General features: G+C 40.0%; 8 protein-coding genes and 1 long non-coding RNA gene across 13 annotated transcripts; 3 read left to right on the top strand and 6 right to left on the bottom strand.

The window, feature by feature from the left end:
* Positions 1-3,238: 3,238 nt before the first annotated feature.
* LOC104418130 (phosphatidylinositol 4-kinase beta 1) lies at positions 3,239-20,386 on the top strand. 2 transcript variants are annotated; one of them, XM_039302201.1, is made up of 16 exons: positions 3,240-5,090; positions 7,818-8,009; positions 8,125-8,173; positions 10,111-10,243; positions 10,759-11,197; positions 12,700-12,780; positions 12,863-12,979; positions 14,127-14,196; positions 14,424-14,521; positions 14,603-14,707; positions 16,278-16,331; positions 18,210-18,353; positions 18,462-18,515; positions 18,594-18,668; positions 19,290-19,373; positions 19,458-20,386. In XM_039302201.1, exons 1-16 carry the CDS (start codon positions 3,708-3,710, stop codon positions 19,557-19,559), a joined length of 3,180 nt encoding a protein of 1,059 aa, XP_039158135.1. In that variant the 5' UTR covers positions 3,240-3,707; the 3' UTR covers positions 19,560-20,386. The 2 variants fall into 2 exon arrangements, with proteins under 2 accessions (XP_039158134.1, XP_039158135.1); XM_039302200.1 differs by having other exon boundaries at positions 3,239-5,090; positions 19,290-20,386.
* A 7,454-nt stretch (positions 20,387-27,840) lies between these two features.
* On the top strand, positions 27,841-31,442 carry LOC104418129 (NAC domain-containing protein 82). Its single transcript, XM_039301704.1, has 4 exons — positions 27,841-27,981; positions 28,626-29,123; positions 29,236-29,501; positions 30,987-31,442. Exons 2-4 carry the CDS (start codon positions 28,967-28,969, stop codon positions 31,425-31,427), a joined length of 864 nt encoding a protein of 287 aa, XP_039157638.1. The 5' UTR covers positions 27,841-27,981; positions 28,626-28,966; the 3' UTR covers positions 31,428-31,442.
* Positions 31,443-32,487: 1,045 nt separating this feature from the next.
* Positions 32,488-34,760, top strand: LOC120288202. The gene is made up of 2 exons (XR_005546512.1): positions 32,488-33,200; positions 33,353-34,760. It is a non-coding gene; the product is annotated as an uncharacterized LOC120288202 (long non-coding RNA).
* A 1,242-nt stretch (positions 34,761-36,002) lies between these two features.
* On the bottom strand, positions 36,003-37,137 carry LOC104431674. The gene is made up of 3 exons (XM_010044268.3): positions 36,731-37,137; positions 36,573-36,635; positions 36,003-36,264 (listed from the first exon to the last, which is right to left on the bottom strand). The coding sequence occupies exons 1-3, from the start codon at positions 36,842-36,844 to the stop codon at positions 36,127-36,129; spliced, it is 315 nt and encodes a 104-aa protein (XP_010042570.2). The 5' UTR covers positions 36,845-37,137; the 3' UTR covers positions 36,003-36,126.
* A 6,621-nt stretch (positions 37,138-43,758) lies between these two features.
* Positions 43,759-44,826, bottom strand: LOC120285994. Its single transcript, XM_010029364.2, has 3 exons — positions 44,483-44,826; positions 44,345-44,407; positions 43,759-44,002 (listed from the first exon to the last, which is right to left on the bottom strand). Exons 1-3 carry the CDS (start codon positions 44,585-44,587, stop codon positions 43,865-43,867), a joined length of 306 nt encoding a protein of 101 aa, XP_010027666.1. The 5' UTR covers positions 44,588-44,826; the 3' UTR covers positions 43,759-43,864.
* A 5,564-nt stretch (positions 44,827-50,390) lies between these two features.
* Positions 50,391-63,723, bottom strand: LOC104420159 (probable disease resistance protein At4g27220). Of its 3 annotated transcripts, XR_005546615.1 has the most exons (6): positions 63,510-63,723; positions 61,805-62,456; positions 55,503-58,475; positions 54,733-54,945; positions 51,701-51,773; positions 50,391-50,771 (listed from the first exon to the last, which is right to left on the bottom strand). XR_005546615.1 is itself a non-coding variant. In XM_039302087.1 (5 exons), exons 2-4 carry the CDS (start codon positions 62,448-62,450, stop codon positions 51,745-51,747), a joined length of 3,648 nt encoding a protein of 1,215 aa, XP_039158021.1. In that variant the 5' UTR covers positions 62,451-62,456; positions 63,510-63,723; the 3' UTR covers positions 50,391-50,771; positions 51,701-51,744. The 3 variants fall into 3 exon arrangements, 1 of the variants encoding a protein (XP_039158021.1); XR_005546614.1 differs by having other exon boundaries at positions 54,733-58,475; XM_039302087.1 differs by lacking the exon at positions 54,733-54,945.
* Positions 63,724-70,147: 6,424 nt separating this feature from the next.
* Positions 70,148-71,144, bottom strand: LOC120288052. Its single transcript, XM_039301333.1, has 3 exons — positions 70,785-71,144; positions 70,647-70,709; positions 70,148-70,324 (listed from the first exon to the last, which is right to left on the bottom strand). Exons 1-3 carry the CDS (start codon positions 70,887-70,889, stop codon positions 70,187-70,189), a joined length of 306 nt encoding a protein of 101 aa, XP_039157267.1. The 5' UTR covers positions 70,890-71,144; the 3' UTR covers positions 70,148-70,186.
* A 14,596-nt stretch (positions 71,145-85,740) lies between these two features.
* Positions 85,741-87,411, bottom strand: LOC120288352 (disease resistance protein RPS2-like). Its single transcript, XM_039302287.1, has one exon. It carries the CDS (start codon positions 87,409-87,411, stop codon positions 85,741-85,743), a length of 1,671 nt encoding a protein of 556 aa, XP_039158221.1.
* Positions 87,412-87,470: 59 nt separating this feature from the next.
* Positions 87,471-94,163, bottom strand: LOC104418127 (probable disease resistance protein At5g63020). 2 transcript variants are annotated; one of them, XM_039301626.1, is made up of 3 exons: positions 93,986-94,163; positions 92,110-92,761; positions 87,471-88,769 (listed from the first exon to the last, which is right to left on the bottom strand). In XM_039301626.1, the coding sequence occupies exons 2-3, from the start codon at positions 92,753-92,755 to the stop codon at positions 87,484-87,486; spliced, it is 1,932 nt and encodes a 643-aa protein (XP_039157560.1). In that variant the 5' UTR covers positions 92,756-92,761; positions 93,986-94,163; the 3' UTR covers positions 87,471-87,483. The 2 variants fall into 2 exon arrangements, with proteins under 2 accessions (XP_039157560.1, XP_039157561.1); XM_039301627.1 differs by lacking the exon at positions 93,986-94,163 and adding an exon at positions 92,837-92,897.
* Between the last annotated feature and the right edge of the window lie 10,422 nt (positions 94,164-104,585).

Raw genomic sequence — 104,585 nt, 5'->3', positions numbered from 1 at the left:
GGCATTTGTTAGAAATGTCAGAGTAATCAGTGTTGGAACAATAGCTTTATGACCTATTTCTGAATAATCTGCAAATACTTAGGAAAAAGAGTTGTATGAGCAGTTCTATTTTTAGACAGTAGCACCAATGAATCTCTAATGACTAGTTGGTCTTGTGAAGCATCTCCAATGGGAAGATTAAAGATGGCTATTTAAGGGAGCTTCCAGGCCAAAATGTTAGATAGCACAATATTGAATTCGAATATTTGCTTTGAGTTACTTTCCTTGTTGATATCGTTTTTTTTTTTTTTTTCTCTAGAACGATCTTCACTGTGATACTCTTGCCGCATATTAATCGTGTGAAAGATTAAGTGTATGAAAGTAAATGCAGTAGCTAACTTCACTATGATGCTCCTGAGTCCTGTCGTATATTAATCGTGTGAAAGATCAAGGGTACAAGAGTAAATATAATAGCCGGAGGTGTGATCTATCGTTTGAAAATGATAAGTTATCTACAAACTAAGATTTGTCTCCATGAAATTAATTATCACTTATAAGTTAATTATATCAAGTTACAAATTATACACTGGACATTTTGAACACATTTAAAACAAGTAGTTGGTAAATCTATAAAAAAGCTTGAATTTTGTCTCATGGGACACCAATTTTCCAAACTCTTTTTCTTTTTTTTCGTGTTACCCATACTCCCAAATTTGTACTAGCGCCATGTAGGTTCTTGAACTGCCATAATGAAGAGAACCATGACGGAATGTTAATGGTTGTAACAAATTAAAAATTCATAAGAAACGTGTACCGGTTAAAATTTTAGCGGTAATCATATATATTGCTTCCGAAATTGGGGAGTTTCATGCATTTTTCATAAAATATTATTTGGTGAATAAAATAATGAAAAAAACTAAAGGTTTTAATAAGTCCTAGGGTATAGGGTAGTTTTAAAATGCCACGTGGCGAGTTCCGGGCTTCAAGGAAAATTTAAAAAGGGTGTTCACATAATATATGTGTGGCAGATATGCAACATGCTTACCTTTAGTGTCCCATGTGTTTGGACTTATATTAAAATTAAAAGTACTACTTTGATTTCCCATCAAAATTTAATACATCATTCGAATTTCAGACAAATTATAAAAAAATTGTATTATTTATGTGTCAAGTGTAAGCAACGTAAAAGTTATAACAATTTCGAATTTAAAAAGAGTCAAAGTGGAGAGCCTCGACTTTTAGATCAAGCAAACTATGAAAATTAAAAGTCCAATTCAAAGAAATCCTAAATTTCGATCACTGCCACTAACAGAACATATTATGGCTACTATTTCGGAGGAGCCAAAAGGGAATCCATTCTGATCATGTTCAAACATAATTAATTTGCAAATGAATGACAATAATGAGATTTATGATGAAAAGGTGGGCCGAAAGGTTGAAAAAAATCAAAGGAATTTTTTTTAATAAAATCCTCAAATGATGCCCTGTTCTCGAATAAAGTTTTGAGATGGGTAACTAAAGGCTTATACGGTAACATTCTTATTTTTTTTTTTTTTTTTTTTGTTCTACAAAAAAAAAAAAAGAAATCAAAATTCGTTTGGTAACGTCAATTAATTATTTTATTTCCAGAATAGAAAAGTGATTAGGGAATAGATTTGAAATAAAAATAAGACGTAAAAAAAGTAGTTTCTTGTTTTTGAAAATAATTTCTAAAAATAAATCATTTTCCTTTTAACTTTTCTTCTTCTTCCTCTTCTAATTGGTCGGTGGAGACTAATTGCTTGCTTTCGCAGAAGAGAAAAAAAAAAAGAAATCCAAAAAAGGTATTAAAATATTAAAATAAATTATACGGTAAAAAAAAAAATTTGTGGGTCGTATCAAACATATTTCATATTTTTTTATTCTAAAAATATAAATTTTATATAATTACGAAACACATTGTTTTATTGGAAAATTATTCCAGAAAATAAAAAAAATTATTTTGAAAACGAAATTATTTTTCTAATAGAAATGTTACCAAAACGTGTTAGAACTATCTTTCGTCTCATCAACCGGTCAAATCCTCACTGTTTAAACGAGCACGTACATGTCGTGTTGGTACGCCGCCTCCATTCTCCATGATCTCACGGTCAAATGTTCAAATTTACTGACTACACGGAAGGCTTCTTCGACTTCGACGGGAGGACGATGAAGAGGAGCAAGGAGGGGAGCCAGCAGAAACTCGAGGTGACAACGTCTATGAAGTGAGAATCGTTTTTTGTCGTCTCCTAGGCATCTCTTTTTCTCTCCTTGTGAAGCTCTCGACCTATGTCCATGGAAGTCGTGACCTCCGTCGGTTCGTTTCGACGATGGCCGCTGGCTGCACGAGGCCGACCACCTCTGTGGCCGGGGTGTCGGGGCTCGCTCGGTGTTGAAGCTCTCGAGCAGCCTTGGCCATTGCCTGGAGCTTACAACTTGAGCGGCCAAGGCGGAGATCAGGCGGCTATGGTCGCAGACTCGCAAGTTAGAAGAGAGAGAGAGAGGGCCATGGCCAATGCCGGGGAGAAGAAAGAGAGCGGCCATGATTGTGAGCTCAAAGGTAGGGTGGCCATGGTCACCATCTCACTGATCGGCATGACAATTTACCATCGGTGAGAGCTCAGAAATATGGCGATCATTCCATGAGGAAGAAGAGAGAACGATCATTAATGTGGTCGAGCAGTGTTGGGTAGAGGAGCGGTCATTGGCAATGCTTGCATGAAGGCTCACTAGCGACTTCATGACGTTGGGTAAGATTGGATATCGGAAATGACTTGGCATGAGTGAGAAAAGAAGAAATGAGAGAAAAAAAAAGAAAACCAAAAAGAATCTTTTTATATGTGTTCACTATCTGGCACAAATTTGACCACTCAGTCAATCACTCTACATCCTCTCTTGAAAAAAAAAAAAAAAACGGCCTCACTTCAGGGCTCCTATTTAGAATGTTGCCAAAAATTCAATTTGTTCGTGAAAATGAATGAACATAAAACGATCTGAGACTTGAAGCTAGGCTAAATGTCCAAAAAAGAAAAGTCAATTTGCAATTGTTTGGTAATCAATGTAACCTTGTATTTGACCAAAAAAAAAAAAAAAATGTAACCTTGTCTCTCTTTTTTTTTTTTTTTTTCAAATCATTAATCACTGATTTGATTCTTCTCACTTGATTAATTAATTAATTAATTAATTAATAATAAATAAATAAATAATAATAAAGAAAAGGAGCCCAGAACTATGAATTTGAAATCATGGGCTCGCCCTTGTTCTTCTCTCTCAACAGCCCCCAACCACCACCGCCACCGCCATCAGCGCCGCCGATACGCCGCCGTCCGCGCAAGAATTCCGCCGCCAGCTGCCGGGATCGGACGCCGGCCTCTCTCTCCGGCGAGGATTTCGCTCTCTCCGGCTCGCATTCGATCGAATCTGCGCTTTGCTCCCGCATTCGCAGAGGACAATCCGGCGGCCTAGCCTTGCCCTAGCCACCTCGCATCGAGCTTCGAGCCCCCCGCCACCTCGCTCGCCGGAGTCCGGGGATCCGCCGAGCCGTGATTGGATTCGACGGCCGGTGGTGGCGTCGAAGGTCCGGCTTCGATTCGAGGTACGGTTGAATGCTGGTTTGGGGATTTCGAGAGGATAGGTAGGGAGGTCAGTTTAGGTGGCATTGGTAGGGTTTTGGGAAGGCGATGGTAGATTGTTGATTAGTTTGATCGACAATGGTGCGGATTCTGGGGCTTACGATCGGGGAATCCGATGATTCCCCGCGGGAGATCTCGACCTCCCGGACTCTCCTGGCGAGCGACTCCGGAGAGGCCGGGTGGCTCATCAGGTTCTTCAACTCCGCTTTCTTCTGCGAGTGGATTGCGGTTAGCTATCTGTACAAGCACAATCACGCGGGGGTCCGCGACTATCTGTGCAATAGGATGTACACATTGCCTCTGTCGGGTATCGAGAGCTACCTGTTTCAGATATGTTACATGATGGTGCACAAGCCGAGCCCCAGCTTAGATAAGTTTGTGATTGATATTTGCTCTCAGTCGTTGAAGATCGCTTTGAAAGTGCACTGGTTCTTGATGGCTGAGCTCGAGGATAACGATGATAACGATGGCATCGGTAGGATTCAGGAGAAGTGTCAGACTGCAGCTACTCTGACGGGTGAGTGGCCCCCGCTCGTGCAGCCTCAAAATGCTACTGCCAGTCCTGGGAGCAATAAGAATCAGGTCTTTAGTAGGATTTTGTCATCCAAGCAGAGGCTGTTGTCCCTAACGTCTTCGCCTGATGACGGCAAGAAGAGGTCCTTCTCATTTTCCCCTTCATCGGGGAACCGTTTGCAAGAGGAGATCGGTCAGTCAACTCCCGAGGAAAATAATCTTTTCAAGAAACTTATTCCTGGTCCGAAGGTTAGGGATGCATTATTGTTTAGGAAGTCAGTGGAGAAGGATGATGAGGACTCAGGAAAGGAGGGGTTCTTTAAGAAATTTCTGCGTGACAGTAGAGGTGAAGATGAGGAGTTGACAACTAGTTCAGAGGGATTTTTCAAGAGGGTCTTCAGGGACAGTAAAGGCAAGGATGAGGAACTGACATCTAGCTCAGATAATTTCTTCAAGAAATTATTTCGCGATAGCAAGAGTGATTCAGAGGACAGATCAGTTTCAAAGTCATTGGAAGATTATGAGAAGGATGGGTTCTTTCGGAAGTTATTTAAGGAGAAATCTGAGGATAAGAAGGATGGAAATGACGATGAAGATAGGGGGACAACTGAAGAAAGATGTTCGAAATCAGCTGAAGATGATGAGAAAGAGGGGTTTTTCAAAAAATTATTTAGGGAAAAGTTCGATGATAAGAAAGAAGGAAATGACAAAGTTGAAGAGGGTAATGCCCACATAGATGAAGAAGAGCCTTCGGAGTTTTCATTGTTCCGAAGACTATTTAGAGTGCATCCCGAAGATTCCAAAAATAACATGCCAAGTGAAAATGGCCCTGGTGGCAACTCATTTGAAAGCAGTCCTGGGACAGAGAACTTTTTCCGTAAATTGTTTAGAGATCGTGATCGCTCTGTGGAGGACTCTGAGCTTTTTGGCTCAAAGAAGCAGAATGAGGTTAGTGTTTATTTATTTGTTGTATTGCAATCGGCTGTTATAGGAAAAGTACCTCATTTTGCCACTTTTGCCACCATCTTTGGCTTTGGAATTGCCGAGCTATTGCATACCTTATTTTATCAGTAACAAGGTTTGCTTATTTCAAATGATGTGTTGCTTACTTATAAATAAAATAAAATTATGTGTTGCTTTTACAATTTGAGTTTCTTTCCTATTGCCCCCTGGGAGGTTATTAAAATGCTGGTTGAGAGTCAGGTATTGATCTTTCAGAGTCACATGTGGAACAATTTATATTTGGAATGATCAGATGGTCCCTACTCCCTAGTTTTTGACTGGCTTATGATCTTTTAGATAACTTGAATTTCTGTGGTCAGTAAAAATGAAATATTGTTGACATGGCAGTAGGGAAGTCCTTCCTATTGATAGGATACAAGTCAATTACTTTCCACCCAAGCAAGCATTAAGGATGCAAAGATGCAAAGGCTAATGCATCAATGTCTTGGAAACAACTAGTGAAAAGCATTAAGCATGCAAACACTAATGCATCAATTGCAATACACTTGAGTTTTGGTAATGCATTAGCTCTTTTAGATGCTCGGCAAATCTGAAAAATTGCTTGGAAACCCCTGACAACAACGCCATTCATTATTTCTTGGCCCACTATTAGCAAACCACCTGGCACTAGTTCCAACCTCCTTATGTGGAATTGTGGATGGTACTCTTTCTAGATTGTCCTACGGACTTCTTGCACACTTACTCTGTAAAAATTTAGAAATAGAAACTCCTTAGAAATAGAAACTCCCTCCCTGAGAATATGTTTGTGAAGTGGAGTAAAGCAAATCCCTTTTCCTTTATAGGTGGGGACACAAATTGGTAAGCTCAATAAGAAATTCTATTACTGAAAATTTTGTGTGTGGTGTGATTTTTTTCATTGGGGAAAAATTCAGAACAGTACAACTAATTCATGATTGGTTGCACCAAGGGAAGTATTCAGGCTCCACTTAGAAATGCTACTCATTGTCTAATATCATAGGTCGTCAAAGATTTGCTATTATTTTAGAATCATGAGAATGATATTGTAATTTCAATCAAGTGAGTAATTTGGTGGATACATGGACTATTTGACAGTTTAGAAGCCAAGCAATGAATTGATAAGTTAGGAAAGAATAACAGAATCAGTGCCATTGGTTTGTCCTATATGTGCAAAATTAAATCATGCCAATTTAGCGTAAACCCACAGAAATTTCTCATTTATTGACAAAAATGATATAGAATTACAATTTCATCCACTCCAATCTATGGCCCATGCAGGTGTTGATGTTGATTTCTCTATCTTGATTGATATTTGAGAGAAGTTGTGACTGCAGAATAGTCTGCACCGTTTTCTTCCCTTTGCTGTAAAGGAGTCTGAAAAAAGTCATGAGTAATAGATTGCTGAGAGAAATGGACATTGATATCAGATGGAGGGGCAACGATGAAGTAGGAATTTGGGATTGGTTTGTATGGTTCCAACAGACCAACACTGAATGGTCTCATTCATTCCTGGGTGGAGCCATTTATCTAATTTTGATATGGTGCCTCTTCACTGTCTGCTGGCTTGGACGAATGCACTGTGCAATTACTTTTTAATTTTTGTTGTGCAGTTAAACAAGGATCTCTAGACTTGGTTCTGGTCTAATAATCCAATTGCACATGCTTAGAAGATTTGTTTTGGACCATGTATACCATAAGTGAAAAGCTCACCTCTCTATCTCTTTTAGTGGATCCCTCCAATTGCTAATCTTCTCAATTAATACTCTTAACCAGTTACTTCATACTTGTGAATTTTGCCGAGGCAAACTATAACCCATTTTTATATGAATGCCAAGGTGCACTATGATGTGCAAATTATCTCAGATCTTGTTCAGTAATTTTTGGAAGAAATTCTAGAAACAAAGGTCACAACTCCTGCATCATTGAAAATGTTTTACATGTTGGGCATTTTTTAATTTGGTCCCTTAGGATGTCAGTTTCATGAGTCTAATAGTTGGTTTGTACAATATGTAGTCATGGCATCGGGGATTAGGCATATGTTTATCGTTCATTTCTTCTTAAGAATACATGATTTTGTTTGGCATCTTGTTCTATGTTGCGTTTGGCAATAAATCTCTAGGACAGAGCTTATTTTTGTATCTGCATTACTGGCAGTTGTCTCTGTTGTTTTACATATTGACAATTTCTTTTTTTTTTTTTGCCTCTCTCCCTTCTGTTATGTTTCTGTTAGACTAGGTGCGGCATTTTTGTAAGATGAGGGTACTGGGTATGCCACCTACCTGTAACTATCATGGTATTTTGCCATGGGTTTGCCTAAGAGCATCTACTCTGGGATAATCTGAAACATGAGAATCCAATCAACCTTTCTGGGCTTTTCCTCTTCCATTTCTTTTGGTAATTTGAGAGGACAGACATAGGAGTTAGGAGCTTTAGAAGAAAAATAATTGTCTAAGTGGCTACAGAATAGTTATTCAACTAGTTTTGCTACTCATGAGGAAGCTTTTCCCCTTTTGGCAGCCTTTGAATTGCTGGATCCTCCTTCTGCATCTTTTTCGCTTGTATGTGATACTGCAAGTTGGTTTCCTCTTGGTGCATCTAGGTGAACTGTGTAGAAATCTCACAAGATCAAAGAAAAAGTCTATTTTTGTGGTGGTGTCGTGCTTTTCATTCATTTTCTTGCTTTGATTATAACAGAAGCGCCCTGGCTCACCTAAGGAGAGAGATGACAAGACCAATGCCAAGCCTCCTCTTCCATATAAAAATGCTTCTCAATTCCGTAAAGGAACATATCATGAGTCATTGGACTTTGTGCAGAGATTGTGTGAGACATCATATGGATTAGTGGATATATTTCCTGTGGAAGATCGTAAAACTGCACTACGGGAGGTTGTTGTTCTTTTTTTTTCTTTTCCTTAAATTTTTTGAATGCCATGTCAGTCCTTTTCATGTCACTGTTGCTAATATTTTATTGCAACATAATTTTGTGGTCTTTCACTTGTAGTCGCTTGTGGAGATCAACTTGCATATAGCTGAAGTGCAAGAAAGTGGAGGTACATTTATTTCTTTTCGTTTAATTAAGCATTTGGAACATCGTTCATATTTAATGCATTCAAATACTTGTTTTTTGGCTAATCACTAGTATATTTTAGGGTTCAAAAGTGGTACAAGATTTTGCCAACATGCCATTTAGGAGGTTTCTTGTGAGAACTGTGCCTACGTATCTGTATTAGTATGATATGACAGGACTGTGGGTACAGGAAACTTCATCCTTGTTTGATCATGCTTGGTCGGACATGGTTCATTGAAATAATGAATCACCATTAATATTGACTTTAATGAGATCTCCAACTCTCTAGCTTTTCTGCAAAGTTGCATGAACACTCCTGTGCTTTGAAAACTACTCTTGACTAATCTATTGGAATAACAAAATTCAGCGTGTCAGCTAATTTGGATTGATAAAAAAATGCACAATAAAGTCACCTTATCGTATTTTGGTTAATGGTAGATCAAATCGGTTCTCAGTGTTTGAGACTAATTTTTCAGAACAGAGGGTCGTTCTTGCAATTTCAATGAAACAAAAGGGGCGCAAGAGTATTCTAACATAAGTTAAATATTGCTATGAATTTTGGATCCTCTTTAGTTTGGCCATTTCGACTTCCATTTGAAAATGCTAAAGAACAAAAAGAGAAAAGGAACAGATTTCTTTCCTTGCCTTCCATTTGTCCTATTTTTGTTGTTTTATTTCTTACCCTTGTTCTGTTTGTTTGCCAATTATTACTTTATTGAGTCAAAGGCTGTGATTGTTTTCTTGCTTGTAAGTTGTAAGCAGGTGTACCAAAACATCTATAAAACAGGTGTATATATGAATTTTTGCCTTTTAGAATTGATTTGCTCATGCTTACCCAGACCAGCCATTAATTTTTTCCTTTTCTACTATGCTCAACTATTTACTATCTACCATTCTTAACTTTACAAAATGGGCTTTTATATGGTGATGTTATATGGTGTGGGAGAGGTTTTCTTAAAACATCCTTTCTGATGGAAATGAAGTAAAGATACCATGATTGCCACAGTTATCTAATGTCAGGAGGATATCTTGGGTGTCGACTTCTCGGAATATGCGCAACCCACCAGATGTGGAGTTGATGAGTTGGTCTCTCTTTTTGAATTTCTGTATAGCGGACTCAAAGTCATGGGAAGGAGGCTGATGGAGCCTGGTTCTGACCAGAGAGAGGTGGCGCGTTCCGAGTGTGGACTTTGCATGAGTATTAACTCATAGTTTTAGAATGTTTCCGGGGATGTAATAGTGGTGGATAAAATGGAGCCCCAACATTCTACTAGAGTTCCTTGTTTTGTTTGGTGGGATGCTTGCTTGACAATTTGCAGAAGATTATTACTAATGCCGTGTGTACCATAAGGATTACGAAATGGGAATCTCCTGCTGTTATTGGGTTCATCAATTATGATATTAGGCCTTAGCTGTAATAAACTTGAGTTGGGCCCTGGCATCTTGGAAGATATAGAGTTGTGATTTGAGATGAGTAGATGGCCTTCTGGAAGGCATATAATGAGCTTTTGTCTATGGTCCTTAAAGGTTTTTTAGTTATGCCATATGAGAGAAGTTGTGAAGCCAGAACCTCTTAACAAGTTGAGCTACGCAAGAGACAGAGTGTGTTGCACTAAGATGATTTTTTTTTCCAAGGATAACACCCTCTATTGATATGTTAGGTTCCTTGAACATCAATGGAATTTGTTGGCAGTTGTGCTACTGTCGTTTGTGTGAAAGTACTTAGGTTAAAAGAGGACGTTTTTTCCTGTTCGAATGATTTGAGTTTAGACACTGGGAAACTTATTACAATTTTATTGAGCAGTAGGTTCCTAATTTTTTTGGGTCAGTTTCTGCAGTTATACGTTAAACTTGTTGTCAGGTGGGACACTTTCTTTAAGTACGGTATCCTTGTTGATTTTGTCATATCATTTATTATAGGTGTTTGCTTTCCACTGGGAAGGGGGATGTATCGTGTGGTTCATATACCCGAAGATGAAGCTGTTCTGTTGAATTCCAGGGAAAAGGCACCTTATTTAATTTGTGCTGAAGTCTTGAAGAGTGAAATGCCCAGGTAATGCACAGCCTTTAGTCATCTTAATCATTGTTTTATCAATTTTATTTCTTTTTTGTGATGAATATGATCAGAGTCTATGATTTGCTATGTAAATTGAAACAGAAAGAAAGATAAGAACCTCTCTGTTGCTATCTTAAGCCTTCATATTTTTTGTCTAACTAAGATAAAACTTTTCAGTCGTTTCTTTCTTTTTCCTTAATTATCTTGTTTATGTCACTAGTGGAAACCAATTTTAGTCATATTTTTATATTATCTCCCCCGGGCGGGAGCGAGATGACAGCTAACATTACGGTTTAATATCAACTATTACAGAAAGATGCATGCAAGTGGCCGGTTGAGTTACCATTTCCTCCAATTAACAGAAGAAATAGATAGGGAAATAACATGCTTGATGATTGATGAAACATATGGTTGCTTATAAGTAGAATTCTTGTGACCAGATGATTTAAAGTAGATACCTTAATTTACTTGGTTTCTTTTCATTTATTCCCTTTGTCTTTATTGCTTTTTAGCAATAGTAAGGACACATGTGGATCACAAAAGCTTTCAAAAGGAGGAATTCCACTAGCAAATGGAGATGCCCTACTGCCAACACCACCTCCTTGGGCTTGCCCATTAAGGACTACACAAGAGATATATCGCAATAGTGCTGATAGGATGTCCTTTTCTGCTGCCCAAGCAATAGACCAGGCAATGGGTCACAAGTCAGAGGCCAAAATGAAATTTGTTAATGTGAAACTTTCTGTAGAGAAGATGAAACATCAGGCAACTGGTCAGAAAAGTGGTAGCAGTCGACAAAGGGAAGGGGAACAAACAACAGATTTGGAATGGGTTAGAGTTGTTCTGACAGCAGATCCGGGAGCGAGGATGGAAGATATCCAGGATCAAGGATCATCACGGCGGAAGGAACACCGCCGAGTTCCTAGTACAGTTGCTATCGAAGAAGTAAAGGTAAAGCAAAGATGTGTTTTCGCCATAAAATCTCTCAATTCACAATAGAGGCAGAATTTCCGTCAATTTTACAAATATTGATGTTTCTATGGCGTCACAAGTTGTTTCTTTATGTCTTCCGTATATTTTATATTTGTTCCTCTTACTGTAGTTAGCACCTGGTGTTTTTTTCCTGTGTGTTCTTTTGTTTGACGCCAGAAACTTTATTTACTCACTGCATCACAGTTTACACCGGGGGTCTAAGAATTATTAGCTTGCAAGGTTCTTTGTTCCTTGCTGTTGAGTCATCTTAGTTCGCTCTACAATGCATGTAAATTGTCCATCAATCAAGAAGCGTGGTAGAGGAGTTTAGGTATCACTCGGACGATGATGAGTGTTGAAGCTGCTGGTGTAGATAGTTTGCTGGTTGAGTCTCTAGCATGATGAACAGAGCCCTTCTTAAGGGTGGTTACAGAGGGCTCGTGATGTGTTAAACTTGTCTCTGGAGAGAACTGGGGAGCATGGTAGTTTAATGTGTGTACACAATGTGAATTATGGCTTTCATATTCTGGGTCAGAAAAGGATGTTTGAATTTCATTCAGCTTGTAACTTTTTATGCAGGTACAGTAATTTGTTTCACTATGGCATGATAGGTAATTGGCATCTCATATGGTCAGTCTGTGGTAACAGATAGGGGCCTGGAGGTTTACGCAAGAGGAACATTAGGACTTGAAACCTTAGAATTTTCTTAACAATTGTTTTATTGGTCCCTGAGAATTTTAGCAATATGAAGTTGGATTTTAAAATGAATTCAGTGGTATGGACGCTGACTGAGGAAGAGACATTTACAGTTAGATAAAATCCTTCTGTTTGAAAAATAAAAGCAGTGTGGGAGAAACAATTACGGATTGAAAGGTAGTGTCTGTTTCAATGATTAAAAAGAAACAGGTAGAGGACACGGATTGGTGGCCTGGGAAGGAAAACAAAGCTATACTACTACTGGCTTCTTTGTGGAAAGAAGTTAACCCTGATCAACTATCACTTGAAATGAGAAAGGATGATTGTTACTGGTGCGGGACAACTTGCATAGAAATGGGAGCAATAAGGATTAGCTGCCCTGTTGGGCTATCCTTCCTATTAGGTTTGAATTCAATTATCAATAATCCCCCTCCACCTTGAGCGCCATATTTGACTGTTTTTTCTCACGTTATGTATTTATATGGGTCCTCGCTACTTTCTGTCTCTTAATTATCCTTAATATAATCGTAGTCTAGAGACCCTTCCAGCATTTGCACTGTAAAGATCTGTCTCTTTTTCTCTAGAGCATGCTGGGGAGGTTGTTAGAAAGACACAGAATGAAGTAACTAGCCTCTGCTTACCTGGAAATTGTGAATCCAAGGCTCTCTCTATATCTTTATGTGTCTGTGCTTGTGTAATGAATGGAGATACGCTTGATTGAATATATTTGTGGGGCTAAGTATCTAGATGATGTTGACTTATTTCCAAGTTTTTACTCAACACAGGCAGCTGCGGCGAAAGGGGAAGCCCCTCCTGGTCTGCCTTTGAAAGGGGCTGGTCAAGATTCATCAGAAGCACAGCCAAGGGTGAGTTGACAGTGAATTGGGTTTATATCTAGTTTTTCTTCTAAAGAATATATCTCACTTGTAAATTACGTACTTTCTGAAGGCTGGGGGCATCCTCAAGGCCGGAGATGCCTTGGCTGGTGAGCTCTGGGAGTTTAAGAAGGAGAGAATCCGAAAAGCTTCAGATTTTGGAAAGTTACCCGGTTGGGACCTACGTTCTGTAAGTTCTACACCTGCACACTCCACCTTCCCCTCACCATCAAAACCACTTTGCAATACGTGTTAGATCTTTACTTGGCTCTAATTTTGTAAGAATGATTGCACCAGTGACTCAGGGTAGAGTTCTTAAGCATTGGTAACTAAAGGAAAAATTTTGCAAACTGAAAGTGTGATTGCTTATTGAAAAGCAAACTCAAGTAGAAAGAATAAATAGATGCAACTCAAAGTGTATGAACCATTGAGCCCAATAAGATCAGCGTAAGCACTGTTTGGGCCAGTTCTTTCAGTTCTTCTGGTGCTTTGATACCATGCCGATTTCTATTCTGAGATGGGTTTTCATTTCCCAACTTAGCTGTTCGTGACGATTCGTTCCTTTGGCTGTACACCCTCTGTTCACAAATTTCATCTCTCTCTCTCTCTCTCTCTCTCTCTAACACACAAGCACATGTGAGTGCACAGATGCGAGCTGATTCTTTCTGTTGCATGTGTGCATTAATGCGCGTGTCTGTATGAGACATTCAGTTCCTCTTCTATACTATATTCCAGTTGCAAATTTGTCAAGAAGATATCTTTGGATGGAAAACCTATATGGAAATACTCGTTTGATTTCCTTAAGGTGATAATTCACCTTTTCCAATTTTTTTCTTTTTTTGTCATTCTTAAATTTTTTAAATAGACTAAGATATTTGCCTGTGCTTTATGGTGCAAGAAGTTGATACTTTTTGGGCCAAGTTAGATAGATGCAACTCTACAGAAACTAGGTGATTGTTACTGGAAATGCAAACTTGATGTGACATGGTCTTGTGTTTAAGAGTGACTTTTCAGTGTTGTTTCTGTTAAGATGTAAGGAAAATGCATTGAATTGCAACAATATGACATCAATCGCCACCCTTAGGTGCATTTAAGTGGTGGTAGACAGTTGGAGGAGTTGTTACCTGGCCTTGTCTAAGAGATGTGCCTATTGTTGGCCAAATTTACTCATTAAATGATCATGGGCCATGATTGCCTAAATTTTTATGGTTTGAGTTGGTAGATGTTGCTTAAAATGTTCTCATTTCCACAAGCAGTAATATGTAACTGTTACATAGCTTTGCAAGTTAGTTTGCCTTGTAGATGACCGAATGGTTTTGCTTTCTTTCTTTTCTTAGATTATAGTAAAGAGCGGTGATGATTGTCGACAGGAGCATCTAGCTGTGCAACTCATCTCCCACTTTTATGGTTAGTTATTTGCTGTTAGTCTTACGACTTAACTTCTGGTCATGGCAGCTTTCAGTTCTCGTTTCTAATTTCATTTTTTCCATCTTGGACCTTGATTTATCATTATACAGTATTGGGTATAAATCACAATGCAGACAATTTAGGCTGTCTGTGTTTGTTGCCTTTATATTCAAAATTATCTTGTTGGTCATTGTTCATAAAAAAAGCCATATTATGTTTTATGCTAGATATCTTCCAAGAGGCTGGGCTCCCTCTCTGGTTGCGCCCTTATGAAGTTCTTGTTACTTCTTCTTACACAGCTCTTATTGAAACCATTCCAGATACGGTATGTTTGTGCTGTCATTCTAGTGTTTTTAATATTAAAAAGAACTGTTAATCTCCAAGCTAAGTCTGCAGTGTCTTACAGGCTTCGCTTCATTCGATCAAGAGTAGATATCCCAATATAGCTAGTTTGCGTGATTTCTTTGTTGCAAAGTATCAAGAGAATTCTCCAAGTTTCAAGCTCGCCCAGGTAATTAGGTAGCTGAGAAAAGTAAATTTTGGGCTACAACTGATTTTTTGCTTTCCCAAGATTGTGAGCTTCTAATAAGGCGATTTTACTGGCGGAGCTGTCTTTTCTGTTGCGACCACTTATTTCCTCCCTGTGAGATTCTTATTAGGCGATTTTACTAGCAGAGCTGTCTTTTGTGTTGTGACCAATTTCTTTATTTTGTTTGTTATAAAAAAAATTCTGAAGATTTTGTAATGGGAGTTCGGAATAATTTTGGCTTCTATATGTAATTACTGCCATTCCAAATTTCTTCAAGGGACTTTTCCATGCATGTAATTAGGATAAGTTAAAGTATCAATATGAAAGAGAAGCAAAAGATTAAAAGGCAGGTCTAGGCTGAGTGTAAATTGGAGTAGTTGTTAATTTATGTCTCTTGAGAGTAAAAAAGTGGCTGCTTTTATATTGTGAGTAAGCAATAAATGTCCAGCCAATTAGTTTTGTATTTAGCAAGTGCTTTGATTCTCTAGATCTGCCTTATGGAATTACTGTTTGCATGACAATGAACTCTTGTAATTTTGACAATTCCTTATGGCTTTTTATGTGATGGTGGTTGTGTTCACTATGAACCTCTAGTATGCTGTATTGCACATGCTCTTCTTTTACTTGATGCACATTAAAAATGGCCACTTCCCTGTTCCTGTGGAATATAACCTGAATTTTTTCCTTCCATTCTTAAATGATGTCCTCTGAATATATGAGGGAAAGGAGGTTGTCGCTTGTGGATGGAATATGGTGACATAAGTGATCGATTTGAGCATTGAGACTAGCCGAGGAGTTCACGAGTGATGTCAAACTTTTTTTAGTCAAATCACCTCAAGGTAGGCAAATATTGCAAATAAATTGCTGACTGGATGGAGCACGCATAACCATTTCCCCGACTAGTCAAATTAATCAGCTGGTAATATCCTAGAGTGTATTCTATCATCAATTGTATGGTCATGTCCATGCTGGTATGCTCAATTGACTGTACACGAGCTTGTGTTGGTGCTTGGTTGTGTGTCTTTGTGCATGCTTGCTCAAGAGTGCAGTGTGGGCCTGTCAACCACTGATGAAGGATTCCTCGAAAAGTTAAGGATTAGTAATCGCCTGTGTGTAGGCTTGCAAATATGTTGGTTTTTGCTTCATGGCAATGCGTATGTCTGATAAGTGCACGAAGGTGTGAGAATGTTCCCTCATCCATGCACATATCTAGTGATTGTGAGATCAAAGGAGAACCTTCCTCTCTGTGTATTTTTTTCTTTTGTCATTTTCTATGAGATCAGTTCACTCCAGCCAGAAAAGAAAAATTAGATCGGTTCAGTCATTGCTCTCTCTCATGTGTTAAGTGAAGAATTCAATAAGGTGAATTTTTGAACCCTAAGAAAATGTGAATATTATGTTCTTCCTTTTATTCTGATCTTGCTGTCTTGCTTGCAGAATGCCCTATGAGACAATTAATTCCTTGGTCCTGTGAATTTTGAGATTGATAATGAAAACAATACTTTCAAGCATTCAGAAGGCTGATTGCATGTAAACTTTTTCCTTACTGCAGAGAAATTTTGTCGAAAGCATGGCTGGTTACTCGCTAGTTTGCTACCTTCTTCAGGTAAGAGAGCCTCCTTTCTCAATATCTGTTCTCAGATAAAGAAAATGCGCATGATCAATACAATATGTATGCAATATATAATCCATTGTATTTAAAATCACAATCTGACTTATAAAATCAAGAGATTTTATGAGCCAGATCATGTGAATCATGTTAACTCGGTTGAAATCGTTTGTAGGGGTAAAATCAGTTTAAATTGTTGGAACCATTAAGATTGCGAGTTGCCTTGCATAGAAGCATTATTTTGATGAATCATTTCGTCGGACAGAAGAAGACAGAAGAATTGAAATCTTAGATCAAAACACTATGCATGGATGGGTATATTATTTTTCCTAAGTTTTCATGAACATATTATCTAGTTAATTTTTGGTGGTACTGGTAATTAGAGAATGCAATTTAGATTTACCTGTGAATTCATTTAAATTTCTGAGGTACTATAACATCATTAGGTTTTAGCTACTCCAAAAAACCATTTTCAGGTATTATTAAGTGGATTTACTTGCATAATGTGAGACCTAGCTAGTTGATGTCTGCATAATATATATGCCATCAATTGTGGTGTTGATGTCACTAGTAGATGGACCATGTACTTGGTTCTTGTTGAGTTTAATAATGTAGACTTTCATGATAAATTTGACTGAGTCTAAGAATTTTTCTTAAAGTTCTTTTATGAAGTTTGTGAAATCTTACGATTTGGTCTGAGGATTCAATATTATAGGGACTTCACTGATCTTAAGTGGAAAAACCAGTTTGACTACCTTGGTATAACCTGAGCATTTCGTTGCATAGTGTGGCAATGAGGTGGACAGTTGATTGAGGTACTAGAGATGGGATCATAAGCCAGTGGTTCATTCTTCGTTGTGATTTAGAACTGGCCAAAACATGAACAAAGGAATCTTAGTGAAGTTTCTAAGCAATTGTAGCATTATTTATATGCAGTAGTTGACTGATAAACTTTTACAGCTAGAATAAATTGCATCAATGCCTCAAAGTCTCCACATGCATGTATCCAATAATGAGAGTTCATGTTTTTCACATATATTTCTGATGCTCCACTTTTCTGGACCTCTGAGCACTTTCAGTTTCTAAAATGGAATTGTTTGGAGCATATGGAAACAGAGGTCAAAGTAGATGTTTTTACAAGGATATAACCTGAATAGTCTTTCGAAGATCTTGTGTGATGCTTTCCTTGGTTCTCTTCTCACATGCTGTGAGATTCTTTTCCATACTCTTTGGGCGTTAAGAATAAAGATAGGGTGATGAGTTGGAATACTGCACCTTTTGCTGTTTCTAGCATTTTATAGCACACATGAGGATGTTATGCTCCAGAAACATCATTGTCATTGTAGTCTTATAATTTTTATCTCACTTCTTGCTTGTCAAAGTAAACTCTTTCAGCGATTGATGGACCTTCTTTCTAAGTTGATTGGTCAGTTTTTACTAGATTGTTCCAACTCAAAAGTCTGTTGCTGATCTGAGCGTCTTCTAGCACGCATTACCGAGGAAGTTATTTTCCAGGAAACATCGTTTTACTTTGAGTTTTTCATTTTTTTCTCAATTTTTGCCTCTTAAAGTAAACTCTTACCGCGATTATGTGTTCTTTTCTAAGTGATTGGCCAGTTTCTACTATTGTCAGTTTTTCAATGATTGAAGGTTATCTTTGCTGATTTTTTTTTCTTGAAGTTTCTCATATCTCAATTCTTTCTGAGAATTCTGTTTGTGTGCTGCATGAGCAATAATTTTTCTGCTAATCAATGTGGATCTTGAATATAGATTGCTTATCATTTGTCTTCATTTTTTTGCCATTCATTAAGCCTTTGATTTTGGTTTCTGAGGCAACTGTAAGTTGAATGTTGTATTTTGTTCACCCTCTGTCAGGTGAAGGATCGTCATAATGGGAATCTCTTATTGGATGAAGAAGGGCATATTATTCATATTGATTTTGGCTTCATGCTGTCAAACTCACCTGGTGGGGTGAATTTTGAGAGTGCACCTTTCAAACTAACACGTGAACTTCTTGAGGTGATACAAGTTTTCATTCGACTTGCATCACAGTTTTTCTGTTACTTTTTATTTACACGGAAGTTTTGCCTTCTATTTGAATGAGGTTTAAATTGTAAACTGCGGCAGGTCATGGATTCTGATGCTGAGGGAATACCAAGTGAATTTTTTGACTACTTTAAGGTATGGGAGCAACTTATTCATTTTAATAGATGATTTTGTCTTCTTCCCTTTACATGTGTTTATGATTCTTTCTTCCAGGTTTTGTGCATCCAAGGATTCCTTACATGCCGCAAGCATGCAGAGCGTATCATTTTGCTTGTGGAGATGTTGCAGGTAAGTGGAGTGCTATTTATTGCCCACCCAGAGCTCATCAATTGACTCGAAAGATTTGGCCATGATGTCCTCTGAATCCTCAAGATTTTACATTTTACAGATACAATGGGTGGCCTCATGGGAACTATTGATTTTGTGTCTGGCCAGAGCATTTTACATTCCATTCATTGTGATTATTATAATGCTTTTCAGCACATGCTTGTATTCTAAGATTTGTGAAGAATCAGGATAACATCTTGGAATTTACTTGAACATGGGACTGTGAAGTAAGCATGATTTTGAAATAGGTCTATTAATAGATAACATCAGTTAATTCCAATTGATTTTTCCTCAGAAAGAAAACTGTGTAATTACTGAACTGAAAATGTGCATTTCGTGAGTGAACTTTTAGTGGCTTGAGGAGCTGAAAGTGTGGAAATATTGTAATTGTTTTACTATTACTAGCCTCTCATCCAACTTTGGGGGTCATTGGGTCGACCTATAAGGTTGTTTACATGAGCTCTTTGAGACCAATATTTTAATCAGTCATACGTGCAGGCCCCGACCTTAATCTGAATTAGAATTATTTGTCTTGATCACTCGAATGACGTATGACTTACCTCTTTGCATTGATTGGGTCAGGACTCGGGGTTCCCTTGCTTTAAAGGTGGTCCACGGACCATTCAGAATTTGAGGAAGAGATTTCACCTAAGTTTGACGGAAGAGGTTAGTTCTGAGTTGATGCATATGATTGCGATGCACCTTCTATCTGTTATGGTTGTTACAGCAAGTGTGTCTTGGTTCTGGCAGCATTGTGTATCCTTGGTGCTTTCCCTAATTAGTAGCAGCTTGGATGCATGGCGGACACGCCAGTATGATTACTATCAGAGGGTTTTGAATGGGATACTGTGAGCAGTGATTAAGTTTGTGATTGCTGGGTCATTCTATTTGGTGTGGCTGCCGGGTATGAAAGTTCCCGTCACACTTGACTGGGCTGGTTTGTGTGCGCTTGGAGGGCTCCTTATTCACCGTTGGATGCCTTCATGTGTTTTCACGGTTGCAAAGATTTGTGATTCTTCTGGGTTTCTGGGTGGCCTACTTGTATGTGGATGAGCATGATGTGACTTTGCCGGAAAAAAATTCATCATGGAAGTCATATCAGCTTATACTGTTATGCCGGAGCTTCTGTCCCCTAGAAGATGCCCTTTCTTCCTTGGTACTTTGGGATCCATTTATTGCAGGCATTGGTACTACATTAGACATCCATAGTCAAACGAGCATACTGTACAGAGAGATTTTATTGGGGGAAGATACAAAGGACTCGTCGGTGGCCGGTGAAGTTTCCGAGTCTCCAATTTCTGTGAATCAGTCCGGCATTAAGAAGATGCGATTCTCCTTTTCTGCTTTGGTTGTTCAGTGAGATCTATCTTCCCCGCATTATATTTTTCCATGAAACAAACACACATGTAGAATTGTTGGGAAAAGAAGGGCATGTAGTTTCCTTTGTTCCCTCTTTTTTTACCTTTTCTGCCTTTGCTATAGGCATGCGATCATTTGTAAGGATGTGTACATTTTTGGGGTTTGATTTCTGCGATGAAGGTTGCTGCCTTCTCGACCACAATACTGTCCAAACAATGTTCAAACTATCTTGCCACGGTCAATATTGACGCGTTTAATCTGAGCATTCTCGGAGACGCACGGGCCAAGCTAATACATGCATCGATTAATGTTTCATGCTCGATGATGGCATACCGCGATTTCATGTGCTGTGCATCTGTGTTTCAGCTCTCCGTGAAGCTGTTAAACTGCATTTCAAGTGCCACCCGCTCGACGTCGGGTTAATCAGCCCAAACATTGCTGATGAAAATCAAATTCTAGCAGCTAATGGGATCCTAGACATCAAATTCTAGGTGACGTGCTAAATCAAATCTTATAACCATCCAGTTGGGATTGTTAGAACCAAACCAGAAAATTGAATCGAAGAAATCAGAAAACGGAACGGAATAGAATTTGCATGTATTTTCGTTCATTTTCGTTCACTTTGGATAATGAAAAAGTAACCATTTTCAGCTAGCTTCGGTTCACCCCCTCTTGATATTATAATTTACGGTCTCTCCACTTTTTCATCAAATCTCTTTTTAATAATTCAAAAAGAGAAAACTGAAAAATTGATCCAAACCGAGTCTTTGGTTAGGGTTATATTTGGTTTGGAATTTCTGAAAAGCCAAATCGAACCAAATGATGGGATCCTAAACCTCAAATTCTAGGAAACATGTGAATTCAAATCTAACCATTTGTCTAGAGTATCAAAACCGAAATGGAAAATTGAACTAAATCGAATAATTGAATTTTCATGCACTTTCGATTCAATTTGGATAAAAGAAAATACCGATTTTTCTAACCTTGTTTAGATAGTTTCGATTAATTGAATTGAATTGAAAATTGCCCCTCTTCTTAATATTACAATTTACACAATCTATTTCCTTTTCTTTTAAGGTTCCGTTCGTTTCTTGGAAAACGTAGCGTTTCTCAAAAAATATTTTCCAATAAGCCGTTTTTAGGAAATGATAATATTTTCAGGAAAATATAATATTTTTGAGTATTCACCTAAAACTTGAAAATGAACTAAAAAAACATGTTTTGCCATTCGGTATGGAAAATTCAATTTGATTTTCATGTATTCCTTTTAATGATTTTTTTTTATTTCAAAGAAACGAATTATGTATTTTTCTCTTATTTTTTTTTTTTAGTTTTTTTTTATTTTCATCCTCCTCCTCATTCGGATGGTTGCCGGCCACGCGATGACCGACGACCGTCCATGGCAAGCCTCGAGCTTGTAAATCAGTGGGGAGCTCGCTCGCTAGATTTGGTGAGGCCTCAAGCCCACAAGTTGATGGCAAGCTCGTGGTGATTGGTTAGGCCTCGAGCTTGCAAGTTGCCGGTGAGCTCGCAAGCCAGATCCGCCAAGTCCTTGAGCTCCCTTGCTAGATTTGGTGAGCTTGTCGCGACTAGCGAGGCCTCGAGCTGGTGATTCGGTGTCGAGCTTGTTGGGACTTGAGCCTACGAATCGACGACTAGCGGAGAAAGAAGCGAAGGAAGAAGAAAGAAAAGGAAAACAAAAAAATGAAAAAGAACAATAACTAAAAAAATCGAATTTTAAGTAAATAAATAAAAAGAAAAAGGAAAATGTGCTTAGCCTGGAGATGTAATAAAGGAAATGCAAAATATTTTCTGCTCTTCTCGTAAGTGGAGAATATTTTTTTCACCCTTGAATGATGTTTTTTTTTATTTGACTAATTTATTTTTTGTAAATCGACTGTCGAAAAATTAGGAAAATATTTTTCTAAAAGTTATTTTCCTTTAAAATGAACGGAGCTTGAATCTCTTTTTAGTGTTTCATCAAAGAAAATAAAAAAAACAATCCAAACCAAACCAAGTTTTCGATTTTGATTTTATTCAGTACTGAGTGCAGTTTAGTTCAAAGCTAATATACATTAAAATAATTCGATTTCTTTCGAATTCCAGAAACCCAAATCAATCCGAATTGTTGTGTCTTGCTCTATTTTACTTGCAAGATCAGCGGAAATTGGTCTCTTTTCTCTCTTTAAAGCGAGGAATGATTATTCTGTTCAAAACGGGGTGTCGTTCGCACTTTTCCAAGCAGGGCTTCTCCTACTAGAGGCGTGTGGGAGTTAGATGGTGGCCGTTTTAGGCGGAAGCTTAGAAGAGACGCGTTGTGGATTTCTTTTTTATTATTTTTCTTTGGGTTTCTAGATGGACCATTTGGGAAGTCATTATATACCAGATGTTTTTTCCTCTTCCGTTTTTTTTTTTTGGGTGATTTTTTTCTTTTTCTCTTTCTCACCGAATTCAATTTTTCTCTTTCGTAATTTGCAACTCCGGTAGCATTCGAGTAATATATATAATTATACCTATGAGAAACTTGAAAATTATTGTTTTCGTGAAATAAAAAATAACCAATCGAGTAAAGTGCAAAATTAAGAAAAGAACAGTTTAATTGAAGGTAGGCACCTGCATATTGAACAGATGATTGTCGGACAGATCTCTCCCTCTCGGGGTGTATGTGTGTGTGTGTGTGACCACGAGTGCAATTCATCACAATATCTAGTATTCTTTGACTGTCCCTATCAGTGCAAAAAGAAGACCCTCTCGAGCGTGACTCTAGTCCGACTTTCTAAAATGACTTGAGAGGTGTGGGATAAGTGGGAGCCGAAAACAGCCAAAGTGAAATACCATTACTTTCAATGTTTTTTTCACTTATTTTGTGGAACAAAGGTGGGGCAATGCCCCTTCTTTTGAAACTAAGGTCCATGCATGCAAGTCGATCCAAGCAGAAGACATTGTCTGGTGAGAAGTTTGACTGAGACGACACATCTATTAAAAGATAATGCATATGTCCTAAGATGAACTCAACAAAAATAGAAATCCCGTGTAGAACAAAATGATAAAAGTTCATTCTTCTAATTTATAGTACGAACACAAATTGTGAAAGCATAGCCTTATTTGGAATTTGAAGTTAGAGGTATTAGAAAAGTTATCACATGGATAATTGGCTTGTGGCAATCAAGCGTTCATAGTGACATTGCTTTTTGATCATTTGATGTCAGCTCTTCTTATCGTTGTGAAGTAGAATTCACCTTGTATTGGATTGTTCACCCACTAATAGGTAACGTGAGGTCAAAGTTGATATTTTTACGAGGATATAACCTGAATAATTTTTTGAAGATCTTGTGTGATGCTTTCCTTGGTTCTCTTCTCACATGCTGTGAGATTCTTTTCCATACTCTGTAACGTATTTTGTGAAGGCTTCTGTCTCCGCATCCTGTACTCCTAGCTTAGATCACCCATGGAATAAGAAGAGTAACACTTTGAAACAATGACTAGCTTTCTCTTAATCCTCCTATCATTTCCTTTCACAGGTTTAAATTCAACACGAGTAATTTCATGTCATCGACATGAGGAAAGCCCCCAATGTCGGGAGGATTCTTGTTCTCTGCTGAGTTGGGGCATTGCAATTTAGATGGCCAAGGGCTCTCTGTTTAAGGAAAAGCGTTGCGTGAACTCGGCGCGCTCGCAGCCAATGGATTTCGAGGGATTTTTTCTGTCACTTTTACATGATCATCAGCTGGGATCAAGACAAGGGTACGACTTGTTTTTCTTGGCGTGCAAAAGACGACTTGCTTTAATCTCCACGAGTTTTTAGGCCGACACGGAAAGTCACTCAGGAAAATGACATTCAAGCTTGTGCCCATCACAAGTTCAAGAGAAAATTTTAGTCATCACCACCTTTACTAACGTCGATATCAGTGGTCCAGCATTATCGACTAACAAGGAGTGGAATCCGTCGTCCTTCTCACCATATCATTCTTCCCGGCTTTACGCTCGAAAGAGACCACCCCCAACGACCTGTTAAAAGAACAGGCATTGGTCGAGCTAACACAACGTAAATTAGAGTCCTTGTAAATCTACCGATGTTGACGTAAATTGTCTGTCGTCTCCTTATTGGATCTTGAAGCCGGGACTCAATGCGGGGTTCGGGAGTTGGCCCTGATGTTATTCAGTCCGAACTTTTCTGGAAGATGATTTCTATAGGCTCCTCCTCAATCAATTCTCAAAGCAAAGCAAAAGAACGGTAGATACTTTTGCTTATGGGTCTGAAACGCTACATGATGGATACAAACAGGCTCATTTTCTTGGCGAAAAGTGAGAGCTTCCTTCAAATTATTTTCCGACCATAAACCTCGTCTCGTGATCTTCTCCTTTAAGCCAATGCACTTGCTCTCATTTTATACGTCTACTCATATTCATTTGGGTTTTATTAGCATAACAGTTTTTGGAGTACTATGAGAAAAACAATTTATTGTGAGCTACAAACTTTTTAAGAAGTGAATCTCACAATAATTTATAATTATACATGATTTGAGTTTTCATAATTCAACATATATTATTATTCTTACAATATATTAAAGATTATCACAAAATCATATTTCTCTATTTCACTAATTGGTCTTTTTCGTATATCCATGCACCGTATGCAGAGGTGAATCTACGATTCGTCACCTTGAAGTCTCCATCCTCCTAAAGTCTCCTTCCCTTTTCCCACACGGCCGATGACATTGTTGTCCCTTTACCAGGATACTTTTCTTCTTTGCTCTTTCGGGATAAACATGAAAGTTACACATTCTCATCATCATCCATCCAGGGGCGTCCAAACTGAATCAGAAAATCGAACCCAATAGATTTTTTTGTGCATTTTCAGTTTCAGTTTGAATAATGAAAAAAATAACCGCTTTTTTTTTATTCCAATTCAAATAGTTTTGGTTCACCTCATTCTTGATATTATAATTTACACAATCTCTCGACCTTTTCATTGAATCTCTTTTTAATATTTCAAAAAAGAAAACCGAAAAATCCGTCCGAAGACTGGGGTTATATTTAGTATATGGTTTGGGGTGTAGTTCCATTCAAAGTTAATGCAGCTCCAAATGATTCAGTATAATTTGGTTTGAAATTTTTGAAAAGTCAAACTGAACCAAATGATGTGATCTTAGACTTCAAATTCTAGGTGACGGTGAATTCAAATCTTATAACAATTCATCTAGGATATCAAAACTGAATTGGAAAATTGAACCAAATCGAATTTGTGTGTGCTTTCGGTTCAATTTGGCTAACGAAAAATAATTGTTTTTTTAATTTGATTGGAAACTAAACTGAAAATTGCTCTTCCTCTTAATATTGCAATTTACACAATTTCTTTAATTTAATAATTTGATAATAAAATTTATTTCAAAAAAATGTAATATTTAGGGAAAAATATTTTTGGATAAGCTATTTCTCAGAAAATTGATAATATTTTTTACTGTTCATCTAAAATTTGAAAATGAACTAGAAAACATTTTCTGCCAAGAAAATTCGATTTTATTTTCTTGTAATCCTGTTAATAATTTCTTTATTTAAAAAAAATCCAATTATGTATTTTTATTTTTTTATTTTCCTGCTCCTTCCTCTTCGGACGGTCGCCGGCGCCGGCCACGGCGACGGCCGGCGACCGTCCACGGCGGGCTTCGAGCTTGCGAAACAGCGGCGAGCTCTGGCGAGGACTCAAGCCGGCAAGTCGACGGCCAGCTCGCCGCGACTGGGGAGGCCTCGAGTTCTAGAGTCGCCGGTCAGCTCGCAAGCCAGATCTGCAGAGTCCTCGAGCCCCCTTGCCAGATCTGGCCCCCGCGAATCGCGAATGGCGAGGCGCTAATGGCGAGGCCTCGAGCTCGCGATTCGGCGGCCAGCTCACTCGCCAGATCTGGCCCCGGCGAGTAGCCGGCCAACTCGCTCGCCAGATCTGCTGAGGCCTCGAGCTTGCGATTCGGCGGCCAGCTCGCTCGCCAGATCTGGCTCCCGTGAGTCGGCGGCGAGCTCGCCACGACTTGAGCTTGCGGATCGACGAAAAGCTCGCTCGTCGGAATCTGGCGAGCTTGACCTCGCCGGCCTGTGGCGAGGCTCGAGCTCGCCTACGATCGGTGGCCGGCCGCCGCCGGTGCCGGCGACCAGCCGAGGAGGAAGCAAAGGAAAAAGAAAGAAAAGGAAAAAAATTTAAAAACTCGATTTTTTAATAAATAAAAAATAAGAAAAGGGAAAATGCGTATTACGAGAAAAAGTGTTTTAGCCTAAAGATGAAATAAAGAAAGTGCAAACTGTTTTCCACTTTCTCAGAACTGGAAAATATTTGTCTTAATTTTGAATGAGTTTTTTCAATTTAACTAGTTTATCTTTCATGAACGACCGCCACGAAGTCTGAAAAATGATTTTCCAAAAAAACGAACTAAACCTAAATTTCCTTTTAATATTTCATCAAATAAAACCAAAAATCGATTCGAATTGAATTGAATTTTTGATTCGGGTTATAATATTTATGAGGCGTGACTCAAAGTCAAAGCTAATGTACATTTAAATAGTTCATTTGGTTCGAATTTCCCAAGATCCCAAACCAAATTGAAAATCGAATCGTCGACACACCCGTACATCTATCGACATTTAATCTCGGCCTTATAATCGTGTCTTGCTTCGAAGAGTGCGAAACGACACCCCGTTTTAGGACGAGGCTAGGCAGCAATCTCCGGTCCTGCCACCTGTCAATTTCTTGCGCGAGGATCTCTCCTAAGAGCAAGGAATGGATATTCGGTCTCGTTGCTAAAACGGGGCGTCGTTTCGCAACCTTCGAAGGAAGCTTCTCCTGCAAGAGGCGTGTGGGAGTAGTGAGCTGTTGGACGTTTTAGGCGGGAGGCGGGAGCTTACAATAGACGCGTTCAATACGTGGATTTTTTTATTTTTTATTTTAAATTATATTCCTTTGGGTTTCTAGATGGACGAAGAGTAGGAAGCTTTACCTCTTCTGTTTTTTTTTTTTCCTTTTTTCGTGTGAATATTTTTCTCTTTTGCACCGAATTTTGATTTTTTTCTTTTGTAATTTGCAACTTTAATAGTATTCGAGTAATTATATATAATTATACTCACGAGAAACTTAAAAATGGTTGTTTTTGCGAAATAAAAAAAAATCAATCAAGTAAAGTGCAACTTTTTTTTTTGAAAAGCTATTTTGTGGATTGAATGCAAAACGAATAAAAATAAATGCCAATTGAGCAACAAATTTGTGGATTGAGTTGGATTTTATTTTTCTTGTTTACATAAAATAATGAAGAATCCTAAAATGAATGTATTCTCCTTATTAACAAATAGCTCTTTACTAAAATTAATTATTTTTTTGGTAAGATAAAGATATATTAACTTTAACCAAAAGTTATATGGAAATTAATTTTATGTTCGCAAATTTAATAATCAGAAGAAAATTATGAGAACTTGCAAATGATGCTTGAATATTCACATACCTCCATGCTTTGACATCTTCCATTTCAAAAAAAAAAAGAAGAAAAGCAAGATCAGTATAAAAAGAATTATCCTAATCCTAGAAAAAGATTAAAAGCAAAAGGGAGAAAGGTGCTGCATTTTAGATCTTTTTTCCTTCTTTTTCCCCACATTGAGATAAAAAGGGAAATTAATTTAGCATTGCATTGACCCAAAGAGAGACAAGTCTTCTTCTTCTCTCTCTCTCTCTCTACTTCTTCTCTCCTCTTTCTCTCACTTCTCCCCTCTACTTAAACGGGAGACAGCAGCTCTGGCCAGTCCTCCCCCCTCGCCTTCTCCACTTCCATCTCCCTCCTCTCCCTCCCTCCCTCCTCCCTCCCTTCCTCCACAAGCGCACCACCTCGTCTCTCGCTTCCCCCTGCTTTCCAATTCTCTTGGCCGCGTTTTCTCCATTCGGGTATAGTTTCTTGGATCTTTTCTCTTCTCTCTCTCTCTCTCTCTCTCTCTCTCTCTCTCTTCTTCCTTGCTTTTCCCCGATTCTTGGGTCGATCGGGTTCGGGGGATCGTCTCGTCCGCTGCGATCTCCGCTTCCTCCTCTCTCTCTTTTCGTGGATTCTCCTCCGTTTTCGTGCTGAATTTGGCCTCGCGTTGGGGCCTTCTCGCTTCGATCGTCTCGAAAGGGGCGAGCTTGATTGTTTTTCGTGCGAAAGATCGGTTTTGGCTTTAGAGTTTTCTTCAAGAGAGGATCTTGGTTGTAAATGATCGGACCGAGGGTTTCGATTCGATCTTTTTTGGGTTAGGGTTTGGGGGTTCGTACCCAGTTGGGTTTTGGAGGGGTTTTGGGTTTGTATGCTCGTGGATGCTGTGAAATCTTCCTTCTTTGGATTTGTATTTCGATTCGATCTTTTAGGGTTAGGGTTAGGGTTTCGGGTTGCGTACCCAGTTGGGTGTTGGAGAGGATTTGGGTTTTATGTTCGTGGGTGCTGTGGATTCTCAGTTCTTCGAATTTGTTGTTTCGGGGGCGATCGGGGGTGTGCTTGATGATCTGCTTGTTTGTTAGGGTTTTCTTGGGCGCAGTTGAGCTAATGGTTTTCAAAACAGGGTTTTTATCGCACGCCAGATGTCTTTTGAAGGGAGCGAGAGACACTCATCGTTTCTTCACTGTGTCTACATTTTCGTCTACATTTTCATGATCCGCGGGAGGCTCTGCTGCACTGGGAAGATCCTCTTTCGACACTGGACCTGACAGATCGTTGTTTCCTTACAGTTTTTTCACGTTTCGGTTCTAGACGTTTTTTACAAAACCTTGGTGTACATCTTCTGGAGAGAGGACTCCGGGGCTCTCAGTTTTTAGGAATTAAGAAAAATTAATCTAGTTGGTGCTGCTTGTGGGGAGAAACTTTATGGCTACAAGTGCCTCCGAAATTTAGTTTGGTCTTCCGATGGCGATGGGATCTCTTGGCCCGGGTTTCCGTTTTCACCCTAATGATGATGAGCTGGTCCTTTATTATCTCAAGAAGAAAGTGCTGGGAAAGAGATTTCTTAATGAAGCAATTGCGGAGGTTGATATATATAATTTTCCTCCTTGGGCTCTTCCAGGTATTTGGAACTTTCTTTCTGTATCTGTTTAGTATGTGGGTTCAGATTGAATTTTTTGGCTTGTGACATGATTCGGCATATGCTAAATATGATTCTTTGCTCCCCTTTTCAGGTCATGCTCGTTTGAGTAGAGATCTGAAGTGGTATTTCTTCTGTCCCCGTGAGAGGAAATATGCAACTGGCGCTAGAACAAATCGATCAACTGATTATGGGTTCTGGAAAACTACTGGAAATGATAGGCCTGTAATTTACAACGGCAAAACTGTGGGAAAGATAAGAAGCTTAATTTTTCATCGTACTAAGACAGAGCGAACGGATTGGGTGATGCATGAGTATAGGCTTGAGGATGAGGATTTGAAGACGAAAGGGGTGGCTCAGGTATTGCCTTGTCCTTTTCTGATGAGGATTATGCAAATCCTCTTCTCATGGAACTCAGATCTCCTTGTGTGAAAATTATGTTTGGGCAAGTTTGTTATCATTCTTGTTGGACATTTATATGGGGTCACTCATCATATGGAGCTGTCGTGTTACAGTCATTTACCATAAGCAAAGCTAGTTGGGCTTATCTATTCTGATAATCATATTTAGATGTGGTTGTATAGCCTAGTTGGCTTGATTGGGATTTCCCACATGGTTTTGTCCGAGATGTTTGACCCACCTAAATTTATATACTTCCATTGTCTTTTGAATTCTTTCATTTGTTATGAAGTTTGCAATTCTAGTTTGCTTATTAATATGGGTTTATCTTGTCCTAATTATGTTGCCAAACCCCTGCCTGTGATTGTTATGGTATTTTTAGTTTTTCAGTGCACATCATCAAGAGTCTCAATAAATACTGTCGACCTCTTGCTTTTTGGTAATTTGTTCAACTCTGCTCTGCTCATTTTTTGCTTGCACTATGCCAGTATGCTTTCTTTTTACTTGTACCTGGTGCTGCATTGAGGAGGCAGGGAGAATTTGGTGAAACAAAGGATGTTTGGTTTGCGTTATTATGTAGCTTAGAAAGGCTGTGTGTTTTTCTACAATTAACCATTTGAGCCACACTATGGTCTTAATTTTCTTGAGAGCATTAGCTGTTAAGGCGAATACTCCATGCACTTCTTTCATAACATATGAGGGCTTTATGATTGTTTGTCTGTTAACTCACAATGGTAAATTAGCACCATATGTTTGAAGGCAGGGGAGTTATCTTCTGCTGCAAAGTGAATTAGCCATCACTTATTGAAGTTGCCTTTTCCTTTATTTGTCTCAGACTCTTTTTGAATGTTTTATCCTTAGACTTTTTAATGTTTTCATGTCTTTGTTTGTGAGCTGGATCATCTGCTTAGACAGTTGTAATTACTTTACCAAGGCAGGCACGTGTATATATAGGTATCTTGGCTTATGAATCATGCTTGGCTGGCTGTTCATGTGGACTTATGCATGCCTATGTGCATGTACATACTTGCCAACCATAAATTGATGAATAACCCCATAATCTGGTCAATTGACAGTTCCATAAATGGCAAATTGCTGTTTTATATGTTTTCTTCTTTGCACATACTGCATTCCTTAACATATTACTCCATAAATCAATGAATTAGCACAATACCAATACTTGAAACACCTTTTAGTGGTTTGTACCTGGAATTTAATTATTTGGTCAATAATAAACTCTTGTTATAAGACTTTTTAACCAATTCTTTACCATTAAAATTTTGATCTTCACATATTTTTATCCTCAGTTTTTTTTTCCCATTGTGATTTTCTAGTAGTTCAATCTCATTGATGGATATATTTGATGTTGTGACTATGCTGCTGAACTAGTTTTATATTTGTCCTTATCAGGATACAGCACTGATCACTGAACTTTCCTGAGTGCAGGACACATTTGTAATTTGCGAGATCTTTGAGAAAGATGGTCGTGGTCCAAGAAATGGTGCCCAGTATGGAGCACCCTTCAATGAAGAAGAATGGGATGACGACGAAGAAGTTGATGTCCCCTCTGCTAGCGGTTTCACTGGAGAATTTATTTTACCTGATATGCAGCAGCATTCTGAGCGATATTGTGTAGGGTCCACATCTAATGCATGCCCAGCTGGACCATCTCAGATGGCACCTTCTGTTGTCAATGTGCCTCCACCAGCTCCTGCCAATGACGTCACAATGGCGGATTTCAGAATCTATGATGAATATCTTCATTCAAATGGGATCTTTGGTGATGATATCCCAGCAACGTCCTGTGAGAATGACAGAGTTGAGGTTTGTATCAGTTCTTTACTCTTCATGACTATCCTACTGATAATAATTGCTTTATTGTGCTAATGCTTTGTTTAAGCAGCTCTTCATTTGTTGATAATTTTCTTTTCCTGTCTAAGAAAAATGTCGATAATCTTTTTTATATTATACAAAATTTTGTCAGTATGGTGTATCGCTGTATTCTGTTGTCAACCTGATGTACCCTCTGCTGACGCTTTTCAAACTTCCTTCTGAGCCTGGTATCTGCCATTTAGTGACCACTTTCTTTACACAGTCATCTTATGGGGGAGTAATTTCTTTAACCAATTAAGGCATAAACCAACTATTTTTGATTAGATGCACAGGTTCCGAATTCCCATGGTGTTTGGCTATATGTTGATGATTCTAATCTAAGTTGAGGAACATTATACGACTCAGCTTATTAATTGTCACTACTGGAGTCTGTATGCAATTGATCATCTCTTGTCAAATAGAAGCAACAAGAAGAGGTAGATGATCCTAAAACAGTGGTGGTGTTTTATGGCATGCTCTGCTTAGGTAGATAGCTATGGGATTAATCAACAATTGTCAGATGCTGTCCCTCTTGTAAGTTATCTATAGAAATAATAATTTCTGCGCTGGACAATTTTTAGTGATGAATAATACTTTCCTATCATAGTATTCCATCAGATGAAATGAACTTTTTTGGATGATGACTCATCAATTAAGTATAAGTAAAATTGATGGAACTGAGTTTCTACTTTACTAACCCAATATTGTGTTAGACAAATTTGAGCTACTAACATGAGAACTTATCAATTGACAAGAGGCAAATGAGACCAAAAAAGAGGGAGAAGGAACTAGCATATGATGCTAAACTTAGGCAAGATGTTTGTGATTGGTAGAGCTTGTTCTAAGCTCTTATTGTTTGGCATGGGCATTGTACTGACTTCTTTTTAATATTGGATAAATGAAATTAGTGAATGGGCCCTTGCTTTTGGATTTTATGATATGGCTTCTTGAACTCTTCACTTCTCTCTTGGTTCAATGTTTTTTTTTTTTTTTTTTTTCAGATTGATGGCTAAAGAAGCATGTTCTTACTATTTTTATTTCTTTTTCCATTTGGGTCAATTTTGGGGGATCGGGCTTTACTTTGTCTTTAGCAATCAATGCAGAATGTCAACACTCTTTGCTGTCATTCATCAGCTATAGGATTTATTGATGACTGATACTTAGCTTTCTATTGTATAACTAGTATTTGTTGTTCTTCATTGTGTAACTTAAATCTTTCCTGTTTCCAGAACTTTGACAACATCAATCTTGATGGAGATCACAATGCTGAAAATAAAAAGGATGATACCTTTGATGGTTTAGAAGACCTTAGTCCATATCATCACGTTGATGACTTTTCTTTCATTAACTCTGATGCAAATATATTTCATCCATTTGAACCATTTATGGAGCTGTACGATATTGCTGCTCCATTGACTTCAATTGATGGTCTTGGTCTATCTGGACACAATAATTCAGAGGGATTTGATCATATTATTGCTGCTCAGGGTCCCTGGACTTCAGTATCTGCAGATGATGAAAATTGTCATGGGATGGGGGTGAAAGATCTTGTGACTGCAGTAAATTGTGATAGTGAGGCTGGTCAATCCAATGAAGTATTTTGATTCCTCATATTTTAATCTGGGTGGTAACAATGGTTTAGTTTGTTCTGGCATCATCTCCAATCCTCCTATTTTTGCTCAGCCATTCCATGGTTCAGATGTAACATGCAATGCTGAGGATTTCCCTCAGTTTAAATGGCACCCTCAGTTGGAGGGGTTTGAGGGCTGTGTGGATATGCACCGGGAGGTGAGTACTGGCATTTGCATTCACTATTTTTTTCCTTCCAAATTAAAGGGGAAAAAAAACCACAAAAAGAAAACTGTCTTATTTTGTGTTTTATCCATTTCAACATTACAAGCATTGTCTTATTTTGTGTTTCATCCATTTTGACATTACAGGGTTATGGTGTTGAATGCACAAATCAAGAGATTGTAAGATATGATGTTGTTGCAGCAAATTCTTCTATCAATAATCCTGATCTGGGATGTACATGCTTGTGAAAACCAAGGAAGAGGTAGATCTCAATTCTGGTGACTGATGGTTCCACACTCTTTTGGCTGAACTGCTTTTCTATGCTAATAATCTTTGAAATGGCAGAACATATGGAATATTCTGATTGATGGACATCTTAGTGCATTCTTCATCTATGTTTGTGGTTCTTGTGGTGACCCAAGCAACAAATGCTCGGAGTGTCCGAGCGTTGTTTATTGTGTTGCCATGATGCAGGTTTCTTGAACTCCGTCATTTTTGGAGTCTGGGAGAAACTAAGTCCTTACTATTTATTGTTTATTGTTTGTCGTATTTTGGTTCCAGGGGAAGAGACAATTTTCTGTTGTATGGTTCGATTCTTGGAGTATCCCGCACATCCGAGTTCTGCCGTAGAGCGCCCTGCTCCATGTATTGGAGCGAAGAGATCTGATGGGCATGCTCTCTTTCTTCTCTATGGATACTCCTCCTTCCATATCAAGGCCGAGGTGACTCTTGGAGGAGGGGGACGTGGGTGCACTAACGACGCCTTATCACACGGGTTGGAGGGGTTTCCGTTTGTTACTGATCGCGAGGAGAATGGAAGTGGATCAGGAAAAGGAGCGGCTAACTACGGATGTGGGATCTCGTCAACACTATTCCTGTTGACTCTCCGGTTACCATGCTGTCCTCCTCCCTGGGGGGACGTGTATTATTGGAGACTTACTTCTTGGTTATCGTTTCTTGCTGCGGCGTGGCTGATTGTACATATTTCTGTTTGGTGTGCCTGCATTGAACTATCGGTTTCTTCTATGTTTCTGCTTGTGTTGCATGCGTTTTCCTCGCCCTTTGCAATTCCCAGTATTTCAGCTCCCCATGTCATGCGCAATTTATTAATTACACCAATATCATTAGTTTCTGAAGTCGGGTCATTGTTTAGGTTTCAGTTGATCTCCACCAATTCGAGTGTTTAGAGGTGAATTCCAGCGTAGGAGGAAGATCAGGATGAGAATGTGCAGAGTTCTAAACTATAAACGATCCGAAGACCCTTTCCCCTTGGGAAACTGCCTCAGCTTAAGTAGTAATCTTTATGGTTTGAGGTTCTACTCTCTCGATTTCCCATTGTGTGTAAGTCTAAACTGTGGCCCCCATTTGCTTAAAATTTGACGTTGATTCTTGATTATGATCTTACCATGAACGGATCACTACGCAAATTTGGCAAAAGGCTAGTGTGAAATAGTGCTTTATTGTATATTAATAAGATTTGAGACGAATCTTCTTATATGGGTCCATGTTGTTTGTAAGTACTAATGGTTAATTAGAGTGGACCTGTCTTAGCAACTGTTTTTCGCTTATTAGTTGCCCAGAAACTGAGTACAAATGGTGCTGTGCCGACCTGTCCTGCCCCACCTATCAGCTTGATTATTGTACTGATTGGAGTGCGATGGCGCATTGGGTAAGGAGGGATAGATAGAATGTCCAATTTGAAAACCGTGATCTTCAGATGACTGGCCACTTGTGTAAGCTATACTAATAAGCCCCACAAACAACCATTATCCGACGAAAATACCGCAGTAACATGTTAGTGCGGTCTATCGGATTTCATTGACGGGGACTTAGATTTGGGCGAGCAACCGACACAGCTCTCAAAAAGGGGGGAAAGAAATGGCGGCTCGCTAGATAAGTTATGATTCTTGCTTGTGAATCGAATTGGATTGTGCTAAAGGATCACGGGTCTGCGTGCACGGATCACTATGCAAATTTGGCAAAAGGCTAGGTGTGAGATGGTACAAATGAGTGTATGCTTTTATTGTATGTGCATAATATTTATGTGCATGAGATTGATGCAAAATTTCCTTCTCCGTATGGGTCGATGTTGTTTGTAAGTACTGTATGCTTAATTAGACTGGACCTGTCTTAGCAGCTGTTTTTTGCCCGTAACTCTTCCTCAGCTGGTCAAAATAGCAGGGCAAGTCAAAATATTAATTAGTAGCATAGCAAAAATGCGTTCCTCGTCATTAATATGTTTGCTTGCGGTAATTGTGGCCATTGCATCGAAGATGCACTATCTGACATCTGAGAAATTTTAATTAGCTAGTTATAAATAGTCCCACCCTAGGACCATGGAACAGGACCTGTCTTAGCAGCTGTTTTTAAAGAACCAATTTTTATAGATACGAAAAGAGTAGCCAAAACCAGCCAAGGCGAGTCGCCGGACATTTTAACCTCTTTAGAGCCATGCCCACCCCGCCTCGCCCTTCCCCTGCTTTCCCCTGCCCTCAGCCTGATTGTACTAATCGGAGTGCGATGGAGTTGGGTACTGGTAGATCTGAAATCACTCTCGAAACCGCAACAAATGCGTGAGGAGGGATCGATAAAATTTGAAAACCGTAATCTTTAGATGACTGGCCACTTGTGTAAAGCTATACTGATAAGCTTCACAGACAACAGTTATTCGACGTGAATACCGCAGTAATATGTTTTTGCGGTCTGCTAGCCATATTTGCGATCTCATCTAGGGCGACTTAGATTTGCGTGAACAACCGACGCGCTCTAGAAAAGAGGGACTGTAATTTACGCTGATGATCTGAATCGAGTTTATAAGGGACTGTAATTTACCATTCTCTATTTACAGGAGGGATCAAGAGCATACAATCGAAAACGTACTGTGAAGTCGACGTATACAATGCGGATAGCTAGACCCGTCTTAGAAAGGAGCGGATAGGACATCCCGGGGTTCGGGCCATTGGAACTTACTTGCTCCGTGCCCGAAATACTTGTCCTTCGGATCCTTCACCGCATCCGCATTAACCGCTGTCCTCGCGCACGCCACTGGCTTCAATCCCTGCACACGGGCAGACAGACAGATTGATAGACTGAAGTTTCTTGCAACCGGACGAGCGATATTCGCATATATGATTCCGGCCCATGTAGCCATATTCTTCAACCAAGAAGTTACTTAAAAGCTACAAACTTCACTCATTCTATGGATCACAAAAACAAACCCATCTGTAAATTTCTCTTGCAAAATGCATTCTCCATGTCCGCCATCTCCGCTGTCGGAACTAATTCAACGATCATCATCGAACCCAGAATGCGAAAAGGCAGGTAGAGAGAGAGAGAGAGAGAGAGAGAGAGAGAGAGAGAGCGTACCGCAGTGAAGATGGTCAAGGCTTCACCTGTGCTCCTGGAGTTCACCACGTACTTCGCAGCTTCCTGGAACAGCACCATCCATCCATCCATCCATCCATCCATCCATCAGAGAACCATCCCACAACGTTCGATCAATATAAGAAAAGATGAAACTTTACCCTCGCGAACTGAATCTGATCGACGCGCAGGGTCCTGGGCTCGCTTTCTATGGACGATTTCCGGTCGATCCTCGCCGCCGCCACCACCACCACTGCCGGCTCCATCGCATCCATCGTCTCGTCTCGTCTCGTCTCGTCTCGTTGCCACCGTTCACAAGCTACCGGACGTTCCTCTCCCTATATATATACACGGACAGAGGACCACATGCAGACTCATGCAGTGCGCGACGAGAAGAGCGAGATGATTAGGCCACGGAAGCGGGCGGACGTGGAGAACGACCCGGCGGACAGCGAGGAGGACGGCCGGGGGCACGTGGCGGGCGGCGGCGTCGTCCTGCGGCGTCTAAGGAAACCTTCGCGAGCTTCGGGTCCCGAGGGGATCGTCGGCTTCCCCGACATGGGAGATCCTGTCGGCGCCGACGCCCGTTATAATCGCGCCACGTTCTCACCTCGAGCGACGAAGTAGGGGAAGGCTCGTGGGCCCGCGATCTTGCCCGTACACGTGTAGGCGTCCGGAAGGGGCTCGTGACGGTCGGGTCAAGAGCGCCTGTCGTGCTGCGTCAGGGTGGACGCGTGGCGCGATCCCAACAGATTTCGACCGTTGTCTCTCGCTTCTCAGGGCTTCTTTCGATTACAACGCGCGCGAAGGATGATTTGCGAACTGGAAAACTTCATCATCTCCAGTGAGCTCGCTCCTGAATTGAGCTTTAAGAGATTGTGACGAGAATTTATTTGGCTAGTAGTGCTTTAATTGGTCTCTTTTTGCTCGATAGACACATGTCGTGAGGCCCAATTATTTTTGAGATTTCCCTCGGCATATCATCAGTTTTTGTATCATAAACCTAACTTTATCTACTGTTAAGAATCGAGGCGAATCAACACATTCTTTTATTTCCAATTTAATTATTTGGCAAGTGGAATCAGATCCAGAATATTTAAGACAAAAAATGAGCTCACATGAATTATAAACACTATTATAATACGTCAACGTGTAACAAAAACTTGATCCGACCCGATATTTTCAGGTTAGGCCTCATTCTCGTTTGAATAATAGTTAAAAAGACTGGGTATTGTTATGGTTTATTTTTTTTATTTAAGAACCCGAACTGAAGCACAATGATTGCTAAAAACTGCAAATTTTTTAATAACACGTTAACATTGGGGGTGCCAAAAAAACTAGGTCTGATATGAGAAAAGACCTCATTCTTGTTCAAATAATTAGTTAAAAAGACGGGATATTGTTGTGCTTCGATTTAGATTGAAAATTTGGACCGAACTGATACACAATAAACCCTACCCAGATCGTGAACTCTCCAAATTTCCATCGTTTCTATCCAATTTCCGGAACAGCCATCACCGTGCCTCCGTCCACCCTGGTCAACCACCCTTCAACTCCATACGAGCGCCCTCCTCGTCGCAACCGAGAACGGGTTCGCTTCATCCCTCGATTCCGTCCTCCTCGACTGCACTTCAATCTCCTTGATCGCCGTGACATAGCTGCCAATCATCCTTATTTGAAAACATGGAGTAAGTGACCTCCTTTAATCACGAGATTTGCGGCACTCCCGATCTCGAGTTAAGTGACCTCCTTCTCTGGTTTTGCTTCCTGATCTTCCAATGTTGCCGCTGGTTGAGCAACTTACTCCATACCCAAAATGGGCTCTTCAATGCCTGACAAGGGAGAACTGATAATTGGTCTAAGTTCAATATTGTCTTCTCCTTTTCAGTTTGGATTGCGAAGGTAAGTTATCAAGCAGCAATTTAGGATTCACTTGAGGTTTAGGAACATCCTTGTTTGAAAACATGGAGTTTTCCACATGAGATTTTTACCTGAAGCCTGCCTGAAGGTTGTCTTGTATTCTCTGGAAGTTGATGAGGTCAGAAGAAAGATTATGAACATAAACCGAATTTGTAGTCAAATGGGGTTCAATCATCGTTTGCTCATCTGACATGTGCTCGGCATGGATTTTTATCCAGTCCATTGAAGCACAATATCGGGCCAATTAAAAAGAATGAAGCATGAGAGCTCGATCCAAACCAATCCGACTCAAACAGTGTTTTTGGTTCTTGTTTAACATGCGTTGAGTCATAGCAAACACATATTTCTCTTGTTTAGAGAAATATAGAATTGTGAAATCTCAATATATTTCGATTTTTCTTAATGAAAAATATGTTAGCCTATATGAGATAACTATCTAAACTAATGAAGAATATTCTAGATATATGTATCATCATAAGATGGATGGAAAATCAAAGGAATAGCCTAAATAACTAAATATTTCTAATATCCCCCCAAACTCAAGTTGCATGAAAGATGTCAATTGAGTTTGAATACAAGTCCAAGGAGTATTGTGAACACTTGAAATGCCATGAAATGAGTGAGTTACAGAGCCGATATGGAGAAAATAACACCAAAATTAATCTTAGCGTACCAAAAAAAACATTAGGAACCAATTCGAAAATACCAAGAACTAGTTGGAATAAGGTTGAACCGGTCGAATATAGTCGCAGAAGCGGGTTTGCCTAAACCGGTCAACGTCGGTCAACAATGATGTTAGTGAAGATGCAAGTTGCTGAATTCTCGCGCGTGTTGCACATGGGTTGATGATGTTATCTTGTGCGTGCAAAGCATCTGGCTCGTTGGAGGCGCGTTGATGTTAGATGCAGAGAACTCAGGTGGCACGTGACGGCAAGTGGTAGGTCGAACGGAGGCTCGGTCGCCACGAGCTAACTCGGTGGAGGATTTGGAACTGATGGTTGTGTTGGGTTTTGGAAAGAAGCAATGGAAGGTGTTGAAATCAGCTTCCAAAGGGTCAAGCTCGGTGGTTGTCGGAGGTGGTGGCGTGTGGTGGGCGTGCGGTTTATACCGGTGTTCGTTCACAACCAAATTCAAGATTCGAGCGGTCTGGTGGTGGTGTCGGGTCTTCGATATGAGCAGCGAAAGGTTGTGAATCAAAGAAAAACAGCAGGCGGTCAATACTACTAGTTTTTCTCACTAAAAAAATAACGACACAAGGAAGAATGACACGGTGGGACTTGAGTATGCATTGGGGTGGATATCATGGTAAGAATAAAGTGAAAAACAGTATTGTGGAATTTTGATATATTAGATGTGTACATTGAAGAGTACATTAGCTTATTTATAAAATTTTATGAAATACAAGATCAAATGGAAATATGAAGAATTTTTTAGATATATTCATCACCATTGAGATAAGTAAAATGAGCATCATGAAAACGCGACTTGACTTGGCCCGATCTTAACTTGTCGACGCCCTTGATTAATGTAATTGCTAGCCTCAATTTTAAAGGGAGTGATAGTAATTGCTAATATCACTGTTTTTATAATACCGTACATCAGGAATGAAAAGAGTGGCATTGCAACAAGAATTACTAATTATATTTTAACATGGGGCTAGTGCTGGAATCACCAAAGATGATCCTATTTGGGGGCAAGATATACCCTATGTAGCACGGATACTCTCCGGAAACCTTCGTGTCGTGTCTGACACTCTGACACGTGTCCGACATGCTCCGACACGTCCCGACACGCGGTCAACGAGTGTCGAAAAATCCTACACGTGGTCAACTCTCTTCGACACGCTCCGACACGCGAGTCCAGAATTCCGACACGCGATTCCGACACGCACGGCGTCAATTTTAAAAATTTATAATACTTAAAGGGTCAAAATATAAATATACACAAAAGAAGTAATAAAAGAAGTAATAAAATTGTTATAAATATACACGCATGGGGTCAATTTCTTTTTCAGTTTTTTTTTTAGAATTGTTTTATTTTTTTAAAAAGTCTTTTACTATGAAAGAAATAATAAAAATGCTATATATGATAAATAAATAAAATTAAAAATATCATTTCAGCATTTTTCTTTAAAAAATTATTTTTCCTCTAAGTTTTGTGTATTATTGTAACAAATTAAAATAATGAATGATATTATTTAATATTTTTCGTGTAAATTAATTCTAGGCTATTTTTATTATTATTTATTTATGTATTTATATATAAAAATATATTTAATATATAACGTGTCGACATTCTCTATTTTTAAAAAATGACGTGTCGGCCTGTCGTGTCGTATCGTGTCGCGTGTCGCGTGTCGGTGCTACATAGGATATACCGTGGTGAGTTGACTTTGTGGGAAATGATTTGATTGTTGATTGGTTGGACTTGGCTCAAAAGTGCTTGGAAAACTAAACTACAGCAACAATGATCAAAAGTTAACACCGTCAAGAAAGTTAACGGAAATTACCGACGTGGCGTGACATCATATTTTAAATGATTTTATTTTTATTTTTCAAATGGCTTTTTAAAATTATTTTTTTATTCAAAATATTTAAAAATTAGATTAAAAATTGAAAAGGAAAATCTAAATTCATTTAAAAAGGAAAATCTAAATTTATTTTAAAAAAAAACTGTTCAAAAAAAAAAAAAAGAAGGCACCGGTGGACTTCCGCCGCCCATCGCCGAAGGGGCCGGCGACGGTCGCCGGCCCTGGGCGGGGTGGCCGGCCCTCGCCCGGGCGAGGCCTCGTCGGCCCTCACGGGGGCCGGCGGCCGCCTTGGGCGAGGCCTCGTCGGCCTCGCTCGGGGCCGACGAGCCTCGCCCGGGCGGGCGACGGTCGCCGTCCCTCGCCCGGGGCCGAGCGACCGTCGCCCGCCCGGGCGAGGCCTCCTCGGCCCCAAGCGAGGGCCGACGAGGCCTCGCCCGGGAGGGCGACGGTCGCCATCCCTCGCCCGGCCGAGCAACCGTCGCCCGCCCGGGCAAGGCCTCGTTGGCCCTTGCTTGGGGCCGGCGAGGCTCGCCGATCCGGGCGAGGCTTGCCCGGGGCGGGCGACGGTCGCCGGCCCTTGCTCAGGGCCGGCGAGGGCCGACCACCCCGCCCGGGGCCGACGACCGTCGCTCGGCCCCTCCGGCGATGGGCGTGGGTGGCGGCGGCGGTGAGGGAGAAGAGGGTTGATTTTTTTAAAACAATTTTAAAAATAACTTTTATAACTTTTATTTTTAATTTTTGGTGAAAATAAGATAAAATGAATAAATCTAAGTTTTTAGTTTTTAATTTTTTTAAATGAATAAAAATCATTAAAAAAATACACGTGGAAAAATAAAAAATAATTTAAAATGACGTCAGCATTTTTAACGGAAAAAGGCTAACGGTGTTATCTTTATGACTCAATTGTACTAACTTGACAAGTTTTAGGACTTGATTGAACTTTTGTAAGTTTTAGGACTCAATTGCACTTTCTGGACAAGTTTTAGGACTTCTGCTAAACATATCTTTTTTTTTTTTTTTTTCTTTTTTTGGAGCTAAGGCTTAGAAAGAGAGATTCTTCCTCTAATTACACCACTTTGACTGTAATAACGACCTCGGATAAGCCGCCACATCATCATTATCCTTGCACTGCGAAACCCACTTCCTTAGTCATTTGGGATGTCAGCGCCGAACCACCAAACGTACTCAAACTCAAATTTCGTGCATTTTTCCTGGTGAAAAAAATAACTGTTATTTTTCCAATTTGAGTTGTTTCAATTCGATTTGGTTCGACTAATTGAATAAAACCAAAATTCTCAATAAAAACTTAATGCCAACTTAGAATCTCTCTTTTTCTCACCTCTTATTTAGTTTGATTCCATTAAGTAAAGCAAAAAAAAAGGAAAACTGAAAAATCAAACTGAAATAAATTAGGTTTTGATTCGATTTATATTCTGTCCAAGTTGCGATTTAGTCTAATTTAGTTGTTCATATTCTATTTAAGTCACTCAGTCTACTTTTGCTTGTTAGTTGCCTAAAAACTAATGGTGCGTTTGATACAGATTTCTGAAGGCGTTTTCGGCCTCAACAGCTCCTTTGGAAAATGCGAATGTGTTTGGTAAGTTTTCTTAAGGGGCTTTTGACTAAATGCTGAAACTAGTTTTTTCTTCCAAAACTAACCTTATTGATTCTTCAAATTTTCGATTTTGTCCTTTGTTATATATATATAATTAAAAAATGACCCAAACCCTTCGTCAATTTGGCAAAGGGCTACGGCCACTTGCAAGCTAAATTTGGCGCTAGTGGTCGTCGATAGAGATTGCCCAACTTCAAGCGACCTTTGATAAGGATTGTGTGACCCAGGCAAGGGTCACCGGAGGTCGCATGACCTTGGGCAACCATTAGCGAGTGTCACTCGACCTAGGTGATGCGCAACCCAGGCAATTGCCGCTTAGGTCTCGCAACCTCAAGTGGCAATTGCCTTGGGTCCTGCGACTTCCAACGACCCTCACTTGAAATCGTGAGACCCAGGCACCTAAGGTCACTTGAGGCCGTGTGACCTCAGGCGGCTCTCACATGGGTTGCTTGACCCTCGTCGAAGGTCGCCAGACCTAAGTATGAGTAGAAAAAAGAGGCATAAAAGGATCAGTTCGCCAACCCATTAGAGGCCACTTTAGAACCGGACTTGTCGGGCAAAAGCTTGGTAGTCAAAACCAGCCACGAGGTGTGTCGTCCGACACTCCTTGAGCAAGTCCCCCGTGCTGATCAGCATGGGGCTCTCTTAAGTCGTCACCGCGCTGCGCCTTAGCTTGATCGTACTAATCGGAGTGTGATAGAATTGTGTACCTAGATAGATAAGAAATCAGTCTTGAAACGACATCTACTGTGTACAGAGGGGTGGATAGATGGTCCAACCTGAATACCGTAACCTTTAGATAACTGGCCACTTGTTAAGCTACTTAGAACTTAGAAGCTCCATAAACAACCATTATACGATAGAGCTGCGATGCGGGGAACTACTCAGCTTGCACTCTCCGTGCAACGATAACAAAGACTCCGCAAGTACCGTAGTGGCACAGTTGTTATTGCCGGCTACAAGCTGTTCAATCCGTGAACCTAGTGTTGCGGAGAGACCATATGCGATTTATCATTGCTCTCCGATCGCTCAAACTATTTAAAACAAACCACTGGTGCGATTTCATCAACAGCGACTTAGATTTGCGCAAGCGACCGACCCCAGAATGGGGAAGAAGAAAAGGCAGCTCACTAGATGAATAATACCTGTTGATCTGAATCAAGCTTATAAGGAACTGCAATTTACAAGTTTCTATATACAAGAAGGGTACAATGTGGATAGCTAGACCCCTTAGAAGGGAGCGGATAGAGCATTCCTGTGCTCAGGCCACTGCAACTTGCTCTCTCCATGCCCGAAATACTCCTCGTTCGGATCCATCACCGTGTCGGCATTTGCTGCCATCCCCGCGCACGTCACCGGCTTCAATCCCTGCACATGGGCAGACGCATCGATAGGGGACTGAAGTTTCATGCATCGGGACGATTTTTACGACAATATACGCATATATTTTTCCGGCCCATGTAGCCATATTCTTCAACCAAGATGTTGGTTCCTTAGAAGCTGCAAACTTTTCTCATGCCTTGGGTCACAAGAACTAACCCATCTGCAAATTTCTCTAGCAAATGCATTCCCTATTTTCACCGTCTCGGCTGTCGAACTAATTCACCGATCATCATCGGACCCAGAAGGCGAAGAGGCGGGTATAGAGAGAGAGAGAGAGAGAGAGAGAGAGAGAGAGAGAGAGAGAGAGAGAGAGAGAGAGTACGGTACCGCAGTGAAGATGGTCAAGGCTTCATCTGTGCTCCTGGTGTTCACCACGTACTCTGCAGCTTCCTGGAACACTACCATCCATCCATCAGAGAACCAAACCACAACGTTCGATCGATATAAGAACAGACGAAACTTTACCCTCGCGAATTGGATCTGATCGACGCCCAGCGTCCTGGGCTCGCTTTCTATGGACGATTTCCGGTCGATCCTCGCCACCGCCGCCGCTGATTCCATCGCATCCATCCGTCGCGTCTCGTCTCGTCGCACGTTCCTCTCCCTTTATAGACACACGCACAGAGGACCACATGCAGGCTCATGCGGAGCGCGACCCCCGGAAGCGGGAGGACGTGGAGGAGCGGGAGCAGAGGGGGCGCGCACCACCTGGCGGGCAGCGAGGAGGACGGCCGGGGGCACGTGGCGGGCGGCAGCGGCGTTCTCCGCCGTTTAAGGAAACCTTCCCGAGCTTCGGGTTCCGAGGTGATCGTCGGCTTCCCCAAAAAAGAAAATCCCGTCGGCGCCGACGCCAGTTGAAATCGCGCCACGATCTCGTATCGAGAAACGGAGGGACTCGTGGGCCTCTACCTCGCGGGAGGAACGGAGATCGTGGCCGTACACGTGTAGGCTTCCTAAGGGGGCTCGTGGCCGGCGCCGGGGCCCACCTCGGAATCCCAACGGATGGTGATGGGTCACGTGCGCTGTCCTGCCGGGTCAGGGTGGACACGTGGCGATATCCCATCGGCTTTCGACTGTTGTTTCTTACTTCGTAGGGATATTTCGGTTGCAACGCAGAGGATGATTTTGCGAACTGGAAAACTTCACCATCTAAGGTGAGCTCGCTCCTGAATTGAGCTTTAAGAGATTGTGATAGGAATTTATTTGGCTAATAGTGCTTTAATTCGTCTCTTTTTGCTTGATAAACACATCTCGTGAACCTTGATTATTGTAAGGATTTCGCTCAGCATATCATTAATTTTCATACCATAAGCCTGACTTTATATATCGACAAAAATCGAGACAAATTAACGCATTTTTATCATAATTAATGTAGAATCAGAACCAGGACATTTTAGATAAAAAATGAGCCGGCATGAATTATAATAACACGTCAATATTGCGGTGTAACAAAAACTTTGTCCGACCCAATAAGCCGGCATGAATTATAAAGACTATTATAACACATCAATATTGCGGTGTAACTTTGTCCGACCAAATTTTTTTAGTTTGGGCCTTATTCTTGTTTGAATAATTGTTAAAAAGACTGGGTATTGATATGGTTCGGTTTGGATCAAAAACCCAAAACGAAACACAATGAATTCTAAAAACTGCAAATTTTCATATAACACAATAATGTCGGGGTGTCAAAAAAAACTTAAAAGGATCTGAAAAAAGACCTCGTTCTTGTTCAAATAATAGTTAAAAAGGAGTATCGTTATGGTTTGATTCGGATTAAAAACCCGATCCGAACCGAACACAATAAACCCCTGCCCAGATTGTGAACTCTCCAAATTAACATCGTCTCCATCCAGTTTCCACAACAGGCCCATCCGTGTCTCTTTCTTCCACCCTAATCAACGACCCTCCAGCTCCGTAGGGGCACCCTCCTCGCCGCGACCAAAAACGCCTTCGCTTCAACTCCTCCACTCCGTCCTCCTTGACCGCGCTTCGATCTCCTTGATCGCCGTGACGTCATGACCAATTATCACAAGACTTGCGCCACTTCCGATCTCAAGTTGGCAACCTCCTTCTCTGGTTTTGCTTCCTGATCTGATAAATGGGCTCTTCATGTTGCCACTAGTTTATCGACTTACTCCATGCCCAAAATGGGCTCTTCATCGCTTCACTTGGGAGATCTGATAAATGGTCTAAGTTCCCTAGTCTTATCCCCAGTGTTTGGATTGTGAAGATATGTTATCAAGAAGCAACTTGGGATTCGCTTGAAGTTGTTTGAAAACATGAGATTTTTATGTGAAGCAAGCCTGAAGGTTGTTTTATAATTTCTGGAAGTTGATGAGGTTGGAAGAAAGGTTAAGAACATAAACCAAATTTGTAGTTAAATGGGGCTCAATGATCTTTTCCTTATTTGTGACTTATGCTATGGCATGGATTTTTTATCCAGTTCAATGAAGCACAATATAAAAAAAGAACAAGAACACAAGAACTCAATCCAAACTGATTGAGTTCTAGTGATCCAAAGTATGAGAAATTTACTAATATTGCAACTAAGAATATGAAAATTCTTTGTTTTTGTGCTCTACTTTAGCTTGCTGGAAAATGTCACACTAAATGCGTAAAATTTGGTGGGACTAGTTCTATGGACCCACTTGGGAACTCGAACGGGCTGGCAGTCTTGTTCTATGGTGGATCATTGGAACCAACGGGTAATTCTTGGTTCCAATTTTATGGAACCGATCCTTAGTGGGTGGTTCGCGATTCTAAGGTGAGAACCACCTTCTTGAACCATGCTCACCCTTAACATCGTTAACTACCGGTGGAATGGAGTTAATTGGGCTCTTCCTCAAACACTTGGCTGAACACTACTGCGCATTAGCAACGGTTTCAGGTATGCATCGGGGGTGTTGTTTGGGTGTGCTTCGAGGTGGATCTAAGGGTGCACCAAGTAGTGTGATGTGCATCCAATGCACTCAAGATTTCCTTAGATCGGTGGCTCTGATACCAAGTTGAGAATAAAGTGGACAATATAATTATGGAATTTAAATGTATTGGATGTATATAATAAAGAGTGTATGAACCAATTTATAAGTCTTATGAGGTGCATGATATGGAATTTTTCCAGACATAAGCATCATCATTAGAAATAAGTAAAATCAAGGAAAATATCCCATCTATCTAAACATCTGTAATGCCGGACATCATGAAAACACGACCCGACTCGAACGGATGATGCCCTTAGTTTATGTTATTCTTGGCCTTAGTTTTGAGGGGAGTGATATTAATTGCTAGTATCACTGTTTTTTTATATTACCGTACACAAAAATGGCAAGAATTGCATTGCAACAAGAATTATTAATTATATTCAATATTGTGCTATATAGTGTTAGGATCAACAAAAGAAAGGTGGTCTCTATTTAATTAGATGGTTGATTCTATTCAGGGCCAAACATTCCAAGGTGGGTTTGATTCTTAGTTAGGAAAATGATTGAGTATTGATGATGGGTTTGACTTGGCTCCAAAGTGAAACTAAACCGCAGCAACATACACCAGAAAGAGCTGCGATTTAGAGAGAGAGAGAGAGAGAGGGAGGGAGAGTACACTAGACGTAGTATAAATTGGAGGATTAGGATCATCATGTTCTCGAAGAAACCAACTCAAGCACACTCATCTTCGTCTATTATCTAAATTTCCAAATCTTTATCGGGTGATATTCATTATTCGTGATTTATGACTGAACATATCTATTTTAAATCTACTTTACTTGCTATTATATACAAATATTATTTCAAGACTTTATTTCGTTCATCGTTAGTGAAATATACTATTTTTCTCCCTTAATTTTAGGGGAAATTTGGGGCCCTAGGCCCCTCCACCTCCCTAGGTCAGTCCCTAGATATTTTTGGCGACCATATTTATTAAGTAGGAGGAGGCCGATGCGTTTGGAAATGTAGGTATAATAATACGCCACTATATCGAACAGATAAGTACTATTAAATGCTTAATCGAATTAAATTAAGCAGGGCCGGGCCATACGTAAGTCGACTTGCCATTGGGATTGCAAATTCAGTTTAATGGATTTGGCTTCAGCGTCAGTTGGCGCTTCTGTTATTATCTTGTTAACGAAGGCCGCCCTTTGTCATTGGGCTTGGAAATTCTAATCAGTGGACTTGGCTTCAACTCAAACAAGAGCACGAAAGATCGCTAAAACAGATACATCCGAGCGGGAGTGATATGATTCGTACCAAGGAAAAAGAACTAAAACTGCTGTTGAAATTCTGAGGCACGGATCTTGATTACAATCCTGTAATCCGACCAAGAAGTCGGCTTCGTCGGCCAAGTGCAATTTTTACCGATGCAGAAAGTATGAGGCATGGACACTTTAATCGAACAGTTGACGTTCAAAATCACTTTAATCCAATGGTCGACAAGGCACTCGGGAAATGTTCCAAATGCACTGAGAGAGAGAGCACAGTCGAGCAGAGCAATCGAGAGGGAGTGACGAGAAGTTGTGATCGAGGACTAGTAATGAGGGAGTGAGCAGTCGTGAGCGTTAGGGTTTTGTTTTATAAAATGGCAAACTTGGACTTCTAATAAGTTTTTGAGGGTAAAAAATATTGACCAAATTTCATTAATTCATGATTTCAGCATTCTGAAAATGTTGAAAGCTCAATGTAGGTCATCATCTGTCTTGAGCTTTTAGCTTTGCTAAGTTTAGTATTTGGCTAAATGCTGATTCAAAAACTGAACCAAAGGCCTCATTATTTCGCTGAACCAAATGCAATAGAAGTACCTCTCGCCCAACAGGGCTTTGACTTGTAGGGCAGAGGAGGTGCACTCCCATTTTGCAAACCCAGCTACCAGCAACCCACTCGAGTAGACCCTTCCGAAGCGCCCTCCAGCCATGCACCGTCAGTATTGAATTTGAGGAAGCCCCGATTTGGCGGCCTCAATGAAAATGGTGAGTAATTTTGCCCATGATTTTGTTTACCAGTTCCTAGGTTCCATCTTACGTGATTTTTGTTCATCGTGAGTGTGGCTTTGACTTTGGAACTCGGATCAGGTTTGCGTGCTTGGAAGACATGGTCGTTCTGAGCTTTCCAGATGAACCACAGGACACTGGCAATCAGTTCCTTCGAAGGTACGATGGTGTCTGACACAAAGGCCTCTAACACCCATTTATCCATTCTTGTGATCTCTAGAGGACTGATTATGATATTTTGGCACTGATCCGATCAACCTCCTATGTCTAGCCGCATAGGATGAAGAGATGTTCAACATTTTCAGGGTATTTCCCGCGAAAGGACACGGAAGGTCAGGTATGGCTTTCCTTCTGTACAAATTTTCGCGGGTTGCGATAGCATTTTGGCAAACGCTTCAAATCAAAACACGAATTTTTGGCTGAGAGTTCAGGCTCCATATTCTTGTCCACAGAGATTTGGGTGGCTAGAATGATGATGATGGCTACCCACTTTCAATTGTATATGAACCTATTTTATTCCCAATACAGACTAGAGGATCTGCTTTCGGATAAGGGCTGATTGGGATAGTAAGCATTCCCTTCACTGTTTTCTCACTGAATAAGTCATTCAGTTTCTGTACATCCCATGTTCTTGAGTCCTGCTCGAGAAGTTCTGCCACCATTTGCGGGTCTCTTCTGTTGCCCGGCCCCCTCCAGCTGATAACCGTTTGTCCTCACGGATGTTGATTGATGTTTCATCACCCACTGACCACTGAACTTTGGGACTGATCGTGTCTCGGCCATTAACAAACTTTGCCAACCCCATCATGGGTGAGATCCCTTCCCTGCATTCCAAAAAGTCCTCCCGTAGAGACCTTTCAAGGCTTGACTCCATAAGGCCAACGGAGATTTTGATAATCTCCATGCCTGTTTACTTAGAATAGCCTTATTGAAAGTAATAAAGGTCTCTAAACCCAAGTCCATCGCTAATTTGTCTAAGCAAGTCCACCTACTCTCACAAATCTCCTAATTAGGCTCTCTCCCCCCACACCCCGCAACACCTTCAGCTGATGTAGCCCTCGGGCGGCACTAGAGCATGACGTTGATAAAATATATGGATACCCACATGAATTATGAAAATATAGCCAATGTAAACAATGTCAAAGGTTGATGTGGATAAATTTAGCCAATGTAAATATCCACGTGCACATCCATAGTGAAAAGTTTTTATATATATCATATTGTGACATAGTTGGAGGCTACATCAGCTAGATTCGACTGGGATGACGTCGAAGGGACTTGATTAGAAAGTTTGTGAAAGTAGATGAGCTTAATTAGACAAATTAAAAATACATGGACTAGAATAAACATAAAAGTACAGGGGCAAAAAGTGCAATTTTTCTACCACACAATAAATTGGATCTAATGAAGTAAACATCACGCTATGTAGAATCATCATCTTAACAAAGGTACCATAAGTGGAGCCATGTCAATGAATCTAATCATTTAATGCACATGCAAAATAGATACACTAGGCATCTGCAAGTTGGTCACTCTAAAATGAAACCTACTATGGTATATCCGGGAGAAACTTGAGAGGGAATCTATTCAAGCAACGAAAACAAAAGGTAAGTAAGAAGTAGGGAAAACAAATCGAGAAATACATGAACAAATAAAGGCTCTATGTCATCACAAGAACCAGAGGTCAATCGAGCAGGACAATGTAACAATGGCGATAAACCTGATGTCCACTGGCTGGCATTCATCCCCAGCGGGATCATCTCTGGCTTCAACAGTCTGAGTGCAGAAGGATTAAAGTTTGTTAGTTGCTAGCAAAGTAGGGGCCCAAAAGACCGGGAAGCATTTGAGAATGGGAATGGGGGAGGGAATTTTTCCATCGTGCATTTCAAGAGAGCTCACAGAAACTCGCCATGTGGCCCATTCGCTTGTGGACACCTACCACATCTAATTTATGTCCAATATTTGCACTTCCAAAAGAAACCTAACCACTCATTTCTTTTCACTCATGGAAAACATTTCAAGAAATTAGAGACTTCTTTGACTAATCAAACCTAATCAAATTAGAGAGAATGTAAACAATCTAAAGAAATTAGGGACTCAATCAAATCAAACAGAAAGAAAGTTAATGTGCAAATATGCAATTGGAAACACAAACTCCCAAGAAAAGTATTCATTTCTCAAAGTGGGAAAGACTAACTTACTCTCGTTTAACTTTTGCTTAAAGTGCAGTGATTGATTTTCAAAATAAGAAAGGACTTGATATTGAAAATGGAAGTACTGGATGAGGTAAAACAGAAAAAGGCAACAAAAAGAAAAGATAAAAAGCATTTAACATGCTCTCTTGAACCCACCCAATTAATAAAGAAACTTAAGAATTGACTCAAAATTTTAGGCACTTGTGAATGTTAGAATTATTTACCTAAACGAACAAAAGTAAAAAAGAGCGAGAACTATTGCCATTATTTTTCTTTCAAAGTGAACGGAGCGTTCTGTTTTCCCTAGTTTTTCATCAACGCCATGGCAACTAAGTTTCAATGATAATATAATCATTTTTATATACTTTCAAGCTGTGACAGAAGTCATACGCACTGGGCCTCACAGTCGGTCTAAAGTTTGGAAAAAGAAAAAAAAAAGAGAGAAGGGAATTTACTGTGCAGTGGGAGATGGAGAGGATAAGTGATAAGTAAAATTTGTGGGTGACTTACCATAAAATTTGACCAAGTGTTGAAGTGAAGAACAGGCCCGAGGATCATCCCACTCCAGCGACTCCCACGTCCGCTGATTTATCCAAATATATTTATGAAAAGGGGGAGGAGAAGCAGTCAGATGTGTTTGATCGGTTCAAAAAATTTAAGACATTAATTGAGAAGCAGTCAGATAAACAAATCAAGTGCCTGAAAATTGATAATGGCATGGAATTCTATGGTAAAGATTTTACTGAGTTATGCAAGAAAGAAGGTATTGTGAGATATTGTACAGTATCTAGGATACCACAACAGAATGATGTGGCAGAACAGAAGAACAGAACTTTGCTTCAGCGAGCTCGATCCATGCTTTCACATGTAGGACTTGACAATGAATTTTAGGTAGGAGCAGTATTCATAGTACGTTACCTAGTTAATCGATCTTCATCATCTACTATTGAGTGGAAGACTCCTGAGGAAGTATAGTTGGGGAAACCTATTCATTATTCCAGATTACGTATATTCGGATGTTCAGCATATGCTCATGGGAGTGATGGTAAGCTTGAGTTGAGGGCGAAGAAGTGCATATTTCCAGGTTATGCACATGAGGTAAAATGCTACTGGCCGTGGTGCACTAATCCCAGATCACCTGGTTTTTCAATGAACAGAGATGTGATTTTCGACGAGACTGCAATACTTCAATAGAGGAGTTCTAAGATACAACTAGCAGAAAAGATAGATTATGGTGTCATTAGTGAGGTGGACCTTCAGGTGGAGACTAGAGAGTCCTCAAAGGTAAATGAAGTTAAGACTGCATATGAGACCACAATTCCTGAAGTCGGTGATAGTGAACAACCAGTAAAGCCGCAACACACTATAGCTGCCAATAGACAAAGAAGGCAAATTAAATCACTGGTACGTTATGGTTATACAAATATTGCTTATGCATTAATTGTAGGTGATAAGATGGAGAGAGATGAGCTTTCGTCTTACTCCGAGGTGATGGCTAGTTCGGAGTCATTGCAGTGGCTAGGAGCTATGAGTGAAGAGATGGAATCACTCCATCGAAATCAGACATGGGAGCTGGTCAAAGTACCCAAGAGCCCAAAGTGAATGGAGATCAAATGGAAAGAGGACATTCCCGGTATTGAGGCAGCAAGGTATAGTGCGAGACTTGCGGCGAAGTGGGTATACATAGCATGAGGGCATTTACTATAATGATGTGTTATCTCATATGGATACTCCTATTCGTGTTTTACTTGCCTTAGTTGCTTCGCAGAATCTCGAGTTAGAGCTACTAGATGTGAAAATTGTGTTTCTTCACTATGAGTTGGAGGAGCAGATTTATATAAGGAAACCAGAGGGATTTGTTATTCCAGGTAAGGAAGATCATGCTTGCTGGTTGAAAAAATCTATGTATGGGCTGAAACAGTCTCCTAGGAAGTGGTATAAATGTTTTGATACTTTCATGGCTAGTCAAGACTATTAAAAAAAAAATCAGATGGATAGCTACATAAACTATAGGAAATTGGAGAATGGTTCTTTGATTTATTTACTCTTATATGTTGATGATATGCTGATAGCAGCTAAGAATATGTCTGATATTAATGTGCTGAAAAAACAATTAAATGTTGAATTTGAGATGAAAGATTTATGTGCTGCAAAGAAAATATTGGGTATGGAGATTTTGCGTGACAGAGCTGTAGAAGTTTTACGTCTATCTTAAAAGAAATATATTGAGAAAATTGTGGCGTGCTTTAATATGCAGTTAGCAAAATTTGTAAGTACACATTTAGCGAAACACTTTAAATTTTCAGATAAATTATCACCGCAAACTGAGGATGAGGAGGAACATATATCTCGTGTTCCTTATTCTAGTGTCGTGAGTAGTATTATGTATGCTATGGTGTGCACTACGCCTGATATTTCACAAGCTGTGAGCGTGGTTAGTCGCTATATGAAGCGTCTTGATAAAACTTATGGAGAAGTTGTGAAATAAATCCTCAGTTTGAAGGGGACAACATATGTGGGTATAGTGTATCAAAGGGACATCAATGGTACTGACACCACTAGTTTTGTGGATTCAGATCACGCCGGTGACTTGGATGATCACGGGTCTTTAGCAGGGTACGTTTTATGCTAGTGGGTGGTGCAGTTAGTTGGAAAACGTCCTTTCAAGATCACATTACCTTGTCTTTAATTGAGGCAGAGTACATGGCACTAACTTTTGTAGCGAAAGAGGCGATATGGTTACAAAGTTTGCTCTCGGAATTTGGGTTAGAACAGAAAAGTGTGGACATACACTATGATAACCAATGTGTGATATATTTGGCATATAATCTAGTTTATCACGAGCGAATGAAGTTTATCAACATCAAGTACCACTTCATTCAAGATGTCTTAACTAAGGGTAATGTTATTGTCAAAAACATTACTACAGCAGATAACTTGGCAGATATGATGACTAAGTCGTTCCTTTGGTGAAACTCAAGCTCTGCTTGAGCTCTATTGGCATCTGTGGAGTGAGTGTCTGTCAGGGCGTTGGGAGAGCAATATAAATGATGAATACTATAACTTGGTTTCAAACATCAAGACAATGTGGAGAATTGTTAAATTAATGTCTCGAGTTTGAATTCGGATAACGATTTGTTAAACCGAATTTGTCAATAAAGATTTTCCCAAATGGATTACAAATCGGATGAAAAAATCTTTCTTCTTATTGGACATTCTTTTGGATGTGCAAAATAAGCAAAGAAGTAAGGAGGATGTGATTTACCACTACAAGACAAAAGAGGCACACTTGATTTTATATTTTTGTTTATCTTTTAAGGACAAAGATGACTTCGTTGGAAGAGATAAGAAGAGGAAATTCCCTTTTGCAGAAGTAAAATTCTTGTAGGCGTTGGTTTGTTGATGTGGTGGGGCCCAAGGTCAAACTTTTGACCTTGGGCCACACTCATACACACAAAAGGTGTAGGTTTTCTTCTTTTATGAAAGTGACTGCTACACGTACGAGCTGCAGAAGGAAGCCGCGTGAAAAAAAAAAAAAAAACCTGGAGAAGCCGTGCGAAGCCGTGTGAAGCCTTGAAGAGATACGCAAAGCTGTACGTATGTGGACCAAATTCGGACGTTGGAGTTCCGACTCGCCGCGCTTGGTGGTGATGTCGAGCCTGACTCCTATACCTCGGGGGAGACTAGCACAAGACCCTAATATTATGGCCCCTGACTTACAACGCTTCAGCAACGGCAAGTTTCGAACCCTCAACCTTGGCGATGAAAGAGAGATTTTAATGCAGTGCAGCTACCCACGATTGGGTCCCATCATATATTTTTCTTCTCTGGTCAAAGGAAATACCCTCTAGTGTTTTACATCTGAGAGATCTCGAGATTTGGACGAAACCTCAAATGAAGCAGTTTAAGGACTTAATTAGGTCCAAAAAACTCTATCAATTCATAAAGTAGAACTTAAGAATTGACCCAATTCATATAAAGGGCAAAAAAGAAGAAGAAGAATTGACCGCATATTTTGGCACTTTTAGAATGTCATAATTCACCAATATGAAGAAGTGTAGTACTTTTAAGGTACAATAGGAGAAAAAGAGCAAGCACTGTTGCTAGTAATATTCTTTGAAATTGAAGTGAGTTTTCGCTTTACCCAAGTTTCAATAATTAGATAACCATTTTGATAGACTTTCCAGTTGAAAGAAAAGTCATACGGATTAGGCCTAACAGTTCATCTAAAGTTTGGGAAAAAAATGAATTTTACCGTACTACGGAATTTTATCAGTTAGTATAAAAGAAATGTAAAATTGGGGGGACTTACCATGAAAGTGGACTAAGTGTTGAAGTGAAGAACGAGCAAGGGGATGGTCCCACTCCAGTGAGTCCCACGTTTGCTGATCTATCAAAATCCTTCCAAGAGAGCGGGGAGGAGTAGGGAGGCCATTGCCATGTTGGGGCAGCTGCAGAGAAATCCTCTTCAGCTTCGGACATTTTGATATATCAATATATCGGATTGAAATACAACTCATGGTCCCATCACATATGTTGTTCAGCTCCGGAAGATTATCTAAAGATAGGGATGGTAAGTTCGAGATGGAGGAGTGCGTCATGTTGGGAACATGGCCTATTATCACTTCTACTCCGTTGCATTTTTCGACTATAATATTTTGAAGGAGAGGGAGGTGGAGCAACATGTCATGCGTCAGCAGCACCCTCATATTGTTGCATCCAATTATTGTTAACATTGTAATAAGACAAGTGGCACCACTTGGCACTGGCCCACCTATTATCTCCTCTAATTTCTCGCAATCATATATGCTAATGAGGTTCAGATTTGGAAGGCAAGTGGCCAGCCACTCCCATTCCACCACTCTCTTCATTTTAGGACACTTTTCCACAAAAAAAAAATTGAGACTAGGTACCACTATATTAATCCCCTCTAGTTCCTCCAAGTCCCTGATTTCAAACCATTGTAGGCATGGAAGCCCCTGCATCTCCTCAAAGGGATGCTTTAATTTGGAACACCTAATGATCTTCAGTTTTTGTAGGTTAGGGAAGTGGACAGCACCCAACTCCTCCAACTTCTCCCATCCCTCTATCTCCAGCTCCTTTAGATTCTCCAATGGGCCTACCTTGCACAAGCTAGTCAGCCCACCGCATTGTCCAACTTTTAGCACTTCCACATTTTTCGGAAGTAGAGCATGGCCATCCCCACTAATTTCTCTGTCTACCATTGCTGCAATACTATGGCAACTTTTGATTATTATACTCCTCTTCCTAGGATGCCTAAAGGGGTCGTATGTAGATACATTCAACTCCAGTTGATAACATCGGGAGCTGTTTTGCTCGAGAAACCTCACCCATGCATTCAATGCTTCAACATTTGGAGCAGCGCAATAGAGTATTTCCACCCTTTTTAATTTTGCCTCTTCCCCTACCCTCAACAGTTGACTCGCAAGATATTGCAAGTTCACCATATTCCGCAACACTCCTTCTGGTAACGTCTTGATCATTGTGTGAACTAGGTCGAGGTAGGTCAATTTTACCAACATCTCCATCCCCTCTGGCACTTCTTCAAGCATTGCACACCCATTTAGGTCCAACTTTTTAAGGGATCCCAACTTTCGTACACTAGGTATAAAATATAATTTCTCACACTCTCGAAGTAACAGTGCTTCCAAGCTCTCGAGATGAGTGATAGGGTCCGGTAATTTTGTGATTGCGGTGTTGCTGAGATCTAGAACCTTTAACCCCTTCAGATGCTTGAAGAAAGATTCATGGATGGCTTCCAAAGAGACATTGTCATTTAAGGATAGCCTCGTAAGTTGAGGGCAATTTGGCGATATGCCGTATGGGATTTCTTTTATATAGTTACCTTGTAAAAAGACTTTCTCTAGATGATAGGTCCAGAATTCTTCCTCTGGAATTTCTTTCAATCCCATATAGGCCTTGACCATGTGAGTAGTGCTTTTCACTATATGCAATGCCATGCCTCTCATCAATGTGTGTGGAATTGAATACTCTTCTTCTTCTTTAGTATCATCCCATAGGCAACTATTTCTTAATTTGTCCAATACGGAGTAACCCTGGTCATGCAATTCTTGCCGGTTGCCAATTCCACCTAGCAAGCCCTCATCTATGAATGACTCTATCAACTTTGTATTATTTGGATGAAATCCTTGAAATTTAAAACAAAATAATAAATGCAAGAAACATTGTTGCACTTGAGAATCACCCAAATTCATGTAACTGAGTTTCAATCTCTTGAAAACATCAAGTTCCACGTTCAAGTCTATTAATTTCTGCAACATGCCTTTCCATTTGTGCACTTCCCATATTCCCCTCATGCTAGTTGCAATCTCAATGATCCCAAGTGGCAAACCCCCACACTCATTCACAATGGAATAAGCAATTTCTTCAATTTTTAAAGGAAGTGCTCCCCCAAAATGAAGTTTCTCTTCAAATAAGCTCCACCTATCTAACGAATCTAGAAGATTTATTTTTATATTCTCTTGGCAGAGCATCTTATGACACACATCTAGTGATTGAGTTGTCAATACCAGCTTAAGGGCACCTTCAATTGGAATTCCCACATCCTCAATCTTGAAATGCATCCACAGGTCATCTAAAATTAAGACAGCTCTCTTCTCCTTCATATACCTATTCAATGTGCACGCCCTCCTCTTCACATCCTTATCTTTTGAGAGATTTTCTAGTCCGACTGCATTGGCAATCTCGTCTTGTAGTTCGTACACGCTAAACTTACGAGGTACAGTAATCCAGAATACATCATTGAAGGCAGGATTCTCTAGTATTCTATTATGGACATGCATTAAAATGGCTGTCTTCCCAATCCCCCTCATTCCATAAATGCCAATGATGAAAATATCATCCTTCATTAAATAGGCACAAATCTCTTCGATTGTCTTCTCACTTTTTTCACCTACAAGCTCTGTTGTTACCAGGGGTGAACTTTTCCTACATCCTGTAGCATGTGTCGTCGACCCTTTTCGGAAACCACAATGGCCTAGAATATCTTCAACTTCTTTGCTAAAGTCATCCACTCTTTTTATCTGCTGTGGAGCAAGAGATCTACCTTCTCGGTATGCTTGGACCATACTCCAATATTCTCCTTTTATCCTTTCTGCTTTCCGACACCACGCCTCCAACTCATCCATGTCTGCTTCTCGATTGCTTAGTTCTTCCAGCTTTCTTTTCCAAGTTGGCGTATTCTGGTCGACAAGCCCACAACTACTCGGTCGACTATGCACGAGTGCATCATCTGTCCTCACATCTAACATCAAGAAAAAACTTATAGTATTTTCTAGAAACATAATGTCCATAAAACAAAATGAATTTATGAAAGAAGAAACCAGCAATTATGTCGAAACGAAATTAGATAAAGTAGAACATTGAACTGATATTTGGGCCTACACAGGATGGGTTGAACTGATACTTAGGCCTGTATCAAAAGTGGTTCTCCCTATAATTTATATTAATATACAAATATGAAAATTGAAGCATGTATCTTACCATAAATTACTAAAAAAAAAAAAAAAAAACATCATATTTCATGTGAATCTTTATGTTCTAGACAAAATAAAGGTGGAATTCTAAGTTCATATTATATATTAATGAAAATATAGGGGCTCAATAATAGTTAGAGAATTCTTAATGGTCGTTGTTACATGACATAGAGAAATTTATTATGAAATCAACTACATTACTATAATATTGAGAGAAAATAATAAAATCTTTCAAACAAATACTTCGTAGGAAGAGTTATGAAATATATTAGATTTTTTTCAATAATTGCTAATTTGCAACACAAACAATCATTAAATTTACTTTTTTTTTTTTTTGGACGAAACTATGGTATTGAATGAAGCAAGTAATCCTAGTTGAAGGCAAAATGATTAATGTGCAAGACAAATTGTACTTGCAAAGATAATAATCAATCTCTTGCAATTTAGATTTCAATGTATCACTCTTAAGGCAAACCTTAAGTAAGAGCTCACTAATGCACGGTTACATAGATGCTAACATTTAGATACCTATAATATTAAAAAGCTCGAGTTGTACAATAATAGAAAAGTTTAGGAAAAAGCAGAAGTTAAATATAAAAGTCACTGAAATCAAACCTAGATTGAATTTTGAAATTAAAACCGGAAAAAAAGGAGATATACCTCATTTCCACACAGAATGTACAAAAGACTAATACCACAACTGTCCCATTAGAAAAGAGCTCTACTTACTTTCAATTTGAATTTGATTGGTAGGTGACCCACTTGAATGTCACTCTCATGGAAAAATTAAGGGATAAATGCAACAAAAGTTCTACGACTTGTCACAAAAATGCAATTGAGTTTTCAAACTTTCAAAAGATGCAATCAAATTCTAAAACTAGTCAAATTGGTATGATCAAGTCATTTCATGATCTCCATTCACTTTTGGTTTGCCGGAGGTGTAACTGGATCTCCAGATAGCTCCTTTTATGTTCCTACACCAACACTGCTCTACATTATCGAAAAGGTGTTCATTAATATGTTCTCTGATTTAGAGCATCTGAAGCAATGCCCACAAATCATACGAGTAAGGTCTCACAATCTGATTCCATGAAAATGGGATCTCAAGGGGTGGTATTGGTGGTGGGGTTGGAGGCGAAACGGGGTCGCTCCCACTGTCAAGGCAAGACGCTACAGCCTCACGCTGGATGAGGTCCCAACCCACTGAGGTGTTCATGGAAACCACTGCAGAACATGAATATGGATGAGCTTCTCAAGAGCGTATGGATGGTAGAGGCCAATTAAGTCCCAATGTGGGCATTGCCGACCCCGAGAGTAGGCAATCGGGCCTACTTGCTCTGCTGCAGAGGCAGCCGAGCGTCCTACTCTCGCGGCTTCTCAGCAAGAAGACTATTGACGGGTTGCGGAAAGATTTTCAACAGGGCGAGATTGATGATGGTGGCGACAAAAGCAAGAAGAAGAAGGACAACAGTGAGGTCGACCAAGATCCATGGCCTCTGTCGGGTGAGATGACACTTGAGGATTTCTTGCATGAGGCAGAAAAGGTTTTCTTTAATTTTTTTGTCCTTTTGTTTTTATTTTTTATGATATGATGCTTAATTGGCTCTACATGTCTTAATAAAGTAATGAAATAAATCACATCAGCATTTTCGTTGGACAAAGTGGACAAAATTAACAGATTGACTTAATTGCATCACTTTTAAAAATTTTAAGACTCAATTGTATTTTGTAACAAGTAGTAGGACTTTCAAGAATATGAAAACTAATAATCATGTATCTTAAGATAATTGTAACACGGAAGGATATAAGAATGAATCTTTCAAAAGAGAAAATAATTTATTCTACTCAGTCAATGAGTATATTTTACCTATGCAGGTGGTATATCATTTGGATATCCATTTAAAAATGTAATATCTTTCTTAGATTGATGTGCTTGTGTGTCATTTAGCTTTTTTCATAATTAAAACACAAAAAAAAAATAAGAAGAAGAAGGCTTATCTATTAAAATCGATACATATATCTTTATTATGAAAATACATATAAGAATCGGAGATGCGGAATAGGAGATTCGTTAGACTAAAGATTGCTAAAGTGAGTATGAAAAATAAACTACTGGGCAAAGTTCACACAAGTATGCTGTATGGCCCAACCTGACGCAAGCTTCGTTAGCCACTTTTATAAATATAGATAGATTTTTAAGTGTGAATAGTTCGTTCAAATGTGAATAGTTCCCAAAACCCAACACAATTGTCCAAAGTCAGCAACACGTAATTTGCTACTACAACTAAGATTTTATTTCTTAAGAGGAAAAGGGGTAATAACTGAAAAGGTGCTTAACTAAATACATGCTTGTCCCTTTGATGCGTCCTCTTTTTATAATTTGGAAACATTTTTGGTAATTAGTTAGGTAAACATAGATGAAATATGAAATGATGTTCACGATTTTGGTACATGAGATTCAAAATTAAACTTTGAAATTAAACTGATGCTTTTATGGGTACTTATATAATTGTCCATCTCCATAGTCATCCCACTAGCAAAGAAAGTTCACTAATCATGTGAAATTATTCACAAGCAGCAATCTATCCATGTTTATTGTTTGCCTCAATCTTTGCACGGGATAGTTTGTATTTGGATTGAACTGACAAGTTTTTTACTTTGATTTAAAGCTCTATTATTAAAACTTTTATTTCAAAACTATCCAATTTTTGATTGGTTTCCGTGGAAAGCACGCGTATCCACCTAGTATTCCAGTCTCCAAAAGATCATGCGATTTGAATCGACTAGTGCATTAACAAGAGGTGCTTAGGTAGAGTTCTAGCTCCTGGGTTTTATATATGATTATTTATGTAGGTGATTTGAGGGGATAGAGAAAGCCATGGCTTTTCAAGATTTAAAGATAACACTAAAATGCATTTGTCTGTCCATTTTCAAAGAAGTACTAGTTATCATTGTAATTCCAATCTATTTTGTGTTTTCTATTACCATTAGAAATCCGAGCGTCCCGCCTATATCCCTTATCTTAGGTAAAGATTAGAAGACAAATTGAGCATCTTGCACGAGCTTCACTATATGATATATTTGGAGCGGCACGTACCTTGTGGAACCTCTGTATTGGGTTCTCCATCTTCAGCATTTACTGGGCCAGGCATGTTAATCAAAGCTTCGGATGCGAGGTCTCTGCTACTGCTGGGATAACTCAAATTCCACGGCCGAATAGAATAACCAACTTGAGATTGAGGGTGTTGTGTATAGGATGAAAAGTCCCTCTGTGAGATCATGTTTTGAGCAAGAAGAGACTGACTGGGCACATTCGTCTCGTGCAATGGAATGGAGGCTGATGAACCTATACCTACAGCACTTATGACATCAAAGCTCGGGTTCAGCATGGCAGTGAATGAAGTCTCTCTGCAAGCATCTTCATCGCTTACAGTCACGGGCTGATGTGGACCCTGTGTAATGCTAGAACTGATAAAACGAGAGTACGATGACCCCAAGGCATTGCCTTCTGGTCCGTTCCTGGACTCCACTGGTCCTTTACCCTTTAATGCTTTTTGGGCTTCTGATCTCACTTCGCTATTGACGACGTTGCAGCCATGAATCCCGTATCCTCCAACTCCGGCTAAGTGGGCCTTGATCCTGGTCACGCTTCCGCCATACTCCTTGTTGCAGAAGTTACACTTCCACTTCTTGTTCTGCAGGAACTCTACATACTCCCGAAAGGAGTCCTTCTCTTTGGGCATTTTCCCCTGCATCCCACAAAAGAATGAGCAAGATATCTTTCAAAGTATAATATACCAACAAAGAAGACCTGGAATCCTACAAGAGATTTCGCGGATATTCACTCAGGGGCTTTGGGTAGGGCAGAAGGAGTCGGTCTCTCGTGGCATTTTCCCTGTATCCCACAAAGCCCCTGAGTGAATATCCGCGAAATCCTCACACATGAAGAAAACTCGTTTGGTTGGGTTCTGGAAACTTTCTTCTTTTGAAAATACAGATTTCAAATTTTGCTCTTCAGGCTGCAAGCTACGTTTTGTTGTTTTCAATGTTTTCCTCTCTTTTGAAACACGGTATTCTTTCTTGTTTACTGTTCATGCTTGTGTGCGCTCTCTCTCTCTCTCAGAGCCAATTTCTCAGTCGCCATGGCCTGGCTGCGATTAATACGGTAGTTGGTCCTCTGCAAGTTCCATTCAATCGTTGCCAGTTAAAGTTTGCAAGAGAGTGAGACGTCATTTGCAAATCCACCTCCCTCAACTAGCTCAAAATCTTGCCCTTCAGCTCCTAATCTCGTCCCTGACTCTGCTTACGGCAAAATTTCATGGGCCGGGCTCAGCTGCACCCTCAAGTTCTTCCATTTACTTGAGTTCTTTGAATGTTAATTACTTCTAAAGATGCACGGTAAACTATTTAGTTTACACGCATCAAGTATGACTTGACCGGTACTTTAAATTGAGATTTACAATGTGGTTCAGACATAGATCTATAGAATCTCTGGCCAATTACGCAATTTATGTTTGATAAAGCAATAAAAGTCTTCTGTCTTTTTTTTTTTTTTTTTTTTTTTGGTAAAGAAAGTCTTCTGTCTTTGCTCACTGGAATCATCAACTATCTTATCCAATAGAGAATGCATTTCAGGAAAAATCTCTAAAACAGTTGTTTCCAAAACAAGACCAGACATGATTTAGGTACGACTTAGTCACCGCAACTCTTTTTCTTTGATTTTTTGTCAGTCGAAGTCCCCAGAAACAGCATGAAAGATCGCTGAAACAGATATGTAGGAGTGGGGATGATATTATACGTACCAGAAGAAGAACTAAAGCTGCTCTTGAAATTCTGAGGCACAGATCGCGATTACCATCCCAGAATCCGACCAAGGGTTGGCTTTATCTGCCACTGTGCAATTTTCACGGGAGCAAAAAGCAAGAGGCCATGGTATTCAGACAAAAAAAGGTTTGCTGGCGAAGAAATGATCGAGATCTGGCTTGGGAAAAGGCAGAAGGTTAGGTGAATGTGTACGAGAAAAAAAGAAATAGAGACTTGGCCCTGGTCGAAAGTCTTCAATCATCGTTCAGCAACTACGAAGTAATTATTAACAACAACAATTAATAAAATTAGGCGTGTCCAGAAAACCTGACCGACCTTAGCACGATCCAACACAAGTCAAACACGAAACAAGTTGGGTACATATTTCCAATTTTGATATCGTTCCAATAACCATTATAAAAAAGTAAATAAATATATTTCGGATCGGATTAGATCGGTGCCCGATCGTGGCCACCCATCTCGGCCGGCGATGGGCGACTGGGTCTCGTGACTCGTAAGCTCGCGTTCGTTGCGAGAGCGGTTGATTCCACTCAGCCTGCGTCCGCTGGCGAGGCGATTATCCCTGACGATGAGTTCTCTTTAGCCAAGGTCTCGCTTTTTCCCCTTCCTCTTTGTATTTTCCATTTCGGGCTTCGATTTTGACTAATTTTCATGAGTTTTGCATTCTCGCGTGTGGAATGTGCTCGGGTTTCTTGTCTGTCGGAGGTCAAAGTTTGGTTGTTTTCACAGTTGTTGACTTTCTTACACGCTAGATTTCTTTTCTCTTTTCTCCTTTTTCTTGTCTGGGTTTCCAGATTGTTGAGTTGTCTATGGTTTTTAATGTTGTTCGGCTTGCAATGCAGATTAAGGTGGACTTGTAGTTGGTGGGGAGGTCGAGCAATTCCATTCCGTGCTCGTTGGGATTGACATTCTAGTTAGATGCTTAGGTTTTGCTGTGTTTTTTTGTGCTTTGATAATTCTGAACTGGTTTGCTTCATTTGGTCTTCTTTTTTCTAGAATGATATTGTTGGTGGTTCCATGTTGTTTCATTTGGTGCATCTTGTGGATTGTTAGGTATCCAGGAAGTCGAGATTGGGCTTGTTGCACACCTCTCTGGCATTGACTGATTACTTAGAATGGGTTGTGAACCTTTAGTTTAATCTTAGGGAATTGGATATGTCTATAGTGGAGAGGAAAGAGCATTCTATTGTCTGTGATTATCTTTATGGCAGAGAATCAGTTCCTCCCATATTAAACAAGTAGAGAAGGAAACCTAAATGAGATGACTAAATTGAAATATGTCGAAGTTCCAAACAAGTGCTAAATCTAGAAAATAAAGACTAGTTCAGTGATATGTACTACAGTTCACCTCTATGAGCTGTGTCTCCTAGGAGATGATTAGTTTAGGACGTCTTGGTGTCTTCTGTAAAAGTTAGTCTAATGTATGTTTAGTTCAAATTTGCTCTGTTTGTTTATCTAGCTAGTGACTTTCTCAGTTCTACTCCTTATTGTTCTTTGAAGTGCTAGATGCATCTCTTCACTTTTACAATCCCGTTGTCATGTTGACTTTGTAGTATGTTGCTACTTTAAGAGAACAGCTGGAGCAGCTGGCTGAGGAGAGAACCCCAGATGGGTTACAAGGGTCCTTCACATGTCCTTTGGAACTCTCTCATTTACTGTTGTTGTTGAATGAGATGAGTATCTCATCTTGGATTTTTCATTTTTGAACATCGGACTGCTTGTATTTTTTGAGTGCGAGTCTTTGAAGCCGGTTCTTTGTATTTTTTGCCCCCTCTTTTATATTTATATTACTACTTACTTACCCAAAAAAAAAAAAAAAAAAAACATCGGACTGCTTGTTGTACATTTTTCATATGAGTTTTCTGGTTGTGGACCCTACGGCATGGGCTTGTTGGCTGGATCATATACTGCTTGTTTTTGCCTCTTATATTCGCTTAGTAGGACTGGCAGGAAGAAGACTTTCGCCATCGACCGTTTAACCGATCAAATATTGCTAAGCTATTTTGAATTTTTTGTTGATTCCCTGGTTTTGTGGATTATATGGGAAGGTTTTCTTTCTCTCTTTGGATCTTGTCTGGTTTACGCCGGTGGTCAGAAGCAAAATGTTACATTTGCCTTTTCTTTTCTTATGTTCATTTTATTTGAGTAGATTGATACTTTGAGTTTCGTCTAATTGTATTTTTGAAGCGTAATGGATGTTTGGTGTGGCTAGTTGTGTGGAGTTAGAGCATACCAGATAGACAACCAATCTCCTCAGCTGAATATGTTTTCCCTCTCTTTCAAATATGATGTTTTTCTCGAATGGTTCCACATCATATGATATATTGTGTGTCCTACTTTTATTGTGTGCGAGAGATAGTTTGAGCATTGCCCTTTAACCTGTCAAATCCTAATTTTCTTCTCTCTTTGTTCTAGGCTATTGGTCAGGGAGCTGCGCAACTGGGGCAAGGTGAACGAACTCAAGGAGCAACCTGCGGCATTAATGCCTTCACCAGTCGTATGATCTTTTCCTCGCCCTGCAAAGATGTACAGATGATGGGAGTTTCTCCCTTGGAAGGGTTGAATTAGACTTTGCTCGAGTGCATGAGCTGGTTCCAGAAGTTGCTGGCTCAAAAATGTCTAAAAGACCATTCTTCCAACCTGGGCATACTCTGTTAGATTCAAGCCGAGTCCATTAGCTCTTAGCCTCTTAGTTACACAGCTCTGTTGCAGAGTTACATATAAATTCCCGCAGTGATAGTACCTATTAGACGTTAGCAAGTTCACTTAAGTCTTTACTTCTACAATACCAGTAAGTTTGCACAGCTCTGTTTCATCTATATATCTTATCTAGTATTGTATGACAGTACCTCATTATATAGCAATGATATTTTTACCAAATTCCAATGGTTATCATTCAGTTTTGCCCGATCGCATAGCCTAAATTTTGAGACTCAAGCGTATCTAGTATTGTACTGCGATGCTTCAAAATTTGGTGGAGCTGATCTCTTAAGACTAGCATAGGAACCCAATGGGGGCCATAAAGAAATCCGAACCAAACAGACGTGAATTTTTTCTTTTTAAAAGTAAACCAGAAACCTGACTCGGACCTGATTCAAACCGACTCGAATTACTGCTTTGGGTATTATGCGTTTAGGGTCGGGTTGGAGGGTTGGGTTGGGCAATGTCAAAACCCGATCCAATCTGACCCATTGACAGCCCTAAATAAAATAAGATATTCAAATATAATTATATTTTATTAATTTAAAAAGTTATAAAAAAATTAGCTTATTGACTATGGATATTAGCAATTCTATTGACCTTCATTCTATCTCCCTTTTGGTTATCCGGATTATATCACTTTTATATTTAAGTGTATCTCATCTATAGCAAGAACCAAATAGATAATAAGATAAATTCTACTCTATTTTGAACTTCATTCTGATTGCCAAATATAACTTTTGGTTTCTATACATTTGTGCGGTTATCTTATGTCGTCTTTCCTGTTCCTTCTTTCATCTCGTCGTATCACACCGCTTGATATTTTGCTGTCCCCGGAGTCAATCAAGGGTGTGATCAGGGGCCGAAGGACCAAATCAACACTAGAGATTAGCAACTGGACTGAAGCTTCAATCCTCCTCCTCGTACGATATATTAAACCCTCGTTGTGCAATTGCATTGGCTGTCCGAATTTTCTATTGCAACTCGTGACGCCCCATCCTAGGATTTTAACCGTGTAATCTACTTAAATTCCCGGATCTTCTATATCCGTAAGAAACATAGAACACTTCAATTGTTTAATCGGCCTATATGGAACAGAAAATTAGCAATAATCATGTCCGGTCTTGTTTCTGGAGCTTTTTTCTGGTAAGCGTTTTCCAATCACATAAGATTGTTAATATTTCCAGTGAGCAAAGAGCGAAGGCTTTTATTTGTTTATCAACAATAAGTTACACAATTGACTTGAATGATGGCTTCCACTTCGATTGTTCTCAATTCCGACTAACTTGCTTCAAAAGCCACTGGTCAAGCCATACTTGATGCGCAGAAACTGGATAGTTTGCCGTCCATCCATTGAATTGATTCACATTAAAGAAGCACTACCACATCCAAAGACGGTCCTCACGGGGGCCGGCGAGCCTCGCCCAGATCTGGTGAGCCTCGCCGGCCCCGAGCGAGGGCCGACGAGGCCTCACCTAGGGCGGGCGACGGTCGCTGTCCCTCGCCCGGGGGCCGAGCAACTGTCGCCCGCCCGAGCAAGGCCTCCTCAGCCCAGTGAGGGCCGACGAGGCCTCGCCCGGGAGGGCGACGGTTGCCGTCCCTCGCCCGGGGGCCGAGCGGCTGTCGCCCGCCCCGGGCGAGACCTCGTCGGCCCTCGCTCGGGCGGCGAGGCTCGCCATGTGGGCGAGCCTCGCCCCTGGGCGGGCGACGGTCGCGGCCCCCGCCCAAGGCCGACGACCGTCGCTTGGCCCCTCCGGCGATGGGCATGGGTGGCGGCGGCAGCGGTGGGGGAGAAGAGGGCTGATTTTTTTAAAACAATTTTAAAAATAACTTTTATAACTTTTATTTTTAATTTTTGGTGAAAATAAGATAAAATGAATAAATCTAATTTTTTAGTTTTTAATTTTTTTAAATGAATAAAAATCATTAAAAAAATACACGTGGAAAATAAAAAAATAATTTAAAATGACACGTCAGCATTTTTAACGGAAAAGGTTAACGGTGTTAACTTTATGACTCAATTGTACTAACTTGACAAGTTTTAGGACTTGATTGAAATTTTGTAAGTTTTAGGACTCAATTGCACTTTCTGGACAAGTTTTAGGACTTCTGCTGAACATATCTTTTTTTTTTTTTTTTGGGAGCTAAGGCTTAGAAAGAGAGATTCTTCCTCTAATTACACCACTTTGACTGTAATAACGACCTCGGATAAGCCGCCACATCATCATTATCCTTGCACTGCGAAACCCACTTCCTTAGTCATTTGGGATGTCAGCGCCGAACCACCAAACGTACTCAAACTCAAATTTCGTGCATTTTTCCTGGTGAAAAAAATAACTGTTATTTTTCCAATTTGAGTTGTTTCAATTCGATTTGGTTCGACTAATTGAATAAAACCAATATTCTCAATAAAAACTTAATGCCAACTTAGAATCTCTCTTTTTTCTCACCTCTTATTTAGTTTGATTCCATTAAGTAAAGCAAAAAAAAGGAAAACTGAAAAATCAAACTGAAATAAATTAGGTTTTTGATTCGATTTATATTCTGTCCAAGTTGCGATTTAGTCTAATTTAGTTGTTCATATTCTATTTAAGTCGCTCAGTCTACTTTTTGCTTGTTAGTTGCCTAAAAACTAATGGTGCGTTTGATACAGATTTCGAAGGCGTTTTCGGCCTCAACAGCTCCTTTGGAAAATGCGAATGTGTTTGGTAAGTTTTCTTAAGGGGCTTTTGACTAAATGCTGAAACTAGTTTTTCTTCCAAAACTAACCTTATTGATTCTTCAAATTTTCGATTTTGTCCTTTGTTATATATATATTTAATTAAAAAATGACCCAAACCCTTCGTCAATTTGGCAAGGGCTACGGCCACTTGCAAGCTAAATTTGGCGCTAGTGGTCGTCGATAGAGATTGCCCAACTTCAAGTGACCTTTGATAAGGATTGTGTGACCCAGGCAAGGGTCACCGGAGGTCGCATGACCTTGGGCAACCATTAGCGAGTGTCACTCGACCTAGGTGATGCGCAACCTAGGCAATTGCCGCTTAGGTCTCGCAACCTCAAGTGGCAATTGCCTTGGGTCCTGCGACTTCCAACGACCCTCACTTGAAATCGTGAGACCCAGGCACCTAAGGTCACTTGAGGCCGTGTGACCTCAGGCGGCTCTCACATGGGTTGCTTGACCCTCATCGAAGGTCGCCAGACCTAAGTATGAGTAGAAAAAAGAGGCATAAAAGGATCAGTTCGCCAACCCGTTAGAGGCCACTTTAGAACCAGACTTGTCGGGCAAAAGCTTGGTAGTCAAAACCAGCCACGAGGTGTGTCGTCCGACACTCCTTGAGCAAGTCCCCCGTGCTGATCAGCATGGGGCTCTCTTAAGTCGTCACCGCGTTGCGCCTTAGCTTGATCGTACTAATCGGAGTGTGATAGAATTGTGTACCTAGATAGATCAGAAATCAGTCTCGAAACGACATCTACTGTGTACAGAGGGGTTGATAGATGGTCCAACCTGAATACCGTAACCTTTAGATGACTGGCCACTTGTTAAGCTACTTGAACTTAGAAGCTCCATAAACAACCATTATACGACAGAGCTGCGATGCGGGGAACTACTAAGCTTGCACTCTCCGTGCAACGATAACAAAGACTCCGCAAGTACTGTAGTGGCACGGTTGTTATTGCCGGCTACAAGCTGTTCAATCCGTGAACCTAGTGTTGTGAAGAGACCATATGCGATTTATCATTGCTCTCCGATCGCTTAAACTATTTAAAACAAACCACTGGTGCGATTTCATCAACAGCGACTTAGATTTGCGCAAGCGACCGACCCCAGAATGGGGAAGAAGAAAAGGCAGCTCACTAGATGAATAATACCTGTTGATCTGAATCAAGCTTATAAGGAACTGCAGTTTACAAGTTTCTATATACAAGAAGGGTACAATGTGGATAGCTAGACCCCTTAGAAGGGAGCGGATAGAGCATTCCTGTGCTCAGGCCACTGCAACTTGCTCTCTCCATGCCCGAAATACTCCTCGTTCGGATCCATCACCGTGTCGGCATTTGCTGCCATCCCCGCGCACGTCACCGGCTTCAATCCCTGCACATGGGCAGACGCATCGATAGGGGACTGAAGTTTCATGCATCGGGACGATTTTTACGACAATATACGCATATATTTTTCCGGCCCATGTAGCCATATTCTTCAACCAAGATGTTGGTTCCTTAGAAGCTGCAAACTTTTCTCATGCCTTGGGTCACAAGAACTAACCCATCTGCAAATTTCTCTAGCAAATGCATTCCCTATTTTCACCGTCTCGGCTGTCGAACTAATTCAACGATCATCATCGGACCCAGAAGGCGAAGAGGCGGGTATAGAGAGAGAGAGAGAGAGAGAGAGAGAGAGAGAGAGAGTACGGTACCGCAGTGAAGATGGTCAAGGCTTCATCTGTGCTCCTGGTGTTCACCACGTACTCTGCAGCTTCCTGGAACACTACCATCCATCCATCAGAGAACCAAACCACAACGTTCGATCGATATAAGAACAGACGAAACTTTACCCTCGCGAATTGGATCTGATCGACGCCCAGCGTCCTGGGCTCGCTTTCTATGGACGATTTCCGGTCGATCCTCGCCACCGCCGCCGCTGATTCCATCGCATCCATCCGTCGCGTCTCGTCTCGTCGCACGTTCCTCTCCCTTTATAGACACACGCACAGAGGACCACATGCAGGCTCATGCGGAGCGCGACCCCCGGAAGCGGGAGGACGTGGAGGAGCAGAGGGGGCGCGCACCACCTGGCGGGCAGCGAGGAGGACGGCCGGGGGCACGTGGCGGGCGGCGGCGGCGTCCTCCGCCATTTAGGAAACCTTCCCGAGCTTCGGGTTCCGAGGGGATCGTCGGCTTCCCCAAAAAAGAAAATCCCGTCGGCGCCGACGCCAGTTGAAATCGCGCCACGATCTTGTATCGAGAAACGAAGGGACTCGTGGCCCCGACTGCGCGGGAGGAACGGCGATCGCGGCCGTACACGTGTAGGCTTCCTAAGGGTGCTCGTGGCCGGCGCCGGGGCCCACCTCGGAATCCCAACGGATGGCGATGGGTCACGTGCGCTGTCCTGCCGGATCAGGGTGGACACGTGGCGATATGCCATCGGCTTTCGACTGTTGTTTCTTTCTTCGTAGGGATCTTTCGGTTGCAACGCAGAGGATGATTTTGCGAACTGGAAAACTTCACCATCTACAGTGAGCTCGCTCCTGAATTGAGCTTTAAGAGATTATGATAGGAATTTATTTGGCTAATAGTGCTTTAATTCGTCTCTTTTTGCTTGATAAACACATGTCGTGAAGCTTGATTATAGTAGGGATTTCGCTCAGCATATCATTAATTTTCATACCATATGCCTGACTTTATATATCGATAAAAAATCGAGACAAATTAACGCATTTTTATCACAATTAATGTAGAATCAGAACCAGGACATTTTAGATCAAAACATGAGCGGCATGAATTATAAAGACTATTATAACACATCAATATTGCGGTGTAACAAAAACTTTGTCTGACCCAATGAGCTGGCATGAATTATAAAGGCTATTATAACACATCAATATTGGGGTGTAACAAAAACTTTGTCCGACCCAAAAATTTTAGTTTGGGCCTTATTCTTGTTTGAATAATAGTTAAAAAGACTGGGTATTGATACGGTTCGGTTTGGATCAAAAACCCAAAATGAAACACAACGAATTCTAAAAACTGCAAATTTTCATATAACACGTTAATGTCGGGGTGTCAAAAAACTTAAAAGGATCTGAAAAAAGACCTCATTCTTGTTCAAATAATAGTTAAAAAGGAGTATCGTTATGGTTTGATTCGGATTAAAGACCCGATCCGAACCGAACACAATAAAGCCCTACCCAGATTGTGAACTCTCCAAATTTCCATCGTCTCCATCCAGTTTCCACAACAGGCCCATCCGTGTCTCTTTCCTCCACCCTAATCGAACGATCCTCCAACTCCGTAGTAGCACCCTCCTCGCCACGACCAAAAACGCCTTCGCTTCAACTCCTCCACTCCGTCCTCCTTGACCGCGCTTCGATCTCCTTGATCGCCGTGACGTCGTGACCAATTATCACAAGACTTGCAGCACTTCCGATCTCAAGTTGGTAACCTCGTTCTCTGGTTTTGCTTCCTGATCTGATAAATGGGCTCTTCATGTTGCCACTAATTTATTGACTTACTCCATGTGTGAAATTTTTTTGGACCATTGCCGACTGTTCTAAAGGCTTAAGCTATTAGATGAATGCGTAATTTATTATTTAAATATTCTAACACTCCCCCTCACGCTTAGTCTGGTCTTTTGCCTAATACTAATAGGGGCCTAGAAGATTCGAACTCGGGACCTCCTAACTCTGATACCATGTGAGATTTTGTTAGACCATTGTCGGCTGTTCTAAAAGCTTAAGCTGTTAGATGAAGGCGTTATTTATTATTTAAATATTTTAACACCATGCCCAAAATGGGCTCTTCATCGCTTGACTTGGAAGATCTGATAAATGGTCTAAGTTCCCTAGTCTTATCCCCAGTGTTTGGATTGTGAAGATATGTGATCAAGAAGCAACTTGGGATTCGCTTGAAGTTGTTTGAAAACATGAGATTTTTACGTGAAGCAAGCCTGAAAGTTGTTTTATAATTTCTGGAAGTTGATGAGGTTGGAAGAAAGGTTAAGAACATAAACCAAATCTGTAGTTAAATGGGGCTCAATGATCGTTTCCTTATCTGTGACTTATGCTATGGCATGGATTTTTTATCCAGTTCAATGAAGCACAATATAAAAAAAGAACAAGAACACAATAACTCAATCCAAACTGATTGAGTTCTAGTGATCCAAAGTATGAGAAATTTACTGATATTGCAACTAAGAATATGAAAATTCTTTGTTTTTTTGCTCTACTTTAGCTTGCTGGAAAATGTCACACTAAATGCGTAAAATTTGGTGGGACTAGTTCCATGGACCCACTTGGGAACTCGAATGGGCTGGCGGTCTTGTTCTCAAGTGGATCATTGGAACCAACGGGTGATTCTTGGTTCCAATTTTTTGGAACCGATCCTTAATGGGTGGTTCACGATTCTAGGGTGAGAACCACCTTCTCAAACCATGCTCACCCTTAACATCGTTAACTACCGGTGGAATGGAGTTAACAGGGCTCCTCCTCAAACCGATGCATGCACTTGGCTGAACACTACTGCACATTAGCAACGGTTTCAGGTATGCGTCGGGGGTGTTGTTTGGGCGTGCTTCGAGGTGGATCTAAGGGTGCACCAAGTAGTGTGATGTGCATCCAATGCACTCAAGATTTCCTTAGATTGGTGGCTCTGATACCAATATGAGAATAAAGTGGACAATATAATTATGGAATTTAAATGTACTGGATGTATATAATAAAGAGTATATTAACCAATTTATAAATCTTATGAGGTGCATGATATGGAATTTTTCCAGACATAAGCATCATCATTAGAAATAAGTAAAATCAAGGAAAATATCCCATATATCTAAACATCTGTAATGTCGGACATCATGAAAACATGACCTGACTCGAACGGATGACGCCCTTAGTTTATGTAATTCTTGGCCTTAATTTTGAGGGGAGTGATATTAATTGCTAGTATCACTGTTTTTTATATTACCGTACACAAAAATGGAAAGAATTGCATTGCAACAAGAATTATTAATTATATTCAATATTGTGCTCTATAGTGTTAGAATCAACAAAAGAAAGGTGGTCTCTATTTAATTAGATAGTTGATTCTATTCAGGGCCAAATATTCCATGGTGGGTTGATTCTTAGTTAGGAAAATGATTGAGTATTGATGATGGGTTTGACTCGGCTCCAAAGTGAAACTAAACTACAGCAACATACACCAGAAAGAGCTGCGACTTAGAGAGAGAGAGGGAGGGAGAGTACACTAGACGTAGTATAAATCGGAGGATTAGGATCATGATATTCTCGAAGAAACCAACTCAAGCACACTCATCTTCGTCTATTATCTAAATTTCCAAATCTTTATCGGGTGATATTCATTATTCGTGATTTATGACTGAACATATCTATTTTAAATCTACTTTACTTGCTATTATATACAAATATTATTTCAAGACTTTATTTCGTTCATCGTTAGTGAAATATACTATTTTTCTCCCTTAATTTTAGGGGAAATTTGGGGCCCTAGGCCCCTCCACCTCCCTAGGTCAGTCCCTAGATATTTTTGGCGACCATATTTATTAAGTAGGAGGAGGCCGATGCGTTTGGAAATGTAGGTATAATAATACGCCACTATATCGAACAGATAAGTATTATTAAATGCTTAATCGAATTAAATTAAAGCAGGGCCGGGCCATACGTAAGTCGACTTGCCATTGGGATTGCAAATTCAGTTTAATGGATTTGGCTTCAGCGTCAGTTGGCGCTTCTGTTATTATCTTGTTAACGAAGGCCGCCCTTTGTCATTGGGCTTGGAAATTCTAATCAGTGGACTTGGCTTCAACTCAAACAAGAGCACGAAAGGTCGCTAAAGCAGATACATCCGAGCGGGAGTGATATGATTCGTACCAAGGAAAAAGAACTGCTGTTGAAATTCTGAGGCACGGATCTTGATTGCAATCCTGTAATCCGACCAAGAAGTCGGCTTCGTCGGCCAAGTGCAATTTTTACCGATGCAGAAAGCATAAGGCATGGACACTTCAATCGAACAGTTGACGTTCAAAATCACTTTAATCCAATGGTTGACAAGGCACTCGGGAAATTCCCATGCAAAAGTGAACGGGAGCTTAGAACGGGCCGTAAAATGTTTTTCCACATTCTTAAGTGTCGTTTCTTCCTCTGCTTCACTTTTTGATGTGGATGTTCCAAATGCACTGAAAGAGGTCCAAATTGTCTTGGTGATCTCTGCCTTACTGTATGAGGAATGGAACGTGATTCACAGAGCCATCCATGTTACAGTGATTCCAATCTCTTCAAGTAAGAGATTATCCATTCACCAACACAATCTTGCACACATTCATAACAACACATACAATGCGTATTTGTTCCAATTTGAGGAAGAATTGTTTTCTTTAAGGATTAATATCTGAAAATCTTCAAATTAGTACACATGTGACAAATTTATTCCAACTGACTATAAAAAATCTCAAACTAGTACACTTGTGATAAATATATCCCAAACTAATTTATTCAACGGCAAAAAAAACCTAAAGTGTTACATTTATGATAAATATACCATCAATTAAATTGGATTAATACTATAAAAAATCACAAATTGTATAACTGTGATAAACAGAGAGAAAAATCTTAAATTGGTATACCAATCAACTGTCATATGTCATATAAACTAGTAATTTGACAGTAAAATTTAACGGAAACTAATAAGGGGTGAATTTCTCACAAGTATACCGATTTTGGGTAAAATTGTCAAAAAAATAAAATAAAATACAAGTTTTGGGTTTTTGGTGGTCAAAAAATTAATTTGGGGGTAAATTTGTTACCGGTAAATTTATCACAGGTGTACCGGTTTGTGATTTTTCAGGATATTAGTCCATTCTTTAAAGAGAGGAGTATAACATTATCTATATAGAATTCTGCTGACTCTAGCTACTTGCTATGGAAGATCAATTCATCATATCTGAGCTCCGAGATTAGCTCTAGTGAACAATGTTAAGGCAAGAGAGGATGTATTCAAGAAACAAAGACAAAGAAGTCCACTCAAGTGGGGATGAGAGAAATGGAAAGAGAAATGTCTAAGAAGTTAGAGAGGAGGGATAATACAAGTCGAGAGTTACATAAACAGAGATGAGAGAAGGTTGCTTTAGATAGGAAAAGAAGGCATTAATGAAGCATATGTCATCATAGGAACCTGAGGTACCTTAAACATCAATCAAGCCGGATGACATAGCAATGGTGTTAACTCCACCATCGTCAGAAGGATTCATCCTCTCCACTGTTGTCACCATTGTCACCATTGTCATATGACATTTTGTTGCGAAAATATGGCATCGAATTGAATAGAACAATAAAGTCAAATTTTAAGGTGTGATATTACTTTTATTTGCCTTATAATGTTGCTAATGATCACCAATAAATTTCCTCTAAGATACAATAAAGTTTTGGTTGAGAATACTATATACCATTATAGTAATTCTCGAGGGTCTTTCAAGAGAAACAATTGGAAAAGATGACTGTGTATCTTTTGAAAGAAAATAAAATTGGAAGAGGAAGATGATACGTTCAGTAATTTATAGCAAAAAATAGGAAGTTATATTTGAAAAGAACAATCTTCAAAGGATTAAGAAATTATGTCCAAACATATACGAAACCTAAGATAACCATTGGAAGAAATAATAAAATTCAGAATTAAATAAATAAAAAATAAAAAATAATTGTAACTCCTTCGTCAATAATTGCATTGTTTCAACGGGATGCTATGGTTAATTTTTTTTTTATAAAAATAAATGCGTATTTTGATAAATAAAAATAATGATTATTAATTAGTGTCAAATCTCGTCCATGTGCACGCTCATATCTTTTCAATATAGGACAATGCACCTCTTGGTTTGATTTATAAATAAACTACTAACAATCCCGCACTTTGTTAGTTAAAAAAAAAGGTTAAAAAATCCAAAAGGACTGGAAAGTGAAAACAGAAGAACTGGATGAGGTAAAACAGAAAAAGGCATAAAAAATAAAAGGAAAAAGGCATTTGACATGCTCTCTTAAACTCTCCCAACTACTAAAGTAGAACTTAAGAATTAATCCGATATTTTGGCACTGTGTAATCTAAACGAATAGCTCTTTGGCTAGTTGATTTGTTAGTGTCCCATTTTGCATGTCTTAAGATTGTTAATGTATTTAAAATGGAGAGAGCGAGTGAGAAGTAGTCACAAGGGAGAGAGCACAGTCGAGCAGAGCAATCGCGAGGGAGTGACGAGAAGTTGTGAGCGAGGACTAGTCATGAGGGAGTGAGCAGTCGTGAGCGTTAGGGTTTTGTTTTATAAAATGGCAAACTTGGACTTGTAATAAGTTTTTGAGGGTAAAAAAAAAAATTGGCCAAATTTCATTAATTCATGATTTCAGCATTCTGAAAATGTTGAAAGCTCAATGTAGGTCATCATCTGTCTTGAGCTTTTGGCTTTGCTAAGTTTAGGGGATAAGTACACTAATGGTGCCATAAGTTGTGTACGACGCTCACTTTGGTGCCAAAAGTTTCCGTTGGATAATTTAAGTGCCAAAAAATTTGAAAAACGCTCACTTTGGTGCCAACGCCAATCTGATTGGTCGGAAATCTGACGTGGCCTTTTTTATTAATTTCTTATGCTGATGTGGCTCGTTGGAGTTTCCATTAAATCACTTAGGCCTTCAAACGACGCCGTTTTAGCATCTTAACACCAAAACGACGCCGTTTTGTGTCTTTCCCCCAAATTCAAAACCCTAAATCCTACGCCGTTTTGTGTCGTCTTCTTCCCTGAGCAGATTCGTCTTCTTCCCCGAACAGATCCAGCAACACCAACAGCACCAAACCAACAACACCAGCAGCAAAGAACCAACAACACCAGTAATTTTCCAGAAAAGAAACCATGCATTCGCCTCTGCCCTCCCAGTAGTTTTCCCCATTTTCAATCACCTTATCAACATTTCAAATCCCTGAATCTTAGCCTCACCACCGCCTTTTCCCAAGAAATATCGTTGGGTGCAAAGGAAATGCGAGCTCGAAGAATCCTCAGAAGCACGAGCGATCCGACCAATGGTAGCCGCAAAGATCTAGAACTCCACGGAGGTTGTCGGCGAAGCTAGCTGCTACGAAGGTGACGGCCATGGCCCCGCCATCCCCTCCTCTCGCCCTCATCGTCGACACCTCCCTCTTTCTCGGGATTTTCTGTTCGTTTTCTTTTCTTTCTTTCTTTTGCCTTGCTGTGGCAAGCAACTACAATGGAGGTTGAGGATGGCGGCTGAGCGACGGTGGCCGAGGGACGGCGGCTGAGTGACAGTGGCTGAGGGATGGTGGCCGAGCGACGGTGGACGAGCAATGGCGGACAAAAAAACCATAATTTCAATCTCCAAATAAAATTAACAAAACGGCGTTGTTTTTATGAGCTATCCACGTAGGACGGCAAAACGACGTCGTTTTCTTAAAAAAGACGGAAAACGACGCTGTTTAAAAGGCTCCATGATTTTTTTTTTTAAATATAAAAGCCACGTAATCATTTTGGCCGGAATCTGTCGTCGGTGGCACCAAAGTGATCGTTTTTTCTCCGATTTGGCACTTAAGTGATCCGGCGGAAACTTTTGGCACCAAAGTGAGCGCCGTACACAACTTATGGCACCATTAGTGTACTTATCCCCTAAGTTTAGTATTTGGTTAAATGCTGAATCAAAAACTGAACTAAAGGCCTCATTTTTTCGCTGAACGAAACGCAATAGAAGTACCTCTCGCCCAACAGGGCTTTGACCTGTAGGGCAGAGGAGGTCCACTCCCATTTTGCAAACCCAGCTACCAGCAAACCACTCGAGTCAACCCTTCCAAAGCTCCCTCTAGCCATGCACCGTCGATATTGAATTTGAGGAAGCCCCGATCTGGCGGCCTTAATGGAACTGGTGAGTAATTTTGCCCATGATTGTGTTTACCACTTCCTAGGTTCCATCTTACGTGATTTTTGTTCATCGTGAGCGTGGCTTCGACTTCGGAACTCGGATCAGGTTTGCTTGCTTGGAAGACATGGTCGTTCCGAGCTTTCCGGATGAACCACAGGACGCTAGCAATCAGTTCCTTCGAAGGTACGATGATGCCTAACACAAAGGCCTCTAACACCCATTTATTTATTCTTGTGATATCTAGAGGACTGATTATGATATGTTGGCACTGATCCGACCAACCTCCTTTGTATAGCCGCATAGGAGGAAGAGATGTTCAACACTTTCGGGGTATTTCCCGCGAAAGGACAGAGAAGGTCAGGTATGGCTTTCCTTCTGCACAAATTTTCCGGGTTGGGATAGCATTTTGGCAAACGCTCCCAATGAAAACACGAATTTTTGGCTGAGAGTTCAGGATCCATATTCTTGTCCACAGAGATTTGGGTGGCTAGAATGATGATGATGGCTGATTTAAGTTGTTGTGACGGCTTTCACGTGCTATCTATTATACCCACTTTCAACTGTATATGAGCCTATTTTATTCCCAAGACAGACTAGAGTATCTGCTTTCGGATAAGGGCTGATTGGGATGGTGAGCATTCCCTTCACTGTTTTCTCATTGAACGAGTCATTTAGTTTCTGTGCATTCCATGTTCTTGAGTCCTGCTCGAGACGTTCTGCCGCCATTTGCGGGTCTCTTATGTTGGCCAGCCCCCTCCAGCTGATAACCATTTGTCCTCACGGATGTTGATTGATGTTTCATCACCCACTGACCACCGAACTTTGGGACTAAACGTGTCTTGGCCATTAACAAACTTTGCCAACCCCATCATGAGTGAGATCCCTTCCCTGCATTCCAAAAAATCCTCCCCCCAAGAAAGTAGAGACCTTTCAAGACTTGACTCCATAAGGCCAACGGAGGTTTTGATAATCTCCATGACTGTTATCCAGAATAGCCCTATTGAAAGTAATAAGGTAAAAAGAAGAAGAAGAAAGTAATAAGGTGTCACGCCCCGAATCCCGAGCGCGAGCACATCCCACTACGGTCGATCAAATGCAACATTCCCAGGTAGTGTCGCCGACCCCATTCATTTATTATTGCGCAAGCGGAACGTATTATAAAACCCCTGACAATAAAATACGGGATAGAAAAGCAGGAAGCAAAATCACCACATAACACTTTCACAAATCAACAGAATTACAAACAAGGGTCTACGGCCAACAGTCTACAAAAGACCGGCTCTTAAAAATGAATTGTCCTACGACCTACAAGTCGAACACGTTCTCCAATCTTACGACTTCACATTTGCAACTCCTCAAGGCCAATCAAAGCTATCTGGCCACTTCGTCCACCGGGGACCTGAAATTTTAATCCCACAACCGGGATGAGACGATATCTCAGCAAGTTCAACCCCCTAAACCCCTATTAGAAAGAAAATACGTTCCGGGTGGCCTAGCCACATCACACAGAAGACTTACCTCGCCTCAGCCTTCATCTGCAGGTTAGCACAATTTATATAATTCAACCACGTACAATTATGATAACCAAACAACCGTGGCATAATCACATTATCAAACAATTCAACCACTTGGATCGTCTCAGCGATCAATCGACTCGGCCAATTACATGTCATTCTAGTAAATCAATCATTGCTCTCAATCCCGGCCCTATAGGAAGGTTTAACAAACAGTGGCAATCACGGCCCCACTCGGCACGACCTTTAATTAGGTGGTCCATCACGGCCTCACTGGGCACGACCTCTAATAGGTGGTCAATCACGGCCTCACTAGGCATGACCTCTCATAGGTGGTTCATCACGGCCCTATTAGGCACGACCTCTCATAGGTGGTCCATCACGGCCTCACTGGGCACGACCTCTAATAGGTGGTTAATCACGGCCTCACTTGGCACGACCTTTCCTAGGTGGTACATCACGGCCTCACTGGGCACGACCTCTCATAGGCGGTTCATCACGGCCAATCTCCCATCAATTTCTACACTTAGGATTTTATAAAAAAAATCCCTATTTATCACAAGCACACTCCATTTGCCACAATCAATCATCAAATTCAAATTCTAAATACACAAAAGCGATCGGCATGAAATTCGAGAGAATAAGGTTCCAAACTAATTTTCAGAATTTATCAAATAATTAAATTTATTCCGAAAATTAATTAAATAATAATATCCATGTCTTTCACGATCCACACTCAATTTATAATATCGAATCGTCAATTTCAAAATCTGACTACACAGTAGTGAGCGGCACGAAATTCTGAGAATTTAGGGTCCTGACAAAATTTTCGGAATTTAATAAATAATTAAGTTTATTCCGAAAATAATTAAATAATGATATTTTAATCATTTCGAATAATAAAATATTATTAAATCATTAAACAATTTCGAAATATTTATTTAATCCCAAAAGTAATTCATTTATGTCAAATCATCATTATACTAATATAAACATCAATTTAACCTTAACTAAACATACTTTAAGTTAATCCAACCTCTTAATCTAATTCACAATTAAATAAACTCAACTAACCACCTAAGCTTAATTAACTTAAGCTAAACACACCTAAAGCATAATTAACGCTCTAAGCGAGGTTTAGTGAGCTAAACTCACCGGATTAACGAGCCGAGCGAACCAAAACGACGAGGACGACGCGAGGATCGACTTTCCTCAAGGCGGGCTGAGCATCCGGGCTTGGGAAGGCGGCCAAAACGGGCCAAACATGGGCTGCCATACCCATTTTTCCAGTCACTGATTTGGGGCGGGAGGAGGCGGATCCGGCGCCGGAATGGGCGGAGGAACGGCAGAGAAGCGGCGGCTGCAGCTTGGCGGGCGAGGCGGCAGCTCCGGTAGGACTCACGGTGGCCGGAGGTGACTGAATCGCGGCCTGAGCTGGCCGAACAGCCCCCGGGACGCACAAGCAGAGGCCCACGGAGATGGCTGGGCGTCGGCCAAGCGCGGGCGAGCGCGGGCGGACGGGCAGCGACGGCGAGCTCCGGCGAACGGGCGACGAGCGACGGCCATGGCTGTAGCTTCTTCGACAAGCTCAGATCTGATGGGTCTTCGAGCAAGAACCCGAGATGGAGGAGAGAGGGCGACGGGAGAGGGAGGAGAGAAGACGCACGACGGCTGGATGGGCGGAGCAACGACGGCGTGCGGCTTCTCCAGCTTGCTGGTTGCTGGGTTTTCGAAGGAGAAGAAGATGGAGATGGAGGAGTCGCACGGTAGAGAGGAAGAAGAGAGGGAGGAGAGAGAGAGAGATGGGACCATTCCCTTTTCTTTTCCTTTTCTTTAATCCCACAAAAATGGCCCACCATGACCTCATGGATGATGTCATACTTCACTCACTCAAAACTCCCACAACCTTATTCCAATGGGTTCAATTCCATTTTCCGCCGGGGTCCAATTCTTGTACATCCACTTTCTTCAATTCTCATCAATTCTCTTCCAATTGAATCAAATTGAAGTCCATAAAATTAATCCGATGTCACCACACTTCAATTCACATCTTCACTTGTCTATAGAACCAACTTAAGTCCCAAAAGCAAGACCAAAGGCGGGCCTACTAATTTCTCAAGCCAAAATAGCCATTCTCTGATTTAATTGCTGAAAAACTCTGATTGCATGAAAAATCTTCCAAAGATGATTCAATGATCCTAAAATGATTTGTGACACACCCAGACTTCCAATTTCTGAATTCGATCTCAATTCCACGATTAATTTCACTTTGGCACGATACCAACGCGGTCCAACCTACCTGGTAGCCTTTAGAAATTTTCATGTATTTGACCTGTGGTTGATCATCTCAAGCCACAACGTACATCTTTGAAACATTGGTGACTTTCGGTTGTCGGGGTAATCTCAATGTTTCAAATACGAACACAAGGTACCCAATCGATAGAAAAGTCGGTCCAGTGCCGATCGACAAGAATTGTGCGATCTGGTGGAATCACCCACACCTGATCACATGCCTCTGTCGAGTCGACCTATCTCCGATCCCTAGTCGATTTTTAATTGTGCCGTAATGACCCTTGCAGATTAGCTCGGTCGAAAGATCGCTTCCTAGTCAAATTCTCGAGTCGATACATTAGAAACTCTTAACAGCTTCCCCCGATAGACTAGTTTCCACTTGAGTGGCCAACTCAAGGAAAAGAACTATATGCGTGCCAACGAAATGCCCGTATCAATTTATTGAAAATCGAATTGGAAAATCGGAATGTCACATAAGGTCTCTATACCCAAGTCCACCACTAATTTTTAGGGGTGTGTAAAATACTTGGAAACCGCTTGGACCACTCGGAACCAGACCGGAACCAGCGATTCTTGAGGGAACTAGTCCAGTTCCCGGTTCCAATTTTTGGGAACCGTTGGGAACCGGTTTGGTTCCCGGTTCCATGGGCGGATCCGCCCGCCCGCCCACCTGGACCGGACCGGTTCCCTTTTAATTAAAAAAAAATTTACTAAAACTGAATACAAAGCAATTGTTTTGTGGCAATTGTTTCTGCTGCAGGATGAATACAAAGCTGAATATTAGGGAATTCTTATGATTTTTGGTTGTTTAGTTTATTTTTTTAATATAATGAAGGTGATGTATTCAATAAAGTCTTGTTTAGTTGCACTTCCTTTGTTTTCCTGTGTTTGGATGGTGCCTCATTTCACCTCCTTTGATTTGTTTGTGTGACTTGTGATATTTTGCTGAACCTGATGAGGGATATATCCAGTTCATAGCGTTAAGAGAGACCCATTTTTCCTAAACACTTACTACTCTCTTCACCTCTATATCAACTTACGTACATCCATTCCTTCATTGGTTGCATTTATAGTTGCAACAAATGAATCTTTGTTCCACGTACTTAAATTTGATTTTTCTTTCTTTGGCTTGCTTTGATGTCACGTAATCATTCTATGTTGAAAACCAAAATTGTTTCGCGTCAAGATTGGTTCTATGGATCCACCTAGGAACCGGACCGGACTGGTGGTCTAGTTCTTGAGTGGATCTATGCAACAAACGGGTGGACCCCGGTTTCAATTTTTCGGAACCAGTCTTTAGTGGGCGGTTCCCGGTTCTAGGTCGGGAACCGCCCGCCTGAACCATGCACACCCCTACTAATTTGTCTAAGCAAGTCCACCTACCTTCACAAATCTCCTAATCAGGTTCCCCCCTCCTACGACACCTTCAGCTGATGGAGCCGTTGGACAGCACTAGAGTATGAGGTTGATAAGATATATGGACACCCACATGAACTTAGATGAAAAATATAGCCAATGTAAATACCCACATGCACATCCATAGTAAGAAGTATTTATCCATATCATACTATGATGTAGTTGGAGGCCACGTCAGTTAGATTAGATTGGTATGATGTCGAGGGACTTGATTAGAAAGTTTGTGAAAGTAGAGGAGCTTAACTAGACAAATTAAAAATACAATGATTAGAATAAACATAAAAAGTATAGGGGAAAAAAGTGCAATTTTTCTACCAGACTATAAATTGTATCTAATGAAGTAAACATTACGCGGTGGTATTTAGTTTCTGCAGGCGAGCGAAGTGGATAGCACCCAGCTCCTCCAACTTCTCCCATTCCTCTATAGTCAACTCCTCCAGATTCTCCAAGGGACCTAATTCGCTAACTTGTCACCTTGCTGCCCTGTCCTACTTTCAATACTCGCACATTTTCCAAGAGTAGATTGCTGCCATCCCCACCAATTTCTCCGTCTACCCTTTCCGCAAAAGTGTCCCAACTTTCGATGATTGAATGCACCTTGGAATTACTCCTACTAAAAGTCCATGACGCTTTAAAGAAAACAATTAAAATAAATTAGAGACTCCATTGACTAATCAAATTAAAAGGAAAAGAATGTAAATAATCTGAAGAAATTAGCTTCCATGGCCAATCCAATTTTATTAGATTAAATAGAAAGAAATTCAATATGTGCAAATGTGCAATTGAAAGTCCAAGAAAACTATTCCTTTCTAAAAACGAGAAAGACTAATTTACACTGGTTTCATTTTTTGCTTAAAGTATAGAGATTAATTAAAAAAAAAAAAACAGAAAGGAGTCTGAAATTGACAATGTACTGGATGAGGTAAACCCGAAACGGCAACAAAACAAGGTAAACAGCTTTTAACATGTTCTCTTAAGCAGCGGCTTCCTTGGATCCTTGGCTCGGTTAAGAGGTTTCCTCACCAAGGAAGAGAAACTGAAGCTTCCTAGCAGGGCCCTCCTAAATCGTCTCTTGATAGAGCGAGTTGTCAGGATGCATTCCTTATTTTAAGGTGCCGGTGACGTGCATGTTCTCTCATCTCCACTTCCCACCATATATTTTTCTTCTCTGGTAAAAGGGAATACCCTCTAGTGTTTTACATCTAAGGGACCCCGAGATTCGGATGAAACCTCAAATGAAGCAGTTTAAGGACTTAATTAGGTCCAAAAAACTCTCCCAATTCATAAAGTAGAACTTAAGAATTGACTCAATTCATAAAAAGTAAAAAAAGAAAGAAAGAGTTGATTGCATATTTTGGCCTTTTTAGAATGTCATAATTTACCAATATGAAGAAGTGTAGTACTTTTAAGGTACAACAAGAAAAAAGAGCGAGGAGTGTCGCCAATATTATTCTTTGAAATTGAAGGGAGTGTTCTCTTTACCCAAGTTTCAATAATTAGATAGATAACCATTTCGATAGACTTTCAAGCTGTAATAAAAGTCATACGTACCAGGCCTAACAGTTGGAGTAAAGTTTGGGGAAAAAAAGGAATTTTACCGTACTACGGAATTTTATCAGTTGGTATAAAAGAAATGTAAAATTGGGGGCGACTTACGATGTAACTTGACGAAGTTGACGTGCAGCATGGGAAAGGGTAGGGTCCCAGTCCAATGACTCCCACGTTTGCTGATCCAACAAAATCTGTTTAAGAGAGCGAGGAAGAGTAGGGAGGCCATTGTCAAGTTGGGGCAGTCGCAAAGAAATCCTCTTGAGCTTTGGACATTTAAATATCCCAATATGTTGGATTGAAACACAACTCACAGTCCCATCACATATGCTCTTTAGTTCCGGAAGATCATATAAAGATAGGTCTGTTAAGTTTGGGACGGAGGAGTGCGTCATGTTGGGAACATGACCTATTATCATTTCTACTCCCTTGCATTGTTCGACTGTGATTTTTTGGAGGAGAGGGAGGTGGAGCAACATGTCATGCCTTAGTAGCACCCTCACATTGTTGCATCCATTTATTATAAACTTCGTAAGAAGACAAGTGGCACCACTTGGCACTGGCCCACCTATTATCTCCTCTAATTTCTCACAATCAAGTATTTTAATGAGCATCAGATTTGGAAGGTGAGTGGCCAGCCACTCCCATTCCACCACTCTCTTCATTTTAGGACACTTATTTACAACAATATCTTCGAGACTAGGTGCCGCTATATTGATCCCCTCTAGTTCCTCTGAGTCCTGGATTTCAAACCATTGTAGGCATGGAAGCCCCTGCATCTCCTCAAAGAGATGCTTTAGCCTAGAACACCTAATGATCTTCAGTTCTCGTAGGTGAGGGAAGTTGATAGCACCCAACTCCTCCAACTTATCCCATTCCTCTATCTCTAGCTCCTCCAGATTCTCAAGTGGGCCTACCTTGCACAAGCTAGTCAGCCCACCGCATTGTCCAACTTTTAGTACTTCCACATTTTTCGGAAGTAGAGCATGGCCATCCCTACTAATTTCTCCGTCTACCCTTGCTGCAATACTGTGGCAACTTTTGATTATTATACTCCTCTCGCTAGGATGCCTAAAGCGGTCGTATGTTGACACATTCAACTTCAGTTGATAACATTGGGAGCTGTTTTGCTCAAGAAACCTCACCCATTCATTCAATACTTCAACATTTGGAGCAGCGCAATAGAGTCTTTCCACCCTTTTTAATTTTCCCTCTTCCCCTACCCTCAACAATTGACTTGCAAGATATTGTAAGTTCACCAGATTCCGCAACACTCCTTCTGGTAATGTTTTGATCATTGTGTGAACCAGGTCAAGGTACGTCAATTTTACCAACATCTCCATCCCCTTTGGCACTTCTTCGAGCATTGCACACCCATTCAGGTCCAACTTTTTTAGGGATCCCAACTTTCGTACACTAGGTATAAAATATAATTTCATACACTGTCGAAGTAACAGTGCTTCCAAGCTCTCCAAGTGAGTGATAGGGTCTGGTAATTTTGTGATTGCAGTGTTGCTGAGATCTAGAACCTTTAACCCCTTTAGATGCGTGAAGAAAGATTCATCGATGGCTTCCAAAAGGGCATTGTTATTTAAGGATAGCCTCGTAAGTTTAGGGCAATTTGGCGATATGCCATATGGGATTTCCTGTATACAGTTATATTGTAAAAAGACTTTCTCTAGATGATAGGTCCAGAATTCTTCCTTTGGAATTTCTTTCAATCCTATATAGGCCTTGACCATGTGAGTAGTGCTTTTCACTATATGCAATGCCATGCCTCTTATCAATGACTGTGTAACTAATTCCACTGAATAGTCTTCTTTTTCTTCTTCTTCTTCTTCTTCTTCTTATTCTTCTTCTTCTTCTTCTATTGTATGATCCCATAGGCAACCCTTTCTTAATTTATCCAATATGGTGTAACCCTGGTCATGCAATTCTTGGCGGGTGCAAATTCCACCTAGCAAACCCTCATCTATGAATGACTCTATCAACTTTGTATCATCTTGATCAAATCCTCGAAATTCAAAACAAAATATTAAATGCAATAAACATTGTTGCACTTGAGAATCACCCAAATTTTTGTAACTGAGTTTCAACCTCTTGAAAACATCAAGTTCCACCTTCAAGTTTGTCAATTTCCACAACATGCCTTTCCATTCGTGCACTTCCCCTATCCCCCTCATGCAAGTTGCAATCTCAATGATCCCAAGTGGCAAACCCTCACACTTATTCAAAATGGACCGAGCAATCTCTTTAATTTCGGAAGGAAGTTCTCGCCCAAAACAAAGCTTCTTTTTAAATAAGCTCCATGTATTTGACAAATTTAGAAGATCTATTTTTATATGCTTTTGGCAGAGCATCTTATGACACACATCTAGTGATGGAGTTGTTAGTACCAACTTAAGGGCACCTTTTTCAAATGGAATTCCCACATCCTCAATCTTGAAGTGCATCCACAGGTCATCCAAAATTAAGACAGCTCTCTTGTCCTTCAGATGCCTCTTCAATATGTATGCCCTCCTCTTCACATCCTTATCTTTTGAGAGATTTTCTAGTCCGACTGCATTGGCAATCTCGTCTTGTAGTTTGTACACACTAAACTTATGAGGTACAGTAATCCAGAATACATCATTGAAGGCAGGACTCTCAAGTATTCTATTATGGACATGCACTAAAATGGCTGTCTTGCCAATCCCCCTCATTCCACAAATGCCAATGATGAAAATCTCATCCTTCATTAAATAGGCACAAATCTGTTCGATTGTCTTCTTACTTTTTTTACCTACTAGCTCTGTTGTTACCAAGGGTGAACTTTTCCTACATCCAGCAGCATGTGTCGTTGACCCTTTCCGGAAACTAAAATGGCCTAGAATATCTTCAACTTCTTTGTTAAAGTCATCCACTCTTTTTATCTGCTGGGGAGCAAGAGATCTGCCTTCTCGGTATGCCTGGACCATACTCCAATATTCTCCTTTTATCCTTTCTGCTTTCCTACACCATGCCTCCAAATCATCCATGTCTGCTTCTCGATTGCTTAGTTCTTCCAGCTTTCTTTTCAAAGCTGGCGTATTCTGGTCGACAAGCCCACAACTACTTGGTCGATTATCCACGAGTGCATCGTCTGTCCTCACATCTAACATCAAGAACAAACTTATAGTATTTTCTAGAAACATAATGTCCATAAAACAAAATGAATATATGAAGGAAGAAACCAGCAATTATGTCGAAACGAAATTAGATAAAGTAGAACATTGAATTGATATTTGGGCCTGCACGGGATGGGTTGAACTGATATTTAGCCCTGTATGAAAAGTGGTTCTCCCTATAATTTACATTAATATACATATATGAAATTGAAGTATGTATTCGAGCATAAATTACTCAAAAAGAAATCATATTTCATGTGAATCTTCCTGTTCTAAACAAAATAAAGATGGAATTCTAACGTCATACTATATATTAATGTAAAATATAGGGACTCGATAATAGTTAGAGAATTCTTAATGGTTGTTGTTACGTGACATAGAGAAATTTATTATGAAATTAACTACATTAGTATAATATTGAGAGAAAATAATAAGATCTTTCAAAGAAATACTTTATAGGAAGAGTTACGAAATATATAAGAATTTTCAATAATTCCTAATTTGTAACATAAACAATCATTAAACTTACTTTTCTTTTTTGGATGAAACTATTGTATTGAATAAAGCAAGTAATCTTAGTTGAAGGCAAAAAGATTAGAGTGCAAGACAAATGGTACTTGCAAAGAGAATAATCAATCTCTTGCAATTTAGATTTCTAGGTATCACTCTTAAGGCAAACCTTAAGTAAGAGCCTACTATTGCATGTTTACATAGATGCTAACATTTATATACCTATAATATTAAAAAGTTCGAGTTGTAATAGAGAAGTTCAGACAAAGTAGCAGTTAAATATAAAAGTCACTGTAATCAAACCTAAATTGAATTTTGAAATTAAAAGTGGAAAAAAGGAGATATACCTCGTTTCCACACATAAGGTGCAAAAGACTATTGCCACAACTGTCCCATTAGAAAAGAGCTCTACTTGCTTTCAATTTTAATTTGATTGGTAGGTGACCCACTTGAATTTCACTCTCATGAAAAAAAATTAAGGGATAAATGTAACAAAAGTTCCATGATTTATCGCAAAAATGCAATTGAGTTTTCAAACTTTCAAAATGTGCAATCAAATGATAGGATTTGTCAAATTGATGCAATCAAGTCCCTTCATGATCTCCATTCAATTTTGGTTTGCCGGAGTTGTAACTCCAGATCGCTCATTTTATGTTCCTACACCAACACTGCTCTATATTATCGAAAAGGTGTTCATTAATATGTTATCTGATTTAAAGTATCTGAAGCAATGTCCACAAATCATACGAGTAAGGTCTCACAATCTGATTCCATGAAAATGGGATCTCAAGGGGTGGCGTTGGTGGTGGCGTTGGTGGCGAAACGGGGTCGCTCCCGCTGTCAAGGCAAGACACTTGCTACAGCCTCACGCTGGATGAGGTCCCAACCCACTGAGGTGTTTATGGAAACCACTGCGAAACATGAATATTGATGAGCTTCTCAAGAGCGTATGGACGTTGGAGGCGAATTAAGTCCCAATGTGGGCATTGCCGACCCCGAGAGGAGGCAATCGGGCCTACTTGCTCTGCTGCAGAGGCAGCCGAGCAACCTACTCTCGCGGGTTCTCAGCAAGAAGACTATTGACGGGTTGCGGAAAGATTTTCAATAGGGCGAGATTGATGATGGTGGCGACAAAAGCAAGAAGAAGAAGGACACCGGTGAGGTGCACTAAGATCCATGGCCTTTGTCGGGTGAGATGACACTTGAGGATTTCTTGCATGAGGCAGAAAAGGCTTTCTTTAATTTTTTTGTCCTTTTGTTTTGATTTTTTATAATATGATGCTTAATTGGCTCTACGTGTCTTAATAAAGTAATAAAATAAATCACGTCGACATTTTCGTTCGACAAATTGGACAAAATTAACAGATGGACTTAATTGCATCACTTTAAAAAAAAAATTAGGATTTAATTGTACTTTTTGAAAATTTTAAGACGCAATTGTATTTTCATAACAAGTATTAGGACTTTCAAGAATATGAAAACTGATAATCATGTATCTTAAGATAATTGAAAGACAGAAGGATATAAGAATAAATTTTTCAAAAGAGAAAATAATTTATTTTACGCAGTCAATGAATATATTTTACCTATGCAGGTGGTATATCATATGGATATCCATTTAAAAAATGTAATATCTTTCTTAGATTGATGTGCTTGTGTGTCATTTAGCTTTTTTCATAATTAAAACACGGAAAAAGAAGAAGGCTTATCTATTAAAATCGATACATATATCTTTATTGTGAAAATACATATAAGAATCGGATATGCAGAATAGGAGATTCGTTGGGACTAAAGATTGCTAAAGTGAGTATGAAAAATAAACTACTGGGTAAAGTTCACACAAGTATGCTGCATGGCCCAACCTAATGCAAGCTTCGTTAGCCACTTTTATAAATATAGATAGATCTTTAAGTGTGAATAGTTCGTTCAAATGTGAATAGTTCCCAAAACCCAACACAATTGTCCAATTTAGTACTTTTAAAGTTTTCAAAGTTAGCAACACGTAATTTGCTACTACAACTAAGATTTTATTTCTTAAGAGGAAAAAGGGTAATAACTGAAAAAGTGCCATAACTAAATACATGCTTGCCCCTTTGATGCATTCTCTTTTTATAATTTGGAAACATTTTTGGTAATTAGTTACGTAAACATAGATGAAATATGAAATGATGTTCACAATTTTGGTACATGAGATTGAAATTAAACTGATGCTTTTATGGGTACTTATATAATTGTCCATCTCCATAGTCATCCCCCTAGCAAAGAAAGTTCACTAATCAAGTTAAATTATTCACAAGCAGCAATTTATCCGAGTTTATTGTTTGCCTCAATCTTTGCACGTGATAGGTTGCATTTGGATTGAACTGACAAGTTTTTACTTTGATTTAAAACTTCTATTTCAAAACTATCCAATTTTTGATTGGTTTCCGTGGAAAGCACGCGTATCCACCTAGTATTCCAGTCTCCAAAAGATCATGCGATTTGAATCGACTAGTGGATTAACAAGAGGTGCTTAGGTAGAGTTCTAGCTCCTGGGTTTTATATATGAATTCTTTATGCAGGTGATTTGAGGGGATAGAAAAGCTATGGCTTTTCAAGATTTGAAGATAACACTAAAATGCATTTGTCTGTTCATTTTCAAAGAAGTATTAGTTATCATTTCGTCTCTTCCGATTAATTCCGATCTATATTGTGTTTTCTATTACCATTAGAAGTCCGAGCGTCCTGTCTATATCCCTTATCTTAGGTAAAGATTAGAAGACAAATTGAGCATCTTGCATGAGCTTCAATATATGATATATTTGGAGCTGCACGTACCTTGTGGAACCTCTGTATTGGGTTCTCCATCTTCAGCATTTACTGGGCCAGGCATGTTAATCAAAGCTTCGGATGCGAGGTCTCTGCTACTGCTGGGATAACTCAAATTCCACGGCGGAATAGAATAACCAACTTGAGATTGAGGGTGTTGTGTATAGGATGAAAAGTCCCTCTGCGAGATCATGTTTTGAGCAAGAAGAGACTGACTGGGCACATTCGTCTCGTGCAATGGAATGGAGGCCGATGAACCTATACCTACAGCGCTTATGACATCAAAGCTCGGGTTCGGCATGGCAGTGAATGAAGTCTCTCTGCAAGCATCTTCATCGCTTACATTCACGGGCTGATGTGGACCCTGTGTAATGCTAGAACTGATAAAACGAGGGTGCGATGACCCCAAGGCATTGCCTTCTGGTCCGTTCCTCGACTCCACTGGTCCTTTACCCTTTAACGCTTTTTGGGCTTCTGATCTCACTTCGCTATTGACGATGTTGCAGCCATGAATCCCGTATCCTCCAACTCCGGCTAAGTGGGCCTTGATCCTGGTCACGCTTCCGCCATACTCCTTGTTGCAGAAGTTACACTTCCACTTGTTGTTCTGCAGGAACTCTACATACTCCCGAAAGGAGTCCTTCTCTTTGGGCATTTTCCCCTGCATCCCACAAAAGAATGAGCAAGATACCTCTCAAAAGTATAATATACCAACAAAGAAGACCTGGAATCCTACAAGAGATTTCGCGGATATTCACTCAGGGGCTTTGGGTAGGGCAGATGGAGTCGGTCTCTCTTGGCATTTTCCCTGTATCCCCCAAAAGGATGAGCAGATCTGCTTCAAAGGGTAACGTACCAACAAGGAAGACCTTAAATCCTACCAGGAGTTTCCCGCTTACTTAGGGGCTTTGGGAAGACGAGTTCTTTTTGGGTAAAGAATGGCGTCGGGGCGTGTCAGATATTTAATTGAGTTTGGACTTCTCTAGAGGAAGGCCCTGCTACAGTGAACCCGCCCTCATTTCTAGCCAAATTCTCTTTTCATTCTCACACATGAAGAAAACTCGTTTGGTTGGGTTCTGGAAACTTTCTTCTTTTGAAAATACATGAAATAGATTTCAAATTTTGCTCTTCAGGCTGCAAACTACTTTTTGTTGTTTTCAATGTTTTCCTCTCTTTCGAAACACGGTATTCTTTCTTGTTTACTGTTCATGCTTGTGTGCGCTCTCTCTCTCTCTCACAGCCAATTTCTCAGTCGCCATGGCCTGGCTGCGATTAATATGGTAGTTGGTCCTCTGTAAGCGCCATTCAATTGTTGCCAGTTAAAGTTTGCAAAAGAGTGAAACGTCATTTCCAATTTACCACCCTCAACGAGCTCAAAATCTTGCCCTTCAGCTCCTAATCTCGTCCCTGACTCTGCTTACAGCAAAATTTCGTGGCCCGGGCTCAGCTGCACCTCAAGTTTTTCCATTTACTTGAGTTCTTTGAATGTTAACTACTTCTAAAGATGCACGGTAAACGATTTAGTTTACATGGATCAAGTATGACTTGACCGGTGGCCTTCAGAGCTACTTTAGATCGAGATTTACGATGTGGTTCAGACATTGATCTATAGAATCTCTGGCCAATTACGCAATTTATGTTTGATAAAGCAATAAAAGTCTTCTGTCTTTGCTCACCGGAACCATTAACTATCTTATCCAATAGAGAATGCATTTCAGGAAAAATCTCTAAAACAGTTGTTTCCGAAACAAGACCAGACATGATTTAGGTACGACTTAGTCACCCCAACTCTTTTTCTTTGATTTTTTGTCAGTTGAAGTCCGCAGAAAGAGCATGAAAGATCGCTGAAACAGATATGTAGGAGTGGGGATGATATTATGCGTACCAGAAGAACTAAAGTTGCTCTTGAAAATCTGAGGCACAGATCATGATTACCATCCAAGAATCCGACCAAAAGTTGGGTTTGTCTGCCCCAGTGCAATTTTCACCGGAGCAAAAAGCAAGAGGCAATGGCAATCAAACAGAAGAGGGTTTGCTGGCGAAGAAATGATCGAGATCTGGCTTGGGAAGCCAGAAGGTTAGGTGAATGTGTACCACAAAAAAGAGATAGACTTGGCCCTGGTCAAAGTCTTCAGTCACCATTTAGCCACTATGAAGTAATTAATAACGACAACAACAATAAAATTAGGGATGTCCAAAAACCCGACCCGACCTGACCTTAACACAATCCAAACACAAACCGAACATGGAACAAGTTGAGTACAAATATCGGGTCTTAATTAGGGCTATTAATGGGTCGGGTCGGGTCGGGTTGGGTTGGGTCGGGCCGGGTTTTTGGACACCTCTAATTAGGGGTGAGCGTTGGTATAGGGTCAACCCTGGATCGGCCCAACCTTGCTAGTCCTAATCCAATTCCCAAGGAGATTGGATTGGTCCTTGGTTCCAGGATTCTTGGATCAGCATTATGCGAGTTGGTTCTCGGTTTTGAGAGTTCAGGGTTGGTCCGACCTGAACTAATCCTGACCATATCTAATATATTATTTATAACTTTTTTATATAGAGAAAATACTAAAATAAATGGCGTCAACAACATTAAACAGTTTAATAGTGAAGAGTTTAAGTAATTTTATATTATTCTTTAATAACTTAGATTTTTAATGTCTTTTACAGCGTCAATAGCCATAATTTACAAAAAGAGGAAAATATTTTTGTGAGTTGTGCTCACGGCGTCCAAAAAGGTATGAATAGCTTTTGGCATTCTCCTCTAGTACTCATTCTCTTCTGTCTTATTTGTTTTCTTAGTCTTCAATTTGCCAAAATCGAAAAAAACTTCTCCGCTTGCCACTTGACACTTGCCTCGCTTGCTTTGGTCACTCGTGCTCGCCACTTAATGCTCATTTGGCTTGTTGCTCTCTGCTCGATGCTCGACACTCACTCTACTCAACGCTCACCCCACTCAACGCTGCCGCTTGTCTTTTTAGCTAACCTCGCTCATCACCAAACCTATTGGATCGGTTCGGTCTTCGGTCGCATTTTTAAAGAGTACAAAAAATGAAATAAAAAATTATTGATTGATCTACGGGTTGATCTTGGAACTGGATTGAACCCATTAAGTCAATCCGATTCTCGGTCGCCTTTTTAGAGAGTACAAAAATGAAATAAAAAAAATTATCGGTTGGTCCTCAATTGACCTTGGAATCAAACTGAATCCACTGAATTGGTCCGATCTCGAGTCCCAAGCTCAATAAAATTGGTCATTGGTCCCAAAATTGAGGACCAACAATGTATGGGTTAGTCATAGGTTAGAGGGTGGACCAACCCAACCTAGACCATATTCACCCCTACCCCTATGTAATCCCCAAGATTTTTCCTCAATATTATGCATCGCCCCTAACATACATCTATAATTCATATGCCTTGCATAAATTCAACACACATGCAGACCTTTTGGACCATATTTCCCAATCAATCAAACAAGTGAGTGAACTATCGGCGGGTCACTTGATAAGGCATGCATCAATCAAGAACACAAGTATGTCTAATGAATGATGTGTGTATATGCATGAGGGGTAAATGTGATATTTCAAAAATTGATTTTAAATCATTGGTAAGATTTTTGAGACAAAGAGATGTCTTGGCCATGGAACGTATTCAATTGCCAATGTTAGTTTGGGGCTTGCATAAATGCACTCACAGATATCATAGATATTTTGATAACAATTTAAACCATGACTTTTACAATATCCAATCAAAGTTTAGAATGATTTAAGGACATTTTTGACTAAGGAATATCTAGGCTATGGAACTCATTTTATTGCCAAGGCTAGCCTAGGGCTTGCATAAGTGTACTCACATGCATCATAGGCATTTTAGATACAGTCTAAATCATGGCTTTTCGCAAGTCAGATCAAGTATTGAAAAAGAATTTCTAAATATTTGCTTTTGGAAATATCACAAGTACCAAAGTGCTTCAAGGTGCAATTTGGAAAGTCCATTTATTGAAAATCATTTCACAATGAAGATTAAAAGATTTGAAACGATTTTCATGAAGATGGCATATCCTAATACCTTACAAAAACTAGCTTAAAAAGGGTCTAACTAAGAAATCACAACCAAAGGTTTATAATAGGAAATTTCAAACTAAGCACAAAAAATCAACAAAATTGGGCCGTGCCCCTTTATGATCTATCTATGAAAAAATTACCTAACATGCAAAACATGATATAGAACAACTTCCGTGAAGAAAGTTTTTCTAAAAGAGCTAAGCATGATTTTATGAAAGTCAAACAACGAGTAACAATGAATCAGGAAATGGCCAAATCAATAGGACACTAAGTCATTGCAACCAAGATTTATCCTATCAAATGAAGTCTAAAAATTACAAAAAAAAAAAAAAAAATTCCACAACATAGATGACAAGGTAACAAACAAACTTTACTAAGAGACCAAGTCAAGAATCCCTACCGAAGAACATGTTACAAAAATGGCAAAGGTCTATCTGAATAGGGACTAAAACAGGGGTCTGAATTTAATCCTAAGTTTGAATGCTAATTTAATTTAGGAAAAAATGAAAAATGAACCTAACGACGAGCAATTTACATGAAATCAATGGCATTTGAAAGGTCTAGGTGTTTTACAACTTCCTTGAAGGGTCCAGGTCCAATCAATGTCAACTTAGTGCCATAAGATCGAGATTTGTGAAAATGTGCATGTCAGCCATTAGAAAAAAGAATACAAACATGCATTATTAAGTCTTAAACTCATTCATGCAACACACAAATTTCATGAAAATCATATACGGCTAAGAATTGGATGTGACAAATGATTAAGGTAATCATCTAACTTTAAGTCGGTATACAAAGATGTCATACGATTTAATGTCAATACATGATGACTTGAGACTTATAATGACATATTTGAAAATGTTTAAGTTTAACTAGCTCAATTGTGACATAATTTTCACATGCGAGATGACATTCAATTATGATGAACCATATATGCACACCAAGCTTGTAATATGTAGTTCAAAAGTCAAAAAGGCACTAGCATGAAATTTGGTCTTTAAGAGATTCAAACAAGCATGAGAAAACATGCACATGATAAGCCTTTAGCTTTATATCAAGATCTGAAAGCATCTCTAATTTTGATCGTTTAAGAATGTGCATAAATCCAACAAAAAATTTGACATGTAGAATGAATGATGACAAACATTTTCCATTAAGGACTCAAACCTAATTGCCATCATACGAGTGATGATGAAGATGACAAAACAGATGCACGTCGTTAACCATCCTAACTGCAGCAGAACATATATGCATTTGCAAGTGCATTTGACATACCAAATGGCAAAGAAATCATGCGAATCATGCATCAATAGAAAGCACACAGTATGTATTTCATTTTTTATGAAGGTCCTAAGATCAAACAAGCTCATTTACATGCCTAATTTTCCTAAATGTGCCTCGGATTAGTGTATGGCAGACTGACACACACTCGGATTTAAGAGGTTTTGACATGCTAAAACATGTCCAAAAAAGCTGAAAAAATTATTGGACATTCTTAAGACAATTTGGAATAAGTTTCATGATGACAACTTCGTTAAAAAAAAATCACAGAAGCCAGGACAAAAATAGCAAAATGCTGAGACGGATTAAGAAGAGAACCTAAAATATACTAAGAAATTTGCAGAAATTGAGCAGATTGTAGCATGTTTTTCAATGACCAAACGATGTCTGCTCGAGGCATACGACCTATCAAATTGAAGCTCTTGGAGTCTATTTTCTATGTCTAGAAGAGTTCCAGATCAAAAAAATTCATCTAGTACCTCGTTTTAGCCAAAACAGTAAATATACCATAGAAGCAGGAAATTGCAGGTTAACACTAATCATATTGAAACAAACTTAAGTTCATCTTCAATGAACATTCAACCAAAGCAGATCATTCGATATCATCATCAATCTCAGATCTAAGCATATTTTGTAGATCTAAACTTGAATTTTAGCCCTGATCGGTTAAGCCGATCTCGCTTACTTGGATTCGAGATTAAGAGGGTTTACCTTTGCATTTTTCTTCAAAACTAGACACAATAGGATGAAATCAAAATCATCGGAATACAATCTGAGCTTCAAGATCACGATAGAACACCTCAGATTGTCTCAAGGATTAGCTGGACCAGCGATTCAATTGGAAAATGGAACTGATCCAGGCTTGGACCGTCTTTTAAGCGCCGAAGGAAGAATGCACCACCCGAGGAGATCCGGTGATGGATCAGCTGGTTTCCGACCATAGCAAGGTTGGAGACTCTCCCTGGGATTGATCGAGGTGATTGGGACTGCTTAAAGTCGCTGGTGGCCGCCGGTTTGGGCCAAAAATGAAACTGGTCAAGAATTTGGACTGGTCTTCACCGTTGGGAATTGATCAGGGCACCAAAACTGTTCCGGTGGCCGATACGGTGTTCCTCAATCATAGAGAGGTCGAGGATGAAGCCAGAAGCAAATCGGCAAAGATTGCTCTACCCAGTGGAGTTACCGGACCACCGGTTCAGGCGGTCCAAGAAAAACAAACTGGCAAGGACGTCAGTTCGGGGAGGTGCTTCGCGGATCAGCTCGTGCAGGTTGATTAGAGCGATTTCGATGCGGGCTGTGCCTTCTGCTGGATCAAGGACAAGCTGGGGGTGGCTACCGGAGGAGGAAGACTACTTGTGTGGGCGTTGACCGGTGGCAAATCGGTCCGACAGTGAAGTGGTTAAGCGCGGGTAAAGAGAGGAGAGAGAGAAAAAAGGGCGGGAATTTTGAGAGAGAGAGAGATAGGAGAGAGAATTTTGATTAAAGAGAGAATTTTTGATTTGCAAATGAGCCCCTCTTCATTTTGGAAGGAAAAATAACATTTATACTAATCCCAAATTGATCAATCTCGATTATTAGTTCGATCCGACAGTTGAAATTCTAATCTAATGGCCAAACCATGATTTTAAAAGTGTAATCATTATCAAGAGATGTCGGGTATTTGATTAGATGGGCCAATTTGTAAAAATCCGAGCTAAAAATGAGAATTGCGTTTTTGGGTTTAATTAGGGGTCAAATTGCAAATTTACGAAATTTGAGAGCCAATTTGCAAATCATGAAAAATCGATGATGTAAGAGTGAAATTGGCATGTTGAGAGTTACGGAATCATCTGTCGGAGGTCCAGAATCGATCGGTAAGGGGTTGAACCGGCCTATCCCATTGGTGGCCAGTTAGACTGGTCAAACCAATTCATGCTAGTTTGACCAGTTCTTGACCGTTCTTGACTAGTTCAGTTCGGTTTTGGGTGGTTTATGCATTTGTGGCGCTTGTGGATTTAAAATTTATGCAATTTGGTCTCAAGAAAAAACTTGCATGATTTGAGGAGAAATTGTTTGATTTCAATTCAATTAAGCCAATTAAATTTCATAAATGTGATTTATGGACTTCTATTGACTTAATTGAGCTATTATCATGAAAACAACGGACTAGAACTATGAGTACTTAAGATTGAGCTTAAATGGCCAGGATGAGTAATTTTGCAATTCACCAGCTAAAATTGAAAATTAATTGAAATTGAATTCAATTAAAATTGCAATAAACCTATTTGACTAGCTACCCATGTATAGGACCACCTAATAAACTTAAATTGATCTTAAATTGAAGTGCCAAAACTTAGACAAAAAATGAATCAGGGTCTAAAAATAAAATTGAACCTAGATTCATGCAATTGAACCTTAGTCTTGAATGGGTCAAATTTAAATTTTTTCGTTTAAAGCTCGATGGCTTGGTTTTCTTACCTTCAAGAGAGCGGAATCCCTTGGATGGGGAAATTTTAATGTGAATTTCTCAAAATTGACCTCGGAATTTGGATTTATCTTAAGAAAACAAATAGAAAAATATAATCGTTTGCAAATCATAAAAAATCAATTTTAACTCCCTAATTAGGGCTTGAAATGACGATTTATCTTTCAACATGAAAATTCGTGAAATTGAATACATGAGTGGATTTAGAATAGTCTCTAGATCAAATGTCGTAAGAGGAATTAATTATATGGCTAAAATAAAAGTAATTTTATTTTTGGCCGATTTAGAACCTAAAACTGAATAATTTAGAAAACAAGGTTTTTCATTGATTTTTGCAAAATTTTCAATGCACAAATCAAGTTGACACTAAAAAGAGATGTTTTGTGAATTTTTGATTTTTTGATTTTTTTGTTAAAATTTTAATCAAAAGTCAACCATTTGATTTACTTTCTCTAAAAGATTGATTTTTGAGTCAAATCTTTGAATTTTTGAAAAATTGACTTGAGAAAAGTAAAATTAAAGCTAAATACCATCTTTTTGGATGAAAAGCCAATTCTTGACTCGGAGTTAACTTTTGGTCAAATGGTTGATCAAAAAGTCAATCCAAAAGTCAATCATTTGACTTTTGACTTTTTTTTTAATCGAAAATGAGTTTGAGATTACTTAAAAACAACAATGCAAAAAAAAAAAATGAAAAACGATGTTTTTTTATCGAAAAAGGGCTCCGTCAAGATTGGAGTCCCAAATCTCATTTTTTTTTTTTTTTTTTACTTTTGTGACGCGTTTACTACAAATGAAGTGTCAACAAATAGGAGTTTAAGAGTCAGTCATTGATAATCACTAGATCTTTGAAAATGAAAAGACAAATGTTTTGAAGTGTAGCATTCAAATCTTGAAAAGCCATGGCTCTCCCTATCTGCTCTGATCCCGTACATGAGCATTGGCTTATATATGATCAAATTATTTATCAAAGATAATTCCTATGACTTTTAGTTTTAATTTTTTTTTTCCATTGGAAAGCTCATGATTTGGCATCGTCAATATTTTACTATTGTGACATTAATGCCTACATAACATATTAATTATCGTATGGGATGTTGAACATAATAGTTTTGTTCAAAAAAGTGAATACAAAGTTACAAATTATTTATTTCTGTGAAGGTAACATATCTATAACACATATCTAAGAAGCACCTAATAATGAATTTTCACTTATGATTGAGTTTAGGTGTGAGAATGCATCTTGTGTCGGCTGAGAGTCAACCAAGTAAATATAGGCTTGCCGACATGAATATGAAATCTCTCAAAAGAAAGCTGGAAGAACTCATCAGCAGTCGCTAGGTAGACTCAAACAAGATAAAGTCAAAGTGGAGGAGTACAGAAGAAGAATATTGGAGTGTAATGCGGGCAATCAGAGAAGGAATATCTTTTCCATTGGAAAAAGTAGCAGAGGTGGAAGAGTTGAGCAAAGAAGTTGAAGAGATTCTTTCAGTTCCAAGAAGATTTCGGCAAGAGGGGATGACACTTGTTAGATGCAGCCAAACATCTCCCTTAGTGACAATAGAAGAATCAGAAGGCAAAGAAACTCGACGGAAGGTGAATGAGACATTAATCTATTTAATGTAGGACAACGTTTCCATAAATGGTGTCCGTGGTATGGGTGGAGTGGGCTAGATGGCCATTTTTAAGGCATGTCTATAATAGAATCTTGAGGATCTTGCGTTAGATGTATTATGGGTTGTTGTACCTTAGGATTTTGGTGTATATGCACTACAAGAAGGGCGCGCAAAACAAAATTTATGTTTCTCTATTTCTTTATTTTTCTGTTCCTCGGAACAAGTTTGAAATAGAAATCCGTTTGGTAACGCAATTTCATATTTCTATTTCTAGAATAGATTTCTATTCCATAAATAGATTTGGAGTAGAAATCAAAAGTTAAAATTTTTACCTTTTATATTTTTGGAACATAAATGAGAAATCAAAAATTTTCTCATTATTCACTCGTGTCACTGCCCGTCACCCACTTGCCACCCGTGGGATGCCGGATGCCTGCCATTGGTTGTCGGCCAGCCGCCACCGGCCCCGGCCACCAGCCACCGACCACCGGTCACCGGACATCAGCCGCTGACCACCGCACTCTAGCCGCTCGTCACCAATTGCCGATCGCCAAATGTCAGACGTCCACCGGTCGTTGGCTGCTCATCGCCAATCATTGGATGTTGGAAGCTCATCACCAACCACTAGATGTTTGTCGGCGACCATCAGCCGCTCGCCATCGGTCGCCGAATGTCAGTTGCCAGCCACTCGTCGCCGGACTCCAGCCACTAGCCACCCCCCGCCGGCCTCCTGTCGCTGGACTCCGGATGTCGGACATTAGACATCGAACTCCGGACGTTGGACATTCGTTGCCAGTCGTCAAACTCCGGTGTCGAACTTTGAATTTTGGCCGCTCTCCGCCGATCACCAGACTTGGCGTCGAATGCCGAACGTCGAACTTTGGACTTCGGCCGCCTGCCACAGGTCATCGGACGCCGAACGCTGGTCGCCAAATGTCAGACTCTGGCCACCGGACGCCGATCATTACCGCTTCTAGAAATAGAAATTTTATTCTGTTATCAAACGAATTTTTATTTCAGAAATAGAAATTTTGAATTGTTATCAAACGCGTTTTTACTCATAAACTTGTCCATGGAATATAAATTGATTTTTGTTCCAAAAATTTTGTCATGCACACCCGAAGAGACTGCCAATGTAGTCAAACTAGACAATCTCTCAAAGAGAAGGACATAAATAGAAGGGCGGGACTATTGTATGGACATCTAAATGTGAAAAATAGATCCATCCTAATTTTAGATGGCCTTCGGATGCATTTTGAAGTTAAGGATGCAGGAATTCCAATTGAAACGGGCAAACTAAAGTTGGTAGTGACAACTCAATCACTAGATGTGTGTGGTGTGATTTTATGTAAAAAGCAAATCAAGATAGAACTTCTTGATATGGAAGATTCTCGGAGGTTATTTTCAAAGAAGCTTTGCTTTGCAAGGAAACTCCCTTGGGAAGTTGCACAAATTGCAAAGTCTCTTCTTGATTGGTGTTATGATCTGCCACTTGAGATTATTGAGATTGCAACTCACATGAGAGGAGCAGAGAAGGTGTATGAATGGAGAGGCATATTGGGAAAATTAGAAGACTCCATGATGGAGTTTGACTTGCTCAAGAGATCGCAACTCAGTTTTTTGAACTTGGGTAATGATCAAGTGCAACGGTGTTTTCAGCATTCAATACTTTGTCTTGGAGAAGTTCTTGTCATTTCAAGAGCTAATAGTGAGGATTTGATGGTCTTTCATAGATGAGAGTTTGTTAGGTGGAATTGCCATGAGGAAAGGCATGCATGATCGAGGTAACACATATTGGACAAAATAAGGGGGCCTTGCCTGTTGGTTCTAGAAAAAGAGTATCAATGTCTAACCCCGTTGATAAGGGACATGGCATGGATTAAGTGCCAAGCACAACTCACATGGTTGATGTCTATATGGGGTTGAAAGAAATAATAGAGAAAGTATTTTGGACCAATCGTTTGGAGAGTTTTTTTACAAGGCAATGAAATAGAAGAAATTCCATACGACATATCACCAAATTTCCCTAAATTGACGAGGCTGCCTTTGAATGGCAATGTCATGTTGGGATCCATGAATCTTTCTTCATGTTGGGATCCATGAATCTTTCTTTAGACATGAAAAGGGGTTAAGTGTTCGAGATCTGAGTGACACCGAAATCTTGGAATTATTGGACTCCATCTTTTGGTTGGAGAGCTCGGAAGCATTGTTACTGCGAAGTTGTGAGGCATTATGTTTTATTCCTTACATAGGAAAGTTGGACCTCCTAGAGTGTGAAAGTCTTGAAGAAGTGCCGGAGGACATGGATATATCGATAAACCTAAGGTACCTTGCCATGGATGGCATAGAGATTGAGACACTACCAGAGTGAGTGTTGGAGAAGCTGGTGAACTTGCAATATCTTGCCATTGAAAAGTTGAGGACAAGAGATGAGGTAAAATTAACGGAGTGAACGGGGGTGGAGGCACTTTATTGTTCTATAGCCAATGTAGAAACATTCAATGCATGTGTGGGGTATCTCGAGTGCAATAGTTGCCAATGGTATAGGCTTGCAATGGGCGCACCAGATGATTGCCGCTGTTGGTTTATGGATGAGACTAAGAGGAGTACACACATCGATGCGACCATATTGCTGCGAGTGTAGACGGAAAAAGTGGTGATGGCTGCGCTTTGCTTCCGAAGAGTGTGCGATCATTGGAATTGTCCAGGTGTCATAAAATGAAGAGAGTGATGGAATGGAAGTGGCCGACCACTCTCCTTCCAAATCTAATGGAAATTATAACAAATAGTTGTGAGAAATTAGAGGAGATAATATGTGGGCCATTGCCAAGCGAAACCCCTTGTTCCCTTACATATCTCGAAATAAATGAATGCAACAACATGAAGAGGGTGCTGACACAAGACATGTTACTCCACCTCCCTTTCCTCCACGTGACAATAATCAAAGACTGCAAGGGCGTAGATGTGATAATAGGCACCGTTGCCAAAATGATGCATTGCTCCTTGCCAAAGTTAATGCACCTCATACTATAGAATCGTTCGAACTGAAGAACATCTGTG

The sequence above is a fragment of the Eucalyptus grandis genome, chromosome 9, assembly GCF_016545825.1.
Source record: "Eucalyptus grandis isolate ANBG69807.140 chromosome 9, ASM1654582v1, whole genome shotgun sequence".
Lineage (NCBI taxonomy): Eukaryota > Viridiplantae > Streptophyta > Magnoliopsida > Myrtales > Myrtaceae > Eucalyptus > Eucalyptus grandis.
This window is presented reverse-complemented; position numbering and strand designations above follow the sequence as displayed.

Excerpts from the sequence above, each read along its gene's own strand:
- LOC104418130 (XM_039302200.1), top strand. The coding sequence starts at position 3,708 with ATGGTGCGGATTCTGGGGCTTACGATCGGGGAATCCGATGATTCCCCG. Across the intron at positions 8,174-10,110 it reads TGAAGTGCAAGAAAGTGGAG|GTGTTTGCTTTCCACTGGGA; the intron begins GTACATTTATTT and ends CATTTATTATAG. Across the intron at positions 12,980-14,126 it reads CCGGTTGGGACCTACGTTCT|ATTATAGTAAAGAGCGGTGA; the intron begins GTAAGTTCTACA and ends TTCTTTTCTTAG.
- LOC104418129 (XM_039301704.1), top strand. The coding sequence starts at position 28,967 with ATGGCGATGGGATCTCTTGGCCCGGGTTTCCGTTTTCACCCTAATGAT. Across the intron at positions 29,124-29,235 it reads TCCTCCTTGGGCTCTTCCAG|GTCATGCTCGTTTGAGTAGA; the intron begins GTATTTGGAACT and ends TCCCCTTTTCAG. Across the intron at positions 29,502-30,986 it reads AGACGAAAGGGGTGGCTCAG|GACACATTTGTAATTTGCGA; the intron begins GTATTGCCTTGT and ends TCCTGAGTGCAG.
- LOC104431674 (XM_010044268.3), bottom strand. The coding sequence starts at position 36,844 with ATGGATGCGATGGAGCCGGCAGTGGTGGTGGTGGCGGCGGCGAGGATC. Across the intron at positions 36,636-36,730 it reads ATCAGATTCAGTTCGCGAGG|GAAGCTGCGAAGTACGTGGT; the intron begins GTAAAGTTTCAT and ends GTGCTGTTCCAG. Across the intron at positions 36,265-36,572 it reads CCTTGACCATCTTCACTGCG|GGATTGAAGCCAGTGGCGTG; the intron begins GTACGCTCTCTC and ends GCCCGTGTGCAG.
- LOC120285994 (XM_010029364.2), bottom strand. The coding sequence starts at position 44,587 with ATGGATGCGATGGAATCAGCGGCGGCGGTGGCGAGGATCGACCGGAAA. Across the intron at positions 44,408-44,482 it reads ATCAGATCCAATTCGCGAGG|GAAGCTGCAGAGTACGTGGT; the intron begins GTAAAGTTTCGT and ends GTAGTGTTCCAG. Across the intron at positions 44,003-44,344 it reads CCTTGACCATCTTCACTGCG|GGATTGAAGCCGGTGACGTG; the intron begins GTACCGTACTCT and ends GCCCATGTGCAG.
- LOC104420159 (XM_039302087.1), bottom strand. The coding sequence starts at position 62,450 with ATGCCCAAAGAGAAGGACTCCTTTCGGGAGTATGTAGAGTTCCTGCAG. Across the intron at positions 58,476-61,804 it reads CAATACAGAGGTTCCACAAG|ATGTGAGGACAGATGATGCA; the intron begins GTACGTGCCGCT and ends TCTTGATGTTAG. Across the intron at positions 51,774-55,502 it reads ACACTTAGTCCACTTTCATG|CGGACGTGGGAGTCGCTGGA; the intron begins GTAAGTCCCCCC and ends TGGATAAATCAG.
- LOC120288052 (XM_039301333.1), bottom strand. The coding sequence starts at position 70,889 with ATGGATGCGATGGAATCAGCGGCGGCGGTGGCGAGGATCGACCGGAAA. Across the intron at positions 70,710-70,784 it reads ATCAGATCCAATTCGCGAGG|GAAGCTGCAGAGTACGTGGT; the intron begins GTAAAGTTTCGT and ends GTAGTGTTCCAG. Across the intron at positions 70,325-70,646 it reads CCTTGACCATCTTCACTGCG|GGATTGAAGCCGGTGACGTG; the intron begins GTACCGTACTCT and ends GCCCATGTGCAG.
- LOC120288352 (XM_039302287.1), bottom strand. The coding sequence starts at position 87,411 with ATGGCATTGCATATAGTGAAAAGCACTACTCACATGGTCAAGGCCTAT.
- LOC104418127 (XM_039301626.1), bottom strand. The coding sequence starts at position 92,755 with ATGCCCAAAGAGAAGGACTCCTTTCGGGAGTATGTAGAGTTCCTGCAG. Across the intron at positions 88,770-92,109 it reads CAATACAGAGGTTCCACAAG|ATGTGAGGACAGACGATGCA; the intron begins GTACGTGCAGCT and ends TCTTGATGTTAG.